General features: G+C 42.7%; 1 protein-coding gene across 1 annotated transcript; it reads left to right on the plus strand.

Moving 5' to 3' along the window:
- Nucleotides 1-24,717: 24,717 nt before the first annotated feature.
- On the plus strand, nt 24,718-109,570 carry BRINP1 (BMP/retinoic acid inducible neural specific 1). Its single transcript, XM_088527957.1, has 8 exons — nt 24,718-25,149; nt 52,519-52,786; nt 82,608-82,798; nt 87,823-87,992; nt 89,508-89,613; nt 96,290-96,526; nt 101,521-101,743; nt 107,898-109,570. Exons 2-8 carry the CDS (start codon nt 52,569-52,571, stop codon nt 109,036-109,038), a joined length of 2,286 nt encoding a protein of 761 aa, XP_088384083.1. The 5' UTR covers nt 24,718-25,149; nt 52,519-52,568; the 3' UTR covers nt 109,039-109,570.
- Nucleotides 109,571-144,179: the final 34,609 nt, after the last annotated feature.

Genomic DNA, 144,179 nt, shown 5'->3' on the forward strand with positions numbered 1-144,179 from the left:
CACATACACGCAAAAAAAAGGAGAGATCTACAGCTTAACTATCCTGTTTGTGAATCTATTAGATACTTCATGAAAGAAAAAAAAAATCCTTCAAGGGCATTATACACGGAGATAACGCCACTGGCTCGGGAAGACCCTCAGCTGCTGATCACCAGAGGCTGAGAAAGAACAGGAGGGAAATACTGCTGCACACTTGCCCTCTTAATATAGTCCACCTGAGGCACCAATGTTTGGCCACTGTTGAGCATAAGATATGAGAGTAGATGGACTTTACCTCTGATCTGACAGAGCTCTTCTTTTGTTCTTATGGAAGCAAATATGAAATAGAGTTAGGGAAGGTCAATTAGGACTTTATTTTATAAAAAACAACCTATTTGGACCTCAATATAAAATATGACAAGTGAGAAGGAGAAGGGGCGCATTTGCATATCGTTTTTGACACTGGAGAATTTCCTGCAAGTTTTACAAAAATAAGTAAATAAAATGTGAAGAAATGACAGATTTCTTTTTTTTTAAAAAAAAAAAAAACTTCATTGTGATTATTTTCTGCAGCTCTGGTTAGGAGTAGCAATTATATTAATCCTTCTCCTCCAGGTTGTTAATCCTAGTAAAGCAACCTGTTGCTTGGAAGATTGTGTGTCGTTAAGAAGCTCCCTGAGAACATTTATTCATGCTTGAAGAGTGCATTCCTAATGCATACACTTTTCATTTAGGCTGAAATTCACCCCTAGGAAGGGGGATATGCTCAAAGCCTAGGTATCACTTAATTCTCACTTAAACCCTTCAAATCAGAGGATAAAATGAAAAGCAATGGAAAACTTTACTGATGTGGTTAGGAAACCTCAGCGCAGAAATCAGTAGGGCTTTGGGTGAGGAAAGGAAGTTAAAATCACTTCGTCTGAGTCTGATGGATCTGCGGCAGTGTGAGAGATAGGAGATGGGAAAAAAAGATGCTTGCATACTTATATGAGCTTGTATGTTTATGCTCCAAAGATGAGTGCATAGTGTAAATCGGATAAGACAAGTAAATTGCACCCAACGAGCGGTGAAAGCAGGCAACGGCATTCATGCAGAATCTCAATTTACACCGCAGCTGGGGTCCGGAGGAACTTCAGTGTGGAAGCAGGGGTCTGAATTGCAATCTGCCTTTTTTTTTCCTTTTTCTTTCCCTATTCTACAGTGTAGTATGCATGCTTCAGTGAGACCACCGATACAGCATGACAAGGCTGTGAGCTAGTCAGCTGGTGACTACAGAGAGCATCCTACATCAGAGGATGCCTTCCACATACTGCTAATAGCCTAAGCAAGATTTGCATGGGCACCATGCTCTGACATGGCTTGCTGTCATTTCCATGTTAATATGCTGCTGTTCACCAGCCAGCTACCTTTGTCCTTGTGAAATGCTCCCACGGTTTTGTCACAGCAGAGCAGCTCAGGGAGTGAGCCAAGCAGACTTGCTGCCTAGTGCTAATGGTGAGATTTCCCTGGACTTCTTTAAGCCATCGGATCAGGACAAACTCTTTTTTTCTTTTTTTTTTTACTTTTCTTTCTTCCTTTTTTTTGTTTTTGTTTTTGTTTTTTGTTCATTCGTTTCAGGCACATTTAGAACTTCCCACCAAACCCTCTCATAATGATGCTGAGACCTTTTCAACCCTTTCCCTCACCTGCTTCCTAGGAGATGCATTTTCTGCTGCCACTGGGGTACCTCTGTAGCGTGTGTGTGATCCAAGAGGTGCTGGGGTTGCCAACCCACCAGCAGGGTCCTGGGGCTACAGGCAGCAGCCAAAGGATGGGATGGGATTTGTCTGTTCTTTCTTCCAATGGCTTCAGCACAAGTGTCGCTAGCCGAGGTAGCTGTCTTGTCTCCTGTTGTAGTCAGGGAAGAGGAACAAGGATTTCTGCAGCACAATTCATTTGACCTGTTTTAGACTTCTATCATCAAATGAGATGAATCGAGCCCTGGAAGTGACAGTTTCTCTCCCCTGGTTGTAAAGGGAGGCTCATACCCTGCCGAGTGCAGACCTGGGGGCTCTCCATGCCTGTGCATGGCCACATAAATCCCAACGTATGTGACTTGCCCTAGCGTAGCCTCGGGAAGCTGCATCCCGGGGTGTTGAGCGATTCCTGCCATGGAGCCCACTCCCGAAACAAGATCTGCAGCGCCCAGGGAAGTGTGAGGTCCCAGCACGGAGGTTCGCACTGCCTCATTTCTCTTGATCACAGCGGCTTGCTATGACAGATATTCCGACCTGTCCCTGTATAAATCTCTTCTGAAAAGCTGTCAGGCCATGTAAGAAAGAAAGATGGAGCTCCATCTCGCAATGTGCTGACAGGCTGCTGCCACGCACCAGCACGGCGCCCGGGCACCACCAGCCACTGCTTTACCCGCCAAAGCTCCGTTCCTTGTTCAGCTCCTGTCCACAGCCAAAGCATGAGAAAAGATTTTTTTTTCCCCCTCAGTCCAGCTCAGCAATGCAAGGTAACAATTTTTCCTGCCAATCTTTTTATCATATTTAAATCAGTGCTTGATTCAATCCCCTTCTTGACAGGATTTGTTTACTTTCCCACATCCCCCACTGCAGAGATATTTTTGTCCACATCCGTATTTCCAGGGGAGATTTTATTCATGTGCCAGCGGACGTCTTCCCGTGGATCCAGACATCCGGTGCCAGCTGTCCATGCACGTTTGGATGAGGGGAGGCTCCAGGCTCCAGGCAGTTTTGCCCAGTTCTTTGCAGCCAGCTGTTCAAGGGTATTTCCAGCAAGCTCCACTCCTCTTTTTATTCCTGCATTTTCTCACCCACATTGCTTATGAGGAATGATTTGCTGACCTCTTTTGCTCGTGATTCAGGGTAGAAACATTACATGGTGGGGGGAGCTGGTCTCAAGCTCCTCATCACTGGCTCAGTCATGCACATGGATCTCTTCACCAGGATCTGGCAGTGACTGACAACACACTCCCAAATAAAAAATCAAGAGAAGCCCAGAGAGAGAAATGGAAGTATGTTAAAACCCTCACTGAGAACAGTGCATTTTCTATGTGCACTTCTCTCTACACAGTTCTGAGATGCTCAGATGCCACCGAACACAGGACAGGCTAAGGAAAAGGGTGAAAATGTGAATACTGTTGACAGTAAGGTAATGAAAACATGTGCAAATCACCTTCCTCCCATGGGCAGCTCTGTGTACTCACTCGGAGGGTTGAAACGTCTTTTCTTGTGGGTTTTTATCTTTACGCTGGAGGCACTAACCAAAGTTGGGTCTTGTGGCCAATGTCCACACAGCTCAGCTCCTGACTATGACCTGCTGGCTGTGTGCGGGAAGCAATGGTGTTACTGCAATCAGAAAACCTCTCCTGCACACATAGGCATCTGTGTCTTGCCCCTCACATGCTCTCTGCAGGCACACTGACTTCAAAAACAAGCATGGTCTGTTCATGCCAGACACGTCCTACTATCCCTGCTACATCAACTGCACATTTCTTCAGGAAATTACATGTCAAAAAAAAACATAGCATGGAGAAATGCAAAAATGGAGGAAGCCCTACCTACTTTTGCAGGGAGAAATACGACCTGAGCAACCATGCAGTGTTTATTTACTGGAAAATAGTTACGTAAAGATCTGCAGTAATCCCCTGTCTGTAATCTCATCTCCACGTGCTGATGTGCATGCATAAACTCTTCCCCCTGGATTGTTGTGCTGTGCAGTCTCACAGGGTGGCTGAACGTACATGGTCTGTCTTCCAGATCCATCACATTCCAGGACTTTATCGAGATCCCTTCAGTGAGGTTTCAAATGTTTCTGAGCATGTTTCAATCAGTTCAGGCATGTCAGGCAAATAAGTGCTGTGGAGGTACCTGTGTATTACACCATCTGGCTGCCTCAGTGAGCCAGACAAGAGGCAGAATGCAGGGAGAAGGAGAATCCAGGCCTTAAAGAAGGGAGGAAATCATAAAACCAATCATTTGCATATTAGAAATATCTAAAACTCCCTCCAAATAACCTTACAATAAAAGTTTGCCCATTTCATTCTATTAACCAAGGCTGGTAAGTGGACGAGAATTGCCTTTGGAGTGGACCTAGGCAATGGGAGGGTCATTTCCAGTCTGATCTTTGTCTTCATGGGTGGTGCCAGGAAATGTTTTGGACAGAAGAATCTGCAGATTCACAGATCTGGCTCTTTCAGGGCAAGAAGTCGTTCAAAAGGGAATGGAAGTGGGTTCAGTAGAAATGAAAAAAAAAAAAGGTACCTCCATGGGTAGATAACAGCTTAACAGCTGACAGGACCTTTCATTTTCAGGCTACACCTATTCTGTAAGTAAACAGAAGATGCTCTGCTCTTGTGCTGTTGATTTGGCAGTTTCCCTTATCAGAAATATCCTAGTGGGAAAACAAGAGGGAGCAGGAATAAAGGCATTTATTTGTTGAAAGGAAAGCACGTTTCTGTTGACTCAACCTTCATTAAATGGCCCTCATTATTGCCTCAGTGTGAGCTGTTGGCACAAACCTCTGCTCTGCCACCAAACCCTAATGCCATCTGCAAGAGGGAGGGGAAAAGTGGGAAGCTGAGGGGCTCCAGAGTCCCTCCCTTTGCATCTCCCCATCCCAGAGCTTGTCCCGCTCCTGAAGGGAGATATTGGGTGGGGAGGTGCTGGCTGCCCCGTGGCTGAGCTATAAATCTCACTCAGTGACAGAGGAAGATTTATATTCACAGCTTGGGAACGATGCCTGTAGCACACACGCACACGCACACGCATTCCCGCCCGGCAAAAAGACAGAAGCTTTGCCAGAACTGAGACTCAAGAAAAGTGCTGTCCCAGGAAGAGCTAAATTGCTTTCATGACTTTCCAGCAGTGTTTGGAAGACAAATTGGGGGCTTGTGTTTTAAACGTATCCCCAATTTGCATTTTGATTGGCTAGGAGGCCATGCAAATACCACAGTAAAGTATTGATCTGTCAAAAGCATCTGACAGTTTCCAACAATTGCTGAAATGGCTTTAAAACAGACCTGGGAGAGCTGGGGAGAAAGAAAATCAAAAAACTCTGCCTGATGAGTGAGTTCTTTCATCTGCTAAAAGCTCTCCAAGCCCACAAGCCTGAGGCTGACTTTAAATAGAGTCAATGGAGAAATATCTTCTAGACAGGGAAATGATGAAACCCTCCAATAGTCTCTCTCTCCCTTTCATTTTCACACTGTCTCTCTTAAATGCATTCACCTTTTCTCTCTCCCTCCCTCCCTCCTGTAGAAGGTCTATCCAGGTCGATGCTGGGTAACCTCACTTGTGAAAGTCAGAGATGTGTCTAGCAGGCAGCATCTCATAGGGCTGAGCTTCAGAATGGTCTTATAGCCGTGGGGACATGACTTCTCCAATTGTCAATGATGTTTGGGCTTTATTGTTTGTTTGTTTGTTTACCATGAAGTAAAATGATTCCTCAATTTATAGGGTTCTTCAATGACTCAGAAGGGGTTTTACTATTGAGATACCAACCAGACACAGCGTTTTTCTGGATTTATCTAGAAAACAAAATATTTCCTAAGCACATATCATAAAGTCACATTAAACTGCTCTGAAATACTACCTGGAGTGTGAAATGAAGCTGGTTGCATGTTCCCACAGAAGCCCATGCATAGGCACCTTCACTAGAGCAAAACAGGTTTGAGAGGCAGTGGCAAAGAGCCCACAGGGTCCTTTCTGCATTTTTTCACATTCTGGGGAGATGTAAGACAACAGAGTCTAACATTTTCTAGGGTAATACAGCTGTGATGAGTTATCTGTCTGCAAACATTTTTCTTAGTCTGAAAAATCTTCATATCCTGAAGCAAGTTGCAAAGCCAACAATTTGAGTTCTTTGCAAAGTCAAAATGAGCAAAATAAATATATAAATCCAATCACTTGAGGTCAAGTGAAACTTTTCATTTCACTTAGGTACAAACCTTTCTGTTTCTTTTCCTCCTCTAATGCAAAACAAAAAAGAGCCCCCCAGGCCCATAATTTGCTATATTATAAAAAGAAAAAAAGAAAAAAAAAAAAAAAAGCAAACTGCAAAACTGTCATTCTGCATCTTGCACAAGAGACTAAATATTTGGAGACTTTCCAAACTTCTTCCTACACCCCCCTCCCCCAGTTTTTTTTTGAGTTGAAAAGTTATTGAAATTGGCCATATGTTCATTTAAAAAGTTTTCAATGAATTTTCAGTTTTGGTTGAGGAATTCCTGAGTAAATTGAATCAAATGGACCCTGAGAAGCATTTAGAGAAATGATAGTTCCTGAAAACAGAATTTCAAGCTATCAAGACTCTCGCCTAATTCTGACTCCAGAGCTTTCAAGATCTCACCCATTCCTTTTCAGTGGGAAAGAAGTCGGCTGATCCTCAGATGTCTTTCTATGGATCAGCTCGCTGACCTCTGCAGAACCCTTAGGCATCTCTATGACCAGTGACATATAAAGATGGATAAGAATCATTTACCATTTTGGGGGAGTGGCAGAGCAAAAAAAAAAATGTTTCCCAGGCGTGCCCTAAATGGTGGAGACCAGCTCTGCACTAACCTGCCCTCTTTCTCAGAGCAGAATACAACTTCTTAACTCAATAGCACATTCCTCTCCCTGCCCTACAGCTTAGCTCCAGTGTCCCAGCCCCTTTTATACTTTTGACCCCATGAACATTGCACAGTCAGCCCATGAGTCTGATCCTCCCTCTTCTCCAACCCACAGAAGAAACATAGGCCTAGGAGAATCCAGCCGTGCAGAAATGACTGTACCCTGAAGCCCCAAACCTTTGCAAACAGTGCCAGCTCCAACAGGCACTTCTACCCTCTTGCTCCACGTCTACCCTTCCCATTTCTGCATGCAATGCATTCCTTCTGCGTGGTTCCTTCTACATAAGCTGGCATTAAAAGATAATGCAGAATGCTTGTGAGGTACAGGTCTGTGAGGCCAACACAATGTTTTAACATGGTTCCCTAGTGCTCCGACCTTGGAACCTACATGGCCCATGAGGACAGTGAAAGTCCCCTCCATGCCAGTTTGGGTGAGCTGATCTCATCTGGATGAGGAGACATCTGAGTGGTGCTGGGGTGGAAGAGCAAAAGAGGAGCAGCTCTGACCATAGGCTCCAGCCATGAGTTAGTATCACTAAAGTGAACAATGCTGACCTGCTTCTGCACGACAGTGTGTGGCCTTTCCAGCTTGCATTAGCAAGGACTGATGAATCTCTGCACCATTTGTCTTTGCTCAGGGAAGATCCTGAAGGTCAGAAGATCCTGCTTAGTGAATTGGCAGGGCTGCTTCAGAGAAAAATCTTTTTCTCTTCTACAGCTTCTATGCAACAGCTCTTTTTCAGCCATTAACAGCAAGTATTTAGTAATTAATTTTCCATCTCCCTCAAATGGGTAGTGCAGGTGGGAAGCTGATCCTAGGGACTCACAGAAGTTTTCTCTTTTGATACAATTTCCTTTTAAAGTGTTGCATACAACTGGCACAAACTGGACATCTTGATTTGTCAAACATAAAGATGATGGGAAGGTTGGAAGGAGAGGACAATATGACTCCCATGCTCAAGTCAGCAATTTAAATTGGATTGCTCTTTTCTTCTCCTTTCCCGTTCTCCCCTCCTACTCAGTAATGGTCATTGGTAGCAATTTGTGTCACGCTGTCCTGGGATCTGAGATTCTGCAAATCCATTCATTGTGGCCCCTAGGAACAAATTCCATCAAATCACCAGTTTATAAACTACATTTCAGATATGTTACATGAGCACTGATTGCAAATCTGAAGACATTTCCATTTAGCCTGAGGCCAAGATTTTTAATTTAAAGGAAAAAAAATCCCTGACAGGGTCTGTGCAAAGACTCTTTAGATATTCCAACCAGCACAGTTTATTTAAAAATTCAATAAGGCAATTTTCATGGCAGCCAGGAAAAAGGAGCACACCCAGTGAGGAGAAAGAAACAACTAAGATCATTTCTCCCAGCTCCAAGACAGACAGACTGACAATACTCCTTCCTCATTCAGTTCCTATGAGCTCATGGCCAAAAAATGAAGAGGTTCATTTGCTGCTTGACAATTTAAACTTCTCCAGCACTTACAAGAGGATTTGAGAGTGGGGGGCAGAATGAACATTCTTAGAATTACCTGCTGTCCCACGAGAAACACAAGCTAATAAGAGCAAGTTTAAATGGTCAAAGCCCTTTCTGGACTTCGCTAGAGAGAGTGGCTGCAAGGAGATAGTGATGAGGTTTGCATCAGTGTAGTCATGGAAAATGGACAAAAGATAAGGGAGATGTGTATCCAGAGCTGTTAACCTCTGCTTTCTGTGAACTCTAAGATGTTCCTTGGGAAGCAGAAAGTTAATTTGCTTTAATTTAGACTGATGGTCAAAAAATATCCCTGGCTGCTCCAGATCATGAGGCAAAGGCATTTTCTGCTACAATATGTCCACCACTGCCTTGCTGTTGGTTCCTCACCTAGACATAGACAGGGAACAACTGAGAACCAAAAACTTGCACTTGATTCTCATTAAGTTAATTGTTAAGGAATACAATATAATAGCCAAGAAATCCCCTATTCTTTGCATGGCTCTAGGATATACCCAAGCTCACTATTTAGAGATTTGGGAGGGTCCTGCTCCATGGAAGCAGGGAGTACACAGAAATCAGAGAAACTTACAGAAAACAGAAGAGAAGAAGAAGAGAAGAAGAAACCACAGTCATCCATGCCTGCCCAGACAGATGGGTGAAGAGCATAGGGACACACATGACTTTCTACATGGTAACACTCAGGCCTCGTCAGCAGAAGAGTTGAAAGACTTTCCCATCCTGCTGCTAACAAGATCATTAAGACAAACACAGTGATTATGTGAACCTTTCCACTCAAAAGGATGAGGTGGGGTTTTCATTAAGGTAATTATACCCAGCTGGAAAGGCTATTTGCAAAGACATTTAAAGTCTGTAGGAAGATGCTATGCTGACAACTGGGGGTTGAAGGATTTCCTGATAGATTCTGGAGTAAGTGAAGGCTACTGTCTATGCAGTCTACTGGACTTGAACTTTCAGTGGAGTACTTTCTCTTTTCTGGAAGGTATTTGTAGCATTTTCTTCATCTTTAAGTAAAGAACTATTGTCTTCACATTTAGGAACCTCTGATGGATATGGACTTTTACTGCTGTGAAGTAAGGCTGGGGCAGAGAGCTAGTAGTCAAAGTGCCTTGAACCATTTATAAGAAGGAATGGTTCACAGTTCTTGGCACTGCATGGTGAACTGGTAACTCCTCCTTTCAGCAGGGCACTAGTTTTTAAGGCTTTTGTGTGAAGCATCTCCCACCAAATCATACCAGCATCACTAGCAGCTTATTTGAGAAACTTAATGATGCTCAAGAGGGGTGAATGATACTTTGCAGCTGGAGATGCCCAGGATGAGCTTGCAATGAGGCTTTCTTTGTGCCAGAGAGGACACTCTTCTCTCAGCTTGGGGGAGATCTTGGAGCGTCAGCACTTCTTCCTTTCTGAAAAAGGACAAAGACTTTTAACTTCAGAAATGTTCCCAGGTCAGTAATTTGTGGGGAGTGGCCAGTATCTGTGTCAGGTCAGCTGGCATTCTGAGTTGTAATGGAGGTTTTTTCTTCATTCCTTTTAGTGCAGTGATCTACAATTTCTATATGCAAAGTCATTCCAGCTTGAAATTGGGAACTTGGCTCTCTAAGTGTCACATTTCTGACAAGTTAGAACTCTTAAATTTTAGAAGATGGGTCAAAATTGACCCTGGCCTTCAAGAATCTGGGATTTTGACAAATCAGTATTTCCCAGTGCAACTTTCCATGGAAAATTTCTGATGAGCTCTGTCTGTGTCTGTTACTCCCCTTTTTCCACTTTTTTTGTGACTAAAAGCTATTCACGAACCCTTCACCCCTTGTTAGAGTCCTGCCACTTGCTTTCTTTGTAGCAAGTCTGCTGAGTATTGGGCTCCAGAGTAAGGACATTTCATTGTTTGCTTATTCTCTGCAAGAAAGACAGAGCAGATTGACATGACTTACACTTCACCCTTTCCCATTCAGCATTTCTTCTCATTTTGTTCTGCTTTTAATATCATCTTTATTGCAAGTCTGTTCTAATAATGCCTGTTTATTTATGGCTATTATTGCAATGATGCTTTAATTGTCGGATCAGTGCCTCCAGTCCATCAGCAAAGGAGCAGGCAGCTCTTCATAAACATTTTTATTTAGCTATGCCACATGCGTGCACAACACACACACTCAATTAGGAACAACAATGGTGGTGTTCTCGAAGAACTCTTGTAAAGTTCTTTGTGTTTTTACTCTCCCTTGCAAAGGACAGCCTTTGAGCCTGTTTACTTTTCTGCACTGAGCATTTTGCTTTGCAGATCTGGAAAAGGGAAATTTAATTAGAGTAGTATTCAGGAGAGATTTTTTTATATGTATTTTCTACCAATTAGCATTTCATTAAGGCAGTTAAATTGCATTTGCCAGAGACAGACACAATGCTTTAGAGTATTATTTTAAGATCTTGTTTCTTTTTCTCATCTTGCAAGTTGAAAATGAAATCAGGTAGTGATTGATTAATTATTAATTCATTACTGGTGATTAGGTTTGGTTGGAGCTGGGTAGAAGTGTGAGAGAAAGGGATAGTGCTAAGACACAATCTTTTTATCCTTTTTTTACAACTTTCTAAGAGCCTTCTTATGTTGGCAGACTCAGCCTGAAGCTAAGTAGTCCCTGGACTGTTTGCTTCAGATTTTCTCACCTGGACTTCCATGCAGGACAGAAATGTTAGGGAGCAATATTATAGCTCATCAATGTCATTTCTGATGTCTTTGGGGCAAGAAGTATCCTTCTGCTTGGCAGAGCCCCCTTTTTTTTCCATGCAGTCTATCAGTAGGACTATTACACTGCTGCTCTTCCAGGAGCGTGTTGAACTGGGATGTGTGCCTGTGTGTGGCATGGTCCCACAGGCTGACAGCAGTCTTCCAAAATGCACCTCTGCCTTTCTCTTGAGGGCAGTTAGGGTTTGATTACAATTCTGGTACCATTTTTAATTGCTCCTAAAGTTCCTCTCCATTCCTCCCTGTATTTGCAGAGTGGCTTTGTCTCTCTCTTCTTTACTTTCAAGGTCACCATTGATCAGATTGTAAGAGCTTTACAGCTGCAGCCTTGGATGGGCAGAAAGAGAAATTGATTGCAGTCAATTCAGCAGCAGATTGAACAGTATTGACTTGTCCTCTATTCATGCAGACGAGGGGCTTTGCTACCTTTTAATTACCATGGCTCTCCATTTTCTGCATCAACAGGACAGTTGGGTGCATGCACAGAAGCGTGTATTAGGATATATGGCTTTGCCACAAAGGCTTTAGGGTGTGTAGGGATTTTTTTTTTCTGACCAGTCAGGGCCACATTAGATAAGAGAACAGGTCCTGGCTTGATGGCAAGAGAATCCCAGTAGTACAACGTCTTCTGTTTCTGAGTATGTGCAGTGACTGAACTTTCTCCTGGAGCAGTCTTGTCAGGTATGACTAATATATTTTTCTTATTTTTTCCCCCCCTTATTTATTATTATTACATAATGGAGGCTATTTGCAAGAAAGTGATACTCTGATGAAGAAATGGCAGACACAAGTGATAAAAAGGTGCTATTCCTTTGAATTGGGCATGTTTGGCAGGAAAGGCAATGAGGATCATCTGGCTAAAGTCACACCGAGGAACTTTGTGCTTTCTCTCCCTATCCTGATCATGCTGAGAAAGGACATGCTGCTGCAAGCTTTCTCAAATATCTGAAAGAACCTGTCTCCTACATAGTCAAGTCTTTGGGCCAAGCCCTGAATTAGTGAGGGACAAATATTTTTGTGATTCCTCCTCCTGTTTAGAGATCAGGAGAGACTGGGACATGTTCTTCTGACTCCTACAGAAAGCAAGATGATATGATTGATTTCCATGGAGTTACTCATGCTTCTCACTCTGGATTCTGGTTCTGTTCACAGAACCAGAAGTGCTTTGCCAGTACTAATGCAGTAGTTTGTTGCTATCGTAGAAAGTGCAGTTGGCATTTTTAAAGGTGCAGGACTGACAGTTTTAGAGGAATTAAATCCTCTGTTCATAAACTGATTTGGTGACAGTAGTAGCAGTATCAGGAGTGATGGGGGGAAGAAGGGCCCTGTGATTCCAGCAGGGCTGGAGAATAACAGCTTTTTTAGCAAATTGAAAAGGGTTTTTTTTTTTAATGACATTTTTCCAGGGCCAGAGAAAGCGTTGCATTTTGATTTTTGACCACTGAAATTATTCTAAGAAAGACAACAACACCAAAGAGAATTTCAGAAAGCCATTTCAAAGGCAAATGAATGTCTTATTTAGCCACTCCTTGCTTTTCCTTGTTCCTTCTTCCTACAAAGCACACCAAAACACTTTGCTGAATTTCTGATGTGACCAAATACACTTTTTTTTTTTTTTTTTTTTTTTTTTTTTTTTTTACCTACCCCTAAAGTTACATCCGAAGCATTTCCCTCTAGTTTGTGGGATTGTTATCCTTAGGAAACTAAGGGTATTGACTATTGCAATCTGCAGTCAGTGAATGCAGACTACAGGCTTATAGTATAAAGCCCTTCCTTTTGCCCTTGTAGAGAGATGCTTCCTTTTTGTTTTGTTTTTCTTCTGCAGCATCCCAAAGCAGGGAAGTGAATTCCACCAGTTTACAACTCCCAGGGAGAGAATGCACTGTGATAATCTCCCCGAGTTTCTTGCTGTTAAAATAAATTCTTCCCATGTTAGTAAGGCTCCCTGAGGCCTCAGGAGAACAGGTGCTCACTTGACCCAAGTGTCACCTTCATCTAATATATCACGTCAGCCTTGGGGGTAAAAATGCAGCCCAGGCTTCCTTCCCCACACCCACCCAGAGGAGGGCTGGCTCAGCACAGCTGCACGTGGAGACCTGCGTGCTCGAAGGGAACACAACACACCTTGAGAGACAGAGATAGGATTTGCTTCTTGTGACACTTAGCCTGTCTGCTGTCTTGCCTTTGATGATAAATGATTCATGGGAAGGCTAGAAAGAATTATGCAATATATAGAATTGTCTGCAGGTAAGGAATATATACAAATATGTCTTTCTCTCAGATGGACATCTATTGATGTCTTGAAGGCCTTTGGATTCTTCTGGTTTTATTCTGCATAGCTGCTTAGTAAGTACTGCTGGTCTTGGTATTGGGCATGAAAAATTTCCTCTGATTTTTGGAGAATGAACACTTTCTCTAAGCAGTTCTGAGAAGTGAAGGTGAATAAATGCAAGAAAATGTCTTCAAGAAGTAACCTCTTTTCTGCCGTAGAAAGTGCTTTTGAAACTGGAGTCAAAGGATGGTAAATCCTATCTCCTATGAAGAAGCTCTTGGGGCAGAGCTGGTATAAATGGAAATTAGAGGAGATATTCCTGTCATTAATCAATTGGGTATCGTAGGGGTGATAGTATTTAATCTCAATAATACCAAGGTGCTTGTTACATCACTACAACCTCAGCAGACAGATTATGCCCTGCTGGGCCTGAAACAGAGTCTGGATTTTGCTCTTGTTCAATAAAACCCAAACTCAAGGGGCACACATACTTAGCCTTTCATTCTTATTCGCACCTAATTATGTGTGCTAATTATTTAGCAGGTTATTAATTATTTAGCTAATTATTTAACTCAGATCAGAATCTGTACATGACTAGTCCTTCTGCATGATGTACAACATGGGTTAATTTCACACTTCATGCCATATTTATAGCAAAGTCAAAAACCTTTCTGCATTCTGGTGATTAGAGAGCAGTGTAGAGTGGTGACTGTAAAACACTTGTGTAACACCAGGTTCTTGGAAACCTCATTTGGAAATACCAAGTCATCCATCTCTTTTGTATTCAATCCCAGACTACTTGAAGCTGAAAAGTGTGTGTGTGTTTTTTTTTTTTTTTTTTTTTGGGCTGGGATTTTGTGTGAAAACTTGCAGAAACTGTGGATGAGCCTCTAGTTGCAAATGCTTGAGAGCCGTTGTTAATATGGAGGTAGGATTGATAGGACCTTGTGATTTAATTGACCAATCACTGCATAGTTACAATCAGCTTGTGAATGTTTCTGAGCATCTGTTCAATGGGAAGGAGGAGTCTGGGTTATGAATACTAATGGTTATGCACAGCAGAGATGCTTTGGAAAATTAAAACCTGTTCATGGAATATTCTGGCAGCAGAAAAAGAGTTTGCTTAAATTCTTTACCAAGCTCCATGAATAATGAACTGCTTGCATAAAAAATGGGGATACACCTGAAGATATTAGTAAGTAAGAATTACTGCATTTACTTGGTGAAAAATGGTGAATGGAAAGAGATTGGAAATTCACCAATGCTCTCAAAAGGCTTCAGGAGAATTTTGGGGGGTGTTTGTTAGTGATTTTGTTCTCTAGCTCCCTTCCCACATCTATAATTTTTAGCTAACATTGATACACGAAGATGAGTATAGACCCAGGGTAATAGCTAGAGAGGAAGGATGGAGCAGCAGAATAGTGTTTTTCATGTCATGTTGTAGCACACATTGAGGAGCTGAGGAGAATAGAGGACGCCTATCTCCAGTGTATGGTTTGAAAAGGCATACAGAGACTTTTTCTAAGATTCTCATTTTTCTTCTATTGCCAGAATAATACAGTCCTCTGTTGGAGCTAGAAGTATTATCCCTGGTAGTAGACTCTCAACCCCTTCCTGTGGGCTGCTTGTAAAGGAAAACCTCTTCACTCTAGCAAGCTGGTTGACACTAAGGTAGAGCAAGTATCATTATTATTTATTTTCCTGACTGCTGTAACTGATTAAACAAAAGCTCATGTCATCCATAAACAGCAGCAGCCTGGGGAATGTGGGAGGCAGAGACTCTGAGAAGAGGCATTTTATCTTTCATTTGCCCTCCTGGGTGGAGGGTTGTAGGTCAATGCATACACATCATCATGGGCTGATTACAGTGTTGATAACCATTCACTTAGTTTTATGAAATTATCAATTGATCTGTGATTGCAGAATCTAATCAATGCTTAGAAAATAGAGGGTGGAAAATCCAGTAGGGCTGGATTATTCCTTTGCCTCTCCCTCTGTGGGAGGGGTCTATCCAGAAGCAGCACAGTTTTCTGGGAAGGGATTAATGCTGCTTTCCCCTTTACAACTGGGTGAGGACAACCTTTACTATCACCCTTTCTGCTTCTTATCTGTAAGGTGATCCTGTCTTTTTGTGATGTTTTAATTCAGAGGCAAGGAGCACCATTTTGAACACTATTACTATGACACAGAATTGTAAAAATGCTAATGTGAAGAGAGAAAGGAGGTTGGTTTTATTTCTCTTGCTTTGCAAAAGGGAGTCTGACTGTAGGAATTGTGCTGAGTGCAGCTCAAGGGGTAGAATTGTGAATATAGAAATTGCCATCACTGTTCAAATATTTGCTGGTATTCTTCTCTACAGTCATAGCTTGGTTTCTAGGACTCTGTAGCAGGTTTTGTGCCCTGCAAACAGCTGGAAGAAAGAATCTGTATCTATTGAGTCCCATTGCTTTGTTTCCAAGACTACATTTGAAGGCAGAAGAGAAACTGGACAGGTTATCCCATGCCCTCTTCTGATCTGATTGAGGTGGCTCTAGCAAGCAAATGTATTTTCACTCTCATTCTAAAGTCTTTTACTGTTTAATAAAATGGAAAATCAAATTGCAAGAGAACAAAATTATTTTCATAAACATCCTTGTGGGCAAAGGGTTCCTTGGGATAATAACACCTTTATCTCTGTTTTTGAATCTTCAGGCTGCCCTAAACGCATGTAATAACAGTAAGTCATTCACAACATGTTCATTCTCACAGAATTACTATATTAAACAACTGTGTTAAAATGCTGGGGAGCCAAGGTATATCTTGTTTTATTATCTCTGCAAACAGAACAGGCCTGATCTGTAGTTCATAGAAGACAGGCTTCCTGCAGTGGATAGAGTAATCTAAGCTTCTGGAGGTCATCTTGGACAGTCAACATCTATAAGTCAGAGATGGTGTCTTGTGATCTTGCAGAACTCCAGGTAGAGGGTTGGGAATAAGTGATAGAATTTGGGGAGCCACAGTGGTGAAAGGGGTTTTCTTTTGTAGCCAAGTTTTGTACTTACAAACTGCAATTCAAGCAGATAAACCTCATCCCTATGGTGTTTTTTTTCCTCTTAATCATGGGAGATGTTAAAAATCCTCAATCAACAGTCTCCAAGTATGTTATGAAATAAATCTAAATGACTGAGGTTTTCTGTCTCCCTCTATGAGCACAAACATATGCGTACAACCCTTCCTCCCTTCCCACAGAGTTGTTCCTTCTTCCTTACAGCAGATGCACAGCCTCTAAGAGGCAGAAGTGTAGGCTTATCCCTGAACCTTCTTTTCTCTTTGCTGGATAAAATAACATTCTAAGGATGACACAAAATTCTGCCATGAGATATCAATTTTATGGTGTTCTCCACACCTGGGGAGTCAGGTCTTAGTTGCTGGTTACTATGAAAAAGAACTTGGCTGTCCACTGATCTGATTCAGGAAGTATGTAGTATGACAATCTAGGTCAAAACCTATTAACCATATTTCCTAGTTATATTAATATATCTAAATATTTTAAGCAAATTATGTATTATTAATGATCATTTCTATTACTAGAGTCTGGAGAACCATAGCCTATACATATGTTTTATTCTTTGCCTTTACAGCAGCTGATGTTCTGCTCTGTGTGGAGAACACAAAGCCTAGAGATTACAGAACCAAGCTGTGAGATCTAAAAATCTATTCACTGCTCTGTAGGGCAATTCCGATTAATGCTGTGACATGTCTTGCTAGAATTTCCCTACCTGCAGAATGAAGGAAGAAAGTATCTCATTAGCATGAAGTGAAGCTAAACTCATGTTTGTAAAGTATCTTCAGAAAGAAGGCATTTCAAGCTATGCAAAGTAGTTTAGTGTGTGCACATGCACATTCTGACATACATTATCTCAGGAAAGGAGGCTGTAATACAATATTTCACCCTGTCAGGGAAATTGAATCTATCTAACCTTCAGCTTCTGGGTCAGAACAACCCTATGCCTTAGTGAGCATCTGAGCCTGTTACCTGAGGGAACTTCAGGATGCTGGAGATATATACAAACATACATATCAGGATGTTACCATGATTGGGTTTATCTTGTTCACATTATCTCCCTGTACCTCTTGCCATTTCATCAGGGAGCACATCACTCGGGAATCTTGCATGTGGGTCTGTATTAGAAACCCCCTTGAAATCTTTCCTTTTACCAAGCTGGATTTGAATGTGACAGCTTGTAAGACTGCTTGGGCCTCATTGCAATGAAAGGTACTGCACTGAAATGTAATAAAACATGTGTCTATTCACATGAATATATAGGTACATCCACCTACTTCAGTATACTGAAATGAATATCTGCTATAAGAATAAAGCTTATCAAAGCCTAAACATAGTACAATCAGCCTTCTATATACATGCAAAGCCCTACTTTAGCAGCAGCAAAAAGAATTAAACCCAATAGAGGAAGACAGAGACTCATTAAAAAGAGTAATAACAAATCAGTTATCAGACGTTTAAAGAATAAACTTGTTAGAATAAACCTGTTAAATAAATCCTCAGCAAAGCTAATTAGGTCGGTGTTACACTGGCACAATGGCTCCCTTCTTACATAGAAGACTTAATGATAGCATAAGCCTGTTAAAGGAATACACTATGTATACAATAAACCAGCTATTTAAAGGATGCCTCAGTCTGTTCACCCTCTTAATCTGACCTACCTACAAATTGTCACTGGTGAGAAATATCTCCTAGGTTTTAAATACCCGTTGAAAAAACAGACCTTGTCATTTGTGAAAGAGACATCCATGGATGCACTCCTTTTTCCAAACAAAGGGACTTGTGATGGCTATGAGGAACTACATGATTGAGTGATTTTTGTTTTCCTTTCTTGCCATGTTGTAGTCAAGGTGCAGATTAACCAACTGAACCTATTCTCAAAGCTTTAATGACAATATTGATTGACTATTGGCGAAGCAGCAAAGAAAGAAAGAAAATAAAAATAATTACTTTGCCCTTATATAGTGGCTTTTGTCAATGCATGTGTAAGGATGGATGATGTGGTGATTTAAGACATATAAGTGAGGCTTGGAGTAAGTAGGTTTGCCCCCAGTTTTGCCTCTGTTTTTGTGTAAAACATATTCCCTCTGCTTCCCTTTGTCATCAACAACAGGGTGACTAGACCCTTCTTTGATTTCACTTGTTGCAATTGTGAGCTTTGTGAAGCAAACACTGTATCTCTCCTCAGGAAGTTCTAAATAGACAAATAAGGCTACAAGGGTGTGTGTGTGTGTGAGTACTTTTGTGGCAGCTAAGTCTTGCTAGCATGGGTAACAACAGCAGTGGAGATGTAACTGCAAGCTACAATGCTCTCAGCACCATTCTTCATGCTAGCTAGAAAAAGCTAGCACAAATAGATTAATGTGTACTACCAATGTGCCTTTGTTCTGCTACATAGACAAAAAACAGTGTGGGTACCTGTAATTAGCTCTAGTCTATCTCTAATTCTATGTCACAACAGTAATGCTGATGAGACAAGAGCATTAGATTGATGTATTATCGCTTGTATTGCATAGATGGAAGCAGAAGCAAAGTGATCCCCCTAAGATTATGTGGCCATGCAGCAGCAGAGTCAAAAACAGAACCCAGGTGTCCAAGCTGGTCCAGTGTTTTTTATGCAATAGGATGCTACCTCCAGAGGCTAACTAGGAGATTTTCCTCAAGAAAGATGGTAAAAGTTATGATAAAAGATGCTGAATGTCTGGGGGGAAATAATATAAAACTACCAGAGAAAGAAATGCTTATTTCTGGAGAAGGTTACACAAGCAAAAGAAAAGCTTGAAAACAAGAATTGGGTGCTACCTAAGAGTAGCAACATCCACATAACTTTTCAGGCTGCTTGAACAAACTCTTCTCCTTATTCTCTAGAGATTGCTTTGGGGATTCAGGAAACACTTCCAATTTCAGAGCAAGCATTAGGGAAAATCCTAATGACTTCACATGGTCAGGTGATGTGTTGGGTGGAGGACAGAAAGGTATTTTTAGGGTCTTTAGGTGGACTGGTAGGAGGCAGGAAAACCTCCCACCTTTAAGATGGTACTTGAAAACTTAATGCCAGAGGTTTTGTGATGTGATTACATACAGCGATAATGACCTAAAATGACCCTGTATAGGTCATACAGTCAGTTAATATCAAAACCTAAATATTTTGGTTCATCCTCTCTTTCTCTGACCACTAAAAAAAAAAAAAAGGAGACTGTTTATGCAGAGTTTTTTGTAAAGCACTTAGGCATATACCTTTCAACATAGTTCCTGAAAATCGATCATGTCAACTTTTTCTTGAAAAGATGAAAAGTCTCTATTGTATGTGAGGAGTAGCACTGCTCAGGGCATGTGGTGACTGTATGGTAACAATAACCCCGCTTCTCAGGGTGCTGGTATGCACCAGCTATCAACCTCGTGACTCACTCCATACCTGAGGCAAAGTGCAGTTATCTCAGAGTAGCAGCGTGCTCTGAAACATGTCACTCCTTAATGATTCAAATTCAAATTTTCTCCCAAATAAATAATAAATGACACACAGGGTGGCTGTAGGGATAAAAATTTTTCACTCCTCTTCCTATACTCAATACTTGCCAGGTATATTTGTTCATGAGAAAGTAATGATGATACTTCATTCTGACCTCAACTGCTGCTTATAAATTCCCTAATTCTCACTGATCTGGTGCAGAACCAGCTTAGAAAGACAATGGATGTCAATGGTTTTCCCCTTCTGCCAGCAACTCGTGTTAATGAAGGTAAGCAAAGCTATTTATTAAGCTTTCTCATACCTGTTTCACAAAATACCAAGAGCTATCAATGTCTCTTGCTTTGCCATCTCCTTTGTGATGAATGTTTTGGGGCTCTGGGAAATATGAAATATATGCAAGAACATGGATATGTTAGAGTGAGGAATAGGGAAAAATGGGGGAAAAAGGTTAATTGAATATTCTAATCTGTGCATTTGACTGCACATGGGTCTCATCTACCAACATTATTTGAGTGGTCTGAAGCGCCGAGTGATTGCAGATAGAGGCAGAGTGAGGTTTGATGCCTTCTGTGCAGTACACAGCGTATGGTGGGTTGGGAGTTACAAGTAGTTCTCTTTCAAAAGGCTTAGTCCAGGTTCAGAAAGAAGCTAAACTGCAGGTGATGAATACTGATGATTTGTACCTGGTACCAGGCACAGGCAGCAATAGTGAATATGAAATACTATTAATAAAGAGGATGGATTTGTGACTAGAGGTATGAAAATCAGCAGCTGTGGGTTCATTTACTTTCTCTTCTGTGCACCTCAGAAAGCTGTAGAGGATAGGGCTCATCTCTGCCAGCTTCATCCCTCTAAAATTTGGAAGTTCAGCCTAAACTGTTGATCTAGGAACCCTTTACAGTCAATGTAGAGAAAGATAATTTCAGAGGGAAGTCCTCTCAGCCTGTGGTAAATGTCTAAAACAATAAGATGATTCAATCTTTACAGATCCAAACTTTACAGTTGCCATTTTCTTTGACCATTGGACCAAATCATTAATTTTACATTGGTGAAGTCTGGCCAAGATCTTCCACATCAGTGTGTTTTTTGAGCTGGGAAGCCATCAGTTCTTGCTATTCTTTCTGTCAACCATATTTTCTTATAACTGACCTTGTAGTGATCTGTGAGGGTTTTTTTAAGCTTCAACGACAGATAAACCACTGTTATTTCTTTTTCACACTCTTTCTGCTTTCTAGCCAAGACCTGTAGTAAAAATACCAGGAAGCTCATCAGAAAGCTGCATCTCAGGAGATTTAAGCCTCATTGTGCAAACCCCAGAGGCTCACAGTGCTCAGAACAAGTATTTTGAAAGGTGAATGCCTAGGACAGCTGAAGTTCTTGTTTTTGTTGATTTAATGGTGGAAAGCCATCCATCCCAAAAAGTGGATATTTAATGTAAGAAAAGTACAAAGGTAGGACAGTATCTCTGGATAAAATATATTTGGAAAGTTCAGTAAGTTCAGAGCCTTCCATGCTTCAAGGGCTGCACTGAGGATGCATCAATCTAACGCAGAAGAACCAGCTATTAGAAACTCCTGTGAGAAGATAAGAGTTCCCAACTGTGTCATCCCAGTCTCTTGGTAACTATCAACATTTCTGCTTAGCTTGTCAGGGGGTTCCAACTTTCCTCATGTCACTCAATCTTCACTGGAACAGTCTCTTCCAGTTCCTTGCCCTGTCGTTTGAGCCCATTTCCAGACTTGTTTCCACTACCCTTCAAAAATACCTTGTATGTACTTAGTTCCACTGCTGTCCTGCATTGCAAATACACATGTTTTAAGGGATACCAACAACAAACTAATATGGCTGTCCCTTAAGAGGTAGATACCTATGCTACCAGCATAAAACAGTCTAAATAAGACCACTATTTATTTTGATATTATTTGCAGAGGAGAAAGTGGAAATACATTCCACAAGAAACAGAGAGCAACAGAATATCAATACAATGCTCACAAAGCAAGCTGAATCCATTTTTAACCTGTAATAGACAATGAATTCTGCAAAACCTTGACAAGAATACATTCTGCATCCTCAGGAAGGGCAATAGAAGAGTATATGTGGAAAGGAAAGGTTTCATGATAGCACAAGAACAAGAGTAGTAGTATCTGGTTATATTCAAGAGCCCATGGGACTCTAAAGTGAGTTTTTGCTGCAGAATCACAAATAGAAATGGAGTATTCATAATGTCCTGTGGGTAAAGATAGCTCTTTTGGCACTGTGAAACAGTGCTTGGAGCATACACTGGAAACCCATCTGACCACATTTGGGCCTGCTTGCTTGGTGAACAATGTGCATGTTTTTTTCTCTGCTTTCAGGGTCTTTCAATGTAGACATTACAGTGTCTTCATAAGCATAAAACAGGGAGTCCAGATTATTATTGTCACATCCTCCCCATGATGACCACTACCTTTTTTTCCTGTTCCCCACTGCTGGTGCTTGGAAATGGGAAACACTCCTTATGTCATGTGTATAGTGAATTCCAATACTCCTTCACATCCTCCCTTGACTGACTACTTTCTATACACTTCATGTGAATAATAGTATAGTTAAAAAATGGAACAACTAAACATTATTCTAAAAAACTTATGGAAGAGAAAAAAAAAAAGTGATAGAGGATTTGAAATGTTAGCAACTCAGGGTCCTGCCTTGAAGAAGAAATAAAAAATTCTTGTTCAATGGAGCTTTGCTGTTTTGGGGCGAGGACCTTTTTCATTGCAGAGAGAAGGTGAGCTGAAATATTCCAGACTAAAAAGAAGAGGCCATTGAAAAGAGAAAGCTACTGGAGTGAAATAATTTTGTTTTTAAAAATGGCATCCAGAAACCTTATCTTTGACACATAAGAACAGACACACAGCTAAATATGCTGTAACCTGCTTAGGTTTCCAAAGCAGCAAATTAAACCAGTGGACTATGCAGTGAGTGTCCATTCAGATGAGCAAAGCTCATTGAACACAACAATGCTGTAAGAGAACATGTTGAATACTCAATGCACCAAATAATCCTCTTTTGATATAGACACAGTAAAAGCTTTTTGGGGAAAAAAAAAAAAAAAAGGCAGTAGTAGTGTGTATATGAGCTGGAGGGGGAGAGAGAATATTTGGGGAGAGGAAAAATGATGGGATAAACTTCTCTCTTCACTTTGTTTCGTGTTTGCCCCTAACAGTCTTTAGAATATTAGAAGCAATTCTCTTTTCCAGGCAGGACATTGGTACCAAGAGTTGTTGACTTTTGCTTTCTGGAAGAAGGTGTTATTTTGTAAAGAATAATTTATTTGTTCTCTAGGCCCTGTGACACCTTTGAGTTCTTGAAAACCTGCATTCCTTAGTGTCAGCTCACTTATGTTTTCTCTCACTCCTTCACAGGAACATAAAATATCAGGTTGACTTGTCCTAGATCCTGCTAGCCCAATCATCCCTAACTTCCCCTGATGCAGAGGGGAAAGACACCTAATATTGTTACATTAGTTGAATCAATAAATCCCAGGTAGTCTATGGGGCCTTTGCTTTGATTTGGAACAATCTCATCTAAAATAGGAGAATTCCCCCCTCCATTTCTGTAAATGCTAAGAGCAACAATGAGATAACACTATAGTGATAACCGTAAGCACTATTTATTTGATTAAACAGTGCTTTGCAGATATATGGGCTGTATTAGACCTGATACCACAGACTCTGTGTGTATGCATGTGCTGGAGTCATTCTGCTGGGGCCTTGTAGCAGGGAAATCTGTGAAAATCATTCTAGCCTTTTATATGAGCCAAAATGACAGAATCAGGGGTGGTTTACCAGCAAATGTGCTTTGTGGCTGAACAGTCACTTGGAAAAAGTAAAACTCGGGAGCTTTCAGTACTCTGTAACTGAGATAAGCTAAGCTTCAACCCTATCAGAACAGCCTGGAGTTTAACCAAACAGCTTCTAATTCTGCTTAGGAAAGATTTGCTGAAGATTTAGCTTAAGACAATATACTGTAGCCACGGGGAATGGAATCAAAGAAGGAGAGAACAGACTGTCCTTGAAGGCTAGAAAAGACAGGTGGAAAGAGAACCTCTCTCATTGCCCTCCTTGCCTGACATGCGTTGCACAATATGGTTTTATTTTTATTATTTTATTTTATTAGCAGCAGAGCACAACCAGTGACTTTTCTCAGGAGTCATTGCCTAGAAACCTCACACAAAGCTCAGGTTTCTAAATGCTCTTCCTGCACTGCTTTGCCTTTGCGGAGATACTAAGATTTGTCTGGATGGGCAATGCCCTTGAGGCTACCCTATCTCTAACTTGTTCCTCCCTGACCTTCCTTAAATATTTTTTTTGAAGTGCTTAGGCACTTGCAAAGCTGCCGGCTGCTACTCTGAGCCAGAGACCAGCTGGGGATGGGGAAGAGGCCTCACTCCTCCAGCAGGCCCCAGCACTGCAGCCTGTGCCTCCAAATGCCGCTCGGCTCTCTCGCTTTCCAGCCTATTTCGAGCACGACCCAGCTGCCTTCCCCGTCGGCTGCTATTGCGGAACGCTGCCCAAAGAGGCAGGGCTGAGCTGGCGGAGGGAGCAGCCGCGAGGAGGGCTGCTCTGAAGGGAGGCAGCAGCCTCGGTGGAGGCCCGGCCCGGCCCGGCCCGGCCTCCCCGGCGCTGTCCGTGGTGCTGCAGCGCCCGCACCGGGGGGTCCCGCTTCCACCTCCCGGCGCCTCGGCGGGGCGGGCGCCCCCTCCCACGGCCGAGCCCCGCTGGGGTGGGGGTGCCTCTCATCGCAAGCAGCCTCACTGCTGCCTCCCCCCCGAATCAGAGGGTCAGGCACGTTTAATTCCCCCCACGCACTCCCACCCCGTCCGGTCAGACCTGCCCTTTCTCATCTTCCCTTCCCACGACCAAGGCTCCGTCTGGCCGGAGCTTAAGTTCCTCCTTTTTGCTCCCCCCTCATCGTCCCTCCCTGTTTCCTAATTATGTACAAAACACTTCTTAGAATAAAATGGCCCAGCTCGGGCTCCTCCCTGCTCGCCGCTTCCCCATTCATCCTCTCCAGACTGCTCCAAGCCCCTCCCGCCGTGGCAAGCCCAGCCTCTCTCTTCCCTCCCGGAGCCCTTTTCATTTTTATTTCTAACCCCCTCTCCATTCTCCCTGCTGCCTCTGCTCCTTCCCCCGATGGCTATGAACTGAGCAGCAGAGGAGAGGGGGGGTACAGGAGTAAGGGAGGGGGGGGGACGATAAGATTTTTAAAAAAAAAAAAAAGAAAAAAAAGCAAAAGAAAGGAAGGAAAATATATCTTTTTTTTTTTTTTTTCTCTTTGCCTCTGCCCTTAATGCCCACGATCTGGATCAAGGAGGGGGATTTTCTGTCTGAGCATGAAAAGGACTGCTAGAGCCCCAGGATTTTCACGCCTGCATTATCAGCCCTGCACTCAGTATGCAAGCTGGACAGAGAAGCTCTCCCACAAGTTCCTACCGAGCCGAATAAAAGCCACGGCCGAGCAGCTCTCCGCCAGAGAGGGACATTAGCATCAGGTAAGGCGAGCTCCGCCGCGCGCTGCGGCGGCAGCGCTGCCCCTGCCCGGCACTGCGGGGGCTGCAGCCTCCAGCCCCGGCCCCGCGCGGCGCAGAGTTCCGCGGGCCCAAGTCCTGTATCCCCCTTAGTGGCTCGGTGTGCGCCGAGCTCGGCTCTGGGAGCACTGGGACCACTGGTTCCCCTGCAGGAAGCACGCAGCCCCCGAGGCTGCCCAGCAATGGGTATCAGCTCCGCTGGGCTGGCAGGGCTGGAGAGGGTGATGGGAGAGAGCCAGGCTCCATCTGTATGGAGTATCGATACTTCCCAGCGAGGGTAACTGTCCCCAAGGAGATGGTGTCATCTCCGCTTAATCTGCTGCTACGTTTTTTTTTTGCAAGTGACAAGCAAATTGTGAAGAAAAAGGAAAGTCTGTCGCCTTGAAGCCCACGGTGGGCTGGTTGCCTCTACTTCTAGGAGGCGATGGGAGACCGTGGCACAGAGCCACGGGAGGCTGCAATGGGGGCCCTGAATCCTACAGCTGAGGAGATTAATTCCCCCAGCTCAGCCCACGATGCTTCTTGCTAGGTTGAGTGCAGAGCATAACTTTGCCTTTCCCAGATCATAGAGGGACAAAGGGGAGAGGGCAGTTCCACATCATGACATCATTCCTGAGGTCCAGCGCAGCTTTGGTGTAAAGACCCCTGAATGATCGGAGGAGAGGAAGGCGGTAGGCATGAGCATGTGGTTTGGCTTTGAAGGGTCCCTCTGTGCGTTTACTTGGGAGTAGGCGGGGGGGAGGTGTCAGTCCTTAGATGCAGTCTCCTCTGAGGGAAGGAAGCAAGCTGCAGACGAAATGCTGGCAGTATTAACGTATGGTTTTAGCCTTGTGATTGACATCTGCATTAGGCAGGACAGAGGATCCTTCCTGTCTTACCCCGGCTACTCATCTGGATGCATAATAATAATTTGTTAATGGCAGTTAAGCTGCTTTCCTGAGAGTTGTAGAGAAGTATTTGGGGTTAGTGAGAGAAGGAGGTGGTGAGTAAAGAGGAGATCAGGCTTGGGTGCAAGAAATGTCTCAGGATTTTATTCTTTATTCCTTAGTAAGGAAAAAAAAAGATTAATCGGGTCTACTAGTAAGTGATAGACAGACAAACCCAGGCTCTCTCCCTCCCACTCACCACACAGACAAGCAGTCCCAGTCTCTCTCACATGCATGTACATGCCAAGCACACAAAATGCACATGTTGCTGAACTCACAGTCCACCCCATTTAAGCACAAGATGCTTGAACACATCTTAAACACATGCTAAAAAACATGCATCTTGGTCTCATTCTCTCATGCAGATGCTAACTCCTACACAACCCGTTTCTGTACACACATGCACAGACACCGTCTTGCTCTGCACGCCAGCACACGCCGTAAGTGCAGGACTGCATTGGCATTCTCATTACATGAATCAAACACACAGAGCTTCGCATGAACAGAAACACACGATGTTCTCCATGGATCTTTTGACAGGGAGTTTGTTCTTTCAGCATAGTCTTCATTGTGTTGAGTTCTCCATTGCAATGATTTGGGGTTCGCCTGACTCCCAAGCCGTTTGCCACTCAGCAGAAAATGCGCTCAACATTTCATGTGTCTACGTCTGTTTTACTGCTCTTTGTACATTCCCAGGACTCAGTAATGACTCGATTCCAGAAAAGGCAGATGAGCAGCAGCTGGAGGGATGGAGCCATAGATGTTAGGAGAGAGGTAGCAGTCCCACACCTGTCACTCCCTGATCAAGAGATGGAGACTGTGAGAATGAACTCTACTAGTTAGATGGTTTTTTCTCTATATTAATATGCATATGTGTGTGTGCATGCATGCAAAAAATACATATGCAGCAGCAGATAAAACAAGCATGTTTAAAGGCTCCACTTCAGTCCCATCCAGATTCAGAGTGAAAACTCTTCCATTCCTAGAGCACAAATTCTCCCATGCCTTTGCAAGCTTCTCTGATCAGAAATGGACTCCTGGTGTAGTAAGCTTCGGGAAGATGATGTCACTGGTGTAAGATTCATTTAATCAACATTCTCCTTTGACCTTCCTCCCCTTTCCTCTTTCTATAGGCCTAGTTAGGAGCTTGGGTAGTCCCCACAGAGCAAGGCTGGAACAAGGCCAACCGAGGCTCCTGTTAAAACTTTGGAGTGGAAGAACATGCAAAGATTGTCTTCCTATATGTGAAAAGGTTTCCCCAAAGAAATGTTGGGAAGTAAATTCATGTTCCCTCCTCACGTCCACTGTTTACTACCCTGGAAGCAAGTGTGAGGCCAGGGCTGAATGCTGCACTGGGAATAGGTTTGCCAGGGAGTGGTAATTGTTGTTTTCTGCGTAACAGAAATGTTTTAAAGGCAAATCCTCCTATCTTTGCTCAAGCAAATGTCCCGTTGCCTTCTCTTCATGCATTATTTGAGAAAACACTGCAGAAACCAGCTCCAGTCAAGGGCCAGTGTGTTTGCACAGGTCTCCCAGCCCGCCTCCAGAAATCGATGTGGCTTTCTAGAGTCCATGCAGGGCTCTGGCGGATGCGGCATGTTTACCGCTGATGCAGAGGCGTTAAGAAGGCAGGAGAGAAAAAAAAATGCAAAAGATGAGAAAGGACAGCAAAGAGCCCCAAAATAGACCCGAGGTTTCAAATCCCGATGTATTTAAATGTGATATCAAATTGCTCCGTGCGTGTCCCCTTGCCCACGCAGGGGGAGCCCCGCGCAGCGCGGCGCCCGCGCGGAGCCGCTCCGCGGGGCCCGCGGCGTCGCCGTGGCCCAGGAGGGGGCGCTGTGGCTCCACGCAGCGCGGCGCGGGGCCGCGCGTGGAGCGCGGAGCGGAGAGGGGCTGCGGAGCGCGGAGCGGCGTCTCCCGCGGCCTCGCGGAGCCCGAGCCAAGCGCTAATAATAACGTGGCGTTGTGGGGAGGAGGAGGAGGAACGATAAATAACAACAGGGCTCTCTTCTCCGAGGAGCCCAGGTGCAGCTGAATGGGTTTGAGCCGAATCCTTCCCCAGTGCAAGTCAGCCGGAGCTACGGTGAGGATCTGGCCCTGCACACGCAGGAATCTTTTGCCTGGTGATGAAACGCAGCCACTTCTGGGACAGAGCCCAGCAGCTTTTCCGTGCCAGAAAATACTACAGGGGAAGTGAAAAATCACTTCATGCATTGAAAGTGCAGAGATGAACTTAGCAAGGCAGAATATAAATTACTCGGAGTTAGGTAGCTTTTGCCTTGTGGTTTGATTTACACCATCTCTCATGCAAAAGTATCACGAGATTTTAACAACCGTAAGGACCTTGGCCCATTTCCTTCTAGGCCATGCGGAGAGGTTTTCCACAAAGGGACAACATCTGTGCTCAGAAAGATTTGGCTTTTAAACAGACTCGTGGACCATGATCTGATCCTGCAGTTCTTCCTCTTGCCTGAAAGATGGCTGCCGCCCGGAGCATCATGCCGGGCTTTGGGATAGTGCTGAGCTGAGTCAGGGCACAGCAGCTTCCCCCAGCTCTGCCAGGCTTCCCGGAGTGTTTTGGGGTGCGGGAAGGTCTTCTTCATGCTCCCAGTGCAGACTCTGCACTGCCATATCCCACAGGCCTGCTGTGAGCTAAGCTTGGTCAGAGAGGGCTGCAGCTTATAATTGGTGCAGACAGGGAAAAAAATAGTGACATAGAGGCATGGGGGAAGAAAATTGGCTAAATCTACTGGGTTTCCCTATTGAAAGAAAGTGAGAAAGATGTGGGCAGAGCTGGGCAGACGAATCTAATGGTTTTCAGTAGGGTTTGGAGGACAGGCATAAAACAGCTATTGCTGACACAGTATGCTAAGGCAAAGAAGAGACACGGCTAGTGGGAGGGAAGGACAGGAGAAATGACAAAACTCAGAGGAGCAGCTGATTTAGTGACAAGTGAAGACAATCAAAAGACTCAAGTTTACTTCAGGGATGCTGGGTTAGATCCTAAGTGAAGGTGGCATAAACTGGGCATAAACATGTCGCGTTGAAAAGCGGTGAGGTGTCAGACCCAGGATTCCCTTGGGTGGGGGATTTTAATACAACGCACCTACACCTCTGCAGCTCTCCCTGCTCAGGGAGCTGTTTGTGTGCAGCCTTGAGGCAGGAAGGGCCTGCAAGCAGCGTCACAGGAGAGAGAGAAAGAAGCTTATTTATTTTTGCTATTTGTTCTCCTGGAGTCATGTGCTCTACATCCATTTTACTGTTGCCTACAAGGCACAGCTGACAGAGCTTAGCTGCACAATGCCACTGCTGTGTCTGCTGCAGGAGAGCTCCGAGAACAGCGCTGGTCCGAGTAGCACTGCTGGTGGCACCGAGGCACTCATGGCTCGGCTGACAGTCCATCCCTATGTGTTGCTACAGCAGGCCCCAATACTGGGGCTTTCATACACACAATTCCTCCTTCCCATTTTTAGGGAGAAAAAACCAACTAGTTTCATTGCTGATGAAATACCCCTTGCCTGGCAAATGGGAACAGTGAGTTGGAGCAGCAGCCACTGATCGGAGCAAAACATCGAAAGCAGCTTTGAATAGTGGCCTTCAACGTGAAGAGCCTGTGCCAGACACGTACCATTGGTGTACATGGTTTGCATTGGTGATAGAAACGCACGTACCAGGAGCACTGGCACTGCTTGGGACTTGTCTAGTGGTTCTCCTGAAACAAAGTGAGCTCTTTCACATGGGGTTTATAGAAAATAGAGCCTGGAGGCTTACAGCACTCTTATTATAGTTCAGGCTTTTATTTTGATGCATATTTTAGCCAAAATGTGTCACAAAGAGAATTCGTGTAAAGAGCCTAGAACCACTAGTTGTAAATCATCACAGCTTGCTGAAGCCAGGGAGTTAACTGGCTTCATGGTGAGTGAGGATCTCTTTCTTAGGGTTTGATTTAGAGTGTGATTTAGAGTCTGGCCTGCACTCTAGATTCTGCTGCGTCTGTTATGATTTTGGATGCAGTTTTGGCCAGAAGTCCTGAGTCGGCACAATTCATCCCATTTAGCTGTCTTTTTACCCTGCTGGAGCTGTGTATGAGCTTGTCAGACACACTGCAAACATTGGAGACCTTTGCGATAATTTATCCTTGCAATTGTGGATGCTACCTTGCTATACGGGGTGGAAAATGAGGAGGGTGAGTTTTAAGCCGTTGGCTTGTGCAGGCAATACATTGTTGGTTTGATAGCCAGGACCAGAAGAATAAATAAAGGAAGCTTGTTTAGCAGCTGAGAGTGATAGTCAGAAAAGTACAGGGAAACTAAAAATAACTGAGAGAGAATGGAAGGAACTGAACTAAACTGTGATGCGAGGGAGAATGCTGACTTTTCAGGATATGTAGGAGAACTGGGAAAAGCAGGTGTGAATCCAGCTGGACTTCTGAGATCAGTGGAATTAACAGCAGAGAGGCAGATTATGAGTACTGGAGCAGCCCGGCTGCTTTTGGCGTGTGACTGCTCTCCAGGCAGGTACAGATGGTGAGCGGGTAAGTGAAGCCCTCAGACATATGCTGGGGTACATATGTGGTTATGGGTCCCTCCTGGCCGAGACCATGTCCTTGCTTATCATACGAGTAGGATAGAGTTATTCCAGATGTTCCTGGCACCGCTATGTGCTGGGGAGGAATTTGCAGACAAAATCAAAGATGTGATTTGAGGGAGCAAAGAGAGTTTAGGCGATATAAGATGAGGCTGAAGAATGCTTGAGAAATATTGAAAAAATCTAAGGAGATAAATATCAAAGGTAGCATAATGTTTGTGCTACAATTGAGAAGGGAGATAAAAGAGCAATGAGGACACATATAAAGTAGCCTTTAGACCGGCAGCTGTTGCTAGAATTGCTTATGTCATGTCGTCCAAATTCTGAGTTGCGTCTGCAAAGAACAACTCCAAGCTTTGTTGTGTTGATCATGTGTTTATCTGTCCTTCTCATTCTCCTAAAAGAGAACTGGAAAATATCAGAAAATGAGAGGAGTTGTTGTATGCACATTTTAGGCCAAGTAATAGCGAAGTCCAACCAACATCTTTCACTAAAGAGAAAAGCCCCCGGATAGAGTTCTCCCGCAGTATTCATAAGGTGCTGGCTTTAAAGGGACTTAAAGAGCTGTAATTTGAGTTCTTGTAAGGGTTTTGATAAATTCTTTTTGTTCACTTGGAGATACATGCATATCGATCATCTTACAGTAAAATCTCAAGAAAGAAGAGTTAATAGTGGAGAAAGGCAGTGATCAGGACTAGATCAGAGTTGCTTGGAGTATTTGCTAGTGAAATGGAGGAAGGAGTGCTACATGGCAGAGATGGAACTAGACTGGACCTCATTAAGATGAAAATGAAAAATGGTCTTGTCAAAACAGTAGGAACAAGCATAGGCTATTGAAACTGGAGGAATATTCTGCTCTGCAGAATGAGAAAAATTATGCAGGATCTGACAAGAAAAAAAAGAAAAAGAATCTGAGGCCAATGGAAGTCCCTTGAATCAAGACATTGAGACGAGATGATAGGGTAGCTGTTACACACCTAGTCACTGGGCAAGGTGAAAGGTCCATTTAGCTCTGACCCTTTGTCCTACCATGGTCAGTAACAGACACTGAGGGAATGAGAAAGGCATGTACGAGTGATATTGCTCTTGAGATAACCTTGTAACTGATTAGAGACATCCGAAGTCAGTAGTTGTCTCAGGACTGTCATGTGCAGTGTCACTGGGAGCCCTAAATCTTGTGAGTGTGACTAATTCCTCTTGAGTCCTTTTATGATTTAGGTTTTCACAATATCCTGTAATAATGCAATTAGTTATAAGCTGTGTGTTTTGGGTGCTTTTTTTTCCAGATCTGCTACCACATAACTTCCTTGAGTCCCTCTAGCTTTTATAGGATGAGAAAGAGTGAATAATCATTCCCTGTTTTCCATCTCTGCTCTATTTGTGACGGGGAAGACATCAAATCATACCCCTTGTTTCCATGGTATTCAGGCCCCACTTCTACAGAGTACTTAATTGAGTGCTTAAATATTGCTCAAGGAATATCAAGTATAAATTTGTTTTTAAGCACGTGCTCAGGTGTTGCTGACCCACCCAGGGCAATCACAGTGAATCATGTTTATGATCTGCTGGAGTTCAGTTTCTTTATTCCAAAATGTTGGCCAGGAAGGTGGAAGAAATATTCCCCAGGATATTATAAAGACTAATATATGATCAGAGGGAGAATCAATGGAGATTGATAGCAAATTAGATGGGTACTGGAGACATTAAAAGGAATAACAGAAAACAGAAGTGATATTATAATTGCAGCATGTTAATATATTTTAAATTACTTTGCAAATATTAACAAGTGAAATAAAGGGCGACTGGAAAGGATGGTTTATTTAATCTGATAAAGTTCGGAGTAAGAGGGACACTTAGGTTCCAGTATGAAAGTATAAGAAGGTTAGAATAAAAAGTAATCGGAACCATTTTATGACTTTGATGATACAAGAACAAGGGAGCACATTGAAATTAAAGGGAACAACTTTTAAAGAAAATTAAATGGAAATAGTCCTTTTTTCAGCTAAACAATTCCCTGCTGCTGGATGTCATTGAGATGAAAGTCGGGATAGATTTGAAGTGTAAAGAGCCACGTAACTTTGTAGTAATTAATAGCATTTGCAGCTAAGCAATCTAGGGCAACGGTAGTCATAGCTCATGCTTCAAAGCATAATTTGACGATCTTGTGGGGTCGAGAAGGACATTACCTCTTTGCATAAAATGAACATAATATGGTTGGCCAAGTAATATGAATGTATATGGTCAATCTTGCTGTAAACTAAATCAGCAAGAGATTTACAAATTGCTTCTGTGGGTGTCGGATTAGGGTATCACAAAAAGGTTTTCATCAGTGCCAGACAGAATATCAATCCAACAATCTGTTCCTATGTGTCAATTCCCACAAAAGTTAATTTCACTGATTTTAGGAGATACTGTGGTGGGACATAAAATGGGTGGCTTGCAAGCAGCTGCAGTGACCATGAGCTGCACATTTCAGTTTCCTGTGTTGCTGCGTTGATCTGCAGAGTGGTGCAGAGCCCAGATGGGAACAGGGCTCCATGGTGCTAGGTGCTGTACAAATGCATGCTCTGCTCCCTGCCCTGCAGGGCCCGCGGTCTAGACGGACGAGGAGACAAGAAAGCCAGTGCGTCACTTCTGCTCCATGCCGAGAAAAGCACAGCAGAAGGCTGGGGGATCAATTCAAATCCTATTAGAGTCAGTGGAAACATTTCAGTTGGCATGAATAGGAGTTTGGGTTTGGCCTTGACAGATTTTGTAAGTCGTCAGTGAGAAGGTAACTTTTTTAGAAAACAAGGCCTTAAATATCACAGCAGGACATGCTGGACAGTTGAAAATCAGCCTCCAAGGTGTTTGTAAGATGTCACCATAGAGAATTTGCCCAAGCTTACAGAGAAAGACTGTGGCAGAGACAAAATGACTTGCTATATCCTGAGATTTAACCAAATTACTTTGGCTGGAGTGACAGGGCAGAGAGAGGAGGTTGGTGAGGAATCTATTAGTGTTCTCTTACCTCTGCCCCCATCTCAGAGCTGGCTCTGTGCTTACTCTGTACTGCCTCAGGGCCATGCACCAAATGCTCCTGAAGCCTCTCTCCCCAGGTGAAGGGCCGTGTTGCCCATGCTGTGCCTGGCACAGTCCTGTATTTTGCCCAGCAAGCCATGCATCACTTGGGTCATGTTGGTGGGAGAAAGAAGAAAGCTACCTTTCTTTGCGCTCTCCCTTTCACACCAGCCTTTTTTTCCCCAATTGCCAAAGGCATGTTTGGTCAAAGGGAGAACAGGCTGTCATGTTGATCTGCCTTGCCCATAGTGACAAATATGTACACACAGGGTGTTCAGCTTTGACAGGAGAAATTTCTGGAAGGCCACTTGACCATATGCACAGCCGTGTACCCGAAAAGGAGACCACCCTTGTGTAGTCAGCTGAGATCAGTAGCAAAGCAGAGCTTCCATCATGCAAGTGGGAAGGATGGAAAGCTGCTGACTGCAAGGAAAGCACGTGCTCTGGATGGAATACACGTCTGACAGAGACGTGCGAGTGGGGGCTTGGAGGGAGGGAAGGAGGAGAGAGCTGGCAAGTAGGAACACGAAGTTCAGTGGCAATGCAAGTGTGAATGCTGAGACAAGTTGTCACATCGGAACAAATGATTCCTTTGCTTTCTGGATAGCAAATAAGAGAGAAGGAGATGTGACGAGCAAATCTCCTGATGAGGTGTTGTGTAGGTGTGCTGGTTACTGTGCTTATAGACTTAGTGGAAAGGGAAAGGATGGACAAGGGAACTTTTGTCCTGCAAAATGCATGAGAGAGATGCTTGCATTAAAAGTAGCTATTGGGTAGGATTGCAATTTACCAGCACTATTGGGAGATTGATTTCTGATGGAGGGAGCAGAGAAGGGAGGAGAATAAAAATTTATAGACAGCAAGCATGGAGATCAGAGCCTTAAAACGGCAGTTGTGAGTTAGTACTCTTAAAGGATTGGTTCAAATGTGACTGCAGAGACCACGGCCAACATCTGATTTCCAGCCATCTGCATTAAAAAAAAAAATAAAATAAAAGCAGAGAGTGATCGAGAGAGAGCCCAGTAGACTGTCCTTGGTGAAATTCTGCTGGATTTACCCCAGAGAATGAGGATTTCCCCTGCATTTCAAGTACCTGGAAGACTTAAAATGCTACCGAGACTGCAAGACAAGGGGAGGGATGAAAAGGAGAATCGCTGGCAGGAATAATCAGGCTGTAGACTGGGCTGGATAATTCAGGGATCTGTAATAAAACTGCATGGTGATGGATAGTGAATAAAAGACTCTAGGTATATTATGGTTTACGGAGCAAAGGACAGATGTGTCTCTAAGGAAGCTGTGATAATAAGTGGAAGGTAGCAGAAGACCAGGAGCAGTGGCTGTTTTGAGATGCAACAACGCTGTGTGAATAAAGCAGCACTGTAGCAAGATAGTTCAATCCCGACTCTGTCACCAACGCGTTATATATAATCTTGGGCAGGTCACTCAGGCTGATATCTTTCAAAGAGCTTTTTAAATGCATGTGTTTTCATGCATAGAAGCCAAATTTCTCACAATCAAAGCTGCGGTTCTGAGCCCGCCAAGCTCCCACAGTGGATGCAAACCATGCAAGGAACTCAGCTCCAAGTTTGGTATGAAGGAAAATTTGGATTTTATGAAGAATTCAACAACCTTTGTCCTCAGGAAATATAGCCCCCCAGGCAGGTATTCAGCAATATTGGGCCTTTACATTTCAAATGCTGGTCAAAATAGCACAGATTTGCACTGGACTCCTCCCTAGTCCCCTAAAATGCCTCAGTGTTTTGAGGTGCATCCTGAATTAATTTCTCTTTACATTGCCTGAGACTGTTAATTGAGTTTGTCTTTTATTGCAATATAAAAGGAAAGAATGTATTAATTGTATCTTTTTCCTTCTCTCTTGCACACAGATATTGGACTTTTAATTTCACAACACATGCAAGGCAATGTGCAGTGATGCATGTGCACATATGCACACACACACACATAAACTAAGTGCTTTGCAAAGCCTGGGTAGAGTTCTGTTAAATGCAGTATATTAGTCTTGCTAGCAAGTTCAGCAACTGCAGTAAAGGGTAATTAGTGATAAAGCTGCTTACATTAAAAGGAAGAGCAAAACAGGCTGATAAGTCCTCCCGTGCTTTCTCCTGCAGTGCTTCTCATTACTTTGTTTAAGTTTGAAAAAAGAGTCGTTATGTTTTTCCAAAGTTCCATTTGGTTTTCTCACTGCTGTTCTTCCAGGCTGTGCATGTGGGGCACAGCCATGTAGGGAATGGCACAGATCTTGAGCTGTGACTCCCAAGGCAGCTCATGTCAGGGTAATGCACAGAAACATTTTTTTTCCCTGTTAATGCAAAAAACCCAGTAAGAATGGAGGGAGCTCCTACATCGAGCCTGAGATCAGTGAAGAACCCCAAGCCCTTTGTGTAGCAAATAACAAAGTCCTTTTTTTGATGTTGGGGGACTGACTCTACCTAAGGTCTGATAATGCAAGTGAACATATGGGCCAGGGACAAAAACACCCCACTGTGCTTGCCCAGCATTACTGCTTGCATATAGATGACCATATGTAAATTTAGGGGCTGAGAAACTGGAAAGAAGCAGAAACATACACTGGATTTATATTTTGTGTTTGCTTTTAACATTCTTGAAGTATTGCAAGGCTGATTTCCAGCTCAATAGTGCAGTTTCTTAAAGATGATGTATGATATTCAGGATGCCTACTGCCTCCTCCCCAACCTTCCCTGTACATATATGCGGCATGTTTAGTAGTACAGTGTCTGCTGGGACAGTGCTACAGGACTGTGGAGGGTCTGTTCATGTTGCTCACAACTGTTGCTACTGTAGCTAATTGTACCCAGAACTGGGTTTCCTTTAGTGTTTCAGGATCTTATTTTCTCCTGAAAAGACCCCAAAACAGACTAATACAAATATAGCGTGCAGTTAGGAAACCCAGGAGCAAACTTAGGGGTCAAGTTCTATACCCCAAAATATTGAGACGCCTAACTCCTATTTAGGTGGCTGATTTTCACTAAATCTAGGGGAAGTAGGAGGATAAAAGTGTCCCTAGATACCTGTGGGACTGAGATTTCCAGTGAAGGCTGTGAGCACGGTCCCATGCTTGGTAGATCAGACACAGAAAACGATGCTAGATTATGCCAGAAAAGCGGGTTCCCCGGTACATGCTGTTCCTGTTCCTGTGCTTCTGTGTCTCATTCAAAATGCTCTTTGGTGGTTTGAATCAGCGAGGACTGATTGCAGGGAGCTTTGCTTTTTTGCTTAATGTCAGACACACTTGGACATCACATGTTCCAATTTTCTATATGAACCTCACGCCTATCAGTTACATGTTAGAGCGAGCTGTGGATTAAAAAAAAAAATGAAAAAAAGAGGAGTGCCAGGAAAAGAGAAAAGAAAAAAGGGAGAAAATAGAGGGTAAAAGGAGATACTGTGACTGCTTTAAAATAAAACAGTAGTAGATGGAAATTTCTAATAGAAAAACTAATTTCAGCCTCTCTGAGATTATTTCTCAGGAACGTTTCTTTTATTTTTGATGCAAGCATTAGCCTGCATATTTTTCTCTAAGTTTAATTATTTTACCTTAAGTTCACCGCTGAGTACAGGTTTAGACTGGAAAGGGGGAAAGTTTGTGAAAGTCAACCGCTCAGGAAAGTCATGGAAACTCAGCCATGCTGAGATCCTTCATGCTGTTATGAAGACCTGATAAGCAGCTACTTTAATTCCTAGTAGAGATGGGTGAATAATGAATTTTCTTCAGTTTTATTCTGAACAAAGCAAAGGAAAGGAAAAAAAAAATGTTTTCAGGGGGAAAAGATGGGAGGAAAGGAAAATGCAATGTCATGTCAAAGCTTAAATATTTGTAGAAATAAAATGCTTTGTTTCATAATTGGATTATTTTGACTTTTTAACATTTGTATTTAGATCCATTTTTTTTGTAAACATTTCAATATATAGCACATGATTTTGGATATGATGCAATTATGTACTCTGGCCCTTTATTTTTTTTTCTATTCTGTTTTTTGATATTACCTATTTCTTGGACTCATTCTGAATTACTAAACGTTTTTGGTTGATCCTCAAATACTTTTTGTGTAGCTAATTTTAGTACATGTTAAAAATAATGTTGCACAACTTCAGTGCCTATGATTGCAGTTTTCCTTATGTTACACAGAGTTAAGAAATTTCATACCCCACATAACTCAGTGCAGTAGGAGATAAAAGCAGAAAACAAAGAGATTTGGTTGAAATTGTAGAGTAATTCAGTAATAATGTATAGAAGCTTACACTCTTGATTTCCATTCTGCTCTCTCAGTAGACTTCAGGTGAGTTATAAATCCCTTTCTCAGCTGTTAATTTTTTCTCATGTTTTTTCCTCTTGTGCACTTTCTCATTCACACCTTCAGTTCTTTGTTACTCTTCCTTTAATTGTACTTTCCTCATTCTCCATTTTTCTGTGCTCTCCTCTCCTCCTCTGCTCCCTCTGTACAAGTTTGCTAGTGAAGTGGCAAGTGTTAATAATGTGTCTTGACTGTGCCTGCTGTGATGGATGGAGAAGGAGCAAGGTGGATGAAGCAGAAGAGTAGCAAAGAGGGGAGGAATGGGAGGATCAGAAGTTATTTCTGATTCCAGGTGTAGCAAAATGGAGCTCCTGGCTGTATACTTTGAAGCCCTTACTGCAATGGGAGCATAGAGCTCAACTGAATGTCTAAAGAGGGCAATATAAGGATGACCTGAGATCTGGCAAATTGTATCCTTGGGTCAGTAGCCAAAAGGAGAGGAAAGGCTTATAGGATAGGGAGGCACATGGGCAGAGAGGAACCAGTAGATTTGCCCTATTTGTCATCACAGGACCTCAAACCTGGTCATCTAATACTTGATTCATCTGGATATCATCATGGAGACCTCATCCAGTGTTTGAGTAGTGTTAGATGCAAATAGGCATATTCAATCTGACGGAGGGTATGGGTGCTCCCTGCACACTGGGCATTGCATGCTGGTAGAAATTAGATGCCATCTGCTTGGTACAACTCACAGCAAAGTGTTGGTACCTGCATCCAAGAAGCTGTGGAGCTCCTGCCGACTTACTGAAGTTCTTCAGAATAACTGAAGAAGTGAAAAATAACTGAAGAGTTTTTGTCTCTGGAGCCTCTCTTGTGCAGTTAATGGACAGATCTGGATGGAGTGTATGGATTTAGGGAGGAGAGTCATTTTAGGGTCAAATAGGAGGAGAGACTGAAGAATCCATACTCTGGGCTGGTATTTATACCTCCTTGGAGGAATACACATGATGGCAGAGTAAACACATGAGAGCTGATGAGGGGAAAACTGTGTTCATGCTGTGGGAACAAACATGTTATCTAGTCTGGAGTCCAGGCAGGAGGAGGGAAAAAAATGGAATGTAAATTAGGAGCAAGCTTTCTTGAGCTGCTTTGTTCCAATAATATTATACCAAGAGTAATATGAATACGAATAGTTGGATCTCTTTGTAAACAACCACATTAGACATGATAGATAACTTCAGCCTGTCTTCATCAGCACGGTAGAGTCTAGATATCCATCTTTCTTTAGAAAGACCTTCCAAACCCATTTTACTTCAAAGAGGTAATGCAGGTAGCCATATTCCTGTTCTGCATTCAATTCATCACTCCCAGAAAATTATTTTCATCTAATTCCATGGCAGCAGTTGAGAAAAGTCTGTTTATTCCTTTACCACAGCAGTGTCTCGTTCTCCAGCAGTTCTGACTAGCTGTATATACCCTGGGGAATGTTGAAGCAAAATTAATTAATCATGACCACTGATGGAGGTGTTTTTCAGATTCAGATTTGGTCAGTTGATTGCACAGGGACTTTCTGAGAGTCAGGAAAATGAAGAAACAACGTAATGAGAATCTACTCTATATCACTTTTAGACAGGGTCACTGCAGGAGGCTACCAGGGCATGTGGGGTCTGACAAGTTATGGGTAAAATATAGCAGAAGACAGCAGGTGAATCCTGGTGGAGGGGACAGCTCTTGCCTTTGGTGGGGCACTGCACCAATGAAACTTTACCCTGCAGTTTAACATATCGTCTCCTCAGCCTGTCAAGGTGTGACTATTTCAGCATCTATGAGAGTGCCTTCTCGAGGGTCCTCACTTTCCCTCCCCTTTTTAGTGCAAGTGCAGTCATGATGGCACCTGGCACATGTCAAACTATAAGTGACCCCTTCAGCATGCCCAAAAGTGACAGCAGTTCTAGCCAGCTGGATAGGGTGTGCTGAAGCAGTAACGTTTGTGATACAAATAGCTCCTAAGTCTTCTAGAGCCTCTTCCCTCCCCTTGTAGAGCTGGGCTGAGCATGTGCTATTCTTCCTGGTCAATGATTTCCTCCTGGCAATGGAGAAAGGTCAAGTGTCCATGCCAATTCTTTTCGATCTGTCAGCAGCCTTCAAATCCTCTGGCAATGAAAGGCTAATGATTTGCAGTGTCTGGCATGGATGGGCAATCTCTCCCTGCAGGAGCATTCTTCCTTTCCAAGGAGAGTCCACACTGTGGCTTGGGGCAAGGAAGCATTTCCCTTGAGGATTTTTGCAGGGGGTAACTCAGTGCTCAGTTGTGCTGTTGCTGTCAGAGCAGCACGGGCTACAATATTATCAACATGCGGATGACAGGCAGTAAGACCGACCTTCAAGTTAATAATTCCCAACTTTCAGACTTTATTATCCTTAGACTTCATTTTCTCCCTCCAACTTGTTTCATTTTTGTCTGACACAGAGATAAAAATTGGAGGACTTTGTTCCTTTCCTGCCCCAGAGATGAGGCCAAGCATATAGAAATGTCATCAGGACATTAGGATGGATTTATACAGAGGACAGGGAGGTAGAAACATCAGCCTTTAATGGAAGCCTCAGACTACAGGAGTGCTCCCTATTAGCAAAAGGCTGTAATTGGTAGTGACAGAGCATCTGGAGCAATGGTAGATCAACCAGGTGGATCTGCATGCAAAGGTGCACTGGAGCAGCTGTGCAGGGAATACAGATCCCAGGTTGGAGCGACTGGTGGTAAGCGGATCCCTGTAACAGGGAAAGCAGTGAGGAAAGACCTTACTCTCTTAAATGCATTTCAAAACATCAGGATGTTTCCCCCTTTTCCCCACATTTCATGAAACACTAACCACTGTGCTCACCACTGTTAAGCCCACTTGGCCAGGCGAGGAGTAACCCCTTTTGCTGAGGGACGCTGTGATGGTGTGAAGGAGCCTTCACTGCCTTCCTAAAGTTTCTTGTATTTGGAGGAAAAAGAGGAAAAGCGAAGAAAAGGTAATTATAGGAACCACATCTCTTCTGCTTCATGCAGCAATACCAATCTGCCCCTCGTCTTTTCTGCCCCAGAGGTTTCTCAGCCCGAGTCGGTCCAGCTCTGGCCATAACGAAGCTCCGCATCTTCTTTACCTCTTCTCTGCCTCCTACTCCATCCCCACTGCCTTCGCCTCTTATTAGCACCCTGTCTCCGTATACATCGTCCTCAGTGCCTGTGTTTCAAATGGACTGCCTGTCCTCTTGCTATTCAGCCATGCAAGGGGGTGCTGGCAGCACTGTAGAGCGCAAATCTCAGTACCGAGACCCGCTGCCCTCAATCTCTTATTGAACTGCAGTGAATGCGCAGGAGCCGTTGGGGACATTTTCATCCATGAAATGAAGAATCAATAAGTTGCCTCATTACGGCTGCAGTTCTCTCCTTCCCTCTTGCCGCTCGGCTTGCCCTTTTCTTCAACCCACTTTCACCAGCACCTACACAAACTCGGTGCAAATTCACTGGTAGCAATTCCCCTCTCCTACATGCACAGAAGTAAAAACGTGGGTTAAAAAAAAGACTGAGAGAGACCAGGTAGTCTTGCAAAGAAGAAGTGAAATGTATCTTTCAAAAGCGCGTAAGGGATTTGAAAAGCAAAAGCACCAGGAGGTCAATGATGTTCAGACTTTTAAATCCCTGATGCTCATGAAAACATTACACACAAATTTCACCCTGGGAAAAATCTGCATTTTTTCCTCTTTTAGCTTTTTTTTTTTTTTTTTTTTTTTTTTTTTTTTTTTTTTTAGGAAGCAGTGACTTGATTTTCTGATGTATAGAGGGGACGGAAGCTGTGCTATGCAGTCATCAAGCTGACAGGCAGAGTTGCTTAGAAAATGGACTTGCTATTTCCTCAGGAAATTCTCACTGTTTGATTTACTCTATTTGTGTGGAGATATTTTTTTAGCTCCATTCTGAATCAGAACTCTCCTTCTGCAAGGCTCTCATGGCCTAAAAAATCAAAATTAATAGTAATTTGGGACCAGCAATATCTTTTGTTTCCACAGTGCTAACACAAAAATGTCCTTGCAAATATTTAATATAATCTACAATAAGTAAAACTCTGTGAAATATTATATGTGGAATATAATTTAAAAATATTAAACATATATCAACACAATACAGAATATGTAAAAATGTCAAAACAAATTAATTGAAACAACAGAAAAAGAATGTGTTTATCTCCTCCAAATGAAACATTTCATTATAACTGAAATGAAGAGAGAAAATCAAAATGATTTGTTTTGACAGGTTAAACATAAAAATTGTTTGTCAAAATTGACATGTTCCCATGTGATGTTTCGATTTCAAGAGAACTGCGTTTTCCTGCAGAAACCTCTTCTGTCAAGATTTTTGACCAGCTCTGCTTACAGTCTATCTCAGCAGACAAGTATCACAGCCAAGACTCTCCAACACTCCAGGTGGTCAGAAGATGGATTTAGCATAGAACAGAACAGTCTCCAAGAAGAGAATAAATAAAACTCAGGGCTAGAGATGGCCTTAAACTTAGGTACCAGGATGCCTTAATGTCTGAGATGTCCAGACCTGAGTGGTTTTGGTGTCTAATCTTGGTGAGGATAGTGTTCTCTCCGTTTGTAGTGAGTCTGTTTTGCAGGATTGGTTCACTGATGAAAAACAGAACATGTGTGGTGGTCAGGTGCCAATGCAGACCCACGGTATCCTCTGGGATTTTTCATTTCTTGGCATTGGTTGGGGCCTAGCTAGTAACAACCCTTCTGCGTGTGACAGATTAATAATAAGATGGCTTTATTCAACACACAGCCTTCCCTCTCTGTGGAAATCCCAAACTTTGGGCTTAGTGCACAGGCTGAAATGCGGCACTGCGGGTAGCTTGGCTCTAGGATTCAAAGCTGATAGCAACAGCTTTGGTTAGAAATCCTCCCACCTTCATGATACACAGATTTTAAATCTACTCATTATATAAATGCAGTTCAGGTTAACTTGAGCTTCTAATTTAATATGCTGTTCTGAATTAAGAGTTAATGTGATATTTGATTATCTTTTTGCAATGAGATCCAACCCAAGCCCCATTGCCTTCAATAGCCCTTCCAGCAGAACCTATTGGCTGCTGAGCTGTAGATGTGCAGCCAGAGCAGGAGATCAGCACTCAAGATACCTGGTTTTCTATTCCAGAAACTGCCAGTAAACTGGTGCTATCTGTGGCTATTACACATTTGTAGCTCACATTTCTAGCCTGAATTTAATTTCTTATGTATTAAGTTCCTATATATGCCTATAAAAGCCTCTCTATAGGGTGACAGGGCAGTATGTAGAGCTGAATCTGAGGCTTTTCAGCCTCAGATCAGTGGCCTGCATGCTAAAGAGCATGCATTTCTGAATGCTTAAATCAGCAGCTCTGTCTCTGTGGGTGATTCATATAACAACCGTACGGCACCAGGCCACATTCCTCTTTCAGGACCAGGTGTATTAAGCCCACATTAGCAACTCGTCTTCCCAACGCTGGCTCTAGTCGTGGCTCTGCTCCTCTCTGGACATCTGAACTTGCCTCTGGCACCATCTGCTAGGAGTTTTGCCCAGGGTCTAGGTAGTGTCTGCAGGAGCCTCTGAGTCAAGATTCATGAGATCTTATGGCCAGAGTAAGTCTTTAGTAGCTTGATGTGACAGTAGATGTCTTCGATGAGAATTTCCAGCCAACAGCAACTCTGAGTCTATTTTGCTCCCCTCTTGAGCTGTGCCCTGGTTCTTTTGGCTTCATCCAGTGTGAAAGGTGGCAGATTCTGGTGCCAGTAGGAAGTTAAATGGTCCTTTGCGTCGTGGCATGCAGGAATGTCATTACAGGAGCAGCAGGAGCAGGACCAGGAGAAGCCATGGCCTGGGGATTTTAACCCCCTGTGCAGCTCCAGCCAGGGATGCAAAACACAAAAGATGAGAAGAACTAAGTTCCTTTCTGAGGGGCAAAAAAAGTAGGAAGATACACAATTTGCAAGGACCATTAGGTAAGTACAGCTTCTTAGCATACAAAAAGGGTTGGTTTTCCTGAACCCCTTGGAGCAGGGCCCACTCTGTGTGTACATGGTGTGAAGTGCCCTGCTCAGGAATGAACTTCAGAACTAAAATAATATTGCACAGAATGTCTGGTTTGGGATAACAGTTGACCTTTTGGATTGAACACCACACTATTGCACTTCAGGGCAGTTTTGGTATTGATTTTTCTTTTGAGCCCTCTGCTTACCAGTCCAAAAATGGTTGCAATGGAATATATTAGATTGGAAAGACTGGCACACAAAGTGGGGTAGGCATGAAAGCAAGAAGCAGGGCTTCTGGACTCCGACCTGCTCTTTAAGCTCAGGTGTCCAATTACCCTCTTTTGGAATTTTATCATAAAAATAGAGAGAATAGTAAGTATTTTTGTTTGTGTGTATTATGTAGGGCAGGTGTTTAGATGAAATCTCATTCCATAATACAAAAAAAAAGGATAAAATTAATTTGGGCATTTCCTTCTATGCATAAATTACAATAAGAATTTTGGCTCACTCAAAGCGTACTGTTTAAGAAAACACTTCATTTTGGGTTTCAATGTATATTGCTCAACATTCAATGAAAAACAAAATCTTCAACCAATCCTTTCCAAACAGAAAACTCAACACATTCTGTTCCAAAGAAAAGCTGACTTTATCAAAATGCTCTTTTTTTTCCCTTCCCCCCTAAATCAACAAAATTCTACAAAGTGTTTTGCCTCTGATGAATTGGCATTTTTCTGACATAAAAATGAGCAATCCAAAAAAATTCTAGGCAGCTCTGTGGCAAGTCTTAGCTGATTCCGGAATGGTAGCGTGAAGGTGCGTAGGAAGGATATTGCAAGGAGATGTAGTGCTGTACTGCGACTTAAGTGATTTGGGTTGAATTCCTGGAGCAGTTATAAAATGATCTGGGACAAGCCATTAATATACCCTGTCTCTCAATTTCCATTCTGCAAAATAGGAAAAACAGCATTTCCTGATCTCCTAGAGCTACTGCAAGGATAAAAACCTATTAGCACTTATGAGATTACTGGAGTTTGATATGAGATGTATGAATACTGAAGAAGGCAGAAGACAGCTGCATTTTGGTGTAACTTAGAATGAAATTATGGCCATGTGGTCTAGCTAGGACAATAATTTAATAAGAGTAGGAATAATTTCAAGTTCAGGGCAGTGTTTAATAGAAATCAGTGCTCGCCACCCACCATTTTTTTTATAAGCAGTTCAGAAAAGTGCAATTTATCATTATTATTATCATCTATATTCATTCTATCTCTGCCACTTCACAAATGAGAGGACTTCCTCACAAACATCTACAAAGCTATCTCATTATCCAACCTCCCTATTTATAACTCCCATTTATGACAATAGCTATGAAAATCTTGCCAAAGTAGGGCTGCTGGTGTGCTGACACCACTGCTCAGCCCGCTGAGCGGTATTATCTCACTGTTCCCTTGCATTCCCCCATCTGTCCCCGGCCATCTGGTGTCCTTGGTCTTCTAATTAGATTGTAAGCTTTTGGGGGCATGGGCAGTCTTTTTGGTTTCTGTTTGCACAGCACCTAGCACGGTACCACTCGAACCCAGATTTAGCAGGACAATGTTGAGAATGTGGCTCTTCATCACACGTCTGATTGCACAGAGAGGAGATCCTACTGATTTGGTTTCAGATATACTGAGCACTGAATCCCTTTTCTAACCTGGACCTGAACCTGGAATTCTGACCAATGGTCTTAGCATCTTGGCCAGTAAAGATCAGGGTCAGATTTATAACAGGGACTAATAGCATTTTATCCCATCTGCTAACACAGTCCAACAGCACCTGATGATGTGACTTAGTAGAAGTTGCTTGCCTGCCACAGCTCTTGGCTTTTGAGCTTCTGCCTCTGATCCTCACTGTAATGACACCGGTGGTTTATAATTAGCTGTAGTGCAGGGACAAATGAGCTGAAATCAGGTACCTGATTGTTACCAATGTGATTCTAGCCTCACTATAGGCAGGGAGTAATTAGAATTCCTGCACAAAATCGGCTCCCTTTAGGCTGCTGGTTGAACTGCATTAATAACGAAGGATTCGTAGGGCACTTTTGGTTCACTGAATATTCTGACAAGTTGTAAGCAAAGTGTTGACTAGCTGAAAAGGAAAACCTTTTTCTTTCTCAAAGTCACTTGGGGTCAAAAGAAATATTTTTATCACTGTTCTTTTTTTAAGAGGCTGGAAGGACCATTCAAAAGAAAAAAAAAAAAGGTGGAAAAAAAGAGAAAAAACCCCACAAACCTCCAAGTAATTTCAAATGGAAATTTGGAAATATTTCTCCTTGGTGCTCTCAAAACCAAAACATTGCTTTTTTTTTTTTCAGCCTGAAAAATTAGGCAAAACTTATGTGAATGCAGGACTGTGTTGGTATTTTCAAAGAGGCATTTCTCATCTCCCCTCATCCCTACATTGTTTCAGTTGATGAACGTCCCTTAAATTTAACTGCTCATGCATATTTCATATTAAAATAGATAAAGAAAAGGTGGAAATCTGGACACTGAACAGAGCAGAATTGCTGAAGTTTGGAGAGGGATTCGCACACTGCTTCCTGAAATGAAGAACTCCCACCTCCATAGCGAGGGAGCTCTGCAGTCATTTGGGACTTTATGATGTTGCATGCCAAAGTCATCCAGAAAGTCAGAGCAAGTGCTGGATTGCTGTTCCATCTCTCACTCCAATTAGACATGAGCCTCTGTAGTTTGATCTAGGGTAGAAATGGCCAAATTCTGCATTTCTAGAGGCTGAGTTTACCCCCAGAACTTATCATGACTCAGTGAATTCTGACAGACTCAGCTGGTTTACCTTCCCCATCCCTTTCCATTCATTCTTCCCATTTTCCCCTGGCTCCAGCATACACATGTAAATGCCCCCCAGTTTGTCTGTCTCACTGGCCAGCATTTCCAGCAGACATCCAAAATTGCTTCACAGGCAAGATCTGCATCCAGCACCTCCATGCGCCATCCCAGAATTATGTTCAGAGCATAAATGATGCCAGTCTAGTTGCACCCAGTAACTTAAAGTGTAAAACAGTAATTATCTGCCTGGCAGGAATGCAAAGGCACAGTTAACTTAAAGCAAAAGTGTAGCTGAGCAAAATCTTAAGAGAATATCTCCCATGCTTAAAATTAAGCATAAACTTAAGTTGCTTGCTGAAATGAGGTCAGACATTTGTCACTTTGCAGGGTCGAGCTCTAAACTAACATAAGCTGTTTCATCTCTCCCCTGACATTTCACTCTTTTACTCATTTATCAGCATCCTAAAGCAGTGTGAAGTTGCTGCAGAACAGAAGTGTTTCAGATACAAATAGCAATTGTTAGCCCCTTCCCTCTGCTAAATGGCAGCAGGCAGAAACCTCTCTCAACCTGCCAAGAACCAAATGTGGGACACAAGAAAGAATTATTGGTGCATGAAGCTTAAAGAGATAGGGGTCTTATTTCTTTACTGCAAATAATGCATTCAGTAATTTCTTTTTCCTGAGTCTGTATTTCTGACGGAAATAGTTTACAACAACGAGCCCGAGAAAACAGAAGGGATGTGTGCAAGATCAATTTGAATCTAACAGAAGGGGTAAATGAAAGGTATATAGGTTAGATGAAAGGTTTAAAATTCCAGGAGGCAGAGAAAAAGTGTACAGCTTAAAGCAAGAAATGGAGTCAGAGCTCCTGCGTTCTGCCTTCCCGTTTGGCTATGCAGCTTTGCCGATGTGAAACAGATCTGACAGTATCGTTTTGTGCAAGATCTATCATTCTGAGCTAGCCCACTGTATAGAAATTACCTTTTAAGTGGCTAAGTAGAGACCCAACTTAATTTCATTCTTCTTATTTCAAGAAACAACAGGAATAACAGCACTTGCCTGCCTTACTAGAATGCTGAGAGCTTTAATTAATGTCTCTAATTCAATTTGAACTCCTTGGATAAAAGGCACTGCCTTGTGACAGCAAAGGTATTGCCCAAAATAGAATATAATTAACACACAGATATCAATCACAATGAAATTAAGTGTACATTCAAATACAGCTTGCACTTTACAGAAAGTACCTGCCTATTTTTCCTCCAAGAGTCTTGAAGAAAGATTCATAAAACAAGGAACATTAAATGCTCCGGGCTGAATTCAGATTAGAACATGGCCATATTAAACTACCGAACAAACTAAGAGGGACTGCAAAAGAAATGTACATTTTCTTTGATGGATGTACCTTCAGGATGGACAATGCTAGAAAGTGACTGTACCATGACAAATAACCAGCACTTCTGAAATTTTCGTCTTGCACTTTTTATTTACCCTTAATGCTCACCTATGTCCTGCCTCACTCACCAATCACATTTATTAACAGAGATGACACTCGCATGGTCATGTTTATTGGCATGAACCAGGAGGAGTTACATTGCTGCATAACTGAGCAATGTTTCCAAGTGGAAACGGGCTAAGGAGCTTGACTTCTTCTTAACTGCCATGTTATAAACAAAGCTCTCTGATTCCTTGAGAGATTTGTGTTCATTGCTTTTAGGACAGGAATGCCTAGTGAGTCACATTGCAGCAGGGCTACATTTTGCTAAGTGGTAAACACAAAAGATGTCTTCTCCAGCAAGTTCACAGTTCAGATCTGTCACATATAAATACTATTGCATTTCCAAGCTAACAAGTATAAAGCAAACCAAAAAAGCAGGAAAGGGCATAGTCCCAGATTGTAGAGGGTTTGAAGTGCTCAGAATTTTTGGATTCTTGAGTCAAAACCCAATGTATGTAATGCTCCCATCCTCAGCTGTCCTCTAGAGATTGCTTTTGTACTGAATGCAGTTTATAGTTAGGCTTGGATCATCTACCAAAAGGCTGCATAGATGGAGACATTCCCTTTCTGCCCCTTTTTGCCTTGTTCCCTTTGCAAAATCCCCAGAACACGTCTTACATCAGTGGAGCTCCATAATGCCAAGTAACAAATTAATTTCAGACTCCAACTTGTTAGTAGTTAGATTGACTAGACCTCACAATATTGCCTTAGAAACAAAATGATCCCACTTTACTAAGCTTTATGGCTTCCACGGGACCAGGCCTGTGGTATGTATTAATATTTAATGTGAAACAACATCTTTGCAGGAGAAACAAGAATGGGGAAGGGGGAAAGATACTACTAAAAAATTAAACTTGGTTTTGTGATAGTTGTCTAGCCCAAGTTGTGTTGTGCCGTGCTCCATAGCCTCAGGCACCATGCCCTGTTCTCGGCACTGATACTTCCAGCCTGTTTCCAGACCTTCTTCCAGTTATCTCAAGAAATGCTCTTTCCAGTCTTAACCTCTAATTAAGAGATATCACAACTCAATTTGTCCTGACTCTAACCTCGACCTAAAAGGAAAGGGAGGGAGGATAAAGAGGAGAGAAGATTAGTGAATACACCCCCCCCCCTTTTTTTTTCTAAGCTGAAGTTTCCCCAATGTGATGCTCACGTGTGAGATTACAGAGCAGGGATTTCTCTGAAATCCATTTCATTTTGCTCTTCTATGATTTCAGTACTTGCACTGTACTGGCAACTGGAGCTGAGCTATCACTCCAGCTTGGTATGTAAATTCTCCCTTTCTCTCTTTGCAATAGAAATTCAATAGAAAGTAAAATGTTTAAAGGAAAACGGATCCAGATTGGCTGATGAAGGAAGTGGTTATGGAAGAGTTTAATGAACAGACAACTAAGTGAGCTTGGGCAACATGTACAGAACAACAGATCGTTATCAGCAGCAAATCCGCATACCCGTTTGACAACAAATGTGCTGACTCTGCAGCTGTTAAGAGTGGAGGGAGAGCACTGGAGAAACGTGAGGAGCAATGGGAAAGAGAAGTAGTCCAAGCAGAAGACCAGGAGAAAAGAATTTCTGAACTGCAATCTGGAAATGCCAAGGGTGGGATGAAGCTGAGAACATCAGGATCAGCTCAGATTCATGACTGCAATAAGTGCAAGCAGAGCTGTATCATAGCCTACTGGGAATACACTGTATTCCCTTTGCTTTGAGGCAGGAAACTCCTGAAGACCCATTTTGGTAAGATAGGGTAGAACCAATGCTTGTTGTCAGGTAAAAGGCTGAAGCACAGAAAATTGCCACGCATGAAGTAAGCGTCAATGGTGACGGCTAATAATAAATATATCTCCAAAACAGTAACACCATCCTCAGGCAAGAGCTACAAGTGCTATTAAGTTTAGTAGTAATAAAGTTCTATTTGCAATTAGAAAGGAGTTTTTATGTGCCCAACAGAAAAAGCCAACATTCTTTGCTTTTCCCGTACTTCTTTTTTTCTTACATTTTTCATTTAATGCAACAGCTGACTGTCTTTTTTAACCAGACCTACACAACTCCGTTTTGTCAAGCGCTGCGGAGCTCAGTGCAGCTCTGCAGACACATGCTGTGCACACGTGCAGACTCCTACGCAAACACACACTCGGCGATCCGGCTCCCCGTCGCGCTCCTGGGTTCAGTGCACCTGCACAGAAGACGTGCACACTCGCTGCTATGGACTACACCATGCACCCAGGGAAACCTCCTGCAGTAGAAGAGTTGGTCACAGTTGCTGGTGCTCCCTGGTGCATCCCATACCCTCACGCCACCCAAGCGCAGTCAGTGTTGCAGGTGTGCGTGGCACCTCCAGCACACCTCAGTGTGGCCTCTCCTACACTCCTAGTGAGACCCTTTTGCTCCCTGGAATTACAGTCTTTCAGAGGGTCTACGGTGGAGTTAGACCGATGACCACAAGAGCTGTGTGGAGATCTATAAGTCTGAAACCAGCTCTCATTGTAGCAGAGTTCTGCATAGTCTAATTTCTCCTGCTTTAAAGATTAGCTCCAGCCTCTCTATACTATATTCTCCAGGAATAGGTGGGTTTTGGCTGCTCCGAAGACAGGTTTTGTCTGGATCTGTGCACCCAGAGTGGGAGATGCAGCCGCGAGATGCCTCTGCGTGGCTGGGCACATCCCTCCGTACCGCAGCGAGGCAGCCAGATGGACAGGAGGTGGGCAGGAGGAGGAACACGTCCTGCTTGGGGAGACGGCTCTTTCAGAGCAGCATCAACAACTCCCAGCAAGTGCAGTGTAGATGTTTAGCTCCGATTAATAGGGAATACAAGCTGGGCGGCTGCTACAGCCTCTTTGCTGCTGCGCAGCAGAAGGGGAAGAGCAGCACGTTAGGCAGGGTGCCGGCTAATCAAGCAGCTCACCTTCCACCGACGGAGCACAAGGCTTCATTTGGAGAGGGGGCATCACGCCAGCAGCGTGACTGTGGAGGCGGATGATCTAATGGCTGCATCGCTGGAAACGGGAGTCAGGAGACGAGGGCTCTCTTCCAGTTGTATAGATGGCTTGTTGTGTAACCTTTGGCAAGGCGTTTCACCCCTCTGTTTCCCTTCCCACTCATCATATGTCTTGTCTATTTAGACATTAAACACATCGGGGAGAGAAACTGGCTCATGCTGGGGCTGCCTGCAGCCACGATTTGACAGAGGGGCTGGGCAGAGGGCAGCCCCTCGCACGCGGGGGACTCTGCCCTGCACCAGGTGGTGTGAAGCATCCCCTTAAGCTCCCTAGTAAATCTACCACTGCTGAATGTGCATGTTCAATGCATCACCCTGTGCAGCCTTGATCTTGAAAAGAGCCTCCAGGTCCCAGCATAATCCAAAGAGCAGCAGACCCTGCCCTTCCCCACCAAACGCACACGTCCCAAACACCCAGGCAGAAAAGTGGGTTGGGGTGATCTTTATCTTTCAAAGTTCAGCAGGATTTCATAGGGGTGCATATGTGTCTGTCCATGTGTCCTCATTTGCTGGATAATTATTTTGTTTTATTTCTTTTTCTTTTCTTTTTTTTTTTTTTTTGGGCAATGCTTTAAAGGAAAAGCTGGGTCTTTATAGATTGCTCAGGTTGCATGGAGTATGGATGACAGATCATCAGAGAGACATGAAAGGAGAAGACATGTCTCTCTGGCACGACATTAAAGAGACAATAAATGGGTAATTGTAGCCTAGGGTGCGACCACTTTCTGAGTCCAGCCCTCGCTCATCTTTGCGGCATTGCAAAGAACTTCACAAGGGAAATGATGGACAAGCTGGGGTGAGGATATCTCAGGCCAGGACCTGGTCATTTCAAATGTGATATATGCTTATAAGGTTAAAAGTATCACTTAGGTGCATGAATAAAACACTGCCAAATACTCTAAGATGTTAACATAGACGGACTGAAGGCTTTTAAAATTTGATTTTTCATGTCTCTCTTCACCCTGAGAGAAGTTTGTCAAAGGATCAAAGCAATTCCAATTTTAAAACTCTCTTTCTCTCCCTCTTCCTCTCCCTCTCCCTCTCCCCCACCATCTCTCTGTCTCTCTCTGTCTCTTTCCTTCTTCCTCTTCCCTCTCTGTTTCAACAGGACTCCACAGAATGGAGCAAGAATGAGAGGAAAAAGGCAGACAGAAAAGCATGAACTGGAGGCTTGTTGAGTTCCTCTACCTCCTGTTTATATGGGACCATATACTAGTACAGCCCTCCCACCAGGACCCAGCTGCTACCAACCAACATGTCTCCAAGGAATTTGATTGGCTTATTTCAGACAGGGGGCCTTTCCACCACTCGCGGAGCTACTTATCCTTTGTGGAAAGACATCGTCAAGGATTTACAACCAGATATAAAATATACAGGTATGTTGGTTTCCTACAGCACTTTGCTTAGGTTGTTAGGGGATGGAAACACGGCTAACTCCCATGGAGCTAAGGCTTGCAGTCAGTGGTGAGGCATGTCACTGTCCCTATTCCACCTGTATGTGCTTCTTTGGTTCTTCACCACCCTCAGCTGGCAATGCAAGTTGCTTCAGACTCGCAGAGGTAATGTGTTAATAGCAAGATAAAGGCACTGAAGAATCATGGCAATGAGCACAGTGAAGATCAAGACAGAGAGAGGCCAAAGGCGTGGGTCTGCTCTTCATGTGGGAACAGGTTAACCAGAGAGGGGCACGGACATGTTCATCAAAATGAACGTACCCATGGGCAGACCAGTAATCCACACCAACCTCATGCATATGTACTTGCAACAGCTTAAGGTTTGCGCAGGCAGGAACAGATATAAAGATGCTAAGACACATTTCAGTACATTAGTTCTCACACTGCTGTGCATGCACCACCACTTTGTACTGCCTACCACAGGCCTTTGCAGTTTATCTCCTTGTATGAGTCAGACTTGCTTCCAGAAATATGAGCTTGATTTAAAATCCATTCCAATAAAAAAAAATAAAAGAATAGGCAGAATTAAGATTTTGCTTTGCCTTCTAGGGAAGAGCAAAGGCTTCAAAACCTGTTTCAAACTCTTCTTGGCATCTTATAATACTTATAAAGGTACTTTTCTTATTTTATTATAAAAAGCTTAGATGCTTCTGTGAGCCCCCTATTACAACAACAGGTGTTTTGGAGGGAAGGGGAATAAGTCAGCAAATGTCATGAGATTTAGGCTAAAACCATAAGAGACTGCACAACTCTCATAGACATGTGCAAATTTACATAATTATATAGTCCTGTTGCATTACTTGCAAACACAAATACACAAACTAGTAGGTAGGAAAACAGCAGTTAATAACCTGCTGTAAACACACACACAGATACACACACACTGTTATGGGGGGTAACAGAAAAACCACGTGTGTGCAGGCAGCACTTTCCCATGGGCAGAAAGCCAAAACTCTTGCAGAGTATTAGCAGCAGGCTAGACATTATCTATGTATGGGGAAGAAAAATGAGTTGAGCTCATCTTTGGGCCTCCAGGGAGGCAGCATCCCCTCCCCTCACCCAAGATTGCAGAATGAGGGAAGATTAAAAAAGGGTAGGAGACACTGTCCCGTCTTGTCCTCCTCATTCAAAACAGCCCAGAGGGGAAGAAACAGCCCCCAAAACTAGAAAATATGCTGCCACATTTCCTTGAACTATGTCTCGCTGACTTTGCTGCACAGAGCAGAGAAAACATGCATTTTTAATAGACTTTTTTTTTTCCTGGTGTACACCCAGCTTCCCCAGCTGCACTGCCTGAGAGCATACACTGGCTGAGAATGCAAATCTCGGTCCCACATAGTGTCCCTAGCAGCAGCCCTGCCCTTTGCTAAAGAGCTGTTCAGCCCTGAATGCCATCGCAGCAGTCTACAGGGACTGCAGCGGGAGGGAAATATATGCAATGTATGTGTTCAGACACATCTAAGAACTGTCACTGCAGGTCAGGCCAAAGATCCATCAAGTCCAGGATCCTGTCGCGGAGAATCATGGAGAAACAGGGCTGGAAGGACCTTGAGAGGTCATTTAATCCCTGCCTCTTCCCCAAGGCAAGATCAGCCATACCTGTGTCACATTTGATGGAGGTTTGTGGGTAACCTCTTCTGAAAGGCTCCCCATGCCGGGGAATTCACACCCACCGCAGGCAGCCCATTCCACAGCTTTGATGTCCCCACCTTCATAAAGGAGCTAAAAATCTCTTCTGTAGCGCGTTCAGCCTGTGATCTCTAGTTTTATCTACTATGGGTTGAGGAAGAAATTCCCCATGTGTTTGTAGGAGAGCACTAAGAATTGAGGACTTAAGGTTCTCCTTTTGGAGCAAACACCATGATCTTTTCCATGGAAACCTTCCAGCTCCAAAGGATCAGGAGTTTAGGCACTCCCAGCTCAGGTGAGCTACATCTAACTGTTTTATAAGTTATTAGCAGACAATTCTGGATTTTTCTAATTCTCTTTTGATCCAAATTGTGTATCCAAACTCTCCTATGCCAATTAGTTACATAGTATAATGGCATTGTGGAAAAAATGCCATCTCCTTTTGTTTGTTGGAAAACTGAACTCTTCATTTTATTGGATATTCCCTTCTCTTTGTGGCACTGAGAACAGAGAAAACATATTGCCTCATCCCCCTCAGTTAAAACATGCTTGCAGGGACTCTCCCAATCAGGAGAATCAAACCACAGAGGAGAGGCTTGCAGTGACATCCACCCTTATTGCATGTTATGTCTTTTCATACACACACTCTCTTCAAAAGAAGACTTTCGTAGTATTAAATATATAACAAAATGTTACAGGATGAAAGATGTAAATAAGGTCCCAAATGTCTCCCCTGTCACATAATGAGGAAGGGATATCTGTTATCTGTTATCTGTTCAGTTATCTGTTCAGATGTGGTGCAAATGACAGCAGGAATACCCAGAGGACAGAGGTCTCTGAGAAGCTGATGAGGAAGATGTTGCACATGGTAGGACTGCATAGGAGAAGGTTCTTATCTCAAACATAGTGAATCATGTGGGAGCTGGATAAGAAACTGTAAGGAGGAGGATGTCATGACACGTAATATCTATGTGACACATTACTAGCAGCACACAACAGGTTAAAAAATGAGAAAACAGTTTCATACTAGAGCTTTATACACAGGGAGAGGGAAGGGGTCTACTCCATTTCTACTAGATATTGCCAAGGCACTTATGAAAGAACTTCGGGCAAGGGAGGACATAGTGTCCTACTTCTGACATGAGAAAGTAACAGCTTTCTGCAAGCCCTACAGTCTCATAGATGTGGGGAGCACTCAGAGAAGGGGCTTGCAGATAGTCACATTTTGAAGGGAGCGTCATAGGGAAGGAGACTCTGAGGTAAACACAGGCAATACTAAAGAAACCATTAATCACATAGGCAACTGGTAGTGAGAGAGAGGTCAGCAGAAGGAGGGAGGAAGAGAATCCACAAAGATGTGGGAAAACTGAAATGGGCATCTAGGGAAGTGACCAGATCTCTTGGTCACTCCTTCGGAGCAGAGGGTTTCAGAAAATCCAGCTGCAGGTATCATGGCTCAAGCTCTGGGAGTTGAGCACTTTGGAAATGGACACGGTGGGACTGCCTTCTCCTGCACTGTGGAGGAGAAGGAGAAAGCTTAACTGACTTTAATGGAGAAGATGGAGCCGTTAGGTAGAAGTTGAAGGATTATTTGTTTTTAATATCTAGCCCATTTGCAAGTCTGGTCACTTTAATGCATAAGCCCATGCATTTTTTAAGCTGTGTCAAAATCAGTCTAGCTGCAGAGAGTTAGTGGAGCTATAGCCACTTTTAGCAGTTAAAAACTGGACTCCAAGCATGCACACTATCCAGAGCACGCCACTTTCCTGAAACCCACAGTGGGAAAATCTCATTTTGTGGGCTATTTAAATTGACTTCAAGAATCTGTAAAACTGTTGGGATTTTGTCAACTGTTTCATTCCACTGCAGAAGTCTCTTTCCTCCCAAGTGATGTCTCTCAATTGCTTTTTACACTGGTCTAGGAGATGCACATATTCTGCACTAAAGCATCACTCCTGAGGAACACAGCTGCCTTGGAATATGTGAATTTCCTTTACAGTCTCTTCTTTCTTTATTTGTCAGATTTTTGTTGCTGTTGTTGGTTGTTTTATCCTTCAGTCAGGTGGTTCCTCTGGGGACTTGGGATTTTGGTGAATAAGGCTTGTCCCAGCTCCATCTCCTCTGCAAAAGCAGCAGAACAAAAATTAGTGATGGTGACCAAGGATTTGAAGCAGATGTGAAATGAGGGAGAGGACCTCACCCGTCTCTAATTGGAACACTGTCACTTGCTTAGTGGTGATTTCCCTAGTGTCTTGTTGTGCAGGAACATGGACACAGTGCATTAGAACCGTGTCATTTACACTGAAAACCCACAGAGATAAAGCCACTGTCAACTTTACGCAGAAACATGAGGCAAAATGAAGTATTGTGTCATTTTTCTTCAGGTAACTTTAGAAAGGAAACAACAGCAGAATAAAAGAACTGCAGTCCAGATACTCAGCAGCAGCAGGGCAAGAACATGTTTTGGTTAGCAAGGCTTTTTTATATACTGCAGCAGCACATCTCCTCTAGAACAGCACAGCTTTCCCATAGGATGGTAGATCCAGATCTTACAACCGAGCATAGAAAGGCAATTTTCTGTTACCGTTTCCAAAGACCAAATGGATCACACTCTTCTGTGTATTTTAGCAGATTTTAGACCTCTTTTTCCCAGATCTTGAACCACTGTTTTTCCTGACGTCTTCAGTCAAGGTTTGCACATTGCATGCAATATTTGGAGAAAGGCAAGTGGAAGGGAGGAATTTTATATTGAATCATAGACAGCAGGGGTAGATACAATTGCATTAGGGAGGCACATTAATCAGAATCAATTCACACTAATAAGGCTGGTTTAAGGGGGCCTCTGGCAGGAAAATGCTGCTTTGATCATTATTTCTGCACCCTGATGCTAATGCAGATACGATGGCAGATGCTGAGAGTGGTTTGTGGGATGTCTGAATATTCATTATGACTATCCCTGTTGTTGTTCCTATTCATGAGAGCCTTAGGTATGAGGTACCGCACAAAGGCAGGAAAACAGATGAAGCTCAGCTGGGCTTGACTTTGGGACTAGGGTAGTGTTGTTCAGACTAGAAACATTCCTGTCACCACAACACAGCAGGTAACAGCTTCAGTCCACTTCTCTGCAGTACACTGTTGTGGTTGGCCTTTTATTTTCTCTTCCTGGAAACTGGTTATTCACATATAAGGCAAAGCGAAAGAAATAGTAGAAAACAGTAGATTTTACTCTTGAACACACTATGCAACACTTCCAGCAGAAACATTGACACAAGGATATTTAGTTAATGATGTTGTTCTGTTTAGCATATTTCAAGAAAATGAGATTTGCTTGTTTGGTGACAGAGGTTATAGAGGAGGCAAAGAGGCCATGGGTGAAGCGCTCAAGTCCTGCTTGGAATGGGAGGCTGGATTAGGCACCTCCACCGGCCCTTCTGAGCACCATTTCTGTGATTTCTGACTCGGACTGGACACTAAACAGCATGCTCGTAAAGGGATTCACACTACTAAATGAAGCTCTGGCCTCGCTGGAGATTTTTATTTAGTCATAATAAACCCACCGATCTGAGCGGCTACGTGCTCTCTAAACATGTCATTCCCTCGGGAAGGAGGAAGAGAATTACCATGGAGCAAGGCTCTTTACTGTGCACGTAGCACAGGCTACAGTTGGCTTAGAAATGCATACCCTTTCCTGCTGCTTAAATTTTCCCTTGGAGAAAAAAATATATATATAAAAAAAGAGAAAAAAATATACTGTCTCACAAAACTGTCTTACAAAACTTTCAAGTTTTATGGCACCACAAATTAAAAACAATGAGCCAGATTCTGTGTGACATAAATATGTGAAGCTGTTGACTTCAATGAAAATTCACCCGTTTATTTGAGAGAGAACCTGCCCAGCTCTTGTAGTGGATCCAGCAATGCCCGGTTCCCCCAGGACCTAGACAGAGAGAACCAGTGTTTACAAGGCTGCTTGCCCATGTCATCTGGCTGGGAGCATGATCAGCTTTCCCTCTTTCTAAATGAAAGCAAAATGCAAACCCTAAATACAGGCATTAGACTTGGTCAGTCTGGCTAGTGGACTCGAGCTTTTATGACTGCTTTAAGCTACTTCTACTAAAAAAGATTTGCTTTTCCTGACCAGCCCTCCCAGGCATGTTCCATGTCACTCTGTGGCTAGTATGACTGTGGAACTGATCTGGCTGAAAACTAAGCTGGTCAGAAAGAAGTAAGAAGAAAAAAAGTTAATTTCCAGCCAGATCACTTCTCCACTCTCATTCATGCTGTGGTGAGATATGAGTAAGCAATTGGGAATAGGCAGACGGAGGTAGGAAAGGGATTGGTGAGAATAGTGTTTTTGGCAGCAATATGGAGTGAAGTTGCATATTAAAGAGATTGTGAAATTGCACGCTAAGATTTGGCAGAGATACTACCTATAGGAGTTGATTTCACCATTTTTTATCCCATTCTTTTTCTTCTATCTCTCTCTACTCCTCTTTGACTCCTCCTGGTGTCTATTGCAGTGAATTTAATCTACTGGTCACTAAAACTGTACAAATAATTGATTTTGTGGTTCACTGGCTGTACTGAACAACAATAATACTAAATAAGGTTGATCTTAAATGGATATTTGTTCAACTTTTCAGTAAAATGAAAAAAAATGAAACATTTCACTTTAGGCTCAGTGAAATGCTTAAGGGTTGTTTGTCTCTTTTTCTTTTTTAATACAGTGAAAGCAATAACCTCCCTAATTTTCAAGGCTTAAAAAAATGACCTCAAAACACAGTATCCAGTCACATCATTTAAAAAAACATCCAAAATGAAACATTTTGATTTTGAACATATTTCATTTAGCTGTTTTCTTTTGAACTTGCTCATTCAGTTTATCTTGAATTTGCAAATAGTTTGATGTCCTCGAAACAGTCAAGGGAAAAAAAAGTAAAACATTGGCTGGCTGTACCGCTCACTCCGAGATTTTCAAATCTTAAAATTTCCTAGTGTTGAGGTTTGGCTTCCTCTGGGTTCAGCTTTTAGCACCTAAGGATAAAAAGAAAAGAGGTTATTTTTTCCCCCAGTGCCACTGGGTGAGGGAAGCGACACCAGGACAACGCAGGACGATTGCAGCGGTGCTGCGTGATGCTCGTTGGCTTGTTCAGGGCTCAGCAGGTGCTGAAGCCTGGCTACTATTAACTGAGATGCATGGTCCAACACAGGCACCATTGCTGCACCTCTCTCACACATATCCTGGCAAGTTTTCAGTCCTACTCCTGTTGTTTGGATGCCTAAAGCATCCAAAAAAGCACCCTGAAGGTTCTTCTCAAACAGCATTAAGATGATGCTTTGTGCTGGTGCAAATCGATAGGCGCCGTTAGGCTTTTTAGTCTTTGTTTTGGCTTTTTTAGTCATGCTGAAGTTCTGCTGACAAGGGTTTTCCTATTAGTTTTTTATGCTATCAGTTTAAAGGGGACATCAACTTTTATGTTTTCTAGTCAGAGGCAAGGCTTGTTTTAGGAGAGGCAACGTAGCAGCTGAAGGACGAGGGAGCTGAGATGAAAGGAGGTTCTTGCCTCAATGTGGAATGAGCAATTGAAATCTGCACAGCATTGCATGGCAAAAAAAAAGAATCTCCATAGTCTACATTATGCATGTAAACGAGTGATGTACATTGGTTCATAATCAGTAAATGCCTTGTAAATAAATATGTGTAAACCAAAAATTTAAATCAATTTCCATAGAGCATGTAAACAATGAAGACTTCCAGTGTTTCCTTCGATGTAAATGTTAATCTAAAAATGACATTAATACAAGTTTATGCAACTTTACAAGAAAGCCATAATTTACATTCCTGTCTCACCAGCTCTAATGCTGCAGCCTGGCAATCACAAACCATCGAGGAGACGGTTACAAATCAGCCAATTCTACCACGTAGCCTCTCATTTGCCCACAACCTTCATTCTTCATACAGTTTAGGGACCAGTGTTGCTACATCCCCTGCATAATACATCTGCCTGGAAAGCTTTTAGTGTATTTGCATAAGCAGAACAACGACAGGCATGGGGGATGGCAGGGAACGGCTTGGCCTGAGCTAAAGAGCGTTTAGTCCTGGGAGCCACAGGGCTGAACAGGGCAGGAGCTTGGCCATCGCCTGGACTGGAGGAGCAGCTGGGAGGGATTCAGATGGCGATGGCTTGAGCATGCCAAGAGCAGCTGCGGGATGTGACATAAGGACTCATCCCTCCTCCTCTTGATATTCTTGGGAAGAGAGGGCAAACGGAAGGATAAATGGTGCCGGCCTTTGAGAGACTCTGAATGGCTGTGTTCTTGGAAGGCAACATCTGGCTGAGCTTGGGAGAAGACTGAACCCTCATCTGAAAGTGGCCAGGGAGCGCTGTGGATGCAACATTAGCTGTTCAGATCCTGATAGGGCACTCACCGTCGGGCAGCCCTGAGAAAAGCTTGCAGAGGAGCTCAATGACTAGCACAGCATATCAATAATTGCTTGCCCTGCCTGCTGACCTGAGTAAACTCTTCATCAGCTAAGCTTTAGAACAGTTTTGCATAGTACAAACCCAGGCACAATAATTCTGAAAAGAGAGTGAAAAATCTTTAGCATGTTCTCCAAAAATCCCAGAAGCAGCATAGATAAATATTTTTATTTACTGAGTGTTCCAAAAGAAGTTTGCTTTCTCTTGAGCTAGAAGGGAGTTTTCTGCATGGCCCCCTCAGAGACTTTGCCTAGTGGGGGGATATTTTCGCCTCCACATGAAAAGAGCCAGGCTTTTCCCATCAGGTCTCCCAAAGCTGTTCCCAAGCAATCTGCGGCTGTAGCAACTCTGCATGCTCATCTCTGAACTCGTCAGACTAGCAGACTATGGTCCAGTGGCTTGGGAGCATATTTTAAAGGCTAACAAGCCAAGGAGAAGCCTTCAGTCTTTCCTTGTGAGCAGATTATTAATTCTACTTTTAAATCAGGCAGATGCTTATTTCAGCAGAGAAGCTGTTATATTAGAAAAAAAAAAACACCCTCATCCTGCTAGATGCATGGAATAATTTTGTTCTGGCACCAGTAGCACTGGGGATGGTATGACTGTACCTATTATTGGGGGGGGGGGGGGGGTTCTATTCCTGGATCCCTCTAACGTTTCCCCTGGGTCCCAAAAGTATGCTTTTTTTTTTCTCTCTCTCTCTCTCTTTTTTTGCTGATTGCCACCCACCAGGCTCTGTAAATGGAACAAGATGTGTCCCACTGGGGCAGTCAGAGCCACGCAGGCTGTTTTGCTATGTTACATTCTGCATGCAAGTACAGAACTCAAGGACATATCTCCTGCAAAGAAATCTAGGAATCAGCCTTGTCTGAAGCAGGAAGAGAAAAGGGTTTGAGCCACCCTTTGCACGAGGATCTCCTCTCCCAGAAAGGTGATGAAATATGCCCATGAAGATTCAATATGCTCATGCAGAGACAATATACTCATGCAGAGCCAGTGGTCCTCCTTGGGGATGGGGTAGAAGCACTATGTAGGCAATGCCCAACTGCCTTGTGCTGGGTCTGTGCACCAAGAATGCTGAGAGCTGATGACCCAGCCTTGAACATGTCCTGAACACTCTGTCTCGGGCAGCCAGACAGATCACCAACACAAATGCTGGCAGTGAAGCATTAACCAGAAGCTGCAATGAGGTTTCCTTCACCAGGGAGCATATTTTTCTGGTTAAATATATCCTTTATGAAATGCTGATGGTGTGGGCTGGAGGGGAGAGAGAGAATGGTGAGAGAAGGGTAGGCAGGATTGGAGCTGGCAGATCTCAGCAGTGTTTGCATTCCCTGAGTCTGCCTGGGGTGGAAGCAAACTGCAATGCAGGCTGCAGGAGGATGCTGGCTTCTCCTCCCTCCCCACTCCCCTCCTCTCAGCTGCCTGACTTTCCAAACAAACCGCTCCAACAGGCCAGAGAGCCTCCCGGTCCTGGTTTTCCTGTTGCATGGCAAAGCCTCCACATGCTCTAGAGCCAGTCCTGAAAAGCAAAAGCCTCGAAGTCTGGCACAGGCAGCTGCGGCTGGGCTGGGGCATAGCACAGGGATAGGATTCTCTCAAGTACATGCTGAGCTTCTAAATCAAAGTCCCCCTGACAATGCAGAGCAATAACTGCTTGCCTGGGGGCCCTACTCCTGGTCATGTGATGGTATCAGAATCTGAGCTTTAATTAAGAAAGGAGAACAGGGAGGCAAGGAGGAGTCTCTAGCCCTTACAACTGCAGGGAAAGCTTGGAAACACGACCTGTGTGCAACCAACAACAGCTCTAATGTGCACACAGCTCCCGGCAGCTGGGAGAGGGAGCCATGACAACAGATTTCCAACCACAACAGGCCTTCTTGTGCTTCTGCTTGCAATGGAAATTTGCCTTTCTAGCTGAGGAACAGAGAATCTCCCTGAAAAACTTTGCTGTGGTAAAATTATGGATACCATCCTTGCATGGCTCACAAAAAGCCATGGACTAAGTGCTAATGCTAACACAGTCTCTGCTTTTACACAGCAGTCATCTAGAGATGGCAGGGGCTGCCTCTCTGCCACTATGTTCCCACAGGCTAAACTGTGCCTGTGGGGCATGGCACTTTTTAAGTGGCAACACGGAAGTCTTCTGCTTCCCCTGTGCCACTGTAGGTTTGCCTTCTGCAAGCCAACAGTGTCAGCAAAGGCAGGGAGCAACTAGACATTTCCGAAGAAGCCACTTAAAGAGAAACCTCTGGATGCTCTCCATCTCCCAGGGATATGCCTTCGGCAATGTTCATGGAAGAACCCTGACGGCCGCCCTCTCAACCAACATACCGCGGATTGAACTGGAGGCTCAAATACACCTGGTATTGCAATAACCTCTCATCCCCATGAATGAGTATCAAGAAGAATCAGTAGACGAACTGATCATTATAACTCAGAACTGGTGCCTCTTTTTGGGCTTAGTGTTATCTTTTACAAGCATCCAGACACTGAGCCTTTTGCTGGCATGGCTAGAGATCTACCAGTTTCCAAAAAAAAAAGTGCCCCTTTGCAAGCTGCAGACAATGCCTTCATGGGCTGTTAGTCACCGGCTGATCACATTTTGGGAATTCCTGGAGCACAGATTGAGCTTAAGCACTGTGTTCAGCAGCTGGCCGTGGCCGCCTACCCAGGGGATTCAGTCTGGACAAGAACACAAACACTCAGACCAGCAAATGGTACTACCTCCCCAGAGCCACTTGAAGATGGAAGAAAGGACTAGGTGAAAATGAGCATTATCATGAAGGCGAAATTATTTTCATTGTCCATATAACCCAGCCCAGCCTTGTTTTGCCTTTTCTCCCATTTCCTTCATACTTGTTTGTTCCTTTTTAGCAAAGGAAAAACCTGCCTATTGCACATTAATCATTAAATATTTCAGTGTTAGCTTCTAGCTCTTGAAGAAAAAAAAGACAGACAGAAAGAACATTACTTTATATTGCTCTCCAAAAGTCTGGGGTTCTCCCTAGGGAGTCCAGTCCAGCATGGATAACACTAATAAGAGAGCTTGGTTAAGAGCAAGAGAGAGAGACAATAAAAAAAAAAAAAAAAAAAAGAAGGTTGGTTCATCCCTGGTTAAAGCTAAGTGAAGAATTCCTACCAAAGATGTTCTCCTTGGTTTTTGTCTCCCTTCCCCCTTTTCCCTCCCCCTCATTCATGAGCAGACTGCAAAGGTCTCAGATTTCTCCCCCACCTGCCAAAGGACTCCTGACTGCTTCTAGGGAGTATTTGATATTTGAAATATGTGCCATATCAATTCAGTAGTTGAGTGTTGCCAAGCCATGTGATTAACTGTAGCTCAAGACTATTTAATGTGTCTTCAAAGCCTCCACTTTTAGTGTCCTGTGATTATGCAAGAGTCTCAATTCAATTTTTAAAGTAAGTTTATGGCCCTCTTAATTGCAGAGGAAAAGTTGATAATATGACTCCTATATAGTCAAAAAAGAAAAAAAAATCCCCTAAGTTTATCAGATTTTAAAAGTCTCATGAATTTTAAAATCAATCTCTTAATTCTTTTTTGGAGCCTGACTCATGATTTTCAAACAGTTAGTAATATGGCTGTAGGGATTGTAAGACTGGTTTGTTATCTTATTAGATAACTTGCATAAACTATCTGGACCCGTGGAGACTCGGAGACTAAGTATTGCACTTCAGTACACAGCTAGATAGAACAATGTCTTGTCTCCTATATAGATCATGAGGATCTCCTCCTAATCCATGTCTCTAACCACTACTGCAGCACAAGTATTTCCCAAAATGATATTAGTGCTAATCATATGAATGAGAATAGCCATAATATTGATCTTCATAATGCTTAAGTTATTAAATTTGAGTTTGAAGGTAGTTTTGTGGGGTGATTCATAATAGCAAACTTCATCAGCATGCATAAGCAGGGAAAGAAAGTCACCAAGCAATAGCATTGCAAATCCAAAGAGAAATATATTCTAGAGTCTTCCAACTTGCTATGAAATTGCACATTGAACAAACTATGTTAGTAATGTCAGAGCTGATGTTTTGCTAATCATTTGATAATCTCCAATGATCTTAATTGATCTGAAGGGGAGAGAAAATCATTTGAATAATGCAACAACCTGTTCTAATAACTCTAATAACAGAGCATAAGCAACACCTATGGGCACTTTATTCCTGGCTAGTGGGAAAAAAAAAAAAAAAAAAAAAAAAAAACCAAGCTGTTCCAGATTCTTCCAGCATGGAACAAAGACAGACTCTGAAGCCATGAAAGTAACTACAAAAAGGAATAATCTCCTGGACAGTGCTAGGAAGAACTGAAGTCAGAGCTCTCCAGAACATGAGCAATTTAAGCTTTGTCTGGAGACACACAGTTAAAGTCCTTACCAATTACAGATGAGTTACCATGAGGTGCCACAGGGACAGTGCAAAGGGACTGAGAAGTGAAGGATTAACCAGTGCACATAGAAATTTTGAGCAACTTACCACTACCTCCCATTGTGCTTGTGCCAGTGGAAATCCTTAGAATGGCATATTTTATTCAGTTTTTAAGAGCTCTCAATTTTTCATTTAGGAAGGGAAGCTGGAGCAGCTTCCAGTCTGTAATCAATCAGCCTGCTTTTGCAGAAAAGCTCTGAGGAAGCGCTCTTGCTCCATAGGTCCTTTATCTTCTCTGTGAACTCACAGAAATTATATTTCTGAATGGAATTAAGAGAGAGGGAGAACTACAGCCAACATGATATTCAACTAAACCTTGCTTCTAGTAACTAGCCCTACCAATACTATAGGAGCCATAATGCTCCTATGTCTAGATGGAAGAAGTAAATGATGTTCTAACAAAGCCTGACACAGCTTCACTTTGTAGGGTTTTCAACTGCCCAGCTGCCAGATTCCTGTAGATTTTGTAGTGGGCATTAAAAAATCCAGTGCTTTTGAACAGGAACTGTCACAATTGTAAATGAGACTAGTCATAATATAAGCCATAGATTTATTATCTGTGTTAATAAATCACTAGAAATACACAATGATAAAGGGAGTAATAATACACACAGATCATCCTGGGATCCCAAAGCTCTTCACAGCCATTACTTAGGGTTCCTTATGATAGCAGGAAAGGGCTGGATTTTGTTTGTTTCAAATGAATAAATTTATCATTAGTAAAATATTATGCAGTTCATCAAATATATTATTCACTAGCATATTTGTCAAAATAATAGCTCAGTCATATATTATCAGAGCTAAACATTTATAATGTGTGTATATGCAGTCATGATATGATTTATGCAGGCTTTTGTGGAATGAGTTAGTTATTGACCATTTTAAATCACAGCTCCCTCGTGAGGTGTGTTAGGCTCTGAGTTCTTCGTGAACTTGGACTGTCTTTTCTGCTGCATGGTGGTTCAGTACCTGTTGCCACAAACATAGTTCCTTGGCTGGATTTCCTTTCGAGACAGCATCAATACAAAAATATATAATTTTATCTGCAGCCTACACCAGGTCTATCTTGGGCAGGGTAAAGTCAACCACTGACTCAAGGCCAAAGCATGTCTGGAGTGCTCAGTATTCTTGCAGAAACAGTACTTCAACCCAACACCAAGGTCTCCATCCCTTTTTAGGTATTTCAGCTATTTGGTGTCCCTTCATCTCCCAGTTCCGGGAAAAGATGGTTATGGAATCCCAGTTCCCTGCTGCAAGTTCCCACATTCTTGGTAACATTGCTAACAGAGGAGCCCTTTTCCACCTCCTCCCCAGCTCCCTTGCCAGTACCAGCTATCTGGCCCTCTTCCAGAAGTGCCTCAGCAGAGGAAAGCTACATGACTGACACTCTCATTGACTCCTACTGGCATTCGTGACCAGCATCTCAGAACAATGCAGCTTCTTTCCATGCCTTTATTGGTGTCAAACATCACAGTCTCTCCCTCGGGTTTTATTAGGCAAACTGATGCCAAATCACCCAGCTTCCTCCTACTCGATAAAAAATGTTTATAACCCAGTAAATTCTAACATATCAGCAGCTTGTTATGGAGGGAAAAGGTCACTGGGATAGAAAGAAGAAAAAAAAAGATGCCCTTCCATCGGAAATTCTGGCTGGGTGTATACGAACAAGTCAGCACCAGGAAAATATCTTTTGATACGATAAAGTCTCATAATAGAAAATGTTGCTGCAATACAGGCCTCGTTTCTTCAGATAAATATTTAATATAGATCACTAAAGATTAATCGAGTACAGAAAAGAGTCTCTCCTATGGTTGGTGCAAAGAAAACATCTTCTTGTTAATTTATTATGGAGCCTGAAATGAGAAAAATCCTACAGAGAGAAATGCTGGGCACGGTTTCCATAGAGAAGCAGCGCACCACACCAGATTTTTTTTTAGTGTGTGGGCAGAGGCCTTCCCAGAACCAGCTGCAGTGTAGCATTCATGTGATAAAAAATCCAAGTGTAGGAAGCAGCCTCACGGGCTCATCGTGTTTTGCTGGGACTAGTCTGGCTTCTGCGGATCTCAAAATTTCCAGAAATGGTGAGACTGTAGAGTCTAAGGGCTCCAGAAAGTATGTTCCACCTTGGAAGAAGTCTGCCTCACTAGACTGCATCACGGCATAGGTAAATTCTCAGCCTGCTCCTCCAGGAGAGGACACAAAGCCTTGTAGGACTCAAGAGTGCTCAACGCTTGGTGCTGGGACTAAAGCTCCCTGCCTGATCCTAAAGGCTGCCTGTTGTAGTCAGACATCTCCATAAGCATTCACCTAACAGTTTCTCCAAGAAATTCATTAATTCCTAGCTGTGATCCTGACTTTCCTGGGCAGCAAAAGGATATTGGGTGAAATTTCTATCTTCTATGATGCTGGGATGTTTTTAGTCAGCTCCAGTGTGATCGTTAGATGACAGTACCCCTTCGTTTTCTACAGCATCTTTCACAGAAACCACCTCCCCAACCATTTTGCAGCATTAAGTAGGACAGTTATAGAGAAAAAAAAAATCATAAATAGCCACAGAGATATCGTGAGGGAGAAAACAAGAAAGTCACAGTCAAGGAAGGTGGGAATAAATATAAAATTCAACTGAGATTGAAATGGAACAAAAAGTCCATGAGATGAAGAGACACATGAGGCTTGTTCCAGATGGCCAGCCCCACTGAAGTGAGGACTCTTGCACCACCAGCATCTACAACACGTTAACGGGAGGGATCACTAGCACTTGGGCGAGCAGTGGAAGTGGGCGGAAGGAGTTGGCAGATCTGTCTGTACTCACGGATGGAGGGAATAGAGGAGTGTAATACAGGAGGCCCCTCCTAAAAGTGAACGGAGGTCAGAAACAACTTTGAAGAGGAGAAGGCTGTAACATTTCCACCTCTCCAGTTGGGAATGCCTACTTGCTTCTCCAGAGGTTGAACTTGCTCTTTTCTCTCCACTTTTGCCTGTGGACAACTTACTGTTTTGGGAACATTTGTGTTGAGCAAATGACAAAATACATATTTAGCTGTCCCCAGGAGGGAAGCCAAGGGAAGGAAAGTTGGGCACTGCATCTCAGATCCCAGTCATACTCCTATGTGTATTCCTAGGAGGCGTTTAGGAAGGGTAACTATGAGAAAGATTAAAAAAGCACTGTAGAAAAAGGTTGTCTATTTTTGCAGCCTATGCAACACAGTGTCTTCTGTTAATCTCACAGGACACGTTTTTGTTGGCTCAGTTTTTACATACTCAGCAGTGTTTCAGAAGAAATGGATCAGGGCAAGGTAGGCATAAAAGATGGTTGAAGGACAGAGTCCCTTTAGTATCTTAGTATCACAGCTGGGGGAACACAGGACAAGCTTGTGACATCCCATCTCCTTCTCTAGTGAGCTCAACATCACAGAATGACATGTTATGCTGCCATTGGAAGGATTAGAGCTCTAAACCTTTGGTACAGGTCTCTACAGACAGCATCTCCCAGACCTTGTGTGCTCCCAGAACCCAAATAATGATAAAAGACCTTGTAATCATTCTCTCTAGTTCTACCACAGGTTGTTGGACTTGCTACAAGTATGACTGGATGGCAGTCTCTAGCTCGGGGCTATGCAGAGGAAAGACTAACAGGTTTTTAATAGCAGCAGGGACCGTTGCAATCATCTAATATAAAACTAATCTGTGTTTAGAACATTTATTTGTGGCATGTGTCACAGATCTAGTCAGGAGAAGTGGAACAGCAAAACTAACCCCAGGATAACCTGGGGCTGTTATTTTCATCTCTGCAAACTCTGCAGTTTGGCTCCCATCACCTCAGCAATGAGTCCATATTGGCCATGCCCCTCTGACTCCTTCTCATGCTTCATACTCCTGCTGGAGTGAGTCACAGATATAATCTATGGAATACAAACATGATTTCATAATAAGTTTTCTATGCAGCCAGGATATAATGCCAAACAGAATCAGAAAACAATCAGCCAGAGAAACTCAGCACTGCTGATGAGTGCGCTGCTTGCAATGGTTCACTGACCAGGAAGATTGAGGCTTTAAATACTGTCACCACCTGCCCTTTCAAACACAGGATCAGTGGGGCAAAGAGAGAAAGGCAGACAGGGGATATGACTCAGGGAAATGGGAATGCTCAGCATTTCCCCTACTGAGAGTCAATGTGGGCTTAGGTTAAAACGGGAGCAATATCAGAGCTTAAAAAGTCCCCTTAGTATGGAGTCTCTGCTTCTTACATCTAGAGATCAAATATCAACATAAAGAGTTGGGCTTGGTGAGTAATAGTGCAAAGACAAGGAACAAAATAAGCTACTATAGGGCTGGCAGTGCAGTGGGATAAACATGCACTTATTGTGGAGGCCTCTGGGTGATGCTCTTGCACAGGGCCATATAATAGATTCTTCCCACTATAGGCAGCTTTAGGATGACTCTCTCCCCCATATGGCTTGTGACAGCCCCTGCTCTGAACAGGCTGCAGTTTGCATAACAGTCTGCATCCTACAGTAATAAGGAGACTCACAGGACCCTAAATCTGTACTATTCAGCAAGATGCAACAGTGAGGGTACGGAGAAGAAAAGGAAAGGAGGGCTGGAAAGCATGAACAGGGGAAGGAGCTCTGTCAAAGAGCAAAAGGAAAAGAGCAGCAGATCACTAGCTGGCCCACTGCAAGGAATCAGGCTATGGCCTGCATCCCTTCTCCCTGACACTTGCACAGATACTGGGAGCTGTGAGGTTTCCAGCATGTATCAGTAGGCAATGGGACTGGTTCTCTACTCCATCTCACTGGTAGTTTTGCAAATTTGTAAGGCACAGACACCAGATGTCCATCCTGTAGTTGTATAACTCACAGCTGCCATTTAAAAAAATAGTAAGAATATTCTATTGAGCTTGCAAAGAAAACCCTGAAAGTATGAGCCTGAAAACCCAAAAGGCAAATAAAAATCATTTCAGATACTGTTGTTTTGTTCAGTAGATAAATATATATGCATACATACATGCATTCTAATATTCTGGGATCCAGTTCATTATTTCTGAGCATAGGCTCAGAGGTGCAATAGCACACAATCCCTTATTCAGCCATATGGCTTCAGCTGCATTGCACAGGCCCCACTTCTTGAAATATCCAAGAAGGGTGGTCTCCTCCTTAGCCTTTCTGCAGCATCTGATCCCCCAAGCTAGTCTTCCAGTGCCTCAGAGAAATCCCGAGTTTGCCTTGAACAACAACAACAAATTATTATGAAAGAAAACAGTACAAGAAAGATGGGAAGAAGTAACCCCAAAGAAGCTCCTTCCTGAACTCAGTAGAGGATTTCTGAGCCACAATGAAGGCTCAAAGTAAATACTTACTAAACCAAAATGAAAAACCTGACAAGTAAGAGACCTTTCTGAGGAACATTCTCCTTCACCATCTAGATCTCTCCCTCCAGCAGCTCCCTACTAAACTCAAAAGAAACAAAACAAAGCAACAAACAAAAAGAAAAAAAACAGCTGATATCTCTTTCCTTGTTATATAATTTGAAAGTGAGGCTGTAATTATTCCCAGCTGGCCTTACTGTGCCTCCCTGTGGAGAGAGTTCTGCATTTGGGGAAGATGATGCCCCCTTTCTTTAGCAGAGGGGATTGACTCCCCCCCAAACCTAACTGCAAAGTAAACAAATCTGCTGCCTCTGGAGTCTGCTTCGCTATACTGGGCAGGATCTTGCCTGGAAGAGGAGGACTTTGCTCTTACATCTCTCAGTATCTGAATTTTACATCTGGTCCTTAGCATGTGTGTAGATTTCTCCTTGTAGAAAATTTGATTCATGTAGTTGGGCACTTAGGTGGCTCCACATGCATTTGGTGTTTATAGAAAGGGTTAACAACCCTTTTTGGCTATTCTAGATGTGCTTAAGGCTCAGTCAGCTGCAGAAGCACTCTGGTGCTCCTTTTTAACAAAAGGCACCAAAAATAGCCCACCTAGATCATACAACCGTAGTGTATTCATAAAAACACAGGAATTCTGACAGACCCAGCTAAAGGTGGTACAGATTACTGTAGCTAGAGGCCTCTGTGCTCTATAACCTTCTCTCCTAGAATGTCTGATGCGTTCTTCTTTGCTAATTTGAACACAAGTGAGTTGACGATCAACATTCCTTCCCAAAGGAAGTGGTTTGCATTTCATTAAATTGATTTCCCAGCCTTCAGAGTCCTATTACCTTGTAGAAGATAAATGCCATGTGCATGCATTTGATCTCTGTATCATACTCACTGTAGAGCAAGGCCAACACCCTTCTTTTGGCAGGACTCCAGCCCACTCAGGTTCATGCTTTTCCACTGCTTGCTGTTCTGTGCTCCACTAAGGGCTGGGATTTGGGAATCAATGTGGATTTTTTTTTAAGAAAGTCCTTCACTTCCTGCTCCTCCTTCTGTTCTTCATGGCTCCTGTGAGGCTGTGTTTGCACGCTGCCACTGCTACCCTTCCATTACAGCGTGGAAGCAATGCAACCTAGCTTGAACCATGAGTAGATAACAAGGGCACTTGATATGACTTGTTCTTGGCAAAGGCAAAGTGGGCACATGCCTGGGGTAGCAAGTTTGTCCATGGCCCAGCCATTGACTTTATCTATTCCAGAAAGCAACGTTGGCTGTTGTCGTCAGGCAGCTTTGGAGAAAGAGCCATGGTGCATGGGCCAGTGCATACTCTTGGGATGTTGACTGTCTCTCCTCATGTGCTCCATTTCTCTAATCCTTGCAGTGGCAACAGAAATAACATATGGGTCTTTCTTTGCTTGCTTCTCTTCCTCCTGTACATGAGAAGCCAAAGTCTGGTCCATGCTGGATTCCTCTTTCCTAGGGCACTATCATTTCATTATCGTTTTGTTATTGTTAGTGAGATGCCTTAACTGGGCTCCAGATCTGAGTTAATTCTGCTATAAAATGGATCACTTGCTCACATAAGTTGTTCATCACTTGTTGCCTTAACAGCCAAAGGGAGCAGGACTTGTGATTGGAAACTGCTAAACATGCACATGAAAAACCAACTTCTCCAAAGCATCATAAACAGATGCCAGAAAACAAGGGGAACTGCGTTCACAAGTCCCTGTTCCCTGGATGAGACAGGACAAAAATAAAGCTTTTCATTTATGAAATTTTACCCCCCAAAAAAAGAATAGTTGCTTTTTTGTTTTTATTGTGGGCCACTTTGCAGCATGCAAAAAGATTGCCTTTCTTGAGCAGTTAGTGAATTTTTATTTTATTGTAGTCTTTTTATTTCATCCATCAAAACATGTCTGAGTTTGAAATGGCATGACTAGGAATGAAAATTAAATACATCAAAACTTATTTTTGTTGAAATGAGATTTTGGAGCAACAGGGGAACATTCAAGGCTTTCTCATTGCTTGTGTTCATTTTTTTTTTTGCCTAAGAAGGATGTAGTCTGAGGAAATGGGTCACCTTTTTCCTAGAGAAACTTTCTTCAATTTTGCTGTAATTCTGAAATGTCACAGGCTTTTGGGGACAGTTTTTTGATCTTGAACTAAACACAAATCTCTCTGGTTATGGATGGCTTAAAATTTGCTGCACCTATTCTCTGCTGCCTAATTTTTTAGACCTTCACATATAATTTTATACAATTTATTAGCAGTTTCAGGTCCAGTTACCATTGGAGTGCTGTGTTGGGTGGATATATTGCAGCTTGCTGGATGTCATGGCCCTGATGGGTTGGCTTGACTGGAACAACACAGCTTGGAAATCAAAGTGGCACTGAGCCATAGATCTTAGGGTGAAAGTACAGGAAAAGATGTCCCGAGGAACCATTTTCTTCTAACAAACTGGTCAGAAATCATGTTGCAATGTTACAGAATGTAGGAGGGAAGGTAGTTATGTTTTGTGACAAAACCCATTTGATTCTGTTCACACTCCCATACCCACTTCCTCACAACTGTATTGCCCAAGTTTCCTTGTGATGACTCAAGCAGTAAAGGATGCCAGCCTTTGAGTCCCTGTCACATCTTATGGATTATATTGAGACTGGTGACCATGTGCTGAATGACCATGCATCCTTAGGATTTGACAGCAACTGGTCCTTCCATCCTGTGACATCCTGCAAGTCATTATTTCCCTATACACTCCCTACCACAGCCCAGCAAATCCCCCTGAGGGGACATCCCTGTGTCCTTCTCCTCTTTCTGAAGGACATTCCCCAGCAGAGGAGGCTACAATCACCCTTAACTTCACTTAACCTGGAAAAGAACCCCTCAAGCAGCCCGTAGTACAAGTTCCTTCATGTAAACAGGCAGCTTTGCCAACTACCTGCCCATGTCACCCACCAGCACCTCCCTCACCAGGCTGCCAGTCTCCATCAGCTGAGGATGACTCAAGGGAGTGGGGGTGGCAAAGGGGACAGCGCTGCCACCACTGCTGGTCCATGTATCCCTCTTGCCGAGCCTGGGAGCATCGCAATTGTGCCCAGATGACTCCGCCACAGCTTCCTTGGGAGGCACAGCTGGATGTAGAAAACATGGGATATGAGCTGTAGAGGCAGGATGAGCCTTGTATTTAAAAAAAGCCCTTTCTTTTTCCTCCTGACATGGTGAATTTGCCATGTGAGTAGCACAACTGACCTGAGGGTGATGATGGCTCTCTTTTTCTAACAACAGTTCAAGTTTCGAAACACAGTTGCAAGCTATGTAGGAGAAAATACTGTGTTTTTTGAGCAAAAAGGCAATCAAGGGTAAATTTTTGATACTTACTCTCTCAGTATTGACAAATGCTGTGCTTAAGTTGGCAGTAGTGCATTAGTCAGATACCCTAGTTTCTAATACGAGAATTTAAAGTTCAAGTCCAGATTTCTCACTTTTTTTCCCCCATCTGAATTTACTGTAAATCATGATAAGTAAAGAGCAAACCTTGGGGTGAGGTTATCAGCCTGAGACAGTAAAAATTAGTTTTTGTTTTTTTTTTTAATAACTCACAGTCCAAACACCTATTTCTCCAGGAAATGAAGCAAGTGTAATTTAATGAAATGACTTGTTCCAAACTGTTCTTGTTATAGCATTTGATTCATGCTGTTGTGCTCACAAGAGCACTGGTAGGCAATGGTGACCTACTTTAGATGATGAACATTGGGGTAGGGCGGACCTGGCTTGCTGAGGGGCTACATGGGGCAAAGTCTGCTCACCACAACTGAAGGTGAGTGTATGTTCCCCCGGATGGCTTGATATCTGCTCTATAAATCAAAATCTGTCTCTCTGTCTTCCATTGCACACTTGGTTTTGAAAATAATAGATTTCTAGTCTTCATGAGTTTTGTCCTCTGGCCTATCGAGTCAAATACTTAATCAGGGTAAGATTATTTATTTATTTTTTCTTTATAAGGGATACAAGACTGACAATACTGTACCTATTCTTGTCTCTGTCCCATGCTCCTACACAACGTTAGTCAAGTCTCTCACCATCCCCTGTGTCTTCCTTTCCAACCTGTCATATCTGACTGGCTGTTTTATACAATTAGTTGTCTGGACAGGATCTTATGTTAAGTGTAGGAGTGTACAAGAAGAAGCGAATTAGAAGCGTTGGGAAGATAAGCAAAAATTGTACTTGCTTGATTGTCCCAGGTTCCCTCAAGACTGTCTAAAATTCAGTGACTCAGATGTTTCCTTCGCCATCTGTTGCTTCAAAAATGAAAATATATTTGTAACAGCTTTTTGACTTTCCAGGTTCTGCTTGATCCTGTGTTCTGGTCAAGGCCATAGCAACATACATCCGGAACACTTTGCTATGAAGAATAGTATTGGTGTAGTCAGAAAAAATAGTACCATCGTAGTCATAATTGTAGACCTACAAGTGCCTGCCTCATAGATGTCTTCCTCCAGGCTAGCTCAGATATTTCAGTGAAGAATTGTTCTGGCTGCATCTGTTGTGATTTTTATCATAATCTCCACTGGAGAAAAAGGTGTCTCTACAGTGTCCATTTCAGACCTTGGAGTATTGGACCTGGCAGCCTATTAGAATAACAACCTCAGTTTAATAAACTGTATCTGAGTCAGGAGGGTTTTTAGGGAGAAAATAGCAGGACACAACACTTCCTATTGTTGCTAATGTTTGTTAAGCTGCAGTGGTGCTAACAATGCTGGGAGCCCTGGTAGAGATGTCACTCTGGCTTCTAGCAGCCAGCATCAACCGCTGTGTAAATTGTAGTGGCTCAGAAGAAATGCCATCAGCCCAATGCTGAAAGCAGCTGAAATGGTGTGAACAGTAATGGGAACTACTTAAAAACTACTCTCCAGGGTGAATGAGGATAAAGTAGGGTGGTGGTGAGGAGGGCATGTCTAGTGCCTGAGGTATGTGCTGTTCACAATGAAATCTGCACAAAGAGCATCATGGGCAAAGCTGAGTGGAAAAAATGTCCCCAAAACAGTTTGTACTTTGTTAAAGGATGCATGTGAGGAAAGGTAACTATAATAGCTGATTCTGGTGAAATGTATTTGCTTGTGACTGTCTGACCAAAATGGTAGCTATAATTAGTTAGGAAATCTGGCACTGACCAAATCTAATGACCTGTCCTTTAACTCATTTTTACCTACCCTAAAATTCTCTGCTTTGATGATGTAGTTATAAATTTATTCCAGATTCATCTCTTTTTAAAACAAATCAATCTTCATAGCACCCAACAATTACATGTTCCCTCCTAAGAGACTCAAGCATAGTCACATCCTAACAGAGGTCACAAGACTCAGTCATGTTTGTCTGAGTGATTTCTTTTTAATTCAATTCTGGAACAATGTGTTTACTGAGATACTTTCAAGGTCACATGAAATCTATCTGACTCTGAAGGAATTTTCTATCTTAATGCGTCTTGCAAACTTTTGTTTTCTTAGAAGATGCAACGGGCTGAAATGATTGCCTAGAGAAGGGGGAGTTCTTGAGGCTTCAGACACCTAGAGCAAGGTGTCTTGGTTTTACTTTTACCATATGTTTTGCTTTCACCATATGATTCTACTGAGTGACCCAAATACTGATGGTCTTCCCTTTGGTTTCAGTCCCATCCAGATAAATACATTATAGGAATAAGACTGCTGTAGACAGCACAGACTTTATCAATATATCAGTGGTCAATCTATCTTATTCACCTGCAAGCTGTTATAGGCCAGCATGCCTGCTTGCCTGGTTGTTATGCAAAATGATGTCAGGCTTTCAGCTTAAGTGATTTCTTTTTCATACTTCTTCAGAATTAGATTTTGAATTTTTTTTTCCTCTCTTACGGCAGGTCTTCATCGTCTGTCTAATTTAGGACTCATTTGAGTCTATGGACTCAAGTTTTTTTAAAGAGATTAGGGGGATGAGTGCCAACCCTCACAGGAACATAATTCTTGTTGGTCCTTCTAAAAATTCAGCTTTAAAGGCTGATTTATTCATGCTGCCCTGGACAGAGAATAAGCCAGACTGCAGAAGAAATTCCTGAAGGAATATTCTACTGTTCAGCCTGGACATGTCTGGGATTTTGAGGACATAGACTAGAAAAAAAAATAAAAAAAAAAATCACCAATCTCACTATGACCAGAGATACCCACTACAGATTAACAATAAAACAGATTGGGCAGCAAATAATAAGGGATATAATTCTGTTCTCCTGCTGGTATCCTGCCCCATGGCAATGTTTGCTGAGTTAAGGGCTTGCAGTGACTTGGAAGCTCTCTCAGCCTGAGGACCAAAGGCATCTACAGCCCCTGACTGGGACAATTAGACTGAGAAAAGGGAAAATAAGTCTGTCTGTATCAGGGAGTATTCCTGAGAACTTTGGACTCAGTTCTCAGTGCTAGCACAAAGCTTGCCAGTTACTTCTGGCAAGGTCTAAAATCTCTCTAGTTTAGTTAATATTTATCCTAACAGGTAATAACGCTTTTCTACAACATAGGGGTCTTTTTTAATGATTTTGAGATGTTTGGATGAAAACGAGGGACAGAGACATGTCTAGGCAGATGTCTCTTACCTATATATCCAAAACGCAAGAGAACAAGAAGGCTCTGGAAATTAGTTCTCTTTCTGATCTGGAGTCTTGCTGACATCAAGTCAATAATGTCCACATTATGCCAGGTAGCTGAGAATAAGCAATGATTACACCTTGCTATTACTGAAAAGCCTGTTGCTGTTTTTGTAAAGACTGTCTGCACATCACCTATGGGAGCAGTGGATGGCTTTAGAGCTGTGATCTGTAAAAAGAATAAGGAATAACTGAGCAGAAAAAAAGGTGGTGACTTCACCTTTCCCATTTCCTAGGGAGCTGTTTTTAGTCTGTAGAGCTAGGTCTGTTTGCTGAAAGTGTACTGTGTGTGGGATGATCTAACTGCCCTGTAGGCCCTGAAGGCAACATATCCAGCAGCCAAGGAGCAGGAGGTGCTGGGATGTACTAGTTAACATGACAGTTCTGGGCTTTGCTTGGGGTCTTCCTGCTCTGGGTGATTTTTTTTTTTCTTACCATTTTTTTTCTTCTCCAGACAGACTCCATCTCGCTCATTGTTTAATGCATTTAATCTCTCTCTGGTTTCAAGCGACGGCCCCTGAGATCTGTACTGAACTTGTTTCTTCACTTACATTCTTTAGTCATCTTGGCTGTTTGAAGATGGGGAATTTAATTTGCTCTGATGGCCTCTCGGTTTCAGACTCCTCTCCCTGGGTAGAGATATTCATGCCCTTGGACTCTCCTAGCCTCTCTGCTGGTGCAGTGAGTGGTCTGGGGGATGTATCCGTCTCTGGCTTTTGGCTTTTCTTCCCTCCTTAGCCATTTCTTTCCCCTTGTGTTTCCTGCTGTCTCTGACCTTCATTGCCTTGATGTCTAGTTCATTAACACAGACTCTGTAGGGGCAAGTATTTTCGTAGATTTAGCTGTGTATAAATAGAATGTATTCCCTTACTGTGACAGGGAGGAAGGCCTGAAATCTACATATCTTCCTCCCTGCCGCTACTGTACATAGATCCTCTCATCCTGTCGTTCCCTTCCCCCATTAGGCATTAGCAGCCAGACACTTCCTACCCCTCTGGCCATTAGAAGAGTAGACTCTGCAATGTTTTCACCAGGCATTAGACAGCAGACTCCCCTCCACTGACCTGGCAGGCATTTTCCTGTGTACACTCCACATTAACATGGACTGTCTACACTGGCGAGACATTAGAGCATAAACAACTGCCTCTTCCCTCCTATGCAGACGTTAGGTCATAGTTTCTCCTTATCCCGTCTCTACATCAGGGATACATATTCTTCCTTCTCTTTCTTAAAAGGTTTGTCTCCTTCCTCTCTTAAAAGCTTACCCACTGGCAGAAATTCAGATTCTTGCTAGGGATTTCCCCCGAGGGCCAGAAAACTCTGTGCTAATACAAGCTGCCTCATGGGAATTCATCCTATTCTTTGTTAGGTCTTCGCAACTTCTTCACCTGAAAAACTAGCAAACCACTATGCAATTTTTCTCTTTTACAGAGTACCTGGAAACTGATGGGGTCCTCACCTGTGCTTTCCAGGCAGTGACATTAAGATTGTTGTTGCACTGATGTTTCTCAGAAACCGTGATCAATGAAATGGCTTCTGAGAACATTTGCTGTAAATTAAAAAATTGGTGTCCCTTTTTATGTCATCTGTGAATCCAAGGTCTTGATGGAACCTCTGTCTATTCATGGATTCAAGGATAGTGCGTTGCCAAATATATGAGAGTATGTTTACTTAATCTTGTGTCCTGATTTCAGTTTTGGCCAATAGCAGCTCCCTCTGCAGAAAAGGCAACTAAGTCTGGCATTGCAATTTAATAGAAAATCTGCTTTGGAAGTCTTTCTCCACAGATTTCAAAAGTGACAGTTTGGATCGTCCCTTAAGGCAGGAGGTATACTATTCCCTGCAAATCTCTTCTTTTTGTTTTATCACCTCAATAATTCTATGTGATTTCATTAGCCATATTCATTAATGTCAAGTCTGTTTTACAAAATTGCACCATGATCTTGGCCTTGGGTGCATCTTACAGTATGGAGTTCTAAGAGCTGCATGAAGGATTGCTAGTATTCAGAGGATTGCTTTCAATGTACAATCTTCTGGGACTGGATAAGCCAAGTTCTAAATGTGGACATGTATTTTTATTCATTAATCAGGAAGATAAACAATATCACATCATTTGCTTGACCAGTCCCAAGCCAGCAACAACACACAAAGAGAGAGTACCGCCAAATACTATGCCAAAACATAAAAAAAAGCTTGAAAAATGTCACTAAGTAAATTCATATAATGCATAAATTAGAGAGAATTGCAACTGGCTCATGGATATTCTATGAGCAGAAGATAAACATCTAAGTTAGTTGCATAAATTATTCATCATAAAGTATTTGCTCAGCTTTTCTCATCAGCTATGAAAGCCATACATCCAGGCATTTGGATAGGATAATAGTGCTGTGGCTTTTACCTCAGTGATATGCTCTAGGAGCAGAAACTTCTAGGAAGGGACTGTGTGAAAGGACCAAGTGGAAAATCTCTGCTACTCTATCGTGTTTTGATGTGGATGTGAATTCTGCTAAGAACTTGTTTGCCGTGTGAATGGGAGCTTGCAGTTGTCCCTTGGTAGCAGGCAAGGTTGGAGATATAGCAATAACTTCCTTGAAACTCCTCTTTTTGCCTCCTGCTGGTGGTGTCATAAGGTGATATTGGACCTGATGTATAAAATGACTCAAGGCTCCCTCTTGAGCAAGTTATTTACCAAATTGTCTTTTCATTATGGTGTTTTTTTTTTTTCTCACCTTCAGGGTCCACTACTTTGCAGTCTTTCGTTCTAGTTGCATCACTACTTGTCTTGTCCATCCCCACCCATCATTTGGTTGAGATTTTGATCTATCACAAGAGCCTCACTTGAACAGTTGCATGTTTCAGCTCACTTACTTTGAAATAGATATGTTGACACAGACAAAAGCAAACCCTCTCTAACTTTTCTAGGAACGTGAAGTATTTCCACACTCCTCTTGGAAAATGTACTGCATCATAAGGGCTATAGCCCCTCCTGACTTTACTGATAAGAATTATAAGAAGCAGCACTTGGAGAGCAGAAGTGTGCTTTCCTTTCACAGGAACTAACAATTGTCTCCTTGGAGAGGAAGCACAGATGGCATTTTTCCCACATTTGCTATTTATGAGCTTCATGATAGGGACAAGGGCATCTTTATTATTATAAAACCTTCATCACAGTAGCAACATTGGCTGTCCTTTAGCATCCAAATCTTCATCCTTCCACGTAGGGCAACTGCTCTGAACTGGCAGGATCCTTCCTTCTTCATGAAAAAAAAAAAAAAAAAAAAGAGATTTCATTCTACAGCCAGGTTTGGGATCTCCACTCTAGCCATAAATGACCTGGAGCAAACTTGCTCTGTCATGTTGGAGTGAAGCTTTGCTTTTAAGGCTCTAACTATCCTCAAAAGCAACCATAGGAACTCCACGTGCGTGTCTTCCCTGGGTACTAGATACTGGACTTTTACACTAATCTGGGAGAGCAGAACTACATTCTAACTATGATCTCTTCATACAATAAATACATTAACATTCCTAACATACTTATCATCCACAGTCAGCTTGAATGATCCAACTCTTCTTCCTTCCTAGTGCTAAGTTTTTTTAGGAGGAGAGTGGATGGAGAGTTCAGAGGGTCTTGCTGACAAATGTTTTTCTGGGGAAGATAAGGTTTACAAGGTCTAACACTAATGACTTTTGCGATGTAGTACGCAGAGGTGTTCTGTTTGGGGATTGTTATTTGGCTTGTGAAAGCCTAGGGGTTACATATTGAGGATTAGCTCAGGGATAGGGAGACATTTTGAAATAGAAGGCTAGCATTTTGCTATTTTAATTTTAATGCTTAGTAAAATCATAGAACTGGCATAAAATAAAGTGGATGCAGAAGCAACCTGGGAGTAAAGAGATGTGGCTTGTGATTCTGGCTTTGCAACCAACTTACGACATCTTCTAAATCTGCATATGTATCAGGTTCTTTACCAGCAAAGCAGCACTGCTAGTGCTGGTTGACTCATATTGATAGAAAATGCCATGTCACTGCCAGATATTGTAATTTCTGTTATTTAAGTGATTTTTTCCCTTAAATCTGATTTGAAGGAATAAGCGAATAAAAAGAGACAAAGAAGCTTGTGACTCAATTATCTGAAAAATGGTTTAAGACAGTGCATGTACATCACAGTATAGTGGTTATAAATAAAACCTTTTACTTTTAAGAAGGCTTTTCTTGATATTTTTCAAAGGACATTAATAGATTTCTCATCCTTTAGGTGCTCAGCTGGTGATATATGTTAGAGGCCCCATTTTTAGATCACATGTGTGTGTTCAAGGTTTTCTCCATATCTTTCCCTGTTTGTTGTTTCAAAATGGATACCTACAATAAGGGATTGCTTTTGCAAATTAGCAACAATTTTGCAATGAGCTTTATTTTTTTCCAGTTGCTATTAGTTTAAAAGAGGGTGTTTTAAATGACCTTGTAGTTTTTAAAAAAGATAAATAAATAAAGAAAAACTAATAGAACCTCCATTTTCATCCTGGCCTCTCCTTATATTTGAATCAATCCTTTTAGAAGGGTTATCAAGAGCTCTTTTTCTTTCAAAAAATAATCTTTTTGTATTTCCTAGTGCTGAAAGATAAATATGTTCTGAGTTTTGCAAAAACAGGAGCTTTGACTAGCAGGAAGACCTGGTAACACAGTGACACGGAGACATAGCAACAGTCACACTGGACATAAAGTCTGCCTAGCCAAATAGCTTATTTTTTTCTGACAGGAGCCAGAATTTGCTGCTTTAAGGAATGGTGCAAGACTGCAATGCGTGTGAGGGTGGAAGCAGCAGCCTGCTCCCAACATAGGGGAGCTCAGTACTCTGCAAAGTATCTCTGGAGACCCCAAAGTGGAGACACTCTGGAGACCCTGAAACTCCCTCCTCACTAGCTGTGATGCTCCTGCTCGAGATGTGTTGTTCTTGTGCAGTAACGTTTCGCTCTTCCTCTTTCCCTTCCTCTCCCTCTTCTCTCTAGCCTTGTAGCCTCACGTGTGTATCTGTGCAGGGGTGTCCAGCAGGATCGTCCCCTTGGCCACCCACATTCCTGTTCCCTGGCAGTTCCCTCTGCTCACCCGGACTTGCAGCCTCACCCCTGTTGTGTTCCTGTGTTGTCGTGTAGGGAGTTTGCCCGTTGGAAGGTGAGGAACACAGCCATCGAGCGGAGGGACCTGCTCCACAACCCACTGCCCCTGATGCCCGAATTCCAGCGGAGCATCCGCCTCCTGGGCAGGAGACCCACCACGCAGCAGTTCATTGAGACCATCATCAAAAAGTACGGCACCCACATCCTCATCTCCGCCACCCTGGGAGGTAGGTGCACATTGGCCCGTTTTATTCCATTGGTGTCAGTGGTGGGGTGAGAGGGTGCAGGGCAGCATCTGCAAACCTTCCAGATGGAGGATGGCCCCAGCATCCCCGTTGCAGCCCCTCTCTTATGCAGACAGTATGGAAATCCCAAGAGCATAAACAGCCTTTGCAAATGAATTTGGAGCGCAGTGCATGGGAGCGCTGCCTTTGTGATATGGGCACACTCGTGCTCCTTTGACAACACTGTGTATCCACGTAGGTCAAGATAAACATGCTCTGTCTGCCAGCTGGGTCTCTCTATGAATTTTGATACCCCTATGCTTACTTTGAGAATGTATTGTAGTTGATCCCTCTTTTTCTGATCATAAATAAATACAGGGAGCAAAGTGTCCTTTCTCAATGAATTTGAAAGAGCTCCAGGGAAAAAGGAGTTCAAGGAGTTGGCAAGGAGGGGATGCAGAGGGAAAGAGATAGCTGGAAAAGCCTCTGCTGAATGCAGAAGTGAAAGCAGAAACATGGACTAGACTTACAAAAAAAAATTAAATGCAAAATGTTCACACAAGGACTGCAAAGAAGCTTGTGGGGGGGGGGCAGAATGTCAGGGATGGCCCAAGACAGAGAACTGTAGCACCAGCAACTCACATGTATGCACTGGTGCTGCATAAACCTTTCAAGTATTAGAAGTACTGCACACAAGAGGGGTGAAAATCAGCAGCTCTTCTTGAAACTTCCTGTTGATTTTCTTTCTCTTGTATTTTTTATTGGTCTTTTGGGATGTGCATTTAAATGCTTTTTTTTATTAAAAACTGCTATCCTTAGAGAAGATACTTCAATGATAAAGGATCTAATTCTCAGTACAAGGTTTGTTGCTATTGCTTCTCGTACTGTATCCGGCTTGCCACATGGAGCAGTGATTGTGAAGTCTGTAGTGAACTTTGAGGAATTTTTGGCCATCTGTCTGTTCCCTGAACATTCTGCAGACAATCAGATGAGACAGAGATGAGATGAGATGTGTGCATATGATTCATGCACAAATCAGGCGGTAGGTAAGTTGGCATGGATCCACTGAAGTCAAATGGTCTTTCTTGCTGCAAGCATCCTTCAAAGAACCTGAGGCTTTAGTTTCAGTCCACCCACTCAAATCTGTCCACTCCATCAGCAAGAATTGTAAAAGCACAGGTTTCCATGCACTGAAGAGCATGAGTGACTACATGTATCAGTCCTTAAAGAAATCCATGTAGAGATAAACTCCTGTCTATTGAGGAAATAACTCCTCAAGGCTAAATTTTACACAGCCCAAACCAGTCAAGTAAGAAACCAGTGAGATTGAGAGTTTTGTTTGTGGGTTTACTTTTTTTTTCTGTCTCTTTTTCTATTGATGCTTTTTGCTTTTCGCATCCCTGGAAATTCCAAAATAAGAAAGACCTTCGATGGTGAAATATATTTTTAATTTTGCCTGGGTGAGGTTGTGAATTATTCACAGTGGCTTGTTTCTTCTCCTGATTTTACAACACAACAATTTTAAATATGCAGAGGCTTGTAACGAGAACCAGTGTTGGAGAGGAGTGCTGAATGCTCTATCAGCCCAGAGCATGGTAAGCAATGATGGGAGAGAAAGAAAGGATTTATCTCAGCAGCAGCAATCCAAAAGAAGATGCAGATGAATCTGAGCATGCATTATGCAATGAGGACACTCAGTAATCAGAGTTTTTGCGCTAAGCAAGACCACTGTGATATCAAACGAGACATCTCCTGGGAGATGCTGTCACCCTTGCTCTCTCAAGACCTCAGGTTTTCTCAGAAAAGTTACAAAAATTCTGCTTGGGATTACAGTGATCCGTAGCTCAGCCTGTTGTCTTCTTAGGTTGCAAATGAGTAGCAAATGTATAAGAAACGTCTTTGCTTTTAAATGCCAGTTGTTGCATGGACTCCAGGAGGCCGAGTGCTGGATCAGACCAACCCAAAGCTGAGCACAGCAGCTATTCTCACATCTGGTCACATAAGGAACGATTCTGATGCTTTTGAGCTGCAGAGAAGGCAGGTTCCCCCCCTTCTCCTTATTTCCCCCTACCCTCCGAGCCTAATAAAGAGATAGATCTGCTCCAGTTTAGTTCTGACAAAGAGATTGGTGAAGGGTCGTTTTGAGGGCATCCATGCTCCATGATGTAGTGCACAGAGCTGAGAGCCAATTTGCAGGGAAAGCCCTGAAGGAAAGACAACTTTGAACATAGTATCAGCTTAATAAACGAGAAATTAAGACTTAATAATGCAGCAAAAGTCTATTAACCTCTCTTGATCTAAGGGTTGCTTTCTCACGTGCACTCTCCATGGGGATGCTGTACTTTTCCTAGTCTGTGCTCATGTACACAGAATAGATCTTCAGCAAATAGCATCTCCGTGCAGCCCCCTTCACTCGCAGAGGCAGTATTTATCCCTCAGGAGAAATATCAAACCTCGCAGGCTTTTCTTTCTTCTCCTTTTTTCTTCCTCTTCCTCCCGTGTGGAGAGGTCCAAACACCTAAGGGAGGAAAAAATGACAGCTTTTGTGGGGAGAATGTATTGCTGCCCTAAAGCTCTCAAATGCCTAGAGGTTCCTTGCCTGCCTCCTCCTGTCTAGGCACCCAAGGTTAACTGTGAATCTCCTGCTGATTTGTAGCCTTCGTTACCATCTGAGGGCTTTCCCTGATGGACATTCAACCCAGGCTTCCTGGTTGCTTCCTCTCCAAGTGATCTCCAATCTCAGCATTCCGCTAGCTACCAATGAGCTAGAGTCTGGACTAAAACAGTGTTGAATTTTGTGCCAAGGCTATTAAAAAGAAAGCATTAAAAAGAAGGTAGTGTTATTTTCCAGGGGGAAAAACAACAACAAAAAGCTTTTTTTTTATTTTTTTATTTTTTTTTTTATTTTTACCTCAATTACTGGTGGGATTGAAAAAGAATTGACATCTGGATCCCAGGGGTTTCTTTGAGAATTGCTGCTAGGGAGACTTATTGCAGATCTTCTCTTTCCTTTCCCAGCCTCCTGAAATGGAGGCAAAGCCCCTTTTACATCTGCTGTAAACTCAGAGTCTGACCTTTCTTCAAGTCTCTCTCAAATTTACCTCAGTGATGAGACCTGAAAAAAACGTGATCAGTGGCCAGGCATCTGGTGCACTGTGACCGCCACTTCTCTAACTAATCACAGTCATCTCATTACCTTGTGCTTCCCCGTCTGTTGGCTGTACAAACCTGTTGTGTCTCAGCAGATACTTAGGTTTTAAATCCTTTGGGACAAGAACCATCTTTCTGCTATTTGTGTGGGTACAGCCTGAAATGACAGAGCCCTGATCTCTGCCAAGGACTCTCCATGCTGCTCCGTGAATAATAATGTTAACATGGGAAAGGAAATAAAAGCTGGTAATTTTCCAGGAAAAGTGCTCTTGTGAGCACTGGTAATGATGATACTGTAACTACTGTGACTTTGATCGTGGTTAAAAAAAAAGTATGTATGTTGCTTTCGACAAAATATTAAAGCTATAAAGTTTTACGTAAAAAAACTTTTCCATCTAGCTTCCTTGGAACCAGTTAAAGGATTTCATTGATCTTTTCCTGAAAAAAAAATATTTCCAGCAAAAAAATTGCATTTTTCGTCTCAAAGCAAAAGATTTAATCGTCAATATATCAGTTGCTTGAAAAGCTAAAATCTAATGAAAATATTTTGATTTTCAGCCAGAGTATTTTTGTTTTGTTTTCAGTTACTTGGCTTCTAGATAAAAGCTGGAAAAATTCCAGGGAAAGGGGAGAAGGGTTACTGGGTTTTTTTGTTTGTTTTTGTTTTTTTCATGTATGAAATAAAAGAAAATATTTGAACAAATCAAATGATTTCAACTAATCAGATTTTTTTTTAAAAAAAAAAAGTAAGTGCTCGTTCTCCATAAAAACTGCTGAAGAGCGAAATATTTCTTGGACTAAAAAGTGGTGATGAATTTTTTGACCATGCTAGTACTGCCAGTGGCAATGTATTCATCAGCGCTTCATCTATGAAATCAGAACAAGCACCATTTTTCTCATTAAGAGAGCTATGTAGACATGGCACATTCCTACCCTAAGTGTCTATTCTGCTCATTTATTAAAATCAAGCTACAAATGTTAGAGAAGCAGGACAATTTTCTATCTTTACTCCTTTCAACTCTATAAAAACTACTTTTTGTTAAAAACAGACTGGATTTTAATCTAGTTCATACAGCACAAATTGAACTTTTAAGTAATATTACTTCTAAACTTTTGCCCTTTTCATGTATGTTTCTTTTTGTTCAGGTTTCTGCTAATGTTCAGGATGTCTAGTGCTATTGGGACCCTAACTTCCCTCCTGGGCTCCATGGTTACCAGCTCAGATTAACCTGTTGTTTCTTACCTTCCACTTTCTGCTTAAATTCACTGAATTTGGTTCTAGGAGAGAAAATGAAGTGGCTTAGCTCAGTTTTCTCATTTGCTCTTTCATCTGTTTGTTCCCCCTCACTCGCCCACTTACTCTTTTGCATGGCCACTGGGAGCCAAAGAGGTGCAATTAGCAATTGTTTGTCCTCTGCACTCTCCTACATGCTTATGTCCTATTTGCAACTTAAATCATCATTTATTCCTTCTATAAATCAGGTCAGAGACTTGCATAAGAGTGGCATCTGCTCCCGTTAGGTGTGCGTCATCGTAGATGTACTGCCCATGGAGAAAAGCATTTCTCCAGTCTGAGTCTATTCCAGCAGTTGTGCTATAGCTGCAGTGACTAACAACCGCCTGAAATGTTATTTACTGAGTTCAGTGGAGCTGATCTACATCTGTGGTGGATCTAGTCTCTTCTGAATAGAGAAGGCTCATTTATACGGCACTGGCCCTATGGAGGCCCTATAGAGGAAAGATGGATTCATTTAAGAAAGTTTTACTTTTAGGGATTTGTCTTCATATGCAACACGAGATATCATGCAATTCTGTCGAGGTCACCCTCCACGGCAGCCTTTGGGCACCACTCACAGCTCCTTTTCTTTCTGCTGCAGGAGAGGAGGCCTTGACCATGTATATGGACAAAAGCCGACTCGACAGAAAGTCAGGAAACGCTACCCAGAGTGTCGAAGCATTGCACCAGCTTGCTTCCTCCTACTTTGTAGACCGTGATGGCACCATGAGGAGACTCCATGAGATCCAGATCTCTACCGGAGCAATCAAGGTACGGTGTCTTGCCACAGGAGGAAAAAGAGGATGGTGTTTTTATATCGCTACTATAGGGATACGGGGAAGTGCTTCACCATTCCAGTATAACATATTTCCTGATTGCAATAAGATGCTCTGCACTGGTTTCCTTTGGTTGATTTGTTCTTTTATGGTCCTTAATGAAGAAGCGATCTCTCCCTGACCAGTAAAGTTGGTAGAGAAGATGGTCATTGATAATGATGATTATATGGGAGAGAAACTTTCTGCTGATGCAGATTTTCTTCTACTGAAGCTTTCTGACCTCTGGAAGGCCACGAGCACATGTAGGAAGAGAGGGAACAGATATTCTAGATTAGAAATGAGGTTTCGAAAGGAGAAGCAGTTGTGTAAAGTGGCCAAACCCATGTAGCCTGGAAGTATTTTCCTCTTGGAGTTATAGCAAATTCTGCTAAGCATATCTCACAGAATCCCAGAATGGTTGAGGTTGAAAGAGACCTCTAGAGATCACCTAGTCCAACCCCCGTGCTCAAGCAGGGACCTTTAGAGCGTATGGCACAGGGTGGCAACCAGACAGGTTTTGAAGATCTCCAGAGAAGGAGACTCCGCAACCTCTCTGGGCAGCCTGTCAGACAAATTAACTACAAGGAAAGGTGGAAAACCCAGAGTGTGCCATTACCAAAACATGTAGAATGAAATGGATTGAGAGATATCTCAGGGACTGGAGCAGGAAGGAGGGGGGCTGTTCAGAGCAAACAAAATAAGGAAAATGGCTCTGCAGACAAAGGCTGCCTTCCCTGAAAGCAATCATCCTATACTAGGGAGGGATTTTATTGTCCCAGAGTTCACTCCAGGGAAATGATGTGGATGGAGTCATCATTGTTAGCCATTTCTGAAAGGTTTCAGCTTCTGTTATTGTGCTGTGGTGTCTCATGGCTGAGTCTGTTCCCTCCTGGATGGGAAATTGGATTGAGATATTGAAACAGTGACAGCAGATAATCACTCCCTGTGAATTCAGGAAGGGCAACTCTCCTCCAAGGCTAGAAATAGCTACAACCACCGTGGTGATATTGTAGGTCATGTGCATCTCAATGTATCCTTAGCATGATGGTGTGCACGTATGTCATGAGAACACTAGGCACCATCGCTGGTTGACAGCCTGTTTCTTCTTCCTGTTTTCCAACAACACAAGCTAGCAAATAATTTCTCTGCTGGCTTCTGGTGTTCTCCAGTGGAGATCCTCTATGAGAAACATCAATCTGCAGGCTCCCTTTGCCAATCTCAGAATTACATACAGTACCATAAAGAAAGCAGGCACAATTCTCTCTTTTTATCCAGCTTTTGTGAGTAGTAAGCATTAGCCATGGTTGTCCAGTGAGGGATACATTTTCTCAGCTGTGTAAATTGTATTTTGGATTGTGTTCTCTGGTTGTGATAGGTCATGATATCACAAGGTCTGAGCCTGCAGGAGGAAGATGCAATGCTTCAAACAAAAGGAACAAGCCTTTCTCTCTTTTTCTACATCCTGCTTTAGGTAACAGAAACTCGGACTGGCCCTCTGGGTTGTAACAGCTATGACAATCTGGACTCTGTGAGTTCTGTCCTTCTGCAAAGCACTGAGAGCAAACTCCACCTGCAAGGTAGGGAACAGCAGAAAGGGAAGTGGCAATAAGGGGATTTGGGAAGAAAATGGAGAGAGGGATTGTCTTGTTTCTAGCCTTTTTCTCTCCTGTTTGCTATTATCATCTTTTGTGTTGCAAGTTCCCTGATGCAGGACTGGTGGTGTCCTGTGGCTTCGTATAGTGGCTGGTGCAACATGTTCATGCTTGTGACAGGGGCTAAGCTAAAGGCACATGAAGCTGGAGAATGGAGCCTAAGGAAGTGCCTAAGTGCATCGGGTGCCCAGCTGCCCTCAAGTTTTGATGGACTTCTGACTCCTGTATATTATCCAGACAGATATTCATAATTTTATATTATGAATAAATGTGACCTTTTCCATTAATATTGAAGGGATGTAGTGTCCATGCCTCTCTGTCCCTCCCAAACAGCCGATTTGCGTAAGAGGTTTGCATATCAGCTTTTGGGACTCTCTAATGAACATAAAATTTGGGAAAAGTCACAGAGGTTTTATGTGGAGGCTAGAAGCCATGGCTTTGGTCCCGGTTGGGGAGCTGGTCCAGAAGGCAACAGATAGAGGTCATAACTGAACTGATAAATAAATACATGCTAGTTAGCAAGGAGTCAGCTTCAGTAGAAGGAGAAAGTTCACTGGGCATGTAATTTACTAAGGTTATTCCCAAGCTTTTTTTTTTTTTTTTTTTTTTTTTTTTAATGAAATAAGGGAATGTGGAATTTAATTGCTCATTTGCCCAGATGGTTTTATTTCTGGAATCCTCGTACTTGCACAAATTTTAATTTTTCAGATGAATGGGCTATATTACATCTTCCGCTTTGAGTATAATTTGGCAAGTACTGTTTTAATCTTGGCTTCACAGAAACTGGGTTTCATTTACTGAATCATGTTGGGGGGATATTATTATTATTGTTATCATTTGCCTTTAAAAATAATAGGCAGGTTGCCTTTACTATTCAGTGATTATCTAAATCACTGAATTCTGGTGCTTCCCTAATTAGCAATAAACAAATTGAGGCTTTTTATATACTGTGATGATGGCTGGTGTTATAAAAAACCTGAGGATGACACATCAGGTAAATAGGTACACCGACAAGTAGCTTGATCTATAGGTGGAAAAACTGGAAAGTTAATGAATAGATCTCTATTGGTTATGTGATGCTAAAGAAAATAAGTAAAAAAGTGGCTGGGAGAGGAAAGGAGCTGGAAGAATATTTAAGGGAAGAGAAGGAGATGTCATCCATGGGTCCTCTGAGATCAAACACATGTGGATTTCATGGGATAACATGGGACAAAGGCAGACCAGACCTGAGCAAAGGAAGACAGCAAACAAGAGGGAAAGGTGAGAGCTTTTCCTACTAGAACAAAGTGACCTTTCAAGCTCCATCTGAGTGTTTTCCAGCTAATCTGGAGTGAGGTTCTTGGGATAATTACCCAGGATCCTCCCGCTGCTCTGAGAGACCTCATTAGGAATTAGTCACAGGGCTGCAGGTAATGGATCGTGACTGAGTCTCCTCTCCTCTGATTAGCAGCTGAGCATGAGCTGCTGACAGAAATCCATGTTGCTATCCTCATGTCACTCTATCTGGGAGGCCAGCTCAGTAAAAGAGCAGCATCTTCATGACAGGGAGAATTTCTGCTTCTGTGCTAGCTCGCACCAGCCCAGCTGCTGGTTTTCAAAGTCATGCCCTATTGGAGATGTCATGGCCAGACCCAGAGCCAAGCTATCTTCATGCATGTGTGTAGGGTTTAGGTAGCTCAGCCAGCTCTGAAATCTAGCCTTGGAACTGAATTTATGCAAAGTGCAGAGTGTCTGGTGGTGGCCTGGACTGGTCAGAATCACTAATTCATGAAGGAAAATCCATGTGGGCCTGACATACATGTATGTCCAGATCAGTACTGCATTCAGATAGAGGTGTATTTATCACCGTAGCACAGAAGGTTTTGCCCTTTCCCTAGCACTTGCAGGTGGTAGGTTTGCCAGTCCTGTGCACAAGAGATGCTCATGCCGCTCTCCTCAAATGCGTGGAGGTATCCTTCTGGGTGCCAGGATCTCATGGGCATCTCTGCTCACTCCATATCCTCTTATCCCTATAGCTGTCACGGTGCCATCCCTCCCACCTGCCTCACTGTCTGCTACGGCTGACGCACAAACTGCCTGTGCTGCCTAAGAGAGGAAGAAGCCAGGGCTTGGGAAGGGGATAATGCAAACATCTCTATGGTAAATCCTTGGGAAACAGAAATTCCTTTTTCCTGGAAAAGACTCCTGGGCTGGGATTTTAAAATTTGGGTGAAAAAAAGGCATTCTGAAATGTTCTGGGAAATTAAAATTCCAGAGATAAGTCCTGTTAGGAAGTCGAACATTTTGTGCCAATATTGTAACATGGCACTGTTTCAATAAGGTAAAATCCTTCTCTGCTATTATGAACATTGCAATGTTAAACAGGACATACTGTCTACTAGGCTGGTTGTTACATAAACTTTGGTAATAGAATATTAAAATTCACATCAAAATTAATATTAAAGTCTTCACATAACTGGGCAGAATGACAACGCAAAACATAATGGTGAAACAAAATGAGGAAGTATGAAAAATGCATTTAGACCTTACCCTGTCAAAAGTGCTTTTGGAGTCAACATTTTCTCACAGAATGCTTCAATGAAACTGCATTTTCAACAGAGAACTCTTCTATGGAAAATGTTTCAAATAGCTCTAATTTAGAGCTGGAGAAATTTCCTCTTTTAATGCAGGAAGCCTTTTATATACAGTCCAAAGCCAAACATTTCTCTCTAATAGTTTTTCTAGGTGAATTAAGGACACATTCCCTTGTCAAAACCTCTGTAATTTCTCTGTAGTTATCTAAGCCAAACCTACACTGAATCTGTTCTCTTCTTAATTTTTAAAGAGGAACTTTACACTTCAACGTAGCAGAATTTCTCCTTCTGATCAGCCAGGTTCCTTGAAAACTAATATATTCTGCCTAACAGCAGACACCAGAAAGCATGCCTTCCACACGTGTTAGCAGCTCCTGAGCCAGCAGTGGAGGAGGAGGAACCTTATGTGCCCTGGGTTGGACTGATTTGTTCCCGCTTACCAAAATGGTCTAGCAAGACCAGCTACAGACCTAGTCTTTAGGACCATGTCTGTAGAAAACACTGAATGATTAAAAAGAAACAGTTATGTTCACAATAATTGAAGAAAATTCTTAGAACATGAAAGAGCAACATGAGGTCTAAGGATGCAGAGGGCAGCAGGGCTTCCCTAGCTAGCTTGTGCGGACAGTTGGGTACCAGGTGCTCCATGAAGCTAGGATGCTGTGACCATCCTCAGGACTATGGCTTTTCTGCTTTAAAATAGCAACTGAGGCACTCGGAGAAGTGATCTCAGCAATTATGGCTTTACTACTCCCTCTCATTTATAAAGTTTATCTTGAAAATGGTTATTCACACATGTGTTTTACTGACAGCTTAAATCAACTCACTTTCAGCAATTTTTAGCCACTGAGCATGATGCAGAAATACAGATGAATGATGGAGGAGGGTATCTGGGTTGGATGTGATGCCAGCAGTCTGGACAGTTTTCATACCTTGCTAGGATCTGGTTACAAGGATGTTTGATATAAAACCATTGATATGAGTATATCTGTGTCTGGGTGTGCATGGATATTTATGTGTGCATCAAAGGCTGTATTTCAGTAACCCTAACACTGATTTCTTATGCAAGGAAACTCCTAGCTGGAAGAACTATGAATAAAATTCAATTCCTGCAGCATATTTGCAGTTTTGAAGTCCTGATTCTGTGATTGCTGTATATACCCTTATGTTCTGATGAGTAGCTGGATTTGTGTGTAACACTTGTGTTCTTGGCCTAAGCCATGTTTGAATATGTGCTTCTTGTTAAATGCTCCAATTAGCTGCATGGATTTTGCTTATCTGTTTAAAGTATTTCTATAAGTATTTTGCTGAATTGGGGCTAAATATACAGCAGGCCTGATTAACACTTAAACAGTCTTTTATGCTGCCATGTGAACATGAAGTGGTTTCCACAAGAGAGGGTTTTCTTGGAAAGATTTTTTTTAGAAACCATGAGCTTTATGAAAGAAAAAGCAACCTGCAGGAGGCACCTTGCAGTGTCACATGGGACCAGATTTTATTTTGGCAGTTACAGGATATTTAGGTTTCTACATGTACTGGGACGTGCAGTGTATGGCCCTGTGAACAGGCAAGGAGGCATCATAGAGCACATGACTGTCCTATAGATATGCCTGGAGCCTATAGACATGTGCATGAAGCTGCACACCCCACGTGAGAGTATACTGGGGTACAGAAGCCTGGCTGTGTCAGTAACAAGTGCATTTCCTACAGATTTATTTTGCCCTCTTTTAACCCTCTCCCAATAATAATAATAATAATAATAAAAGATCTGACAGCATTTTGGTGCTATTGTTCAAGTTAAATATCACAGGGAAATTATGGGGAGCTAAGAGCTTGTGAGCATCTGGGCCTCTCATTCAAGCATTGGGACCAGGTTAGGCTACTCTCTCAGGAAGCAGGCAGTGCAAAGATTTATTCATGGGACCTGGACCATGCATAAATAGGGTTAGTGCACATCAAGGAGGTCAGGCCCTCAGTGAGTAGCAGCATTCAGGCTGCTCCTTCCGTAGATCACCATTCTCCAAGAGCATGGCATTTTGTTGCCATGCTGAAGAAAAGTGAGGAAAAGTTTTGGAGCCTGGATGGTGTAGACGTTATCTAATCTCAGTCTGAAGGTTTGGACCTTCATTCTCTTCAGAGAGGCCCTGAGGTGTGTGCAGGGATGCTCTAAATGGTAGTAGGCTCCTTGCATGTTCTCCCCTTCCTCCCAGCCTCACCCAGCAGGAGCTAGACCTCCTCCAGACACCAGGCCTGAAATCCTGCCATGGCTACATGTCGCAAACATCTTCTTCAGCCGAACACTGCAGTGAGTTTATTCTGCCTGGCAACTGCCACCGCTCTGCACTTTGCTGTGAATTGGGTCAGACACGAGAGCAGCTCGCAGCCGCTGGGAATGACGTTCACATGAACCATGGCCTGAGCACCAGCAGCAGGGGAGAAGCTGAGGTCCCTCATGCCTTCCCTGACCTGATGTTCCCCCCATACTTGGTCTCCCAAGGACCTTGGCAAGGTTGGAGCATCTCTGTAGAACCAAGAGCAAGAGGGTAATGTGGGTCTCTGGGGCATTACCCACAGCCCCTCTCTTGCCTGGGGTGAACATGACCCACCACAGAGAAGGGCCTGAACTCCTAAACAGACTCAAAGCCCTCTCTGCCCTTTCTGCACAGGCTCATCCTCTGAATTATTGTCTTATTTTCATTCCACTCCGACAAGCTGTCAGCAACGGATACAGTAATTCAGCACAATAGCAACACAAACAGATGGGTAATTGACCCGCGTGCCTTCATTACACTGGAGTTCAGCACGCCTGTTCAAGCCATAAACCCCTTTATCTGCCACTCCAGAATCCCTGGGCCTTTTACAAGGCAGGCGAGCAGGCTGGGCTGCTCATGAAAGGTTCACTCTGAGTTTTCCTTCTCTCTGCCCGGTGCACTCGAGACGCTGACGGAGTCTGACAAGCAGAACTTATCAGGTGCAAGGAAACAGCTGTGGATCCTACAGGGCCCTAGGGCCGTCTGTAGGGAGCCCAGAGATGGGGGCTGGAGGAGGCAGTGCTGCAAAATACGTGTGCTACATATAGGGCAAACGCTTCAAATGTTAGTGTATTCTCTGCTACCTAAGCACGCATATACCTACACTAGTGCCTATACAGTCAGATGGATACCCAAACACTATGGAGAGAGAGAGAGAGATTGGGACAGACCTCTTAGCTAATGTAAATCTTCAGACCACCACTGAAATCGTTGGCACTAAACCCATTTGCACTTTTATAGGGCTTGGCAAGTAGCCCTCCTAGCAGGGAATGAGCTAAAAAGACTCACGTACCCAACTCCTGCATTTATTCTGCGGGAACTGAGCACTTAACTCTGCAAGACACTTTTATAAATATCTCGCCTATTATTTGTCTTTCTTCTCTCTTTTTTTTTTTATTTCATCTTGTTTACTCTGTCAGGGCATAGGTATTTTTGTTGTTGTTGTTGTTGTTTTGTTTTTGTTTCTGTAGTACCGAAACTGTTTAGTCTCTCTCAAAACAGGTCTGAACAGCATAATGATCATCGCCAACCTAGTGCTTGCTTGCAAAATATAAAAGATCCACCTGGGAATGAAGGAGACTTTGTATCCATGTGCTTTACGCTTTAGTGGGATCCAGGACTGGGATAAAGTGGGGACACTGGAAACCAGGGAGAAGGAAGTTACTTATATCACCCTTCTCTCATAGAGCAGACAGGCTCTGATCTCAGCTCATCCATTTTTCTGTACTGGAGGCTTAAAATTTGTGTCTCATCTTCCTTACTCATGACTGCTCCAGTATAAAACTCCTCGCAGCCTCAATTCCTATCACTTTCCCAAGCGCTTAATGAAACAGATTCTGAAACAAACAAACAAACAAACAAATCCCATGGAACTGCCACTTAATTCTTTATTTTATTTTATTTTATTTTATTTTATTTTATTTTATTTTATTTTATTTTATTTTATTTTATTTTATTTTTTCACACCGTTGCCTTCTATTGTTGTTTCTATGCCAGGTCTCCAGCTCATCTTTCCTCAGTACTTACAAGAGAAGTTTGTCCAGTCTGCCTTGAGCTACATCATGTGCAACGGAGAGGGGGAATACATCTGCCGGAACAGCCAGTGCGGCTGTCAGTGTGCTGAGGAATTCCCGCAGTGCAACTGCCCCATCACCGACATCCAGATCATGGAGTACACACTGGCAAACATGGCCAAGTCCTGGACAGAAGCCTATAAAGATCTGGAGAATTCAGGTAACCAAGCAAAACAAAATTCCCTACTGATTTGTTTCAAACAAAACATGATGGTTTATACCCATCTTTTTACCCCCAATACGGTGCTGTAATATTCATAGAAGTGGAAGTATATTCAACCGAGATATGATCTAGGACAGTTGTTCTTGCCATATATACGTACATATAAACACACACACAGACACACACCTGTAATTCTATTTATATGGCGATATCTTACATGAGAAAATTTGTTTTATTAAAAAGCTGATTTTTCACACCAAACCAGCTCAGAATGTCTCTTTAATAGTCCTCCAGGGAAACTTCCACAATATGAATGATGTAGAAATTGCTTTTCAGATTTGCATGAATGATTTATGCTGCTTTGGTGAAAGGCAATTCACAGAGAGAGAGCACAGGCCAGATGACACCTCATTTGAGACAGAGATGAGAAGGGGAAGTGACTTATCTCTCCTACAGTGCTGATGTCTATTGGTGTGAACATTTCTCTTCTGCCTCTCTCTTCTCCCAGTGTAATTGTGGGTGCTTCAGTGGCGTTTGTTCCTCTTTGATGCTGGTAACGCCCATAGTAGGTGGATTTTTCTTATGCAACACTAATTTCAAGGGTTTAAGGATCAGTGCAATTGCATCTTTATCTTTAAAAAGCAGTTTAAAATGGTCTACCTACCCAGAAGCCACAGGGACACTAAACAGGACTTAATCAAAAACTTGTCCCTGCCTTGCCTCTGACCTTTTAGTGTTAGCCAGTTCCTTTCCGACACACTTTCTTTAATTACTGTCAAAATTGTCTAGGTTTCCATGCTATGAAAGAAGACTATAGGAAGGGAACACTTAGCTCTTCAAAGCTTTGAAGAAATTGCTTCTTTGGAAGTCTTCCCATCAGAATTTTCTATTTTTTAAGGTGATGTTGAAGATCACCTTAAACTCTTTGATGATTGAAATGAGGTGGCCTGCGATGTTCTCTCAAAGGCTGCTAAGGACTGCTCTCTACTTCAGTCTGTGAACCCTGCTGGTGTTTCCGCCACTGGACAGATTTTTATGTCTAGATCACACTGTCAGCCTGGTGGTTGGTGAGTCAAGTCCGAGCAGTGGTCAATGACACAAGGAAGGTGACAATCTTGTCAAGAGCTACAAGACACATGCAATGGATAGTTGTTGGCCTCGGTGACTTCTAGTTCACTACGTAAAGAGGTCAATGGATTTGTTGAATGTTTCCACAAAGTCGCAAAGGTCTGTGACGGTTTTACTAATACCAACCAGAAACGTGGATTTCAGAAGCCTCTGCTAGCTCAATATACTGCACAGGATAGGATTAGCATTACTGGCAGTGCCTGTCAGACACTAGTTATGCATTACTAGTAATTACCTTTGGCAGGATAATCACATACAAGCTGTTCAAGATTCACATTTTGGCCACCAATCACCAAACCCCTTTGCATTTTCAGCAGATCTAAGACAGACACTTGGAAGATGAGAATCCAATAGTGGAAAAGAATTCCAGTCCCAGGAGTAATAAATAATCAGTAAAACAAACCAACAAACAAACCAAAATAAAAACAAAACAAAACAACAACCAAAAAAAACCAGTGATTATTTTACTATTACGCTGGGCACTTGTTGACCTAGGCAAAGACAGTGGTAGATAATTATATCCAGTTTCACTTCCCTTGAGATTTCAACAGTGGAGGGTGTTTTTCATTTGCCATTTTAAAATGACACATTGCCGTGCAATTCTCTTCTGCACTGTGGCCATATTCCACCAGGGCTGGAGGCTTTTCAGGAATAGATGGAGTGATTATCTTTATGTTAAAAGCTGCTGTATCTCATTCATCACTTTGTTACACGATGCGTGAACCTATCCTTTGGGATGAAAGTTGCTTGCAAAGATGACTCTAGTATTAGTATTTTGCTTCTTTGTTTTAATAAATATTCAAGATGACTGGAGGATTTTCTTCATAATGAGCAACAAAAAAATAAACCTCTAATGACATCAGAAAGCCTTTCCAATAAAATGGAATGAAGGCACAAGTATTGTGAAATACCATTTGTGCAGGAAGTTTCTAATAGCCTCAAAGATCTATATTTTGTTTCTGATCTGCGTTGAAATCCTATGTTAATTTGTTAATTTTATAAAAATGTGCAGGAGCAAATCAAAAGTTGCTATGATTTATGATAGCATCTTCAATGTCAAGGAGGTTGCAGTGAACTGGTGCAGTTCTAGATCAGCTCAGGAGCTCTTGCTTAGTCCTTCTGTGCTTCATTGCTTCTGAGTAAATTGAGAACAATAACACTGCTTTACTCTGTCTTGGCATTTTAGTATGGTTGACCAAAAAAAACGCATCAGAAATGTGACTGGATTTTAAAATGACCTTTTGATTAAAAGTCATGTGTGTGGGTTTTTTTTGTTGTTTTTTTTTTGTTTTGCTTTTAATTCAGTATTAATTTTTCTGAGGGTGGTTTTTTTTTTTTTTTTTAACTGAAGATGAGCCATGGAAAAACATCTCCAAAACCCGTATGTTTGACTTGCCCGTTTCCCCATGGTGCCACCGCTCTTCTCCAGGGCCTGGATCTGGCCTCCTCATCCCAGCACCGCCCCCCATGCTGTGTCACTGTCACGGGACTCCATCCCACCCGGGCCTAGTGACTCAGCAAAACCAGGCGTCACGGTGCATCCTGGGATGTGCAGTCCTGGCCATCATCACTATTTGCTGTGCAGATAGATAAAATAGCAACAAATGCTACTAGCCCTAGTAGTTAACCGGAAAATGCTTAGGTCGAGGATGAGCTATTCCCAGAAAGGTGCAAGGCTTAGCACAGTGCAGCTGCAAGCTCAGCTGAGGTCTTCAGGGATTGCTAAAATATAAATAAATAATGAAGACACTCTCTTTTGGGAAATACTTTTTTTTTTTCTTACATTTTGCCCCCTTTTTAAAAACAACCCCTTTCAGCTGTTATTTTGCCAAATTTCTTTGCTCATTTGTTTTCCCGCCAACGTTGCACTGCAGTATCAAAATGCGCACACGGCACTGAAATTTCTCCCTTCCCCATCTCTATGAAAAATGTAGCACATTCATCATCAGAAGGAAAAGAGCTTGGTCTTTTGCACAAACAGGCTTTTGAGGAAATTGATTTATAAGGGGAGGGAAGCAAAAACAAGGCTTTTACTGCTGAAAGGTACCTAAAGTAATCAGCATGGTCAACAGAAGCAATTACATATGATGATAGTTTCAGAGGACCACTGAGCAGGAGAGAATCATTTTGGGGGAGGAGAAGGGCACTGAAAGCAACATTAGAAACAGAGTGAAAGCCTGTGAGATGATTAAAAAAAAGTCTCTGTTGCCTTTGAGGAAGAAAGGAGACAAGCAGATGTCCCATGGATCTTGATAGTGCAATGATAATTATTTTTATTAGGTGCTTGATTTCACTGCGGTGACAAGTAGGACATGAACCTGTATTTTCCCACTCATATAATGATCTTAATGCACATATAAGTATGAATTGTAGATCACTGAACAGTAGGAAGTATTTCATGCAAATATATATAATCATACGAATTCAGGTATATGAACTTTGTACCATTGGTTCCAAATTATCTCTTTCAGTGTTCTCCAATTCTTCTATATTATAGATTTTTTAAAGAGATATCTGCCTTTTAAAGTCCTCTATTGCTTATATAAATGAGAATCAGAAAAAAATAAAAAGAATGGTTGCATTTCTCCTTGGGTAATTTTTTTTAATTATTATTTTTATTGGGTGGATTGAATCCACGCTCACAGTTGCAGTGGGACTATCACCAATACTAGATCAGGTCAGCTCACATTTTGTCCCGAAGAGTCTAAAATGAGAAATTCCTTGAACTCTCTGCAGCTCTCTGTTCCAGTGCCACATAAGTTAAAGCAGATCTTCAGTAAGAACTTCCACTTCTCAACCTGCAATTTGTGTGTATTTCCCCTTGTTTTATCGCCTGACTTGAATAAGAAGAGCTTTTCTCCTTCATACCTTTCTAGCAATTTTGGGTGCTTATTTAATTGCCCCTTGGCCTCCCAGTAAAGCAAGCCCAGCTTTTTCCCCTTGTCCTCCTAAGACTTGTGCTCTAGACCACTGACCAGCCTGCTTGGCCTCAGCTTTATGAAGATGTTCCAGTCTGGTAATCAGAGTTTAAGCAAACTAATCTTGGTTACGACAAAAGGGATGGTCCTAAACAGAAGCAGTACCATATTTTCTGTTCCATCTTTCTCATACACACACACACAAAGAAAAACCCTACATAATGCTTTTTCATTCACAAACAAAATCAAGCAGAAATAAAATGATCACAAAACAACATTTAACAACACATTTATGGATCAATTAGATTTTTCTTTTGCTAAAATTGACACATTTCATTCTGATTTTTACACTTGAAAGCCATCTTATTTTATTTTCATTGTTACATAAAGCAAATCATTTAACTTCAAATGAAGAATCAGAATGCTCTTTTTAAAAAATGAGAAAGTGGGACATTTCGACACAAGGCAAACACTTCCTTTGGGGATTTTCTTAAGCCTTTTTGCTGTCTTTCTTTTTCCTTTTAATGACATAGCCACAATCTTTTGACTTCAACAACAATTGGCATTTTAGTAGCAGCTGAAAAACAATTTAAATAAGAACTCTTTAACTGACAATAATTACAGTTCTCTGTTTTTTTTTATTCACAACCCCTAGACCATAGTCCTGTGTTCCTGGGAATTTGTTCTCTTCTTGTCTCCACCCTGTACACATTAACTATACTGTTTCACCCTAATATTTTTTGGGTTTCATTTCCCACATGGGAGCAGTAACAGACATGGAATTAGGAGGCTTCCTGAAGAAGGACAGACCAGTAAGTAAATGGACATCGGCTTCCTTTAACAACTCATCTTGTACATCATCTGTTCCTCCATTCTGCTAATGAAAAGCTTTGCAACTTCATTATAGTACAGATCACTCTTCCTCCACATGCTTTTGTGTTCCAGATGAGTTCAAATCCTTCATGAAAAGGCTACCTAGCAACCACTTCCTGACCATTGGGAGCATCCACCAGCACTGGGGGAACGACTGGGATCTTCAGAACCGGTACAAGCTCCTGCAGAGCTCCCTGGAAGCCCAGCGCCAGAAGATCCAGCGCACTGCCCGCAAACTCTTTGGCCTCAGTGTCCGCTGTCGGCACAACCCCAACCACCAGCTGCCTAGAGAAAGGTACCTTCACCCGTCAAATGCCATTGGGGAGCGTGTGCTGTGAAGGGTGACTGATGGGGCAGAGCATGGCCTTGAACATAAACCCTCCTCACAGCCCAATGTTTGGCTTGAGGATGTACTAACATGGAGGTTTGGGGACAAATGGTAAAATCTGGGACAAGGCTGAGAGTGCTGGAGATTTAAGTAGTCTTTATCATGGACTCAAGCACATCTCTCTCCTGTTTGGTCATACCTACCCCCAAACGAAGGGCACCCACATATCCCATAGCGTCTTGAAAGGATGTTACAGGGTTGATGGCAGACAGCCAAGCTGATTAATCTCATTTTTAGAAAGTCTTACATCAGATCCTATAGCCAAGCCTTAAGCATCTGTTCGCTGTTAATGGAAATGTAAAGCACATGATACTTATTTTTGGGTTGTGCTTCAACAAGCCTTGGTTTCACTTGGACTAGCCCTTCTCTCTCTTAGACAATACAGTATGAACCTGCAAACCTGCACTAAGCAACCCTAGCAGTGTTATTACAGATGCATAGAGTAGGTCTTCCATTACAACTAAAGTAACTATAGATATCCAATAGTCACCTCCTGCTGACTGCTCACAGCCCTGTCCAGTAGCTCCTTTTAGTCTGGCCAGGTTAACATTTGCAGAGGAACTGCTATTTCACTCACTTTATTTATCTCAATGTTCAAGCTCCAGAGTAAATTAACTGACTGACCGGTGTCTCCTATTATCATTCTGCCTCCTGGATACTAAACAGGTTTTGTTTCCATTTAGCCACCATGCAGCACAGGACACTCTTCCAGGGCTTAAGATCTCTTTAATTATCAAGCATTTCCAGGCTGTGGGACAAAGATTTCATAGAGTTACTATGAATGAGGATAAATATCTATTAAGTTTAAGCAATTATTAAAGGGAGTCTTTGGAGAATTTCCTAAAATTGACCCATCTCCTAATTGGCCGAGCTGCTAGAAATAAGCCAACTGGTGGAGGAGTCACAGGCATGTCCAGACAGTATTTTGAGTTGTGCCACAACAACAGCAAAGTGAAGCAGCAGTTAGCAGGTATCCAGCCAACCACGCTGCTGCAAAGCTTTCAGATAAATATGTCTTCAGCATTTCTCTTCTATTTTAAAAAGCCAACCAGGCAGAAAAGGAGCCTCCAACTAATACTATAAAATCTGGGGGAAGGACGATGAAATAGATGATGGCAGCTATTTTTTTTAACTGACTGATGTGCTTGATTTGTTTAAGTCAACACCACCAGGCATATTATCATTTTTTCTCTTATTTGTCATTCTGCATTTGCAGCTAGTCAGGGGAGGGGCTCGGTAGACAAATTTGTAGTAGAAAAGGTATGCATTTCATCTTTCTTTTCATGGGGCTTGGAAATGCTCTAATTTTCTAATTGTTACTGTACAGAACGACAGATGCTTATCAAGCATGCCAGTGGCTTTGAAAGGATGGAAAGGGTCTATTAAGAGCAAAGCAAGCCTCTCTCTCTTTAATACACATAATAGTAAGCCTACATTATATATTCAAAAGCAATGTAAAAAAAAAAAAAAAAAAAAAAGAGAGAGAAATAGGACTGCTGTTGATTGCCCTCAGGGAGAGGAAGAGGTGCTTCTAAAGCAAAGTAAGAATAAGGATTTTGATAATTAGGATGATTCTCCATAACCTTTTGCAAGAGCTGAGAAAGAAATATAAGAAATATATATATAATTTAAATAGATTTGCTCAGCGCTGCTTTTGCTTAAAAACACCTCTTTGCAGGCAAGTTTGTTGGTTTAAAAAAGAAACCACTCCTTAGTTATTAAAGCTTCATTGTTGAATGAGCACCTATAGTTGTATTTTAAAGCTCTGGATATAAAATAAATATAATACCCAAAGGAGGTCTGGGGGAAGGGAATCTGTTCTGGGCCCCAGCATTCTTGTCATTTGTTAAGAATATGCCTCACAGCTGCTGAAAATAAAAATTGTACAGTATAGCTCACTGCTCCACACAGCAAGCCCAAAGGTGTCTGCACAGTGGCTAGGGCTGGCTAAGAGGTGAGCTTGCAAAGGAATGTTGTGAATTCCTACCTCTTTCCTTAAACTTTAAAAAAAAAAAAAAAAAGAAAAAAGAAAAAAATATATCTGTTCTGGTGTTTGGCATTTTTTCCCTCTTTTTTTCCCTCTTTCTTTTTTTTTTTTTTTTTTTTTTTCCTGCATTGGCTCAGGTGTCAATTATAGCAAAGACACATATTTGTTTTGGGGACACTCATCAGCTTCTTCCTCTCCCTAGATGCAAATTAACTCTTGCTCATTAGCCCTGACTGAACATCATGTTTTTTCACTGTAGTTTGGATTATCCAATTTTAAAATTGCTTGCAAGACTGCTTGATAGTGACCTTTGAAGACATAGTTTTCCTTCTTGTGCCTTATATTTTGAACCGGTAGGTCTGGAGAAAAGAACCTTCGCAATGATATCTGTCCTTTCAGAATCACACTAGAACTTCTGGAATAGGGTTTGACTTTCATGGGAAGTCAGGAAGGGGGAAGAAGATAAACAATAATGCTTTAATGAGAGAAAAAAAATAATGAAAATTAAAATGAATGAATATGCTAGTAACTTTCAGCTCATAAATAGTGGCTCTTTCTATCTTCATTCTGCCCTGACTTTCCTTCTTGTTTATATTCACATAACTCTGAGCCATCAAGGGTGGGGTGTGTGTTTTAAGAAGTTACCTCTTATCAGCCGAAGTTCAGTAACTGGTCCTGCATATATTCTTATCCTGTCCCAGTTGCAAGATAAAATGGGCAATTTATATCGCTCTTCCTCTCTTTGACTTAATCACACTTCCCATTGTCATGTTTGTAGCCGACGTCCAGCCCTGTCCTGGCTTCTGCATTTTCATTTAATTATGTCCCTTATTGCTGCCATCAGCAGATGGTAGGTAGCCTTGCTTTTTTTTGTCTAATTGCGCCTTTGTTGAATGCAACCCCACACACACACATACATGAAAAAACCCTCTTAAACTTCATCTCCTCTCATCCTTCCTCCACAAAGTTGGAAAATTACTAGTTTCTATTGCAAGATCTTAGCTGAGACTCCTTTCTTGTTTTGCTCTGCCAAATGTTAGGATAAGACAAGAAGAGAAGGATAGCAAGATTTTTTTTATAATTATTATTTCCAGAGCACACCAGCTCTGGACTAGGATATGGTGATCTGACTCTGATATTTTGGGGTCTCCTGCTGTACAGGCTATTCTCTTTCTGTGAGGATTTATTTCTACTTGTCTTCTTTTCATGGTGGTCATTAATAAACTATATAAAGTATACAAAATAATCACTACAAGTGTTGTACTGATTTACTAGCATCATATAGTGCAGAGCCAGATGCAGCTTCCATGTGGACAGATGAGGAAATATTGGGTCTGCACAATCACTATTGAATCCAGAGCTCATATGGGGCAGGGACAGTGGCTGCAGGCTCCTTCCTGGGATAACTGCACCTATACAAATAAATATTCCCATAGATAAAGTTTTGCCATGTGTAGCAAGGTTCCAGACCCCGGCAGTCCTTATCCCAAGAACTCAGTGGCATAGGGACATGTGAAACTTGTTTTAGAGAACACAGCGCCACGCCAGCGCTGCACAAATATATTGAGAATCCTTCTGTGCTTCAGTGAGTGTGTATGGAAAGCAGGAGAGTCACGTTCACTTGCACACAGTAGTATCTGAGATCCTTGTATGGTAGTTGCTCAGTGTGGCTATCATTTGTATATGCAGCTGGAGAGGGCTATTTACAGCCACAGTAAAGTGGTGGGGGTATGTGCACACAGGCACACCACTATACCAAATACCAAATTAAACCTACCTCAGAAACCACACTGATGCCTAATACAAGCATACCCACCTCACCCAGAAGCCCAGTCCCAGAAAAGGCAACAAATGCAACCTTGGAAAAAGCCATGAAAATCAGGAAAGTATCATCCTTACAGGATGGAGAGGAGCTGGGATGCAGAGAGGGCACATCACTGTGCTGGACCTTTTCCTTCTGTCTGCAGTCCCAGATGGTTGTCTCAGCCCTTCCTTTTCTTTCCCCTTGTCCATTTTGTGGTAGGAATTAAAGTGTAGGTGGCAGCTGCTTGGATCTACAGTGGCTGTTCTCTTCAAGGCAACCTCTGATTTTGCACTGTTGTCACCAATCCACATCATGAAAAAAGGCAGCGTGCAGGAACCTCGTGATAAACTTAAGCATCCCTTACCCCCCACTAAACCTATGTCATTAGCATGTGTATATATAGGGGCTTGCTTTGGTTTTACTTCAAACTCCACTTGCTCAACTTTATCCTAAGGTTAGTAGCAGAGAGGCCGGTCTTTTAAAGCAAGTTCCCAGGAGAATGAAGGTGGGCTCGCTTTGGGAGAGTCAAAACAAGAATCAGGATCCTTGTTGAATTCAAGCCCACTTGGTTGGCATTCTGAGCAAGAGTTCCAAGGGCTAAAACATGGGCTAAAGAATAATTTTACTGCAGAAGAAGCAAGCAAGCTCACACTGAGCTGTCCCCTCCCTGCTGAAGCAGGGCTGTCCTAGAAACCAGGAGGTGTCCGGTGCGCTCTTCCTAGGGACCAGGCTGGGCCATCACCATCTCCCTACAGCAGATATTTCTAAAGGCCGGTGCCTTGTGCCCAGGCTCCCTGGCCTCTCTCCATCTTTTCCTCTTTCAGGAAAACTTGCACTCTGTTTTTTTCTCTTCCTTCCTCTCTGTTCTCTCCTTTGTTGCTGGTGCTCGGTAGTCTGCTTATGGCTGTTGTTTTAGTTTTCTCCCTTTCTCCATCCCTGTTCCTCCTGTCCAATGTATTTCTCACTTTTCCTTTTACCTTCATATTATCCTTCTTCTATCATTCTGCTTCTGCTCCTTGATGATTTCTTTGCTTCCAGCTCTTTCCTCTGTTTTACACTTTCATCCCTCCACTCCCTCCCTCCTCCTAATCATCTTGCCGCTCTTCGCTGCTGTATCATTTAATGCCTTCTTTGATACAGCCTACAGCTTAATGATTATTCGGAGGTCAGGCTATGCAGGTGCCATGAATTTCACTAATCCAGCTCTGAGAGCCTCTGTCCATAATCACTCCTCCCGTTCTGCAGGGACTGAATCCTAATTTGTCATTAGCCAGTCCTCTCACTGCAGTGCTACGGAGAACTTCTTGCCCAGAGGAGACAATGAAGTATTCATTAGCTGGGGGGGAAAGGCGGAGGGGAGGGAGCGGGGCGGCTGAACAAGGCGTTCTGGTGAGCACTGCTGAGAAAGGAACCGCTGTGCTGAGATTTCCTGCGGGGTAGGGAGAAGGGGGAGGGGGGCAGAAATGCGCCCCGGCAAGGGGGTTATACAAAACCCATACGTGGGCTCTGGTGTCATTCGTTAGGAGTTGGTTCGAGGCTGCAGAATGTGGAGGTGACGCACTGAAATAGCAATTATGGGAGTGGTGGGGCCTGGGAACGGCAAGTGTGGCTGCTTGTTAAGGGGAGAGGCTGAAAAAGGAGGTTAATTAACAGCAGTTTCTTTAAAGGAGAAGCCATTCGAGCAGCTTCATCTCTGTGCACCATGGCTTCTGTGGTCTTTTCTGCTTTTATTGCTCCCTGTGCTGTGAGCAGCAGTTACTTCTGGTTTTGTTCCAATCCATTTCAAAGTTTTTGGTGGGTGGAGGAATGGCCAACGACATGGAGGGGAGCTGCTGCCTAGCCTCAGCCTAGCAGCTGTGCTGACCTGCATTATCTGATGGCACTTCATCCTCTGGCATGGCTTTGTCAGCTCCATTCCCTGCTCTATCCCTATGGCTGAACTTTCTTCCCCCACACTGATGGGAACTTCAGCAGGAGACTAGGCTAGTGTCAGTTCTTAAAGCAGGGTGAAGAGAGAGAACTGAGATGATCAATCCCTACCTCTTAACTGCTTCTTAGAGGGTTTTCGTTTTCCACTGAAGGAGTGAACAGTTGATGTAAAATAAACTCTAGAAATAGACTGGAATAATTCACAGATACCAGCAGATATGAATGTTCTGAGAGCTCTGCCTCAGAGCCATCCCTGAAAACAGCATGGCCATAATTTGATGTCTACATTGAAGAACCTGTGAGGCTACATGACACTAATGCTTTCCTCTTTCCACTTGCAGGACAATACAGGAATGGCTTACCCGGGTCCAATCCCTGCTCTACTGCAATGAGAATGGGTTCTGGGGGACCTTTCTGGAAAGCCAACGGAGCTGCGTGTGCCATGGTGGCACCAGCCTGTGCCAGCGTCCCATCCCCTGCATCATCGGGGGCAACAACAGCTGTGCCATGTGCAGCCTTGCCAACATTTCTCTCTGCGGCTCATGCAACAAGGGCTATAAGCTTTACCGGGGTCGTTGCGAGCCTCAAAACGTAGACTCGGAGCGGAGTGAACAGTTCATCAGCTTTGAAACAGACTTGGACTTCCAGGACCTAGAGCTGAAGTACCTGCTGCAGAAAATGGACTCTCGCCTGTATGTGCATACTACCTTCATCAGCAATGAGATCCGCTTGGACACCTTCTTCGACCCCAGGTGGCGCAAACGCATGTCCCTCACCTTGAAAAGCAACAAGAACCGGATGGACTTCATCCACATGGTGATCGGGATCTCCATGCGAATCTGCCAGATGCGCAACAGCAGCCTGGACCCTATGTTCTTTGTCTATGTCAACCCATTCAGCGGGAGCCACTCCGAGGGCTGGAACATGCCCTTTGGGGAGTATGGCTACCCTCGCTGGGAGAAAATCCGCCTCCAAAACAGCCAGTGCTACAACTGGACCCTGCTATTGGGCAACCGGTGGAAAACCTTTTTCGAGACAGTCCACATCTACCTACGGAGCCGGACTCGGCTGCCTTCCCTGCTGCGTAACGAGACTGGCCAAGGGCCCGTGGACCTTTCTGATCCCACCAAGCGTCAGTTCTACATCAAGATCTCGGATGTGCAGGTGTATGGCTACAGCCTACGTTTTAACGCCGACCTCCTGCGCAGTGCTGTGCAGCAGGTCAACCAGTCGTACACACAAGGCGGGCAGTTCTATTCTTCCTCCTCCGTCATGCTCTTGCTGCTGGATATTCGGGACCGAATCAATAGACTGGCGCCTCCCGTGGCTCCGGGGAAGCCCCAGCTGGATCTCTTCTCTTGTATGCTCAAGCACCGCCTGAAACTCACCAACAGCGAGATCATCCGTGTGAACCATGCTCTAGACCTGTACAACACCGAGATCCTCAAACAGTCGGACCAGATGACAGCCAAACTCTGCTAACCCAGACTTTTCAGTGGACACATTGGTGACTGATCCTTTTGCTGTAAAAAAATAAAAGAGAAAAAAAAGAGAAAAAATTAAAAAGAAAGAGAGAAAAGGGGGAAAAAAGAAAAGAAAGGGGAAAAGCAAAATTTGTAAAATGTAATTAATATACAAAAGAGGAAAAAAAGAGGAAATTCTTCATTTGTTGAAAACTAAACCCGTTCTAGCAGCTGTATAAAACTGTCAGGCATGTTTGTTATTTCTATAATCCATCATAAAAGGGTAACACCTTACTCTCTCTTGACCTTGAGGGTGTTGCTTGCTAGGCTTAGGGGCAGCAGAAGTAACTAAAGGGAGGAATAGAGAGAGGGGCAAATTTCTGTACTGAACTGTAAAGATTTCTGCTATGCAGGTGCCAAGTCAAAGAAACAAACAAACCAACAAAAATCAAAGCAAACACAAAAGTTATATGTAAATGTACAAGAACTGCCATTATTCCTGGTGGGAGTAAATGGTCAAAGATAAAACATATTTCTTCTGTTGAGATTTATGCCAGCTTTATGTTGAGTTATTCACCCAGCCTGTGCTGAGCTTTGCTGGAGGAGAGAAGGCAACAGCAGTCCTTTGAGAGTAAAATATATGCCTTATCAAGGAGAAGACACATAAAGGGCAGAGGGAGGGCGAAGATGGGAGGTTTCTCCACTTGGGGTTTCCACCTCAGAAGACTTTTCACCGAAGGCAGAGCCTCATCTCTTACTGAAGAGTGGGACATGTCAAGTGCCCACAGCAGGGGTGCAGGCCAGGGAGCAAGTTCTCTGGGAAATTTGGGCTCCATTTAATGCACGGGATCAGTCAGCCACTGCCTTCAGCAATGCAATTTAACCCCTTAGGGATCAGTGCCTGTAAATCCTCCTAAGTCTCTTCTCTTCAAGGTGTCTCAAGTGGAGTCCCCAAAACTGAGACAACCAAAATCATCTGCCACTTTGGAAAACCTAGACTTAAAAGCAAACCTTTGTTTTTGGTTCAGGGGTCTCCGGTAACATTGAAAATCCCTCATCGCCACTAAAACCAAAGCACAATGCAAGAAAACACATGCCCAAGGAAAGCTGTAGAGTTGAAGGGTACACATGTCATTTTAGCTCTTTAAAGAAGGAAAAAATCATTATTACTACTTTGTTTCCTTGGCAGTGAATAATGCATCATTTGCAAATTCTTTATCCACAAAGAAAATACATATAACAAATGAGTACATTTATCCAAATAACTGCAAGATTATCAAAAGGGTGAAAAAAAACAAAATAACCAAATCTACCCTGAATTTAGAAACCAAATTAAAATGGGTTATCAAAAAATTATCTAACATTTTGAAATACGTGTGTGTGTGAATGGTGCGTGTGTGTGTGGCTTTAAAAACTGTATATATATGATGGAGTGTATAAATGTAGGATCAGCTGAGCTGGATGATAAAGCCTGAACAGTGGGAGGAGTGGGGTGTTTCTCTCCATTTCATTTTGTTTTAGTTAAAATCCTTTGTGAAAATTGCTAGTGCAACTAGAACTTCTCCCCTACAAAATGGCAGAAGTAAATATTTAATCTTACCCACTTCCAGAGCTGGAGAAGTATCTTGGAGAAAGTCAGGTCTGGGCAGGAGGGATGGCCCTGACTAAAAGCCCAAGGTCCAGATCTGACTTGAGATTTAACATGTTAGCTTGATAGTCTCATACAAGTTTTGCTGTCTCTTGTTTAGAGACTTTGGCTCAGATTCTGAAAATAACATCAGTTCTTCTGGAAACAGATACATGTATTGTGCTGTTATTCATGTGGCACCAGGGAAAAGGGCAATTAAGTCCGGCTTCAGGTTTAATTTAATTCCTGAGGTTTTGCTTAATGGTCATCAAAGCCAGGAAGAAATTGAATACTATAATAAAAATGTACATTTACTGAACTCTCTTGTTAAATCAGCAATGGAAGCTGTAGGAGAAACTGTCTGGATAGTTACTAAGAAAAGCAAAAGAGTCCATAGTCACAGAAACACAGCTGAGTCCCAGTCTATCCATTCAAATGAGGGGAAATGTGTATGTCTGAGAAAAGTAGTGAAATCAACAACAAATGTATTTTTATGGACATCCATCCACGTCAGTCTGCAGCCACTTTTACTCTGTGTTTTCCCTAACTGAGATCTCTCTTTATCCTTATTGGACAGATATGTATGAAGTCATGAATTGACTAATTCTTCTAGTTTGCTTATCTCTTTGTTTTTTGTTTGACTGGGTCTTTGCCTATGCAATAGAGGTTCATGTTCATAGACCCTGTCATCCAAACAGATTGCTTTATAGTTGCCACCTTTCCATGTCAGCTTTCTGATAAGAGAAAATTCCCCAGCAACAGTATGCATAGCAGTTAGTTTTAAGCAAATAGCAGAGAGTATTCATTTGAAATGAATGTCAAATTTATAATTATAAGTGGAAATGATGTTCCTGACAGTAACACTCATCCAAGCAAGGAATGGAAATGTACTGTTTAATTTACATGTATGACCCAAAGAGCTGACATTGAAAAGAAATATAACTATTGCTCTAAAAATACTGCACATTGCTTTTGAAGAACATATAGCCTGAGATGCTTCCTGCTTTCAATGATGGGATCTCCTTATGACTGAGACAGTGAGTGTACTAACACAAAATGAAATTCACTTGATGAATTGCTTTCCTAGGAGAAGTAACCAGCTCTAGTCAGTAGCACCACTGAAGCTGCAATTAAATCTCACATCTCCTGGGCCACTAATAACACATTGTTGTGTTATTAGTCTTGCCCTGTATTTGTAGGGATTGTTAGGGATTGATTGCTCTCATAGGTATTTAGTAAGATTTTAGGATTATCAGAATCTGTAGCTCTCATCATATAGGGCTTCAGCAGCAGAGGGGGCAACACTGGGAGATTTAGCAAGACTTTGGGAGCCCAGAGAACCCGTTCAGTCAAGATCCAAGCAATGGTAGACAGCAATGGCTGACATGAGCTACTGTTTCAACCATAGTTTGGAGAAGTGAAGATACAATGAAGAAAACTAATTGAGATCAGTCAGGAGAGATGGAAGGCAGTTTAATAGAGATACTTGATAGCATAAAAACCTGACTGGGAGCTCCTGATGTTGCAACAGGGTGATGTTGAGTCTCTGTGCAGCACAGTTGTGTGGCAATACTGCAGCGTGACTGGATGTTATTGTATGCTGGAGTGAAGACAGAATGTCATGGATCAAGTCTCTTGTTCTTTAGTGTAAGGGAAAAGGAAGTTAACTGACAGCTCAGCCAGCTTTTTGGGTTCAGAGAGAAAAAGTAAAAACAAAACCAAACAATGAATTCAAATGTGGCCTGGACTGCGCTGCATTCCACTACAAAAGAAATGGGCAGATCCAGCAAGAAAAGTGTCATATCCTGCCTTTCCCATGTGAAGTGTTCACGATACTGCACGGAGGCCATGGGCTCTGCTTCCATGGCTCAGTCTTGTAAGCCTTCTTTCATCATTCAAGGGATAGCTATGGCACTCGGGCCGAGAACTTGAAGACACTAATTTGTTTTAGGATATTTGCTCTGCAGTCAGCAGAAGATTCATAGATATACTGTATACTTTTGCTGGGATAACAGAAAGTAGTCCAAATTCCCTGAAAGAGTTCACATCAATGCTGTAGCAATGTTAATCAGCTTCTGGGGGAATTATTTCCAAGTCTTCCACTTGTTTGAAAAAAAAAATTACAAGAGAGTGATTAGAATGGAGGGTAACTGAGAAATAATTTTAGGAGCCCCAGAGAGATCTTTCACCAATAAAACTAGAAGCACTAAATTGCATAATGGGTATTGTTATCCAGTTTAATGTTAAAAGGGACCTTCATACTTGTCGTGACCTTTGAGATATGAGTAACCATTGCCTGACCATAGAAGAATGAAGCGCAGTTCCTTTACCTTGTAGAAGAGGGAATTAGGGAGAAAACCATGAGACTGTCCAGTCCAGTTAATGCAGAGATGATCCTTCCAAATCATGGCAGATACTTGGCCCTTGTTGCAATTAAATTGGGAATTGCATGAAAGCTGGAGCCATCAAATAACCCAGGGAAATCACAAAAGCAGATGTAAGCTTTCCCAGAACACCTGGTAGAGCAGGACTCTTTTCTGTCTCCTCTCTCCAAATGTAGGAGAAGACTTCTGGGACCAGTTTTTTCAAGTCATATGCGAGAATGTGCTTAGAGCTTGCTCAGAAATGTGCTTTTTTCAATTATTCAAATTTAGACTTACCAGTCAATGTGGCAGAAAGCAAAGGACGTCAGCAAGTCTTATTAATATGCTGATGCTAAAGCTTCAGAAGTGTACAGAATGCCCATTTGGATCAGGGCTAAGAGCAGAGCATGCAGTTGCCATGGAAACGTGGGGAGGCCATTAATTAGCTATCGTATGAAATCACCAGGAAGAACGTGGACCTCAGCAGCTTTGCCCTCCTCAGAGGCAAGGGGCACAGCCCAAGTGATCCTACAGTCAACCTGCCTCCACGGCTGCAATAGCAACCTAATCCTAGAGCAGAAATCTTCTTGCAGGTATGAGAGCCAGGTGAGGAAGGATGGGTAAGGGTAGGAGGGTGATGGGGCAGAAGGACAAGGGTAAATAGAGGATGGATAACTTTTCTCCTCTTTTTCCCCATTTGAGGAAGCCTGTTTGCTGTTGCAAAAGCAGCACAGGAGAAATGTTGCTTTTAAGCCAACAGGACTTTTGCCAGGAACCTCAAAAGAACCAAGAGTGACCACAAAGTCCTGACTAAATCGATTACTGGTGTTAAAACTTGTGTGGGTGAGCTGTACCTGGGATGAATGAATGCCAGTGCTTCCTGGTGCCATCCTCATCCCCAAAGCCATCTTCAGCCTCACTAAGCCTTCCTTTCCCTAAAGGAAAACACGGGCAAATAAGAAAGGCTTATTGGCCTCTTGCCCAGCCTCCCTCCAGAGCCAGAATCCACCTCCACTCCAGGCTGTCTGCACATGCTATTGTGATAGCTGTGATGGACTTCGGCTGCCATGTACTGAATGTTCTTTTTAGCCCACTCAATGAAACACCACCTAGGACAGCATTTGGCAGATGGCACCTCCTGCACTAAGGTCTCTCAGGATCCACAGACCTGCTGCTCACCTCCCCGTGTCAGAGAAGAAATGCAGAGTGGCAATCCAAGCCACGTGGTCCTCTCTCCAGCTAAAGCATTTTCCTTGAACAAACAAACAAACATGAGCATTAGATGTTGCAGTCAGTCATTGGAAAGCAGAGACAAAGCAAGATGGAGATCTCCCTGTTACATGTTAGGGGAAAGACACATTGGGAGACAGATGAGACAGCACATAAGGAAGCCAACAGGAAGATATTTTCAATGTGTTTTTACCTTGGAGAGTTTGAAATGGCACATGAAACTTGCTAGACCTTGTCAGATTATGGTCTGCTATGTCCAAGATCCCATTTCTAATCCACATATCAGTTTCCACCCCCTCATAGGTTCTTTGCAATTTCTCCTTCATTATTTTTTTCATAATCTAAAATAACGTTCTGTTAATATCAAGATTATTATTTTTCTGTAAATGAAATAAATGTGGAAAGCAACGAAGATAAAAAGGTCTATAAAAATGTTTGAAATTTCAGCTTCTCCTCTTGAATTGTCAAATTCTGATTCTTTTCCTGATCAAAGATGAGTGTCTGGTACAAATACATTGTTTGGCCAAAGATTATTTTCCTTTTCCATAACAAGAAAAAAAAAATCCAGTCAATTTAACTGGGAAACCAATCTGACTACCCCAGGTTATATTAAAATTGAGCAGGCTACAGGAGATGGAATTAAAATCTTAGAGATAATGAGTACTATTTAACAAATCCAGATGAGGCTGGCAAAGGTGATACACCTATAGCAGAGTTACACTTTTCTGGATCTTAACACTTTTCTGGTGAAAAAATTGAAGTGCAGATAGGACAGAGTAGGGCATCTAAGATGGCATAAGGTGCCCTCTTTTAAGCAGACATATCCTGTCTGGGAAATGGGAAATGAGAACGGACAAGCAATTGGCCTCTTATCTTCAACACATTCATCAATTCACATCAGCTTCTCAGACTCCTTCTCCATGTACCTCTTATACAAGCAGGAGCTTCCTGGGAATGTGTGATACCAGGCTGACGGGCAGGACAGGGCTGTCTCAGTGACACCACAGCAGCAGAGTTGAGATTCACACATTGCTGCACAAAACAATCCTGGCTACACCACATTGTATCCTCACGTTTAGCTCCAGTCCAGTGCAAGCACTGGGTGGTCCTTAGTGGCTTTCAAAGATAGCTTTTCTCAGAGTGGAAAGTTGACCCATGGGAAGGACCTCACATAACCCTGCCATTGGTCCCACCTCAAGAGAACCAAGAAAGATATTGTTATAAAAAATTATCATTCCAATAGAACCTGTGGAAGAGCAAGAACAGTTGCCTAGATGATCCCGACTAGACATAGCAGACACAAAAGAAATTGGGTACTAATATCACAACTAAGGGAGGCCTCTTTTCACTCCCTATATCAATCCTGCCCTTCCTCCAATCAGTTTTGCCTCAGTAATGAAAATAAACAAAAAATCCCACAGCTATTTAATATTATACATAGCACGCAGCATACAAGTATAGCTTAAAATAATATTTCAATTCCATGGAGAAGTTCCATCTGATACAACTGAACATAGAAGAAAAATGAAATGGGAAAATCATAATGACTCATTCTTGTTGTGCACACTAAGAATGTTTTTGCCAGTGATACATTGCTACGAGATGCCTTGATTTTTAACAGCACAACAGTTTCCAGTAGAAACTGGAAAACTAAATTATTTTGTCCTAAAATATAAAAAAGAGAAAATTAAAATCAAAGATTTCTGACTGAAACAAGTGGGATGCATATTACTTTTTCAATACCTGAGATGATTCTTCTTTGAATATAACCATCTGCCATTCAAATTGTCCAGAATATAAATTTGTCTACACAGGAAAAAGTGTTAATCTGAGAAGATTTTCCAGAGTGCTCACAGATCTCCTTGAATAGGGGGTACCAAAGAGCAAATGATTAGTTCCACGAGGAGGTGAAGGCCAAGGCTTCTCAGAGATACTGGCAGGAACAGAGGAAATAAAATGTGGATTATAGTGCTGATAAGTTTAAGAGGGGAAACAGACTTAACGTGACTTCGTGATGGCAGAAGCACAACATATATATTTCTGTTATACATACCTATATATGCTATTTATCTATTAATCTATAGTTTATCTATTACAGTGACAACCTTGAAATCTTGAGGACTGTACTAAAATTCAGATTTCACTTTGTTTAATGCTGAACACAAACATAATTAGTATAAGCTTGTCACTTATATAGCCCTGACACATAGAGCTACCTTCATTTTCCAAGTGAGAAATGGAAACCCAAGATGGACTGAGAGTCCAGCCTGGTATTGTAAAAGCTGCAGAGAACAGGGATCAGAGCCTGTCTTGACTCACAGTCTTATGAGCGACCACTGTAAAGAGGAGGAGAAGGAGAGAGGATCAGACAGCAATTGTTATTCCAGGAATGTTTTGAGTTCCATCAACAGTTCCCAGGGTCTGGGCATCCTACTCTCACATGCAGTGATAGTGACCTTGAGAAAGATGTACAAGTGTAAAGCTCTGCCATGAAGTAGGTTTTGTTACAGTTTTGTGACATCCCAAATGCTCGGGTCAAGTCTGAAACAATTGCCTTTGTCTGATTTTGGTGCAAATAGAAACCACTTACAGAAGTTTTCTAGTGATGAAATAATCCTTATTTCAGTTTGTTTTTAGGGTAGGCTTCTTGACAGAGCACAGCATCTCTCTCTGAGACTCCTTGGGTTGCGTAGTGCCGTAATTTAGGACTGAATCTTGCTCTGCAATGTGATGGCAATTTCACATTATTTAAATGTCATACCTATAACTACTGAGATCTAGATTTCAAACTTCTCTACAGCATTTAGACTCAGGTTTCTATAAAGATTCATTACAGGATGAATAGGCAAAACTGGATGCTTCCTTGTTCAAAATTAGGCTCTAATTTTAATCTTTCTGTGGTTTTTAGAAGCCACTCAGACAACGGAGCTCATTCCTGATCTACTTATGGATTCTTGAGAACTATCTCCATAATTCTGGTCTCTCTTGATAAAAAAAATCTAACGTTCATTGCTCAACATCAGCTCTGGTGAGGACTCACACAGAAGGCTCAGTCGAAGCAAGCAGTCTGCTCAGAAAAGACTTATGTAGATAAGAAACCCTCGTGGTTTGCTTTGAAAGTTAGTAGACTTGAATTTAGAAAGGGTAAAAAAGGGTAGTGCTGGGCACTCTATATTACAATACTAGGCATGCGTGCGGGCAGATGCAGGAAAGTCAAAGAGATGGTTCAAAACTGTGAGTTTAGATCATGCCCATATATTTTTCTGGCTCAGAGTTGTAGGTACCTACTCATGTGTGTTGAATTCAGAGGGAATCCCAGATCTCAAGAATGTAGAGGCTCAGGAGTCCAGAGACATAAAAAAGAAAGCTACTTTCCTGAATATTTTTTAAAATTTCAGTGGCTGGTTGACAGTGGCTGGTAAACATAGGCAGTTAAAATGGAACACATGCAGAGTCACCTTGGCCTGAGGAGAACACCGGCACTGCACCTTGGTATAGCCAGTGAAACGCACAGAGATGTCCAAATGAGCACAGATTGCTTCACTTCTTAATGAAAATTAATATCTCTGATGTGGCACCAGGGGACATCAGTCATGCTCCAGGGCCCCAGAGTAGTTGGCATTTTATTGAGGTATAACAAAAAGGAGGACTGGTTTCAAGGAGCTTCTTGAAACAACACCAAGTAGGAGGAAGATACATGTAGCACAAGCTGAAGTTCCCAACAGGCTTTCAAGGGTCAATCTTATAAAGGTGGGTGCAACTTTCATGTATTCTTTATGGTATTTTTTTCTGGTTCTCCTTTCCAGGGAATGTAGAACAGCAGCCATTGCTTTTATCATTCTGCATATTTTCCCATTTGCAATGCCCTTTTTTTTTTATTTCTCTGGTACTCTAAATAGGATGAGCAGACATCAGTTTTGTCTGTCATTAAGACCAGCATTATTTGAGTATTTGTTATAGGAACATGCTAATGAAGATAAAACCCATCAAGTTTAGGAAAAAAAATAGAATAAAATCCAACTAGCGGGCAAAGAAATGAGGAGCTTCTGCTCCAAAAAGTATTTATAAGAAACAAGAAAGCAAGAAAGAAGTATATGTTACGTCATGCTAGTGCTGTTCAATGCCTGTACTTAGAAAAGCAAAAGTTGCATGGGTTTTTAGGATTTGTAGTAGCTTTTGCCAGGTTGAAGGCAGCTAAGGAGCCCAAAACATGTGTCTACTGTGCGTTTACTTTAGTTACCAGCTGTAGAATAGCTCAAATTTTGCTGAGATATCAGGTATTGACAAGATATTAAAAGCCAGTTGTTCTAACAGGACAGTTAGTTGTTCAAACAGCCCTGATTCTCCTGTAAAACAATAATGCCTTTTCCCCATCATTATGCACCACACATCAATCTGACTGTTCATTAGCAGCTCTGACCTGAATCTGTCATTTTACAACAAACTCCTTTAGGATTTTGGGTTTACTCCCATATAACTGCTATATTATACATGGAAGGCTGTAATAAGCTGATTAAAAAACCTTCCTTTTTTTTTCTGAAGACTTAATATGTACTTTTCTGACATCAGATAAGTACAAAATAAACCTGAAACATCACCCGAAGTGCATTATGAAAAGAAATCTGTCACTATAAAAAGCATCAACCACACAGGGCTCCCTGCACTGACTCCTCTGCACTGCCTTGGCTGCATAAGGGGGAGTCCTGCTGCAGCAACTGTTAATTCTCTAAAAGCTTTGAGTCAAACCTTCCTTTTTTATAATTCAGCTGGTAAAAGACACCATTCTTGTCTAGAAATGAAGCTTTCTGGAACAATGGCTTCATTGTGAGGAGAAAAGTTCTAAAATTAAATGAAAAATGTCATTCTTAGTGTTTTGGGTGAAAGGCAACATCCCAGCATATTTCAGCTCAGGAATTTCAGGGCAGTCTCCTTGAAAGGAAACTCTCTGGTAAATGATTAAAAGAGGCTATTCCAGCGAGGGCTTCTCTGCTGGATTTTGATTACTTTGTACCAGATGAGATAGAGCAGGCCAAATGCTAAAATGGAAGTGAGGTGTTTCAATAATTTCCCATTAAAAATGTCAACAAAAAATATATTTTGCTGAATTTGCATATTTCTAAGAGAAAACTGTTCAGCTGGGGAAAAAAATAGTCAGCTCTATCGACAGAGCTGGCTGTGGAGAGTGAAGCTCTTCACATCTGGGCTAATGGTGTATGAAAAGCTGACCTTGTTGAGTATATGTAGACCTTTCTTACTGCTCCTGAGAGGCCTTGGGAGCTGCCAGGAGGAAGAAGCAATCCTCAGTTACTCTGTCTCCTGCCTACACTGCTGTTGAGTGCCGAGCCAGAGCTGTCTGAGGGTACATCATGCCAGTGGGGTTTCTCATACGTGTACACTGGTTTAAAACCCTCCACCTAGATCTTTGAGACAGACTGTGAATGCTGGTATTGATCACACTTGCCATAGCTAAAACCCTGTGGAGTAAAGGCATCATGTTTGCAATACACCCCAGCAGTAGCAAAGTCTACTCTGACAGTGGTGAAGAACTGTTGTTGATTGAGAGAACCAAACTTGGTATAGATATAGATACCTACACTAGACCCTGGAGCAAAATACTCTGTAAACTCTGCATAACCTAAGACTTGCAAGGTATAAGACTTGCAGGAGTGGCTTGCTGCAAAAAGACTAACCTACTGTGTGGGATATCATAGCCCAGGATCCAGGACCTTAGGGCACAATGGTGGCACATGTGGCCAAGTCAAACAACACTTCTGAGAAGGACGAGGCAGAACTATGATGATCAGCTGGAATATTATAAAGCAGGGCTTTTAAAATTAGAGCCCAACTTTAAAGAGAGAGATGGTACTTTGTGAACTATATGTAATTCATTGATAGTGGCAGGGTTTTACAATGTGTGTTGTACAATCAGGGAATAAAAGCCCCAGATATTTCTATTAATCAAAGACCATCCTTTAACCACCAGTTATTGGGTTTTTCCTCTTGTTGCAATCACTGGCCAGCACAAACTGAATTGCAGTGTTCTTTCTTAAGCGGCACGGCTTGCTCCTGCTTAATTAGTGCAGACCAGTAGAGATAAGGTGAATGAGGTGAACATTAGATGCAATTTTATCACTGATGTTGAAAGGCAAACAGATCTCAATTTTTCTTTCTCTGAGTACATACCTTCCTTTTGTGAGATGATCAAGAGCACGTCCACTGGAGGAGGTGGGCAAAGCACCTTTCAGAACTGATAATTGTGCAGGATCCAAATCTTTTCTAATAAAAACTTCTAAAACCTTTACAAAAAAATCTACTGAAGGCCAGCTTGCCTAAGAGACCTATAATTATAGAGAGCAAAAGAGAGATGAGATGAGGGTTATCAACCTGTTTCACATAAATAGGGCCATTTCAAACAAGAGACTTGAAAGGGATATGAAATCTGAAGAACAAAAGAAAAAAAATCATGTTAATAATAACAAAACAAAAAAAAAAACACAGATCAATTTCTTCAAGGAAAAAAAACATTTAATTTTATACAAACCATAAAGTGTACACACATGCTGTGATTTCCCAGAGGTCTGCTGGCTGATTCTATTTTCTTGCAAATACCACATCTTTACACACTACATCCACAACTCCTATCTTAGAAATAAAAATTGTACATTCCAGCTGCAGGACATCCTGAGAGATTTACTCCCTTGATGTTGCTCTTCCTCTTCTTTCTCATGTTTGAAAGTCAAATATTTATCTTTTGGTATCTTTTGTGTCTTCCTCTGATCCTAGAAAGAAAGAAAAGTCCTTTCTCATTGCCCTCAACTTTGGAAAACCTCTGAGAAAGAGGCACCATGGTCTTCAATAAAGTACCCAGGGAAGGTACAGCAACGAAGTCAGCTGGAGAAAGCAGAAATGCAGGATGGGCAAGGGATTCCAAGGCATTCCAAGTTCTACTCGCACTTGTTGCTTCCAGCCTGGAGATTTGTTGCATATTACTCTGGTGAAGGCAAACAAATCATGAATAAGCTTTATATCCCAGTTTGGGAAAGAGGATATGAGCTGGGTCTGTGTGGGCTACCTAGCCTGTGTCAGTTTTCAAAAGGTACAAATTGCTTCTTGAAAGGGTCTGGGAGACTTTCAACTACCACATTTGTCTCTAACGCATCACAGGCTCTGGTCCTCAGTGGATAAAACCTATGGGAATCATCTGGCTGGGGAGGGAACTAAGTGGGGTGTGAGCACCAAAACATGAAGGCGAGATTCAGCCACAACCAGCAAGGCTCCATCAAGGACCATGTTTCTCGTGGAGCAGTCTGCCCAATAACCTGCATCCCTCCCTATGGATATTGCAGCCAGAACGATGTCCTGCAGGCAGAGAAGTGTGTATCAGCCTGCAGGGCCCCTGGCCCTTTGGAAGTTAACCCCTGGAGGCCCTTCACACATGCCTGCCAGGTCGTCCTCTCTCCTACTTGGCACGGAGGTGAGAGGAGAGCAGATGAAAGAAAAGGATGAAAAACAAACCAAAGTGTGTGTGTGTTTGTGCAGGGATGGAGCGGGAGGAATGAATACTCACTTGGCAACAACGGCAAACCTCATCAAATGGTCGTATGGGAGCCAGACTCTCTGAGGTACCCTCAGTGATAGATGTAACCACAGGAGGTGGGAGAAAAGGGGAAAATAATTACACTGAAAAGTCACTTAAAAGAAGTAGGGGAATATGGGTCTGAGCCAGACTGCAGCTCCCATTACTGCTGCTCTGTTGAACAGTGCTTATCATTCTCTGTAGTTCAGGGAGCTTTCAGGTGATTGCTCTAAAAATACCTTATCTGCAATGGTTAAAAATAATTTCCTTCTTTCTATTTATTGACCTCCTTCTTTACCTATATGATCTCCCATTTCCAAACATCTCTCAAGCATTTAAAAATAACAATCTCTCTTTCTTCCTTCCCAGCCTAATTTGATTAGTTTATACAGTTGTATTTAATTGGGTGCCTGTGGAAAACGAAGAGCTAAAAGAGGAGCAGGAGTGGAAACACGACTTGCCCGTTGTCCATGAAAACGTTTTAGATGACGGAGACATGAAATGCTCTCTGCTGAGTTACTGTTTTTGGGCACTGGTGGTCAACTGTCTTGTGAGGAAACGTGTTTAAGAAAACAGAACTGCTTCAAATCCAGGGAATGTTAGACCGAGTAGCAAATTGCAACAACGTACATTGTACACGGATTCACGGCTGCATCTTAGTCCAGCTTCAGCGTTTCCTTGGTGCAACTTCTCTTATAGAGCTGTTCGCAAAAAACAGCCCTCAAGGTGCACAGGCAGTGTAACGGGGCCAGCGTCTTCTTGAATACTTTTTAATTATTACCTATTCTGGATTGAAGTGGGCATTTTTATTATTCATTACTGGTCTTCCGTCTGTGATAGGAAGCAGTCTTGTACTCAGCAAAAAGGATAAGTGTCCTAATACTGTCACTTCAGACTGGCTTGTCCTGGTCTGATTTGGAAAACAGATCCTGATGCATTCAGAAACATATTGCTTTTTATGGAGGTAGGTTATTATTTAGCAAGAAATAGCATTACATGCAGGGGGGGAAAAAAGTCCACTAGAATAGATACAGATACAGATCTCATTTAGTATGTTTATGATTCTCTCTTACTTTGTGACTGGGGACAAAGAAGACCAGTCACTTTGTGCAGCAAGCACAGCTTTTTATAAGGACTTTGTAGTACCTTATGCCCTATTAATACTTGCTGTACTCTACTCCCAAGCTTAATCATTCACCTTATACCCAAAAGTGCAGGTATGATTAAAGTGAAAAGCATTTAGGCATTCTCAAACAGACGAGATCTGCAGCACTGGAGAGAGGCATATTTCAAGGGTATGAGTATGTCCCTCTGCCTTGCCCAGAGCTTTCCTCCTTGACCACTCTTTAAAAAACCTCTATTCCCACCCATGAAAACCCCATCTTTATAGTTTTTTGTGTCGCTATCTTTCCCCTCTGCTGATTTCCCTCTGCAACTGATTTTTTTTCTCTTGCTGTCTGTAGGCTTGGATGAAAGTCCATTGAAAACAACTAGAAGCTTCTGACTGATTGTTGGGGGATATTGCTAAGAAGGAGAAACACTATGGATATGGGGAAAAAAAGAAGTTAGCTATGACTTTCTGCCTGGGTCCTGGGGATAAGCAAAAGGCTTTCATTTCTCTGACTGCAACGTGTAGCAAACCATGTCAGCACCCTCTTGAGGGAAAAAGATGGGCAAATCCCAGGAGGAATGCCTGGGCTCCCATGCCTTTGAAGGAGGCATCTACCGAGATGCCTTCCCACTTTGTACTGAATTTTGGAAGCAGCCTGAGACAAATATGGGTGGCTGATTTCAGCCCTGAAAAAGTTAGGCTTCTACTTAAAACTAGTAATTTAAGCCACAGAATGAGAGATCCTTACCTTCTGAGGATGAGTCATCCCACCCACTTTAGACATTGTGCATAGGAATAGATGACTCATTCTCCAGAGATGCTTCCCTTTCTCTTCTCTCTCTGTAGAGGAAGGCCAAATCACTGGCTTAGACACCTAAACTCTTACATGCCTAAAACTGAGTAAAATTAATCCTCTTTCTGCTGAAGACGGCACAAATATTACCGTGCTGCACAATACTGCTCTGTGATGGACACCACTGCTTCTGCATGATCCTGTGAGTGGATCTAGGAGATGGACCATCCATCCTGTACTAACCAGGTCTGAATAATTACCCCACACCAGTGAGTGACCCTGCAAGATAACAGGAATTATTACTGTATTTCCTGATCATTACATAGTGGATGAGCAAACAGAGTCCATATTGTCTTCAGAAACCCCTTCTCTCTTTTGCTACCCCATTTGGGTTTTGCACACCCTGCTGTGTGGTGCCTTCTTTCTGCCAAGCTTCTCATCCCTAGCCACTGATTCCGTTCTAATATTTCTCTCAGGTTTGACCAACACTACCGGGACATCCTAAGAGTCTGTGGGCAGATGGGAGCTGAGACCAACTTTCATTTTCCAAACATGCTAGGTTAGTTATGGCCAGACAGGCTGTCAGAGTGAAAGTACCCAATCCAGCGCTTAACAGGACTATTGGAACATGGGCAATTTTCTGGAGAATGAGCATGACAGCAGTGTTTAAACTTTCAATTTCCATAAAGCCACATGACCAGAAGGGATTTAGGACTTGTTCTTGCTCATAGCTTCTCCCGTGCATTTTGCTGGGAGCTGCATCAGTACATTCATTTATAAAACTGACCCGAAGACAAATGTGCAGAAGCTTTTCTCGCCTTCCCACTGATATCTTGGAGGCAGGGCTCCAGTTTTTAACCATATGACACAGTGAGATAAGCCTGACAATAAGAGGCAAACAATGCCAGGCCAGCCCCATGCCTCCAAGCCATGATCTCTGTTTGTTCAGCATTTTCCCAGGAGGTTGTTGGAAATACCTGTGAGTACAGCTGAGTACAGAGAGTCAACTTTACTGAAGCAAAGAGCACAGCATTCAGGGTTATTAATTCATTTGTCTTCCAGCCCTGGGGAAAAGGAGTTTGCTACAAGAAGTCACAAATGGACTGAGTTTCCTTGTCTTGAGCATTTTTTCCTTTGTTTCTCAGACCCACCAGCTGGGCACCATTGTAGCATGAGCACCAACTTCTAGTGAGAAGTGAGCAGAGAATGAAATGCAAAAAAGAAAAAAAATAAAAACAAAGAGAATGTGTTAGTGAAGCTATTTTTTAAACAGTCTCCAGCTCTTTCCTGCATTAACTCCAGATCTCCCTGCGACACCATTTTCTTTGCTGTTCATGGTAGGTTGAGCGTTTTTTTTCCAGTACAATGTTGTAAGAACATGGCAAATTCATCAAGAATGTCCCCCAAAATTAACAAAACAAAAACAAAAACACAGTTGAGACTGTCAGAAAATTCACTCTTAGGGTAAACTATATTCTCTATGGCATGGTAATACAATATGCTGTTAAAGTCTTTCACTCAGGAGGGAATAAAGGATATTTGAGCATAAATGCATTATCCACAATCCACAATAGCACAGCCTATCCCCCTGTGGATAATGCTATTAGTGCTACATTTCAAATTAAAAAGCATATGCTGCTCCTCTTTCAAAAACAAGGGAGTGCTGCCCACTTCCTTCGCTTGACTAAAAACAAAAGCTTTTAAAGTGATAAAACAGCATTCATTTGATAAAAACAACCATCTGCACCTGATTTAGCTAAGTGTTCATATCTAAAGACAAATCACTGGATAGGGAAAAATTAAATACAAGCGAAAATGTTTACTTGCTTTGACCCCAAATTGATATTCACTATCTCTACCAATACGAGACCCAATTCTAACAATAAATCGTGACCCTAAATGCTAAGTTTCAATCAAGGGCTCCGTAAATCATTTTACTCACAACTCCCTCAGAAAACAACTCCTTTCTCGGCCTATTACTCTGTATTAGTTAAAGTGGTTTGCTTATTAAGTTTTTTATATCTTCAGAATAATTTGGAAAGAGACCAAAGTCTTAATGTACCACATTTCCATAACACAACGTGATATTAACAAACATCAAACTCTATCAATGATCTGTGCAGCAGGCATCCTTTAAGCGTGCAATTAAGATAACAGGAGATAACATCAGCTCCCCCCCAAAAAAGAGAAAGTGGGGATGGGAACCCAACTGCAGCTTTCTGAAGAGGCCGTGTTGAGGTGGTCCCTTTGAGGTCAGCACATAGCATCCACATGGAACAGTGAAAACACCATCCTTATGGCACATTAAACTGAGGTGAACAAGACATTGCAGCAATTACCATCAGAACAGCAGCAGCAGGAACAGCCAGAATGGAAGACAGGCAACCAAGTACAAAAATGTCATAGAATCATAGAATGCTTAAGGTTGGAAGGGACCTCTAGAGGTCATCTAGTCCAATCCCCCTGCACACATAGGGCCACCTAGAGCACGTGACACAGGACTGTGCCTCTAGAAACGGTCATGCGGACCCTATGGAAAAGTCCTCAAGCTTTATAGCCTATCCTTAACATTTCTAACTCAATGAGGAATACAATCATGGCAACAACACCTAGATGTTGGAGAGTGCTTTTCATCAGGAGATCTCCAAGACTTTGCAGAAGGGGCCAATACTTTGAACCCTATGAATCCAGTTAACTCCACTGGGCTGATCCCTATGCCATTCTGTCAGGCACTTTCAAAAAGGCTGGATGTACATCACTATTACCCTCATGCACTTCCAAGAATCACCCAGAGTCCCATCTACTGGGCTACTCCCACTGGGTTTAGGAGGAGCAAAGGAGAGAAAAAAACACTCTTTCCAAATGTTCCCATAGGCTTCAGGCAGTATTTGTGGCTGTGCACAACTCCTAATCTCTTTTCAATGGTTAATAGCTGGGTATTTCCATATTGAAAATTGTGGTTGTGCTTGCATCTCCTGTTCTTGCTTCTAGCATAGCTGAAAACATCCCTATATGATGGAATATGTATATTTAGCTGTTAAAAAAAAAAGCATATCCTGATAGTAAGTTTATTTCCCACAAGAAGGTTCTATCCATTTGGGCAAAACTTTCTGTATTCCCAGGCAGTAATAGACAAATCCAAACATATATTCTAAATAACATCAGAGAGGAGAGATTACAGAACACATTCTAGATGCACAAGTGACTCTGAGCTAATAAAACCCCCTCTCCTGACTCACAGCCCCCAGTGTCAGGCAGAAAAGTAAACCAATTTGTCACTGCTGCTGCCTTGTGCCAGGATAAAAGTGTGTGTTGTTCCCATCCCTCTGCCAGAGGTCACAGGATACACCATTTCAAAGACTGTCTGAAAGAAAACAAATGAGTGCAAACATAATAAATTGCAAGGAAGATGCTCTGTCGTGACTAGTATGAATGGGGGGGGGCTGATAAGATATATTTTGGGGAGAGCAGGAGAAAAAAAGATGCACGCGATTCAGCTGGTACCTGATGACTTGAAACATTTCACAAGGGGATGGCTGGTTTCAAGGACAAATGGATCGTACATGTTTCGCTAGGGCCGATAGTGAGATAGTGAGTATCTTTGAATGTACTGATACAGCAATTAAGCGAACTAGTGTCCTTGGGCAGCTGCTGAGGTTTAAGAAAAGCAAAGTTTTAGGCAGCACTTCAAGTCACTCCTCCCCAGCAGTGGGGATGCACTGAAAAGATGTGACCGTGGGCACTGGAAAGAGCAGGGGGCCTTGCTGGGCATCCCTGCTCCTCCACAGCTGCAGTTCGGAGGTTGAGTCCCTGCCGTGTTCCTCCTTGTGACCTCTGTGACCAGGGTGGTTCAGCAGATGTCTCAGGTATCTCCTGATGAATGCAGAGATGCTTCCCGGTGAGGCAGGGCAGTAAGAGCCGCCGTAAACCTCTTTACCCTTGAGTTGCTGCACACAGCAATACTTCAGCTGAAAAACGTGGGATTAGGCTTGCTTTACTGTGCAGCTTGGACAAGTTTACTTTATAGGGTGATAAAGCAAGGTCCTTCTTTTGATATTCTCAGGTGCATAGGAGCAGGTCCATCACTGCCAGATACACCAGCAGTGTATGCACAGCAAATCTCTAAAGATGTCCAGAGAAGCAGCATCATGACAAATGCCATTTTGGCTGACCACCAAAACTAGGGAAAAAAAAAAAAAAAAAAGACCTGGAGAGCTGGAAGTCTTACCTAGCTTAACAGCTAGATCTACAAAGCTAGTGCCTGTCTTCTACCAGAAGTGGACTGGGCATAGGTTACGTGGTGAGCAATGGGGTGCATGAGTTTCCTCAAGGAGTGTAAATATCCCTCTGTTCCCATTTTCCTCTCTAAGCCTGACATGTCCGGAATGGTACACCAAACTGAGTGACTTTCCATTCTTGGGGTCACTATACCTGTGCCCTGGAATGATTAACTTTTAGCAAATGGTTTATTAGGCTGATTTTCTTCTTTCTAGTTTATTAGACTCATTTCGCCTTTCTGTGAGTTATCCACCTACAACTGAGATCATTAGTTCTTTGGATTTATTTGCCAAATATATTTTCCTGGAATTATTTTTCTGTGTCATAATGAATTGCAAGCTTTCACAGCTTCTCTTTTTTGCCCTGTGTTTGCAGTCCATTCATTTTTTGCTCTGTGTTTGCACACACACACACACACACACACACACATATATATAAAAAACAGGCAGTGCATTGTTAGTACTCTGTATGCCACGTTCATGTTGTGCTCGTTCATTCCGACACAACCTCAAGTTCACATGCTGTGCATCCTTCCTCCTGATTTTATCTGCATTTTTCTATCAAAGCAGGTTGCAAGGGCTAAAGCTTGAAGACAAAAGAGAGGTGCCTCTAATATTCCCAAGCAGGGATTTCCAAGCATAGGAAAAGAAGGTTCAGCCCCTGAGCAAGGAAACCATGTATTAATTGCACTGCTATTTCTGGAAAATGTTTTAAGATATTTTCTCATTGTTATTTTGTTCCGCTTTGTGGAATGGCTGCACTTCATGACCCTACCTGACATTCTCACCACCATTCTTGCTCTTTCAAGGTATCTTTTATTGCCTGGACAAAGGAAAAAATATATATTTGAATGTGGCCATGAGATAGGCCATTGCTAACATATCTACAATAGAAAAAGACATCACACAATAAAGACATCATTGGTATTATCAGAGAGCCAGGTGTGGGCAGTGAGGACAGAGCTGTTATTCTACATTATAAGGATTAAAGGTTGCCAGGCTTGACTTTGGCCACATCAGGGCAGATTCTCAGCTGGTGTAAACTGAAGCAGCTTCTATGAACAACAAAAAAAAGAATTATGTCTATTATATCCTACGACTTCATTGCAGTTAAAGAACATGATTGAAGGGATCTTGAAGGTCATTTAAGTCCCACCCCATGATATCTCGGGCAACTGCACCACACGTTGCACCCATAAACTCATCAAGCTTTATCATAAAACTAGTCAGGCTGTTTGCCACCCGCTCCTCCTGCTGCAAGGCTGTTCCAGAACTTCACTCCTCTGCTGGCTACAATCCTCCTTCTAGTTTTCAAACAGAATTTATTAAATGGAATCCATTTCGATTTGCTTTCTGAATGCACAATTCAATCCATCCGAGGGAGGAAGGAGAGGAGGGGAGGGACTTCTTTGCATTTCTTTTATTTCGCAAATCTAGAAAGTCTTCCCCACATGTAGGAAGCCAACTGCATGGATGAAAGACAAAGATGAGCTTTCATTCCATATTTTTCTTCTCTTTATGTGTGGCTTGCAGGTAACACCACTGCAGCTGCTCAGCTTTCTGTCCTTTCGTTTCAGTGTTTTCTTCAAAGACTGTCTTCTCCCAAGCACAGCTATTTCCTCAGGGTTAGACTTATTGCAGGACAGTTGCTGACAAGGAGAAAACATCTATACAAAACTGCATGTCCAAAATCTCAGCTGAATCACAGGAAATCTGGGGGACATTCTCACTGTGCACTGAACTTCACAGTGAGCTGTGAGATGGGTTACCAAATACTGATGCATGCAAAATCTTCTTCCCTCTTCAGAAAAATAAAATATCTCTGGGTAAGATTTTCACTTTCCTGAATTTGAAAATATCAAAGGAAAAGTGTTTATCAAAGAAAAGAACATAATCAGCCTCACAAGGAAGATTTCCCAAGAAGGATGTGATTAAATGAAAGGAGAGCTCACTTCTGGACTTCCTTTTGTCTGCAGAAACTTGCCACTGTTTTGGCTTGGGTTTTTAGAATTAAAATGACAGTGATCAGGAGTTTCATTTAGTTACGTTATGATCCTTCCTTGCAGTCACATTTTCCCTGGAGGAGTTAAAAAGGGAATCCAAAGAGGCTTCTGACAGCGGGGAATTCAGCAGAAGTGGGGAACACATTTCAGGAGCTGCAGTGATTGGGAGATACTTGTTTAAAGGGAGGGAATAGGAGATGGGTGCAGTCTGGGTGCAGGCTCTGCCCAGCCACAGTGGCTCAGCACTCTCAGGTCCAGGACAGGATGCATCCATAGACTCGAGACTGTTAAATGAGTTGAAATAAGCTGATGTGCTTTTCCTAGAAGTCTCTCGGGAGACTGGGACTCAGTAGTAGAGTGATAAAGGCAGAAGTTAGCTAATATTTGTAAAGATTCCCCATCTCTGCCACCTCATAAACTACATTTTTGTTTTATTTGTGGCATCCATAGCCTCTCTAGCCCAAAGGTAACTACAGCAAGTTAAGCCATTGCCTTGTTAGGGACTGGTCCTATAAGGTACCAGGCCTTGGCCTCCAGTTCCGAGCAGTACTTAAGACTGTGTTTAGCTCTGAGCACCCTGTGAAGTGCTTTGCCTGGAGCAAGGCCAAGTGGATTGGTATTTTGCAGGATTGAGCCTTAAGAAGATGAATCACAGGGCTGTTGCTGGTAAGATCCAAAGCTGCAAGCAGGGCATGTGCCCTGAGGCAGAGTGTTACTGAGAGCGCAGAAAAGCCCAAGATGATTCTCACGCACGCAGGTTGCAATCTTGTGGGTTCTCCCAAAAAAGAGAGCCATGCACTTGTCAGGGAGGACTACGCCTGTTCTCATGGCAAGAACAAGCCTCTGTCAAGAGGGACATCCCAAAAGGTGCATGATCAAGCATGAGGAGGGAAAAGCTTCTGAAATACTGTCCCAGCGGGAAGGCTTATCTGCAAACTTTTTTTTAATCCCTTCTTTTTTTAATCTTTCCCTTCTTTTTTTAATCTTTCGTAGACTTGTTTTTCAATTATTTTTCCTCTTTTTCAATCTTTCTCTCTTTTCCTCTCTCTTCCCACTAATCCTTCCCCCCAGTTTTCGTGTTAACACCTTCATATCCTCCTGTTGTCCCTTTTCACTTTCTCCATGACAACCTCTTAGGGAAAATTACCTTTTCCTGCTGCTCTTACTTCCACTCCTCTTTCCCAAGCCTGTCGCTGTCCCTCCTCACTGCCACTCCTGGTTTTTCCCTGTCCCAGCCCGAGGCTCAGGGATGCTTAGGGATGCGGGGGGCTCTGGCAGCACAGGGCAGGAGCATTAGGTGATGTCGCTCACTCGGGAGCTCGGCGGAGCACGGCCATTACCAAGGACGAGGGAACACGTCCGCCCCTAAAGGCCTTTGAAAATTGACTTCAGAAGTGCAAAATGGGTCAATAAAAACAAGAAATAGAATTGATGTCAGAGGCTCTATATAGCTGATAATAAACAGCCAGGAAGGCTCAACTTCCTCCCTCAGCTGCTAAAGGAGACTTTGGGATCTCCTGCTCTTAGCCAAGTTATAGTAAATAGACGCTGCTGCATATAGAAATGAGGAGAGAGAATCAGAGTGGGTGACAAGTGGGAGCAGTTCTGTTGAAGACAACAGAGACATCAGCTGCTCACACCTTATCAAGAATCCTTCCCAATGTGTCTATCATTAAGCCAGGAAAAGAGGTAATAATGTATTTAATTTTTTACTGAGTGGCAGTATTTTGGATTATAAAATAATGCCTGAGCAGGGGGTGGACATAATAACTTGCAATAAAACCCAAAACTGATGGAGGATTTTCCCTTATAGGCTTATTTTGTCAAGTATTGTTTCACATTAACTTTTTCTTTTCCCATTAAACTATGAAATAGATCCTCCCTCCGCATCCTGAGAAGTACTTTTGATGACAAGAAGAAAAAAAGGCAAGAGAATAAAATAGTGTAATGCAAAATAAACCCCCAGAACCCCTGGTCCTACTCCCAGGTGAAAGTAGATTTCAAAGTGAAATACCTGTAATTCATATTTCTAAGTAGTAGTAAAGAGAAACCCCACTACTGGCTTTTTGCATGGAAGAGACTGAGTTCTGTGTTTCTGCCATGCTGGTGCTTGGCTGATAGTGGGAATAAACTAACTAAATTCAGTCAGTACATACAGTCCTGCAGGATCCCCATGGGGAAAGTGGTGAGGATGCGGGAAATGCCAGTGTGCGTGCGCACGCATGTGCGCATGCAATTTGAAAGGCCAACAAAATAAAACATCATGAATCTTTGTTATAGACACGGAACTTGGAGGAAAAAAAAAAAGAAAGAAAAAAAAAAACAACTACCCAGAGCCCTTCAGCTATTTAGTTAAATGAATTCTGCAAGACTCTCCAATGACTCAGATTGGGGCTATACCGGCCTGACTCCCTCCTGGTATCTCTGGATCCTGCCAGAGGGAGCAAACTGCCTTTGGCTGCCTCTGACATGCACCAAGGGGCCTGCGGCTGATGCAGACAGTTGGATATTATTATGATTCCTCCCGCTGCATCACGTAGGAACAGGGAGAGAAGAGCCTGAAGGGAGACCAGGAGCAGAGTGAGGGCTCAAGGGAAGGTTTCCAGCAGGGAGGAAGGTGTATGAACAGCCTCTCAGGGCTCCAGCTGACCCGCACAGTGCAAACAGTTGTATCTGTTGCCGGCTGGCACAGGACTGGTACCGTGCTTGGTTTCAGCCTTCTCCAGACGTGGGTGACGCTCCTTGCTTGCCAAAGCGGGTCATATCCTCACAAACTTGCTGCATCAGAGCAATCCTGCTGTTTTCCAAGTTTGACTTTGTTGGAAACCAAAGGGGGCCAATTTGTGCCAACTTTAACCTTGGGATGGATCAGCGATCCCTTACATGCTCAGGTAGTGAGCCCCAGCATCCATCTCCCATCCTTGTCGCTGGCAAGGGCCACCAGCCTTGCTCTGCTCCAGCAAAACACAGTCAGCACAGCAAGAGGAACCAAATGTACTGATTTTCATTTGATAAAAAATGAATTGTAATAAGATCTCCACCAGCTCTAGCAGCCCCCTATGGCTCAGAGATATTTGAGTAAGAGCTGCACTGAAGAAGGGGAAAATATAATAACAGGGCCTGGCTGGATACTCTCCACCCCCTCGTCCCACAACTGTTATTAAAGGTGAATTCCTGAGGGTATTCAGAATCTGCCTCTGACTAGCAGAGATAATAACATCGAAAGCTTTGATGAGACCAGCCAGAGTTTCCTAATTTCTGAATGCATATGAGTTTTCAAACTCCTGAGGGGTTAATATATCCAGGTGAGAAAGTGGAGAACTAACTTTTAACTATCAATCAATCAATCAGACCACTTAGAGCTACAGGAGACACTGTGGATCTCAGGACATCCCCTCACATTCCTCAGGCTCCTTCCAGCTACCTCTGTGGACCTGCTATGCACAATATGGAAGATCTTGGAGCAACTAGATCTGAAACTGTCTTTCTCTAGGAATGCCTATAATCTGAAACACTGGGAGTCCTGGAAACATATGAATACAAGAGCGGGGCTTCATTTTATTTTATTTTATTTTATTTTATTTTATTTTATTTTATTTTATTTTATTTTATTTTATTTTATTTTATTTTATTTTATTTTTTAGATTTTATTTTATAAGCCTTCCTGGTTTTCAGTGAGAAGAAATTGTTTCACAGCTCATTTTAAAACTGGAGATTTACACAGCTAGATGCAGAATGAGAACTACTGCCAGGACACACAAAGGCAAGTAAGGTGAAAAGAGAGAAGGGGCGGACCAGGCTATCAGCATCCAGCTCCTTGGAGCTCCCTGGATCAGATCTGGGTCACTTTCCAGGCAAAGGGTGAGCTAATAAATCTCTCCAGACCGTTGGGATTGAAATCTTGAGAAGAATGCAACCAAAGAAATGCATGCAGAAACAGGAGAGAGCAAGAGGGACCTTGCCAGCTGTTCCCAACATGAACCTTGAGTAATTAAGAGGAGCTGTAAATGAAGCAAAGCCAATATGAGAGTCACAGCTGGATTGTCTTCTTTGCTGAGCTTTGCCTCCTTCTCACCAAGAGCAGACATCAGCATCTCTTGCCTCTTCGGGTGCCTCGTGCATCCTTAATCCCTCTCCCTGCCACTGACCCAGCTCAGGGTTATATCTGCTAACTGCCCTTTTGCAAAACAGACTCCTCTGCCCATTCGTGACCTTCACTAAGTCACCTTGATGCTCACAGCCAAAGGCTTCTGCTGAACGTGGGTGAGTGATTCTGCTTTCCAATCCTGTTACCGCTCTCTGCTGGATTGCCTGCTGCAGCAGAACTCCCTTAATGTCAAGCAGAAAAAATGGATCGGGTTGAAATGCAGGGAAATTAACTCATGGGCTATTCTAATGGAAATAGTTTAGCTTCTGCCAACTTTAGCATTCAGCCTGTAAGTGAAGGCTGTGGTGGCTACAGGGTCTCCTCAATGCTCCTCCTCAGAGAAAGCTGAGAACTAGTGATGATTTGCACACTCTCTGTTTCCAACACCAACTTCCTAGCTCACCTAGCAAGAAGCAGGATAGATGAAAAAAATCAAACTTAGAGCTCTCTTTTCTGGATGCATGCAGAGTGTTATCAGCCCTTCCAGGCGCAAGATGCATCTTCCCCTTCCCCTCTTTCCTTGCATGGACCCAGATGGTGTCACAGCAAATCCTGCTGCATCCAGTGACATGTTGGAGCTTTCTCCTCCTGCTGTGACATTTGGCCTTCACTTTACCTGCCTGAAAGTCATTGCCCTTTTTTCTTAGCACGTGTCCTGCCTTTCCCTCAGAGAAGCAGTCCTCCAGCTGATTTTGCAGAATATATAAAACAAACAGCATATTCAGTCCAGCTGTATCTTCTGTCCTTATTGCTTTCCTAATGTTTCACATTTTCCAATGCAGCCTTGCCTGAGCTCTCAACATGCACAGTGCCTTGGATCCATACTCTAGTTCACTGCTGGAGCGAGACTGAATATGCTCCAGCTGACTCTTTCTCAGCACAGATGGGTAGTTTAAGCCCGTGCTACATCTGGGCTAACAGTGATATGGATGGAAGGTACACAGGCTGTAGAGATTGTTAACCTTAGAACTATTATTTAAAAAGCTCTTCAACTTGTCATGGTGAGGACCATGACAGAGAAAATGTATAGTAGAGAAAGAGACAAGAACATAGTCACCTGAGAAAAATCTTGACGTGCTAATGGAACTGTCACAGCAACATTGTGTTGGAGAGTCCCCTCCCAGGTATCACCACAAACTCAAGAATTACACACACAGACCTTTTTCCATGTCAACTCTCTTCCCTGTCCCAAAACCCTTCTGCAACTCTTCATGTGTCAAGCATGCCTAGTTTCACCTCTTCGACGGCTTTCTGCTCTCTGCCAGAGACCTACAGGACCTACAAATTATTCCCTGTATGAAAACGAGCTGGTGGTACCTGAGGTGGTCTCTGGGCAGCGGAGGAATGATCTGGATGCCTGAATTTGGCCTGTAGTTGAGAATGAAGCCTCACAGACACACACAGGGTGCCCAGTCTCGTTCTGGGACAACTCTTGGAATTGTTCAGAGATACCCACCAAGGGCAATAACTGAAGCCTAGGATTCTTTGTTTAGATCCCACCTGTGCTGATTTCTTCCTCCATTTCTGTGCTCTCCAACTTCACCCTTGATCTACTGTATCAAATGTATGTGTGTGTGTCCTGAGATGCCAGCCTGACAGCCCCTTGTGACAGATCACTGATCCCATGAATCACAGAGCTCTTAAGCCTCTTCTCATCCCTTCCAACCACATCCCTTCACTCGGGATGATGCAGTGAGCTCCTTACATATCTCTCAGTTGCCTGGTTACCAGGTTAATATTGATGACAAATGCTGGATGACAGTTTGTTTAACACTGCTTCATCCAAGATCTGGGCTCCAGCCTTCTCTATTCCTAACACCCTGCACTGTCAAGTCGTAAGACGCTGTTGTTCCGTGTCGCTTCCCAGCACCTTGCCTTTTGCATCTGTGTTCTGTCTAGTTTATCCTGTAATCTCCAACGTCCTCTGATTGAATTATCTTGTCGCATTACGACAGACCAGCTTTCCCAGGATCCCTCAAAAAAATCCCCTATGTTTTAATGCCTCTAGCCTCTAGGCTTTTGGAGGAAATTTCAATGTTTTTTCCTCTCCTCCCTGCACTGGAAAGAATTTATTTTAATATACCCTTGATGTCCTACCTTACAAACTCTCAGTCCTGAGGAAAGATGTTAATCTTTATCTGTGTCCATTCACAGCCTCGTATAGCCGGTACAGTCCTATCGTGGCAACTGTAATATAAAGGAATAATATTAGTAATAATGCACATAGCAGTAGAACCTCTTCTTCCATCACTTGTAGATGACAAGCCCTTTAAAACATAGGCCACCTCTCTTACATATTTATAGTATAGAGCACAATATGGCTCCTACATGTTCCCATAATGTGTATAAAAGGAGACTTTAAATAAAGATTTCCTTCTATTTTGAACACAAGGAAGGGTTTTCATATTCCTTAGCTTTAGTTTCTAGCTTTTTTATTTGCTTGTTTTCTCCTTCCCAGTGTCACTGGAGCAGCTGATTGCATGGACCTGATATACTAGCCTCAGAACTCCTTCTGAGAGAAGACAACTCTAGTCATTCAAGTCCACCTTAGCCTAGCTTAATGATCCTCTTTGTAGCTTCAGCACTTCAGAGCTTCTTCCTTCTCCAAGCTAAAATGGGACTTTGGTCACGGCCAGAAGCACTCTGCAATGAAGTGGTCATTTCACGAGAAGTGCTTGTCCAGCTGGCAAACAAACTGACCAAAATATATTTAATTCTTCCAGAGCTGGAGCCCAGTGCTTTTGGATGAATATGTGTTTAACTATTTATAATTGACCTTTGCACAAAAGAACATGAAATTTTTATAGCCTAAAGCCTCATTTATTAACTTTACTGGAGTGTAAAATATTGCTGTTTGCTATAAATTCATACCAGGACAAACAATATATATGCTAATTAGTGGCTGTGTAGCCATTCAGGGGCGTATGTGCTCGCCAGTCATTTCCAACAGGCAACAGAGAAGGATGGAATAGACAAATGACAACTGAGTAGTTTGATACTCTCTGTTCAAACAGTGAAGTCTGAAGAGGTGAATTAATGGTGTTCATTATAACAAGTCCATTTCCTTTTCATTTCCTTTATAAATTAGCCCAGGTAACATGCTGTGTCCCTGAGAGAGCCGATCAGAGGCAACCTGCTGAGATGCACCTGCAAAACCTATCACTCCAAGTTCTTTCATCACTCCTTACTCAGCTTTCCTCTCCTCTGCCTTCCTCTGGCCCACCCATTCATCTTCCCTTTCTTGACTCCTCCACCTGCCCCTTTTCCTTTATTCCATTCCGCTGTTCCTGCTTTTGTACTATTTTCCTTTTCCTCTTTCTGCTCCTATCCTTCTTTTCCTTTCCTCTTTCTCCTTTTCTTACCTATTTATATTGTTTTTGTGATTCTTTCTCTCCCAAGAACCTTCTTCCACAACACATTATTCTATTATTATTTTGAGAACCCTATTGCTATTTTGTAAACTATAGATTATACCAAGACAGATACTCCTAAAGGATTTTCCTAAAGGTCATCAAAACTCAATATGAAATACAAATACAGAGAGAAAAAAAAAAAGTGAGACACATGCAAGTTCATGCAGCCATATCCATTACTGCAGGCAGAAAAGAAGACAAGTTGTACAGAAGATGAAAAGACATTTATGGGAAAATCCCAAATGGTCCATTGCTATTTTAAAGCTGGATGGACACCAAAGTCGGGCATGGATCTGAACTGATGCTCCTTAAAAGACCTCTCTCCTTCTCCCCGCTCTCTCTACACCCCTCTAGGCCACTGTCTACAGGATGTGATTTAAGCAGCCGACAGACACAAATGGGAAGCTGCCAAATTTCTATTTGTGTTCAATGAGCACATCAAATTCTACATATTTGTACAGCTTGGAGCATGGTCTTCCAGCTGGGCGTCTCCTCAGCCACTCATCCTTGGTCGTAAGATCCCTCCATTCTGCGCAACTCGCAGAGCATCAGCACTAGATCCATTCAGGCAGTGGGCACTGGTAAAAGCATCCTGCCGGCAGACCTTGTGCTCCTGCCAGCTCTTGGCTATTTGGGGCATAACCAGCTCTCATTGGTGACAAGTTAAAAAGATGGGCTGAAATAACACCCCGAGATAGATCCGTGCCCTTCAGACAGGACAAATGTGGCTCTGGGTCCCGTCACTTCTGGCTGGCCACTTGCTCGGCACCCTTTGCAAAGGACTCCACTGCTCCTCAAAAGCCTTCACAATTCCCAAGGCCTGTCTGCGGCTCAGGACAGTGGATTCCATGGAATTTAGGCCATTTAAGGAATGAAGATTGTGTTCATGGAATGGTGGAAACTGTTAGTGCTTTTCCATCAAAATATTTGCCAAGAAGTATTTGGTTTCTATCAAAATCAGAAAAAAAAATCATCTGAAGAATATCAGCACTGCAGAAATTACTTCAAATTTTCCTTTGAGGCAGACTGGTATAAACTCTACCCTGAAGCCCGTGGGAGAGAATAATGTGCCCCAAAATATCATTGTCATGAGGAAAACTGACGTACATGGAGGATTTTTACTTAAAAAAAATTGGTAGCATTTTCAAACTGTCTTTAACTATTCTGCTGTAAAATGAAGTTTATATCTGACTTTTCCTGCTACCCATTCTATTTATTTATCAGAATAAATTAAAAAAAAGTTTCTGTATATGGATCAGATCTGTATTTTCTTGTAAGAGTTAAATAATAGCATTTTCCTAAAAGCATAAACTTTCAGCCTCCAGGGAAAAAACATATATTCTTCAGGGAAGCTATCCTTCAAATATCCTTGGCTATTTGTAAAGAAAAGTAAAGAACAAAATACCTCATTAATAATATAGTTAACTGTGCAGAAAAAAAAAATACCAGAAGAAAAACTACTCTAGGAAGCAGGATATGTGGTCTGAGGTTCAAATCTCTATTCCTGTCAGAGATCTTGTTTATTTTGTTCGGCAAAACATGTATCTCCTATATCCCTCAGTTTCCCCATAGCAGGAAAGGGCCATGGAATTGCTGGGACATGCCTTAAGCAGTAGAAGCTTTGGGTGACTTTTCTTTCAAACACCAAGAACGTATTTTTGGGGGGAAAATAAGAGGAGAGGCTGGGAGGGATTTATTCCTAAACTCTGCAAGTTGAGGAGAAATTTGGTTGGGGTGTTTTCACAAGGCGGAGGGCTGCTGCACATCAAAACACACTACTGCCAAGGCTTTGGAAAGCAGCGTTTGGTTCAGGATGGAGCTATACAGGAGAGTGCCAGAACGAGCAGAGAGAGCAGCACTAAAATATACACTGCCTTAGAGATCATTTTTTAAATTGTTGATCATGAGGAGAAATTATGGACAAAATTATCTGCTTATGTAGTGCTTATGTATCTCAACTCCAGCAGAGTTATAGTAAGAGATACTTGACTGTACCCAGTGTACGCCCAGCTTTACATGTTTAAACAGCATGAGGATAGCTGAAAAAACTGCATGATTTAAATACATTTTGTATCCTTTTTTTATGAGTCTTCTCTCTTTCAATTTTTCAGGACATGTTGGGGACATGTTTTCGATTTTTTTTCCAGCTGTAGCTACAACATTAACCTCTGCACACTTTTTTATGTAAAGATTAAGGCTCCCTTTTAATTACATTTCTCCAAGAAGTAGGGATTTACCTGAAAGACCAAACAAACCTGGTGCCACTGGACAGTGGGGGTGAAGCAGGAGACATCCGGGATTTTGTATAAAGGGCACTGACATGCAAATACATTCCTATTAATCCTCAGTACAATGGATGTTTTCCTCAGCTCCCTTTCATTTTTCACAGTCCCAGAACGGAGACAAATAATTAATGACCAAAATTCTCACTTTCAACAATCACTGGTCTGGCCCCAATCAGGGATGTGGACCTGGTTACCCCTTTATCATGTCATCGATCTGGTATTGTCTGGCTACATTAAATTCATCAATAAAGAATTTAAAAGACCTTCCTACCATCCTTTTTATTGTCATATAGGAACTGCATTATTCACATATCTCTATGTTTAAACATAAATCGAGCTTTATGATCACTTTCATTCCATTTTTTTAGGCAAACAGTATATCAGTGAAGGCATCATCATAAAAATATTGGCCCAATTCATATCTGGCATAAAATACCATTGATTGCATTGAGGTTGTGCAATTCAGCTCACAGCTATAAACTTTTCCCATTAAGTCCTAGTCAACAAAGCATCTGGAAAACCTCCCTAACTCGTATCTTGTATGATCATGGTGCAGCAGCAAAACTAGTAACACACATCTTGGGTTGGTGAGGTTGGAAGCTGGGGTTTCAAACCTTTCCCCAGCCTTTCCTGTCCTGCATTTGCCTGGTCCTGGGCCCACCAAGCTTGAACTGGTGCAGGGGAATGAACTGGGCATGAGAGCAGTGGGAAGGCTCCCTTCACCTTACACACCAAGCTGAGAATGAACACTGTGTTATTTACACAGGAGGCAGCTGAATATAATAACATCAAAGCTCTTCGTCATGTGGTCTCAGATGCAGAAAGTGGCCTTCATATGCCGTTTTCTCCCCCAGTCATATTAATAATGACTAAGACTGGAGCGGCTCGGCCAGCTTCAGCGCTGGATGGCTTTTCTGGATCACGCTCAGTGCCTAACATGCCTGGCAGCAGCATCCAGCCTTTAACTGTTGCGAGTGAAGGGACCGCTTGCCTTGACTACTCCCACACAGTGGTTTAGCTGCCACTGCTAATATTTGAACTACGTGTTTGCCAATTACGTTAATACAAACAAGTCCCCTGGATCCCAAGGAAAAGGCTGTGCAAACCCAGCGTGAGAGAGATGCTGGTGGCCTGGCTGCTCTGCAGAGAACCACACGATGAGGCAGGCGGAGGGAGGGCAAGGACAAGACAGAGCTGCATATATGGTGCTGGCAGTCTGGAATGGGAATTGCAGCAGGAATTACCTTGGCTAACTGATAGGTGACTCCCAAAATTCACACAGAGCTTAGGGAGGTAGATGAGATTCCAGAGAACCCTAGCTAATGAAGTACCTCCCCAGAGCCAAACATGGACTGCATCCCTCTGATTTCTCCAGAAATATCCTTCTCTATGGTTGAGACTGGTGAGAGTTACACTTGTCTTCTGAAAAAACATCATGCTTCCAGCATCCACCCTCCTCAAATCAGAACGGAAATCAGCAAACGCCTTTGGAAAACAAAAAGGGCTTCAGTGCACCCTGGTCCTTCCAGTTTCTGACCACGCACATGCACAGCCACATGCATGTCCTTACATTCGAAATTGGCACAGACTTCGCTGCTGCTGTTCTTGTGAAATAGAAAATATTGCACAGCTGGTTTAATAGCCTCTAACAGTCCCATTTGGAGCTGTTCAGGAGCAAAGCCTCATCATCACAGCATACAGATCTGCTCATAAAGCTGTCACCATTAATTGCCACCCACCGCCACCATGTCGAGGTTACATCCCTAGGAGGGGAAGGCAGATTTCTCCTGGGCTCCAGCCCGCTGCTGGGGCTGTTGTTGGTACCGCTTCATTCTCTTGAGACAGCACGGACAACATCTTCGCATTAGCAGATAATATTCCTGCTTACCCTGAGGTTCATGGCTTTCCTGCTCTTGTTTCGGTTCCAAAAGCCCATCTGTCTCCAGCCATTTCCTAAATTATGCCTGAGCAGCCTCCATTTGTTTCCTTCTGAACCTGCTCCAATATTGTGGGTTTGAAAGTTCACCTCCAACCTGGCCATTATTGGCTTTGCCTTCCACTTAGCAGCAACTGTGAAAAACAGGCGCAGAGAAAGACAAGTGAGCGTCCTGAGAAAGAATAAACAAATTAAATGCCAGCTGAGCTCCGAAAGGCATTTTCTAGCCCAAACAGAAAACACAGCTTGCCCTTTTATTTTAGAGCAGAAATAGGTGGCTGCTGCTTTGCTGTATTTGGGGAGGGAGCAGTTTGTTTTTCTTCAGTAAGTCATCCAAAAAAAAAAAAAAAGTGGCTGAGGAAGGGATAGATGGAGGTGAAAGTACAGCAAAGTGACAAACTCAAATGAAAAGAGTACCAAGATCTGGCAGCCTGTCCCTGGCCATGGTGTTACCCCTCTTCATGTGAATTCTTCTTGCTAGTGCTTCCCCTTGATTGCCCTCATCTCCCTGCCTCCCCTCTCCCCATAAATCAGTCCCACATCCGAGTGCTTCAGTCCTACATCCTTTATCCATCTCTGCCCCAGGCCAAGCTCTGTGGCAGCATTTCTGCCTGCTTTTCTTTCTTCAAGTCCTCACTCCCAGTCCTTTCTTCAGTTCGGGAGATGCCCCCTTTCCTCTTTATCCCTTTCATGGCAGCATCATGAGTTTGGCAGTTTTGCCTTTGCATCAAGTCCCCAATGTCCCTTTGATTGCTCATTTAAATGTCTAATTCTCTTTTCTCTTCATTCTCTTCCTTCCTCCCCTGACGTCTCACACAGGCCTTCACCTTAAGCCAAAGCTTCTTTCCCCCATGAGCTACCCCTTGCCCTGGCCTTCCCCTTCTTAGCCATTCACTCTTAGTCTTTTCTATATTCCACAGCAGCGCTAGCTCGGAGACACTCTTCTGTTTCAGGGTCTACTGGGTTTACTGGCATTATATGCACCATCACACCATGCTTTTCTCTCTGGACCTCGCTGAAGGCATCTCCTGAGTGACCTCCCGTCAACTTTGCTCTTCAGTGCACCCTCCACGCTCTGTCTGAAATCCCATAACGCACATAAGGGAGCTTCTTCCTTCCCATGAGCTCCCTCCCAGTGGCCAACTCCCGGAGCATGAGATTAGAGGAAATGAAAGGTATAAAAATTCGCTTGCAGGAAAAAAAAAAAACACAAACAGAAAACAACCTGGGTCAGGCCGGGGCTGGCATTCACCCAGCTGCCTGCGGAGCGAGCGCCAGGACCAGCTGCGTGCGGAGGAGGGCGAGCGCTTCACCTCGCTCAAGGGCAGAAGTCAGACAAGTGTCCGTAGGTGGAAGGAAATTTCCAAGAAAATGTACAGTCGAGCCCTTCTCTGGCTCTACAAACCCTCACAGGCAATCGGACGCCGTACAGGAGGGTGCTTCAGCAGACCTAGCTGTGTAGAGATAGATATTTTAAATGCCAGTAATGGGGCCCTTATGCAGCTCTACAGGGAGAACAATTTGCTGGCACAATATAAAATCAGGAGGAGCTTGTTTGAAAACAGTGTAAATGGGAGCAGATCAAGCTTTCCTGTAGGTCTAAGAAAGAAATATTCTGATTAAACCCTTATTTATACTGGCATTTCCTCAAGGGGTAAACACTTGCTCGTATTTCATTACTTTGAGTCTTCTCATAGCCACTGGCAACCCGGAGAAGGGAGGGATGCATTCCCCCCGACTTAGGACTGGAGCACAGGGAAAGGAGATAAAGAAAACCGTAAAATGAGGTGATCTTCGTGTCCCGCTTTGCCACCACAGGACATTTTGCACATTCAAGCTGCTGGTGTGAGACCAGCTGGACATCTCTGCGATTTAGTGGAGCTCATTCTCGCGCCCTTTAGCAGTCAGAGCTTCGCAAACGGCTGCAAAGCTGCTCAGGAGCCCAGTGGCACATTTACAAGAGAAGTCGTAGCATTTTCTTTTAAAGAGATGTTGTTCTGTCTCCGGCTAAAGTGCTGTTGTAGCTCACTTCTGGGAGGGAGAAGCCTTCTCCGGCTCTGTTACTCTACTACTTCAGCCTGGCATCCTGGGGGAAATCGTCCCAAACACAGTGTTTATATGGTATCATAATGCAGGCAGCATTTCAGCAGGGCTCTGGTGTAGGAAGGGAATGTTACCAACACGGTAAGTCTTCAGCCCCCGGCTCCCTCCTGTCCCCATAGACACTGCCCCAAGGGTTGGTTAGTTCTCGTTTTCCCTTTGGGACATCTCGTTTTCCCTTTGGGACATCTGAGCACTGGACAGCAGCAGAAAGTTCTGAGCTGAGCACTTGAGAGGAAGCAGCTTAGAAATATTTTCTATTCGAGCAGCAGCTAAGGGAGCTTCCCTGCCCTGTATGG

This window comes from Tinamus guttatus, unplaced genomic scaffold (genome assembly GCF_059628265.1).
Source record: "Tinamus guttatus ecotype Peru unplaced genomic scaffold, ASM5962826v1 Tinamus_guttatus_pri_ptg000297l, whole genome shotgun sequence".
NCBI lineage: Eukaryota > Metazoa > Chordata > Aves > Tinamiformes > Tinamidae > Tinamus > Tinamus guttatus.

Coding starts and splice junctions, on each gene's coding strand:
- BRINP1 (XM_088527957.1), top strand. CDS start 52,569: ATGAACTGGAGGCTTGTTGAGTTCCTCTACCTCCTGTTTATATGGGAC. Junction 52,787..82,607: donor ACCAGATATAAAATATACAG/GTATGTTGGTTT, acceptor GTTGTCGTGTAG/GGAGTTTGCCCGTTGGAAGG. Junction 89,614..96,289: donor GAGCAAACTCCACCTGCAAG/GTAGGGAACAGC, acceptor TTTCTATGCCAG/GTCTCCAGCTCATCTTTCCT.